The following is a 112,223-nucleotide window of genomic DNA, read 5'->3' as shown; positions in this document are numbered from 1 at the left end:
TTCTTATTTGCTCTCGCCCAAACCGTCCAAACTACGCATCCTGTAAGTCTGAAAAAAATAAGAAAGAAATATGAGCTTCTCCAGCTCAGTAAGAATCACTGCACATGTACATCAAACTAGTAGATAAAATTAATATTTCTAAAACCAATACAATTGAGAAAATATGCATATATATCATCAAACCAGTAGGTATATAATAACTGGAATATTGTCACAAATATGCATATATATCATCATACATCATCAGATGAAATCTTCATTCATTGTTTGAATTTCATATTATATGTTTCATTCTTCACATCTTTGGAATGACAACCTTTTATTCCTTTTTGGCTTTGGACTAACCAGGATCATGCGACGATCTTTTATTCGGATCGATTTCTGTGATCTTCCTCGGATCGAACTATTTATGATCTTTCTCGGATCAAAGTGGCCATGATCTTTCTCGGATCAAATCATTCATGATCTTTCTCGGATCATATTCTTCCACACATAAGCCTGCGGCGGCTGTCCCAGGCATAAGCTCCTGGCAGGCTATTCCACATGACAAGGTCAGTCCAAACCATATTTCTCTTTCTTTTCATTTTCATGAAATTATAATATTTGTCTTCATTAATCAATTCAAATTTTGCAGTATACTCAAAATAAACATATCATAACTATATAATCATGCCATCATATGCTTTGATGAAAATATATTTATGCTCGCAACCACACAAGTAAATGTCAACATTACATATGATAAATTCATTGATTTCAAATCCAACGATGCAAAACTATCAGTAAAATAATATATACATGTGATGATGATCATGTATAATGATTCTTACCTCGATAATTGAGAATTCAAATTCACAACTTTATAGTCCAAAAATCAAGCCCTACTCGTTGTCTCCCTGATCGTTAGACTGTTCTCCTATCAAATAAAAATAAATTAATTTAATCAAATATTTTTTTTTTATATTTATTGAGGTTATCTGACTCATACCCATGTCCCCCCTTTTATATATATATATATATATATGTATATGTATGTATATATATATATAATTATATTATATATATATGTATTTTTAATTTTTTTATTTATTTAGAGAAGAGAGAAGAGGCTTCTTCTTCTTCTCTTCTCCACGTTTGAAAACAGAGAACCCGAACCCCATTCGAACGTCCCCCTTCATCCCGACCAAGAGAGCACCTCCAGCCACCTTCTCCGGCAACGTCCCGACGCCGGTGATGCTACTGTGTCGGCGGTAGTGCCACCTTCTTTGTTGCCGACGACGGAGAAAGAAGAAAAGTCACACAAATAGGGTATCCCTGTTTGAGCCTGAACCGGCACCTCGCTGGCTTCCTAACACCCCATGGCCGGAGAGACTAAACTGAAAGGAAGGAAGAAGGAACATACCTTGTTCCGGCGGCCAAAAACAGCTCCGACGATCCCTTTTCTTCCGATCAACCACTACGGTATCTTTGAGAAAAATCTCTCAAATCCCTTGATTTACTTCAAAATTTTTGTTGTAAATTCCTAAAGAAAGGATGGGGGATCTGAAGTGAAAATTTAGTGCAGGGGCAAAATGGTAATTTTAAAATTTTTTCAAAATTACTATTTTACAGCGGAATAATTAATTAATCTTATTAATTAATACTAATTAACCCTACACTAGGATCTAAATATGATACAACAGCATGCATTTAAATTTGAAATTCAAATTTGAATCAGTAAACGTTTTACAGTATTGTGTTCAGAACACATCACCTTTTGCGGGTAGTCGATCACCGCAATCTGATCACCGTCGGAGGGCTCTGATTGTCACGTCGCAGCCACCCAACTGTCTGGCCTCTGTGGATCATCCACACGAAGCTCCTGTCTGATCAGCTCCTCACGAATGCTAGTTCGTGATTTCACCCTTTTGATAGCAGATGTTGATCGAACTCCTTCGATCGATGTGTGCCGACTTCTCGGACACTCCGGATCGTCTGCACAGTTACTCGAGAGGCTGATGGATCTCTTTCTGAAATTTGATGGACTCACGACACTCGTGGCACACCAATCTCACTTCCCGAACCCTAGGTAGAAACCCTAGGGTACACACCAAAAACCCTGCGTCCAATTTTCTCTCTTTTCTTTCTTTTTCTCTCGGAAGGTTTTGGACCTTCACCTTGCGCAGAAGCCTTCCTCACGCCCCAAAGTTTCTCTCCTAATTTTTCTACGCACGTCCCACCTTTCTTCTCTTTTTAAAACAACGTCGAACGTGTCTTATCCGCATGAGAGGATAAAGACAAGAGGTTACACATTTGAATTCAAATCAAATTTGAATTCAAACGAAAACCAACTTATCCCTATCCTTTTGGGCGTGAGAAGAGAAGGGGCGTGGCTCTTTGTGTGTGGAAAAAGTTTCATGAGAAACCTTTTCTCGTGTAAGTAATGTGGCGCACAAAATGGATAAGGATGAAAGGGCAAGTGATAAGTTATCCATTCAAATTCAAACATGCTTTGAATTTGAATGGATAACTAATTATTTTATCCATCCATATGGCGCACAAATGAGGACGTGGGGAAGGGTTTTGCGTGAGAAAAATTTCACGAGAAGTTTCTTCTCGTGAATTCAAATGGGTGCAAGGAAGTTGGGTGACGCAGGAAATTTAAAACAAGGTGGTTTGATTCAAATTGAGCCAACCTAGTTTAAAATAGGTTGAGCACAATTAGACCAAATTAAACCCAACATAATTAGGCTTAATTAGGCTTAATAAAATCCTAATCAAATAAGAAATTAACTAAACCTAACCCCTGATCAAATCAGGGACTAAACCACCTTAGCGATTAGGTCAACATTTAACCTAATCGGGTCAATCCAAACTGAATCCAATTCAATTGGACTTGATCCAAAAATAATTACTCAATCAAATTGAGTTAATTAGTGATTAAATCACTAATTAAACCTCTCATAAATGTTGAGTCCAAATCCGATGGGCAATCAGGCATCAGAGACCATCGATATGAAACCCTGATCAAAGAGTTCAAATTTCAAATTCAAAATTCGAAATTCAAAATTTTGACCTCGGTACCCAAAATGTGTGGAACTCATGATTAGAGAATCCTAATTCTCAATCATAGAGTTCCAGATAGATAAGACTCATAATCAGCCATCAGATCAGAAAGGAACCTCTAATGTGTGTGACCCCGCAGGTTCGAACCTAAGCCGGTAGCACAGGAACCAATTTCTGTACTAATCGAAGTGACCATCTAGCAATGGTACCCGACGACCGGATAGGTCGAATAATCGCAATCGCAACATTCAGAACCTACGTGAATATGGTTACCGTATAATTCATCCCTTTTGACTCCTGTGTTTAGGATGACTCAGAGTTAAACTGTCAACCCTGATGATATCATCCGAATCGTGCTCAACTCAATTAGTCCTGTGACTCCTCACTAGGACTACCCTGGCCAAAGTTTTGCTAAATTGAAACACGACTGTACACAGCTCCTAAACTGGAGTGGTCAATCCCATCTTGACACACGCACCGACAAGTCAAGTACTTGACTACACCCAGCAACCTTCCGTCACTGAATTAGAAATTCAGGTAGTCCAGTGCCTAAGTGCAGTGAGTTGCTTGCAAGTCACCGTGGCGGTCTCAGGTCGGAGGGACATTTATACCCATATCCCATCGGAGCAAATCTTGACAGCAGAAATAGCTCCGAAGTTGGTCACGTTCAGTGCAGATATACCATTACATCTCACCTGTATGCCATACCAGTGTCTCCACACTCTTTGGTTATGAGGACAACCAACCCATATGGCACACAACGACCTATGCTCGATAAATGTTGTCGTCCTTGGTAACAACGTATCATTTGGTCGCGAACATGTTTAAGGACTAAGCGACAAATCCTCCTTTGTTAAGTCTAAATAGTCCTAAGGACTTCACCACAACACAGGAGTTCATTAGAAGATGAAACATTTGTGATGAAAAAATACCAAAATAACTTTTATTTATTTATAATTCATGTACTAATACAAAAGGAGCACAACCGTCAACAGGCTGACGATTGGCTTTGGGACACTATTCCCAACAATCTCCCACTTGGCCTAAAGCCTATCGGTGCAGTATCTAATACCCATCTTCGACTTGTAGTCGTTGAACTCCTTCACCGCAATGGCTTTAGTGAATGGGTCGGCCAGGTTCTCCTTCCCGTCGATCTTCTGAAGGTCGACGTCACCTCGATCCACGATCTCCCAGATGAGATGGTAGCGGCGCAGAATATGCTTCGTCCGCTGGTGTGCCTTTGGTTCCTTCGCCTGAGCAATGGCTCCAGAGCTGTCGCAGTAGAGCAGAACTGGACCAATAAGGGAGGGTGCTACTCCGAGCTCGGTGATGAATTTTCTCAGCCACACCGCTTCTTTGGCAGCATCTGTTGCAGCAATATACTCCGCCTCGCATACTGAATCAGCCACAGTGTGCTGCTTGAAACTCTTCCAGCAGACAGCCCCACCATTAAGGGTAAAAATAAATCCTGACACACTCTTGCTATCATCGCGATCAGACTGAAAACTAGAGTCTGTAAACCCTATAAGTCTCAAGTCCGATTCACCATATATAAGCCACTGGTCCTTAGTATTTTTCAAATACTTCAGGATGGTTTTAACAACCTTCCAGTGATTCTCTCCTGGATCAGATTGGTATCTACTCACTACCCCTAGTGAGTATGCCACATCTGGTCGTGTACATGTCATGGCGTACATGATAGATCCCACTGCCGAAGCATATGGAATCCTACCCATACGCTCTCTCTCTTGAGGTGTTGTCGGACAATCCCTCTTCGAGAGAGAAATTCCATGGCCTATCGGTAGATAGCCTTTCTTGAAATTTTTCGTGCTGAACCTTTTCAGCATAGTATCAATGTACGTGGACTGGGATAAGCCAAGCAACTTTTTGGATCTATCCCTATAGATCCTCATCCCTAGGATGCAGGAAGCTTCTCCCAAATCCTTCATGGAGAACTGTGACGATAGCCAAATCTTTATTCCCTGTAATGCAGGGACATCATTCCCGATTAAGAGAATGTCATCCACATACAATACAAGAAATACTACTGCTGGACCATTAGCCCACTTATAAATACAGGGTTCTTCTCCGTTCTTAACGAAGCCATACGTTTTGATCGTCCTATCAAAACGTATGTTCCAACTCTGAGATGCCTGCTTAAGTCCATAAATGGACCTCTGTAGCTTGCACACCTTAGACTCATCTGTGGATGTGAACCCTTCAGGTTGTATCATATACACCTCTTCGTCCAGCTCTCCGTTTAGGAAAGCTGTCTTCACATCCATCTGCCAGATTTCATAGTCCAGATGGGCAGCTATCGCAAGCATAATCCGAATAGATTTGAGCATTGCCACAGGAGAAAACGTCTCGTCATAGTCTATACCATAACGTTGACGATATCCCTTGGCAACCAGACGGGCTTTATAGGTCTCCACCTTTCCGTCTGCGCCCCTCTTCCTTTTGAAGACCCACTTACACCCTATGGGTTTTACTCCTTCGGGTGGGTCAACCAATGTCCACACATCGTTGACCTTCATGGACTCCATTTCGGATTTCATGGCCTCTAGCCATTTCTCAGAGTCAGGTCTCTGCATTGCATCCATGTAGGTGATCGGATCCTCATCGTTTTCATCAAGTTCGATAGGATCACCATTCCGGACCAAGAAACCATAGTATCTGTCCGGTTGATGTGGTACTCTACCAGACCGCCTTAAGGTTGCATAATCAATGGGCTCCGGATCTGATCTAATCAAATCCGGTTCAGGTTCAGTAACATGTGTCGGTTTTTTCACCTGTCGAACTTCGTCAAGTTCGACTTTAGAGGCAACAGTTCCTTCACTAAGGAACTCTTTTTCTAAAAAGATTGCCTTAAGGCTGACAAACACCTTTTGCTCATCAGCAAGGTAGAAATAATACCCTTTGGTCTCTTTTGGATACCCAATAAAATTACACTTGTCAGACCTAGGTCCAAGCTTGTCTGTAATTAAACGTTTAACATAAGCCGGACACCCCCAAACCCTAAGGTGCGAGAGTACTGGCTTACGTCCTATCCATATCTCATATGACGTTTTGGCTACAGACTTACTCGGAACTCTATTTAGAAGGTAACAAGCTGATTCGAGCGCATATCCCCAGAGGAAGATCGGCAGACCAGCAAACCCCATCATGGATCGAACCATATCTAACAGAGTCCGATTCCTCCTTTCAGACACACCATTATGCTGTGGTGTTCCAGGAGGAGTCCACTGAGAGAGAATCCCATTCTCTCCTAGATACGTCAGAAACTCATTGGAAAGGTATTCACCTCCTCGATCAGATCGAAGAGTTTTAATACACTTCCCAGTTTGTTTTTCTACCTCATTTTGGAATAGTTTGAACATTTCAAATGATTCCGACTTATGCTTCATTAAATAGACATACCCATACCTAGATAGGTCGTCTGTGAAGGTTATGAAGTAGAAAAATCCACCTCTTGCACTTGAGCTCATGGGTCCACATACATCAGAATGTACCAGACCTAAGAGTTCACTGGCTCGCTCACCTTTTCCAGTAAAAGGTGACTTGGTCATCTTTCCAAGAAGACAGGACTCACAGGTTGGAAGTGATTCACAATCACTAACTTCAAGAATTCCTTCTTGAGCCAACCTGTTTATCCTGTTCTTATTGATATGACCTAGCCTACAGTGCCAAAGGTAGACTTCTGACACATTATCTATTCTAGAGTGTTTACCGAATTTTTGAACCACATTAACAGACTGTGATAGTAAGTAAATTCTATTATTTAATTATCCAACAAATATTGTAACACCATTCAAAATGATATTACAAATATTTTCTTTTATTAAAAAATCATAACCGTACATGGCCAAAAGGCCTACAGAAATAATATTTAATAAAAAACTTGGACAATAGTGACATTCACTCAGAATTACATTACGAGAATTGATTACAAGACTCATGATTCCTAAAGCTAGAACTGGAACTTTGCTTCCATCTCCAACATTCAGGAACCTCTCGTCTTCATCAAATCTCCTACTGACCTGCAGACCCTGCATCGAATTACAAATATGATAAGGGCTTCCAGTATCCAATACCCAGGCAGTAGTATCACAAATCGAAAAGTTGCAAGGAGTTATCATATAATTACCTTGCTTCTTCTTTGGCCTGTTCGGGTCCAGGGAGGCAATGTATTGAGGACAGTTCCTCTTCCAATGCCCGTGCTTCTTGCAAAAGAAGCACTCCGCCTGGCTCTGGTCATGCTTGCGCTTCTTGGTCTGACCCCGTGCTACTGTCCCAGCATGAGATTGCACCTTCTTATTTTTCTTCTTCTTGTTCTTCTTCCCCTTCCCAAAGGGTTGACGACGAGAAGAAGACCCTCCCACTACATTCACCGACTCCTTATGGAGTTGGTGATCCTTCTCAAAGTTCTGCAGCAACCCCAACAATCCGTGGTAGTTTACTGCAGGCTTTGTCATTCGAAAATGAGTAAGGAATGGGAGGAAGGACTTGGGCAAGGAATTAAGGATCGCATCCTTACCGAGCTGCTCGTGCAGAGGAAAGCCCAATTTGCTTAGGCGCTCAATCATCTCGATCATGTACAGTACATGATCAGTGACTGAGGCCCCATCCCTCATCCGAGCATTGAAAATGGCACAACTAGTTTTGTGCCTTTCAACGTCGTCAGGCGTGCCAAAGGAGTCGTTCAACATTTGAAGCATCTCCTGTGGCTGGGCGTTCTCAAACCTTCGGCTGAACTCGTCATTCATTGCTGCCAGCATAATACATCGAACGGTGGTGCGGTCATTGAGCCACTTCAAGTAAGTGTCTCGGATCGCTTTACTAGCGTTCGGAGCTGGCTCCTCAGGTGCTGGATCCGTTACTACATAAAGGATCCGCTCATGCTCAAGGACGATTTTCAATTTTCGATACCAGCTATCGAAATTGGGTCCCATGAGCTTGTCATTATCTAATAATGACCGGAGCGATAGGGTAGTGGCCATAGCTGCTTAAAGGAAAACGAGACCTCTATTAGTACATAAATTAATACTAAAGACTTGGACTTTAGTCTAAAGTTTTTTCCAATATTTTTACGAACTGGTAGCCTCATCCTCCAATTCGAAGAATTACTTTAATTCCTTAATGGGTACTAGAATCCACACAGACTACACACGAGCCCAACTTTGGTTGGTCAACCCATGTGCATCTATGGGTAGGTTCTTAACCAGTTGTTTCTCTAAACAACTTCTAGTAATTTATTTTGCCCCAGAACCTAATCAGTAGGCTTTGGCCTCCACTGAGAAGATCTGGTTAGGTCCAACCATTAACATGACTTAATTTAGTGAATCGGACCAATAAATGATCAGGCCCGACTTTGGCCGGCCAACCTAACCACCATCAGAAAGACTCAATCAAATTATCATATTATGAATAATAATTCCATTAGCCAATGAGCACCAGGCCTTTGGGCCTCCAATGATCATTGAACTAATGGACTCATTATCATTTACTTAATGGGAGGCTATGACTTAGTTATCATTATAACTTAATCATTTTAGGGACCTAATAATTTTGAGGATTTTATTAAAGAATAGTAGAGAAGAAATCATCCAGTCAATTTCAATCCTCCCACTGACTTCACCAAGTCAGATTAAAAAAGATTTAATTAAAGCTGGCATTAGGAGCACCTAAATCAGTCATACTGATTACCTAATGACATGGGTGAGCTCTAATCACCAAGTGATCTAATCAAAATCTAACTTACCAGATTGGCCAGGTAAGTGAGATCAGTGGTGGGGATTTGCCATTAACTCGTCAATGATCGAATCAATGCGAGTAGCTCCCGCTTAAGAACCACTGGTCAAAACTGCCGAACTTACCTTAGACACCAACCGGTTCATTAGTTTTAATTTTGATCAACTTAGTAAATAGAGCTCCACCGCATAGTTATGAATTAAGTCCATCTTGGTCTAGTTAAAGACATGGACCCATTCAACTACAACTATTGAAGTTGAGTCTAGAGTATCCTTGACCTAATCTAATTCAACTTTTGATTAGATTTGACCAATTACTCCAATTAGTCCATTTTTTAAACTAACCTTAGGTCTAACCCAATTATGGACCTAATTCATCTAACCCATTGACCCAAAAGTTTATGCAATTATCTTAGGTCTTAATTCACAATTCTAGACCTACTAGACAACACTTAATTCTTTTAATTAAGTACTTGGGCTGATGGGTCAGGGTTTGGCATTTCGAAAATAATTTTCAAATTTGAAAGATTTTATTTTCTGTTCACCAAATGTGTTAACTCATTTCACAAACGGGTCAGCACATTTCATAAACAGTAATTCTATTGCTCATTTCATAACAGAAAATAACTCAAAATAAATCATAAATTTTCTTTTAGATCTAATCTAACACATTCATGATAAATTTCTTAATTAAGTCCTTTCGCTGCTTCATCGGCATGGGATATAATTGCATCGGCACCCCTACCGCCATAGGAGCCCCATCGAATGGGAAGAGAGGGCCTTTAAACCCTACTTTTCTCCTATGACCGGACGGCCATGGCAACCAACCCAATTAGATTACTTGCTACTTGGATCAAGTATATCTAAATATACAAATTTCAAAATTTAAATTTTGAATTTCAAATTTCAAATTTTAAATTTCAAATTTGAGATTTCAACCAAATTTCAAATTTCGAATTTTCAATCTTTGAATTTTAAATTTTGAATTTTGAATTTCAAATTTCAAATTTCGAATTTCAAATTTCAAATTTGAGATTTCAACCAAATTTCAAATTTCAAATTTTGAATTTTGAATTTCAAATTTCAAATTTCGAATTTCAAATTTCAAATTTTAAATTTGAGATTTCAACCAAATTTCAAATTTCAAATTTTGAATTTCAAATTTGAAACTTCTAACAAATTTCAAATTTCAAATCTTTTTGAATTTTGAATTTTGAATTTCAAATTTAAACTTATAGATTACACCTTAATCTACGCATGCATATGTATATCATATTCTAGAACCTGCTCTGATACCAATTGTAGCGAAAATTTAGTGCAGGGGCAAAATGGTAATTTTAAAACATTTTCAAAATTACTATTTTACAGCGGAATAATTAATTAATCTCATTAATTAATACTAATTAACCCTACACTAGGATATAAATATGATACAACAGCATGCATTTAAATTTGAAATTCAAATTTGAATCAGTAAACGTTTTACAGTACTGTGTTCAGAACACATCACCTTTTGCGGGTAGTCGATCACCGCAATCTGATCACCGTCGGAGGGCTCTGATTGTCACGTCGCAGCCACCCAACTGTCTGGCCTCTGTGGATCGTCCACACGAAGCTCCTGTCTGATCAGCTCCTCACGAATGCTAGTTCGTGATTTCACCCTTTTGATGGCAGATGTTGATCGAACTCCTTCGATCGATGTGTGCCGACTTTTCGGACACTCTGGATCGTCTGCACAGTTACTTGAGAGGCTGATGGATCTCTCTCTAAAATTTGGTGGACTCACGACACTCGTGGCACACCAATCTCACTTTCCGAACCCTAGGTAGAAACCCTATGGTACACACCAAAAACCCTGCGCCCAATTTTCTCTCTTTTCTTTCTTTTTCTCTCGGAAGGTTTTGGACCTTCACCTTGCGCAGAAGCCTTCCTCACGCCCCAAAGTTTCTCTCCTAATTTTTCTACGCACGTCCCACCTTTCTCCTCTTTTTAAAACAACGTCGAACGTGTCTTATCCGCGTGAGAGGATAAAGACAAGAGGTTACACATTTGAATTCAAATCAAATTTGAATTCAAACGAAAACCAACTTATCCCTATCCTTTTGGGCGTGAGAAGAGAAGGGGCGTGGCTCTTTGTGCGTGGAAAAAGTTTCATGAGAAACCTTTTCTCGTGTAAGTAATGTGGCGCACAAAATGGATAAGGATGAAAGGGCAAGTGATAAGTTATCCATTCAAATTCAAACATGCTTTGAATTTGAATGGCTAACTAATTATTTTATCCATCCATATGGCACACAAATGAGGACGTGGGGAAGGGTTTTGCGTGAGAAAAATTTCACGAGAAGTTTCTTCTCGTGAATTCAAATGGGTGCAAGAAAGTTGGGTGACGCAGGAAATTTAAAACAAGGTGGTTTGATTCAAATTGAGCCAACCTAGTTTAAAATAGGTTGAGCACAATTAGACCAAATTAAACCCAACATAATTAAGCTTAATAAAATCTTAATCAAATCAGAAATTAACTAAACCTAACCCCTGATCAAATCAGGGACTAAACCACCTTAGCGATTAGGTCAACATTTAACCTAATCGGGTCAATCCAAACTGAATCCAATTCAATTGGACTTGATCCAAAAATAATTACTCAATCAAATTGAGTTAATTAGTGATTAAATTACTAATTAAACCTCTCATAAATGTTGAGTCCAAATCCGATGGGCAATCAGGCATCAGAGACCATCGATATGAAACCCTGATCAAAGTGTTTAAATTTCAAATTTAAAATTCAAAATTCAAAATTTTGATCTCGGTACCCAAAATGTGTGGAACTCATAATTAGAGAATCCTAATTCTCAATCATAGAGTTCCAGATAGATAAGACTCATAATCAGCCATCAGATCAGAAAGGAACCTCTAATGTGTGTGACCCCGCAGGTTCGAACCTAAGCCGGTAGCACAGGAACCAATTTCTGTACTAATCGAAGTGACCATCTAGCAATGGTACCCGACGATCGGATAGGTCGAATAATCGCAATCGCAACATTCAGAACCTACGTGAATATGGTTACCGTATAATTCATCCCTTTTGACCCCTGTATTTAGGATGACTCAGAGTTAAACTGTCAACCCTGATGATATCATCCGAATCGTGCTCAACTCAATTAGTCCTGTGACTCCTCACTAGGACTACCCTGGTCAAGGTTTTGCTAAATTGAAACACGACTGTACACAGCTCCTAAACTGGAGTGGTCAATCCCATCTTGACACACGCACCGACAAGTCAAGTACTTGACTACACCCAGCAACCTTCCGTCACTGAATTAGAAATTCAGGTAGTCCAGTGCCTAAGTGCAGTGAGTTGCTTGCAAGTCACCGTGGCGGTCTCAGGTCGGAGGGACATTTATACCCATATCCCATCGGAGCAAATCTTGACAGCAGAAATAGCTCCGGAGTTGGTCACGTTCAGTGCAGATGTACCATTACATCTCACCTGTATGCCATACCAGTGTCTCCACACTCTTTGGTTATGAGGACAACCAACCCATATGGCACACAACGACCTATGCTCGATAAATGTTGTCGTCCTTGGTAACAACGTATCATTTGGTCGCGAACATGTTTAAGGACTAAGCGACAAATCCTCCTTTGTTGAGTCTAAATAGTCCTAAGGACTTCACCACAACACAGAAGTTCATTAGAAGATGAAATATTTGTGATAAAAAAATATCAAAATAACTTTTATTTATTTATAATTCATGTACTAATACAAAAGGAGCACAACCGTCAACAGGCTGACGATTGGCTTTGGGACACTATTCCCAACAGGATCTTATAGTGGAGGTTTCCTACCCTAGTCGGACTCTTTGAGTCCGATTTTGCCGGAATCGTGAAGGAAGAAGACTCCGGCTAGGAGTCTTCCTCCTCCTCTGATTTTTTTTTTGTGCTGTTGGGCCGTCTGGACTACAGGCCCAAGTAACTGGGCTGTTATAATCTCCCCCCCTTAAAAAAAATTTCGTCCTCGAAATTTACATACCTGAGTTTCCAAAAAGTTATGGATACTTGATCTTCATTTCTGTCTCGAGTTCCCATGTAGCCTCTCTCTCGCTATAATTGCTCCATTGGATCTTCACATAAGGAATAATTCGATGTCGTAACACCTGATCTTTCTTGTCAACAATTCGTACTGGATATTCTTCATAAGTCATATCCTTCTGAAGACGCAAAGGTTCATAACTCACCACATGACTTGGATCTGGAATATACTTCCTCAACATCGATACATGAAACACATCATGAACACCAGATAAAGCCGGCGGTAATGCTAATCGATATGCAACCTCTCCAATCCTGTCTAAAATTTTAAAAGGGCCAATATACCTTGGACTCAACTTACCACGAACTCCAAATCTCATTACACCTTTAGTGAGAGAAACTCTCAGAAAAACATGATCGCCTACCTGAATTTTCAGCTTCCTTCTTCTATTATCAGCATAACTCTTTTGCCTGCTCTGAGCCGTACGAAGTCGTTCCTGAATCATGTGTACTTTTTCCACTGTCTGCTGCACTATTTCTGGTCCCAACAGTTTTCTTTCCCCCACCTCATCCCAACAAATGGGCGATCTACATTTTCTTCCATATAATGCCTCGAAAGGAGCCATCTGAATGCTTGCTTGGTAGCTATTATTATAAGCGAACTCAACCAATGATAAGTGATTATCCCATGCTCCACCTAGGTCCATGACACAAGCTCTTAACATATCCTCTAGGATCTGTATGGTTCGTTCTGATTGTCCGTCAGTTTGAGGATGAAAAGCTATACTGAAATTTAACTTGATTCGAAGAGCTTTATGAAGACTCTTCCAAAACTGTGAAACAAATCTACTATCTCGATCTGACACAATAATAACTGGTACTCCATGCAGTCGTACAATCTGCTCTATATACAAACCTGCCAATCTTTCTAAGGAAAGACCAATCCGAAAGGATAAAATGCTGTTATCTTTCAATAAGTATTTTTTTATTAGTGGCACTTTATCATAAATGCCGCTATAAATTTATATTTTATGAGATTTTATTATAAATGCTACTCTAAATTTATATTTTATGATATTTTATTATAAATACTGCTATAAATTTATATTTTATGATATTTAGCAAATATGCTCATAAATAATATCATAATTTATAGGATTTAAAAAAAATATCACTAAATTTTAAATTATTAATTTTATATAGAGCTTGATTTAATAATACTGATCTCATAAAATATATTATTATACATATATATTCTTAACATTACTTATTTAATGACGTGAATGTATGTTAATAAGTTAAATAAACTATATTTATATAGTAATAATATAAGTTATAGGTTGGTGGTTAAGAGTTGTTATTGAAATAAAATATCATTGATTCGAATCCTACTCTTGTTCTAATTTTAGGATATATAGTTCATCTTTTGATAATTTTTATCGGCATATAAAAAATACTGGCATTAAAATTTTAAAGGTACTTATATATGTCGCTAAAATAAAAATTTTTATCGATATTTTTTTCAAAAATATTGATAATTAATTATCGATACCATCTTAAGACAGCACATAAGAAAATGCCGCTAAAGATATTTATGATATTTTTTTTTCTGATTTATAGCGGGACTTAAAAATATCTCTAATGGTCATTTTTATTGCAATGGTGGAGCAACGCATCCGAGAGAAGGGGAAGAGCATGTCGTGGTGGAACCCGATCTATAGTGTTTTGACCAAAGCGATCAAAGAGAAAGAGGAAGGAAACTAGGAAAGGAAATAAACTTTGGGCTTATAGTGGGAGAGAAGATGTGGTTCCCTGACCTCAAAGCTTGCATGGGGAAAAGTTGTAGGTTTTGGAAAGAAGAGGAGGAGAGGGACTGGATGATCAAAGAAGGGATCACGATGTGCGAGGTCTACACCTACTTCGTATTTGATCTCATCATAAAGGAGAGTTGTAAATTTTCTCTCTCCTCTTCTTGGCCTCTTTGGCAGCAGCAAGCTAGTGGATCTTGGCCTCCTCCAGTGGGAGAGATTGCGGTTGAAGGGGCCAGTGAGGAGGGCCTTGCTGATAGATTTTACGGCAAACTCCTCATCGGAGCCCAAAGAGTAGTGGTACACCATTATGTATCTACCCCTTTCGATCTACATTGATGGATTCCACTTGGAGACATAGATCATTGCCGCTTGTAATTGGGTGAAGGGTGGAGCGATGCTCGAGGGGTAGAGGATGTAGGTTAGGATTTCAAAAAAGAGCGGAAAGGAGTGGGGGTAGCACTTTTATTTTTTCTTCTTTGAGCTGAGGTGGCAGAATGGCCACATGGTGAAAATGGACAAGTCTGCTATATCATTGAAGTGGTACATCAAGTCATGGGCCCATATGTTACTTGGGCTTGATTTGAGTCCAAGCTCAACTTAATTCGACTATTATTGAGTTCGAATAGTAAGATGTCAGCTTGAAAGCTAAAGAGTCTATTCAAGCTAGCATTAGTATGTATGTATGTGTGTGTGTCTATATATATATATATATATATATATATATATATATATATATATATATATATATAAAATGTCAGCTTGAAAGCTAAAGAGTCTATTCAAGCTGACATTATACACACACACATATAATAATGTCAGCTTGAATAGACTCTTTAGCTTTCAAGCTGACATTATATATATATATATAAACATACATACATACATACTAATGTTAGCTTGAATAGACTCTTTAGCTTTCAAGCTGACATTATATATATATATATATAGACACACACACATATATACATACTAATGTTAGCTTGAATAGACTCTTTAGCTTTCAAGCTGACATTATATATATATATATATATATATATATATATATATATATATATATATATATATATATTAGTAGGCTAAGATTTAAATTTAAGCTTGATTAAGCTTGAATATGGCTAGGTTGATATTGTTAGAGTTGAGTTAAATTGATATTGATTATTATCTTTTTTTCGTTGAGCTGAATTTAGCTTGGGATATTAAGGCTCAATTGATTGCGAGTCAAGTTTCGAGCCTCAGTATTCTGAATGGAGTTGATCTCGAGCTTTTATATAAATATACATACATACTAATGTTAGCTTGAATAGACTCTTTAGCTTTCAAGCTGACATTATATATATATATATATATATATATATATATATATATATATATATATATATATATATATATATAGACACACACACATATATACATACTAATGTTAGCTTGAATAGACTCTTTAGCTTTCAAGCTGACATTATATATATATATATATATATTAGTAGGCTAAGATTTAAATTTAAGCTTGATTAAGCTTGAATATGGCTAGGTTGATATTGTTAGAGTTGAGTTGAATTGATATTGATTATTATCTTTTTTTTCGTCGAGCTGAACTTAGCTTGGGATATTAAGACTCAATTGATTGTGAGTCAAGTTTCGAGCCTCAGTATTCTGAATGAAGTCGAGTCGAGCTTTTAGCTAGTCGACTCAGCTTAGTTCGATTGTATCCCAGATTGCTCTTTTGATGGATTGCGTGTTGTTGAAGGAAAATCCGGCACCCACAAAGTTTTTGTATCTTGCAACTTTAACCCGACTCAATCAAGCCCTGGGCCGGCAATTTTTCTTAAACCCAATCCAATTAAATCCTATGTTCAGCTAAATTCAGATGTCATTAATTATCAGGTTGAATCACATTAATCAGATTACATCTGATTGAGTAGAATATGTTAACACGGCAAAAAGGTTGTAATGTTTTTATGGGATTATATTTATTGCTCAATATTCGAATCATTAATCAACATTGATAATACATTTATGTAATTTCATAATTTAACAGAAACAGATATTAAATTGTATAAACGTAAAAGCATTTATAAATATGAATCAGTTATTTGTTTTAATATTATGAGATGCTTCTTTTGTGTACATGAATAGCTCCCCCTACCATGCAGCAACAATGAAGTTATGTTACGCAGAGGGATAGATGAGATACGTGAAGGGGTAAATGTGATCAAGTTCGAGCCCCGAATTTTATGGGCTTAGTTAACCTTTTACGTGTACTAATCAGCATCCTAGAACATTTTCTCTCTAGGATTTTTTTTTCATGACTATATTTGGTAGGGACTGCTGCCCACAATTGCAGGAGGGGACAATGCTATTGGATTAGGCCCATTGATTGAATGCCCCAACCCACAACAAATGTGTCAGGGAAGGCCTGCACTGAAAATAGGCTTAGCCCAAGCTCAGCTGAGCACCTTAAGTCCGAAGATACATAAAACTGAAAATTTATTGGTTGGGCATAAATGATAACTTGGGGAAGCGAGATATAATTTCAGGCTAAAGGGCAACCCATGTAGAATAATTTGAATCGGTTGTCTTATATTTGTATTTTCGCAGCTTGATTGGGCCGCTTTCCAATTTGTGGTAGAAGCTATTATTACTACAGACTCAAGTAGGTCCTTTCTTCTCTATCCCTAAAGGCTACTCATATTTTATTTGAAGGTGCTTGGTGGTGGGATAGATTTACGCAGCAGGCCGAACTTGCTATGGAACGTCTTAGAACCTAGTGGAGAATTGTATCTCATTTGTTGCAAATAATGGCTATAGAAAAACATGCAATGCAACTGACTGGGTGGTTTCTTTTATTACTGATATATGCATGTAGTAAGATAGTGTACATGTACAATTTAGAGATATTTTATATTCTAATTTTATTAGATATATTCATACAAAACGGGTACAAGCCATCCGATTTATATAAGGGCAAAAAAAAAAAAAAGCGCTTTCTTTTTTCCATAATTACACTTAAAGAGAATCCCGCCCATGAGTAGACCTATGCTATGCTCAGGCCTTCTAGTTTATCTTTCGTGGAAAAATCCATCCATGTTGGGTTGGGTTTTGGAAAACCCTGCCGGTGCATTAGTAAAATGGTACCAGACATGCCAATCCTATCCGAGGAAACAAATTATCATGATTATACCAGAGCATATCTGGACTTTTGTTAAGACCTTCTTCTTTGTGGTAAGAAAGCAAGCCTCCATCCAATTGGCAAGTACAAAAACTCCCAATAACTACGTGCAATAGGTATCGAGTCTTAACAGATATATAATTGAATTATGTGACTAGGTATGAGATTGTAGTATTTTAGGCTAGCCATCTTGGTGCTCTATCAAGAGCTTCAAAATGTGACTACGGTAGTTCAGAGTCAAATATTTGTAATTCTCTAAGCTAGAAACTTATTTTATATAATTCATTATATAAAAAGATATGTATTTGCTATGCATATTTTATGATTATAGGATCTTGTGATATGAGATTTATATGATAACGGTTATATATTAAAAATTTTTAATTTATTATTATTATATTAATATTGATTTATGAAAATTTTTATTGGATTATAAAGCTCAAAACTCGCTTCTTTTTTTTTCTTTTTCAGAGTTACAGGATACTTATATTTGGCTATAGTTGGAATCACGTACGGTCAAAAAAATTGAACATATATATAGAACATCATCAAAATCAATTGGATGATTTAGTTTTATGAATTGAATAGATTTTTATTATTTGATAATATAAAATATTCTATTATTATGAATTGAAATCATTGGTATTCATGTAAGTTTGAGATTTTAATAAATTTTAAAGCCATATATACCCTTTAGAACTTTAGAATGCGTAGTCGATTGCATTTGGAACGTGACAAAGCCTATATGAGGAAATGAATATTTATCAACATATAGAGTGCTTTTAAAAGCTTCACGACCATTTACATAGACTTACGTAGGACCTCCTTTTCTTCCGGCGAGAAGGCATGCTTCCCACAAATTGCACGTACAAAAGCAATCAACAACCGTATACCTTCTAATACCAAGCGTTTTTTTCAAGGTTTAGTTTCCTGTCTGCATCTAACATATGAAACTCTACATCCTTGCATGGGAATTCAGCTAGCAAGTCGTCCCATCCTATGGATATGATTCAGGTTGAAGATATGGTAGTGGCCCAAAGCAAGTCGTCCCATCATAGAACTCCTTCCAAAAGTATTGCGCTATCTCTGCTTTCCTCAAGCTCTCCTATTCCAAATCCACTCTGCAAGTTCATTGTGTTCACATTTCCAATGTCTGGTATTGCATTGTTCTCTCCATCTCCATCGATTGTACCATTCAGCCAAGCTTCATCATTCTCTAAGATTGTCGGTAGCTCTGGTATGCCAAACTCTTCTTGCTGGTGCTGGCTTCCACAAGATTGCCGATCTCCTAACCAAATCCACTGCAGTGGTACTCTCCATGGCCGTGGCTTAATTACTTTAGCATCAGCACTGGGCTCCGCCTTCTTGTTTTTAGCTTCTACTTTCTTGCATCGGTGAGAATTTCAGTAGTTTTTGATGTCATTTGCTGTTCTGCCTGGAAGCCTACGTGCAATTAATGACCATCTGATTGACCGAATTCAGAACTCATTAGTTGAATTATTTGTGTTCAATTGTGGCGATTTAATTAATAGAGTCCCTTGCAGGACAAGAGATTCAAGAAAAATACGGTACATTTACATCTCTACATAGCAAATAGTGCTAGAGCACGGTGGTTTCATACCCCCATTGCATTTGGAAGAAGTGGAACGTTGTCAAGAATGAATCCAACAAATCAAAGATACAATTGTACGAAAAAATAGATGGAAGATGCGTTGATATTATCCCTTATTTTCTTTAGGCCCGAAAGGCACTTCCTGGGTACAGGTTTAAGTGCGCATATATAGATTCCATTTTTAAAAGCTGATGTATGTGTTACCACAAAAGAAATACAGTAAAATCATTCAACAAAAAGGCCTTGTGCTTAAATCTAAATTTGGATTCATACTATTTATCAACCTTCTTGCTTGGAACATGATAGTATACTGGAAATTAAAAAGGCCTTGTGCTTAAATCTAAATTCCGATTCATACTATTTATCGACCTACTTGTTTGGAACATGATGATATACTGGATAAAACAAAGCACAAGAAGATTTCTAATTTTGATCTATGAAGTAGACAAGACAAACAGAAGATGAGCTTAAGTTCTTTGCAATTGAAGGTTACACTCAGTACATGATGAAATTTGCTCTATTTTGCACTTCATCAAGGTTCCCTTTCATACCTTGAAAACTCCAGCAAATACCTATTCGCTACTTGTCATCAAGACAAGGAACTTTTGATTACTTTGTAAAAGCTATATAAGATTAAATATAATTGCAAATAACTTTGGATATTTGGATACAGGTCAGATATTTTATTGATTTTTTAAATTTTTGATAAATGATCGATTTTGATGTCATATCCATGTCTTCTGTTGCAGTTTTAATAATGTGGAGGACACCAATAGTCCCATATCGGTTGTGAGTTAAGGAAGACTCGCGCTTATAAAGTGAAAAAAAATTCTTCCCATACGAGGCATCTTTTAAATGGCAAAACCGTGAGGCCCATGGGCCAGAGCGGACAATACCTTACGTGATGAGCCGAGCCTTTGTCCGTAACAATGACGCGTCAGGTAGGAAAAAAACTACAATCAACCATGTCGAAAATCAGAGCTTAACACTCGACTGGATCGACGAGGCAATCTTTCAGAGCTTAACACTCGACTGGATCGACGAGGCAATCTTTTCACCGAGAAGATGTTCCTTCCCCACCTCCAGTGGCAAAATCCAGTTCTTCGCGTCCTGTGTTTACTACGGATGTGCAAATTGCTGCGCTCATGCAGCAAATGAAGATTTTGACGGTGGCGGTTCAAAGCCTCTAGCAGCAGCAAACCTAACCGCAGCAGCCATCGGTGGAGGAGTCGGTGGCTCATTCCGTGCCATCTAAGCACAACCGCCGTCCTCCACGACGCTCACCTTCCTCTTCTTCAGAGCGGAGTTTTCCAACAACGGCGGCTCGACGACTATGAACGCAAGTTCAAGGAGATTGATTGTCAGCTTATCCGACTTCAGATGGAAGGTCGGAAGTCCTCCAGCGATTACGACTTCCACACTGCCCAGCCTCTCTCTCAGTGCATCCTGGATGAACCGATTCTTTTTTGGTTCAAAATACCACAGATAGAGTCATACGATGGTTCCACCCCGATCGACTATCTGAAGAGCTATAAGGCTCTCATGATGATCCAGGGGGCAACCGACGTCCTCTTATACATCGACTTTCCGACAACTATTCGAAAAGCTGCTCGAGCCTGGTATTCTGGGCTTTAGTCGGAAAGCATTAACTCTTTTGAGCAGCTCGAGCATTCTTTTGTGGCATACTTCAGCACTAGTCGAAGGCCGCTAAAAACATCAGACAGTCTCTTCTCCATCAAGTAAGGTAAGACAGAGATGTTGAGAGAATTTGTGACTTATTTCAATGCAGCCACACTTGAGGTCAGGGACCTCAATGAAGATATGACTATATTGGTCATAAAGAGGGATCTAAGGGGATCGAGATTCACCTACTCTCTAGATAAAACTCTCCATCGGACCTATGTTGAACTTCTAGAATGCGCGTATAAGTATATTCGTACGGATGAAGCTGCTTCTGACCGACGTCAGATAGATGAAAAAGATCAGAAGAAGAAACAATAGAAAAGTGAAGCTCCGATCAAATCAAGTAGGTCGACTATCAATAAGCGAGCTTCACCTCGACGACGGAGTCCGAAGCTGAATAACTATGGCAGGTATGACTCCTATACTTCTCTTTCTGCTCCCTGCGCGCAGATCCTGATGAAGATTGAAAGAGAGGAGTACTTACGACACCCCCCACTAACGATAGCACTGTCGAGGAGCCGAGATAGGAAGAAATACTGTTAGTTCCATCGTGATCATAGTCATGATACTGAACAATGTATCCAATTCAAGAATGAAATAGAGGCCCTGATTTGATGAGGCTGTCTCGAAAAGTTTCGACGAGATCATCCGACTCAACCTCTCACCGACCAACAACCTCAGTCACAAACTGAGGAGACACTCAACAATTGATCAATGGCGGGAGTAATCAACATGATCTCCGAACGACAGAAGAACTGGAGGACAACTTTCGAAGAAGAGTCGGCGAAGAAACGACTACTCGACAATATAATTACTTTTTCGGAAGATGATGTTCGGGGAATACAAACTTTCCATGATGATGCTGTTATTGTCTCGGCAACGATAGCAAATTATGATGTAAAAAAAATTTTAATGGATAATGAAAGCTCGACGAATGTTTTGTTTTACTCGACTTTCTTTCGAATGCGATTACCGACTAATCGATTTAGGAGAGTTTTGACGTCATTAGTCGGCTTCACTGGAGATGCGGTTACTGTGAAAGGAGAAATGACTCTTCCATTAACTGCAGGAACTGAACCATAATATTTTTATTTTTTGATAAATATAAATTAATGCAGGTATGAATAATAGTACAATTCGAATCTTCATCCATATCAAAATAGATTTCACTGTGGAAATGAATGCATATGAATATAATATTCTGTCCATCTTCACCCTTATAGTGCACCAATGGAGAGACTTCGCCAACAAGCAAAATTTGGACCGAGTTATATTTATCATATTTTTTAAAAAAAATAATACTATCACGACAAGAAAATTATAGAGGTAAATTCTTATATATCATATTCATTATAAATTTCTGATGGATATGTTATAATTTCGTCAAATAATACTCTCTCTGTCTTTGAAAAATAGTGGGACCAAGGACGAACATGGATTGAGACTTCGCTGGCTATTACTATGGTCTTATAATGTCATTATGCTCGCATAATTTTTGTTACTTTTATATTATAAAGCTGTAATCATATGTCTCTCTCTCTCTCTCTCTTTTTCGGGTGGGTGGAGGTATCATTATTGATTTCGCCTCATCTTTCCTTTTCCTTGTGGTCGATGGGTCCTTCTATTGATTAAGAGGAAAACTAAAATTTTGTTCATAGCGGAATACTTTCTCAATCCAACATGGTGTTCCGTTAATATACTCCTTCAATCAAAACAACCCTTTTTTGCCGCATCAACATGATGAACTTTATTATTGATCAATAACACACTACAGTGAAAATGATAAAAGACGACGCTATTAAAGTTATTTTACGACGCTAATAAGCGTCGTTAATAAAGTTTACGACGTTTCAAAAAGCGTCGCAAAAGCGTTGCCTATGTAAGAGTGGAGACGAAAAGCACCGACGCTTTTTAAAAGCGTCGTTATTTTTTAACGACACTTTAAAGCGTCATAAAATTCAATTATAACGGCGCTTTTTAGCGTCGTTAATGACAACGCGTCCTCTACTCTACCAAGACGCTTTTTGAAGCGTCGGCTGTTAAGTCTTTAGCGACGCTTATAAGCATCGTTAAACTTTTTTTAACGACGCTTATAAGCGTCGTTAATTTTCTTGTAACGATGCTTTAAAGCGTCGTAAAATTTAATTATAACGGTGCTTTTTAGCGTCGTTAATGACAATGCGTCCTCCACTCTACCAAGATGCTTTTCGAAGCGTCGGCTTTTTGGTCTTTAACGACGCTTATAAGCGTCCTTAAAATTATTTTAACGACGCTTATAAGCGTCGTTAAAGGTTTTAAAAGAAAAAAAATACAGATTTTATATACAAAAAAAAAAGAATACATACATTCCTGTACAAAATTATATCAATTATTCAAACATAAACCTGTACAATCACCACCATTCGCACCTGTACAATCACCACCATTCACACCAAAAGCAAACTTAAATAGCAAATTTAACCAAATCAAAAGATATTATTTTATATAAATAAAAATAAAGTACTAATCATCCATTACAATCAAGAGTAATATAAATAAATATAAGAATATAATAAAAATAAAATAATATCAATCCGCAGGCGGATGGTCGTCGCTGTCTCCACGTGACGTGCCGCTGTCTCGACGGGTGCCTGATGTGCCAGGAGCCTACAAGAAACATATCAAAAGCATGATTTACATATCTATAAATAAAAATATATAAATTATTAAATTAATACAAAAATATATATTTAATAATATGTGTTTACCTGAGATGGGCCATACATCTCTAATAAAGATGTAAGCCGATCAATCTGTCCTCTCATGGCCTACATCTCGGCACGGCTCTGTCGCATCTCCTCCATCTCAGCGGCACGACTCTGTCTAATCTCCTGTATCTCCACTTCGAGTCTGCGAACGCGTGAATCCTGAGCATCTGCTGCAGCATGCTGCGTATATCTAATAACCTCAGATAACTGAGTGGGGGTGACTCCTACTCCATAACCCCTCACTCGACCGTAGCGCTCTGGTCCCATCAACTCTGTGAATACCTCGGCCTCGATACGGCTCTGCTGCGTAGATGCTGCGGACTCGTCGTCACGCTCCGTAATGAGAGATGTAGCCCTCTCCTGTATTTTTTTTGAAAATAAAAGTTATACATTAATAGCTAACAAAATTAAATTAAAATCATTGTAAAAAATAGAATATTAATAATACCGTACATATAAATCTCTCGACTCATCTCGAACAAAAGTACCATCCTGATAAGTATGAGTCATCCGGTAAAACTCCACTTGACCGGATTTTCTCCCATGCTCATCCACCTACACAAATAATTTCAATTTTAAGCAAACAGTTATAATAATTTAAAAAAATATATGAGTATCATGATACAGACATGGTCCACGATACATAATGATATTAGTTATATAAATATTTTAACATAAAAATTAAAAATTAATTATGAAAATTTAAAGAACATACAAACTCCTGTCGGAGTCGTGCATAACTCTTCGATCCCGATGTATGAGGAACAGACTGAGCTGCTCGTGCAGCTCTACCAATAGCAGAATAAGTCTGTAAAATAAAGTAAAGAACTTGTTATATGTATAATATATAATAAAAATCAATATTTTTATAAAATCTTTAGAAAAAAAAGATAATGAGTAGATAATATACCTGTGCCCTCTCGGAGAACCAATAATGAACCAACTCCATCCACTGATGAGGGGGTACATCAGGAGGATAATTCCTAGCAACCTCCTCCTCTGTCATACCCTGTCTCATATAGTCCTTCTTCAATTGTGCTCTATATTCTTTCCATTTGCGGTTGAGAGATTTCATTACAAAATCATGAGTGGATGGAGGGAGAACAAACTTGCTCTATAAAAAAAAGTTAAATAAAATAAATTATATAAGTGATTAACAATTAATATACAGTATGAACATCAATTCATTACCTCTATAACTCGGAGGAGCTCAACTTTGTACGTTGGAAGCATGTTATTCCATTTTGCATAGCCCAACGGACATAGCTGAGGCCTCCGAGCAACAGTCCTAAAAAATGAAGTCAATAAGCATGCAGCTTTCTTAATTGGCTGACCTAACTGATTGCACTCCACAATAATTCTCTCGTCCTCACGCATCTGCCACACATCTCGTACTACTGTAGGTCTGCGTCTGGGGCATACTCTCCCGGATCCGTCTGCAAAAAATACATACAAGTAACTATATCATAAATATACATAAAATAAAATAAAAATAAAATTACATGAAAGATAATATATACCCTGCACGTGTATCTCATCATCTGGCTGATGAACAGGAGGATCGTGCTGTGCTGATGATGAAGGACAGGGCTCAGAATGCTGTGCAGCTGAACTGGCCTCAGACTGCTGTATTGAAGAAGACGTACCGACCTCTGTCTATGAAAACTGAAACTGCACACCAGCATATCGTCCCCTGTGACGCATGATGTCACCTAGCATTTATATAAATAAAAGGTAGAATCAGTTAATATATGAAGTAAAATAACATAATAATTAATACAAAATATATACATCATAAATAATTATTATCAGTAACAATCAAGCAGTAGTGTTTCCTTCAAATTCTGTTCTAACCAACGTCGTCGTAGCATTTAAATCATCAGCTGGCACAAAATTGTAGGGCATACATTATGTGTAAGTGTCATCGTCATCATCCTCCACTTGGTTTCCCATATCATATAAGTCTCTAGGTTTTATTTTGATGACAGTAAACCAATCTTTATCTTTTGCGTCTTATACATAAAATACTTATCGAGCTTGAGATGAAAAAATGAATGGATCATCCTTCAATAACACACCAGTGTGTATCAACCTTGAAAAATTTACAAGTGTAAATCCATTTGCATCTTTTTTCAAACCCCTTGGTGAGTTTATGTCTATCCAATCACATCTAAACAGTACTACTTTAAATTTTTCATAATAATCTAACTCATAGATATTCTTAAGTGCACCATAATAGGATTTTCCATCCGCTTCCACCATAACACCGCTATTCTGTATTTTTTTAAATTTCTCCCATTCTCTAGTATGAAATTTAAAGCCATTAATTATGAAACCGTTATATCTATTCACAATCTTGTTAGGTCCTCGAGCAAGAGCTATTAGTTCATCTGAATTATTTATCTCCATCATCTTTGATACCTAAAAAAAAAATGATATGACGAAGTACTGTTGAGTTATCTGATATTAAATATGTATCAAAAATTAATGTATCCCATAATTAAATATAAATCACACCTGATTCGAAAGCCACATAGGGAATAACTCGACCAACCATCGCTATTCAATCCTTGTATTAGGACGAATGTTATGATTGGCTCATCTCTGATAAATTAAAAATTTACTGCATAAAATATAAATATATCATTTAGAACATTATATCTAATATAAAATTTAAATTTTGATGTCATTCCCTAAATATACTAACCTGCGATGGTCAGATATTATGTCACTATGAAGTAACGCATAACGATGTGCTTGTGCTAAGAATTTTTGATCAAGTACAATACTTTCAGCTCTTCTCAAGAATTTTCCAGCAGTTAAGAACTTATACAGTTCTGCATTCTCCACAAAGTCATTATGCCGTTGAGGTCGACTAAAAATAGTCTCTACACCTTGAAGAAATCTTGAACAAAATGTCAAATATTCATCCGTAATATATGCTTCAACAATCGAGCCTTCGGGATAGGCTCTATTTCGCACATAATCTTTAAGACGCACAAGATACCTTCAAGAATTAAATATTTATTAAAATATCAGTATGCTGTTGTTTCTAATAAAATTATCAAAAGATTTAAGGTTTGCAATAATACCTCTCAATAGGATACATCCATCTATAATGTACCGGTCCACCAACTTTAACTTCTGAAGCTAGGTGAATGAGCAGATGTACCATAATAGTGAAAAATTCAGGAGGAAAAATTTTTTCCATCTGGCAAAGTGTAATTACAATATCGGATTCTAACTGATCAAGTTTCCGAGGATCAATAACTTTGGAACATAATGCCTTAAAGAATGACGATAATCGAAGTACAATTGTAACAACTTATTTCGGCAATGACGATCTTAAAGCTATTGAAAAAATATCTTGCATCAATATGTGACCATCATGACTTTTAAGATTTAAAAGTTTTCGATCCTTTAGATGCACACATCGTGAAATATTTGATGCATATCCATCAGATACCTTGATACTTTTCAAAACTCCCAAAAAATTATCTTTTTCTCGAGCAGACATTGTGTAACATGCAGGAGGCACATAAATTCTATCATTAGCAAGTATTTTAGGATGAAGTTCTTGTCGGATACCCATTTCTTTTAAATCAAGACGTACCTTCATGTTATCTTTGCTCTTTCCATCAAGGTTTAAAAATATTCCAAGTAAATTATCGCAAACATTCTTCTCTATATGCATGACATCAAGATTGTGCCGAATAAGATTATGTTTCCAATAAGGTAAGTCAAAAAAGATACTTCATTTTTTCTATAAATATTTACTGGACTGTTGTGTAGATGCTATCTGTGTGTCTTCCTCATTTTCATCCTCGAAATAATTGTCTGGATCTTGAAACACCTCTGCGTCTATAGTACTGATACTGACTTTCTCTGGTAACCCTTCATGCACTGAGCTTTCAACATCATCCCTTCCTCTTTTTTTAGAGGATTTTGAGTGCTTACCATAGCTGTAATTGATGCCATCCATTTGTCTATGAACATCAGTTCTAGAAGGTGGAATAGGGACACATCCCAATTCTATAGTACCATCAAACAAATCTTTCTGAAATCGAAATGGATGATTTGCTTCCAACCATCGATGATGTCCCATATAACAAAATTTACCTCCATGTTTTAACCAAATTGAATGTGTTGAATCTCCACAACAAGGACATGCGACCCGTCCCTTTGTACTCCAGCCAGATAAATTGGCATATGCTGGAAAATCATTAATAGTCCATAACAAAACTGCCCGTAGTTTAAATGTTTGGCCGTTGGAAGCATCAAATGCATCAACACCCTCCCACAACTGTTTCAATTCCTCTATTAAAGGCTGTAGAAAAATATCAATATCATTGTCTGGACCCTGATCTCCTGAAATAACCATTGACAAGATAAGTGATGATTGTTTCATGCACATCCACGGTGGCAAATTGTAAGGTATCAAAATGACTGGCCAAGTACTGTTGGTAGAACTCAGAATCCGAAATGGATTGAAGCCATCAGAAGCTAAGCCAAACCTAACACTGCGAACATCAGAGGCAAAATCAGGATGCCTATCATCAAATACTTTCCATTGAAGACTATCTGCTGGATGTCTCAACATTCCATCCTTTGTACGTCCTTCATCATGCCATCTCATTGATGAAGCTGTTTTTGATGATGCATAAATCCTTTTCAATCTAGGTATAAGAGGAAAGTAACACAATACCTTGGCCAGTTTCTTTTTACTCCGCGTTGCATCCAATTCATTCAGTACATCGTCTCGATCTTCTTTTTGTATTATCCATCTTGAAGATCCACATACATTGCATGACTCTTGATTAGCATTTTCACCTCGATATAACATACAATCTTTCGGACAACTATGAATCTTTTCGTATTCAGGATCCAATTCTTTTACTACTTTCTTGGCTTCATAATATGATGGTGGTAAATGAGTGCTTTCTGGAAATGCATCCTTTAATAACTTGAGCAGCATGGTAAACTCTTTCCAAACCATCCATTCAAATATTTTATATGAAATAAATATACAAGAAAAGAAATCTTAGAAAATTTCGTACAATCCGGATATAATTCTTCGTCTGCATCTTTCATTAAGGTGTGATAACGAGCTGTCTCATCATTAGATGTATGTATAGGCTCCTCAACATGCATACGTTCCGTATGCGTACATCCATCAAACATCCCAACTGTTTCTTGTATACTACTGGATTCTCCTAAATTTTGAACACCAAATCCAAAAGCATCTGTGATCAAACCCCTTATATCATCATCTCTTGCAGAATTGTCTTGTAGGCTAGTGGATCCAAAATGAGTCAGGGATTGGTTACATGATGATGGCAACATAGATTCTCCATGAAAAATTCAGTCGGTATAACCTCTTAAAAAACCATTCCATACCAAATATTTTTCAATATTTTGTGGATCTAAAGAAGAACTATTTACACATTTCCGACATGGACATAAAATCTTTCCATTCAAACTACTTTTCTCCATACCAAATTTAATGAAGTCATAAACTCTATCTAAATATTCTTTACTATTTCTTGGTTTATTTATCCAACTTTTGTCCATTGTAGGATAAAAATGACCGAACTTGTAATTTATCTAAAAATAAAAAAAATTATACAATCTATATTAATGCAATGAGTAAAAAATATCAGTCATTTCATAAAATTCAAAAAAATAACAGCTAGATAAAGTTTACATAGTAAATGCTTGCTATCATCAACTAATAGGTAAAGAAGGTCCTATCCCATTCAGAAAATATATTAATTCTATAGGTCAATTACAGAAATCAAATGATATGTAACAAGAGTCGAAAAAAATTTCGGTAGCATTTTTTCTTAGTTCTCCCATATAGGGAGAACAAAAGAAAAATACCATCCAAAATTTTTTTCAAACCCTCAGTATACCATTTGATTATGGTAATGACCTATAGAATTACTCATATTTTTCAAACTGTCCATACTGGACAATCAATTGATCAATGTACATAATTTTTTTATCCGTACAAAAATAAATAAATGTATGGATACAATAGAATATGTACATTAATCAAAAGACGGGTCTATGTTTCTATACAATACAATTTTATTTAAAATTAATTCATAATTAACTTGATTTAATACCTGATATTAACTTGGGGAGTAATGGATAAAGAAACTTGACCCAGCTTAATCCAGATGCTTAGTCTTCATCAGCCACGAAGATAAGGATAACGTAGGCCACACGATATCAGGGTCCAGCCACATAACGAGCGCCACATGTCAGATAAGCAATCAATCAGGATTCATGAAACTATGAAATTATCCATTCATCAACCATGTATCACAATCTTAATTAATTATACTATATATTTTCGGGTGAACGTCATAGAGAGATACTAAGAGGGTGTAGTTGTAAATTGATCTAGCTCTATATCATTTATTTTATGCTATACATGTTTACCATATTTGATAATTTAGGAGAGGTGTGGATGAGGATGATCATGACTTATACGTTTGCTCCACAAGTACATATGAACCAACCATCCTTCGATATTAGATTTTTTATTTGTTTGTCATTATCTTTAAAAAATCTCAATATTATTCTGGTTATGTGCTATTATGTGCTGCTTTTCTGTTCTTTTTCACCCCTCTTTTTAGATCATGAAAAACTTATTACACCAATCAGATAGTGACCCACTCAGTGTTTTATGTAGTTAAGCCAATTTTTATAATTAATTTTTCAAATCATGTCGAAACAATCTTTAAAGTAACTGTTGCATTGATCTTTAAAGAATCTTTAAAGAAATTAAGAATATAGAATGTTAAGAAAAGTTTGGTACATTGATCTTTAAAGTAAGATCAACAAAACTAACACTATAAAACAAAGGTTAGGGAGGTCTGGTGCGTTTATCATAACACAATGCATGCTCAGCACATACCAATATCGAAAGGTACACAACATTATTACAAGCTACACCACCAGAATGCCAAAAATACTACTGAAAATATTTTTTTTTCTTTGTGCACAGGCCACTTTTAATTGCTTCCTAGAAGGAAATACACAAGATCTGACTAACCAGGCATGATTCTTAAACCATCTAATTAATTTAATACATTAAACCATGCTAAGAACATGTGTTCAATACTTATAAATGGGGCATGCACATGCAGAATACACTACACAACAAAGCCTCCGATACAGATTAATATATTAGCAATGCATTGGAAATACTGCAGCAGGCTCTTCTCTTACTAAATTTTGCCGTAAGAATAGAACGTTGCATTGTAGGTTTTGTGATGCTTCTAGCTTAAAGAGCTTCAGTGACATAATACATGATATATTTGGGCTATTGCAAGAATTTAAAGACCGTCAATCCCAGAAAGGTATTATGAACGGTGTACTTAGACAATGTCACCTATCTACCCACATAGATTTAAGTTTTACACATTGCAAAAAATATATTGCTGGTAGTTGCATGCATATGCTGCAGATGATGCTGATTTGTCGATGTGCTCTACAATAAGCATCGCTGTCCTTTATAAATTTAAAAAAATACATACATGTTAATGATAAAGAAATGACAATATAAACCATTCAATAAATAGATCAATATATATAATTAGATTCTTAGACTCTTCTAATACAAAGCTGCCGTCTCGATTGGTATGAGTCATCCTATATAACTCAACCTCACCAGACTGCCTCCCATGCTCTTCTATCTATAGAAAAAAGTGTATGTTACATGATATGTGGTCCATATATTATATATGATACAAGATATAACGTTATACAAGATCGACAGAAAAAAAATATACACATTGCAGCATATTAATGTATTATATTCTTTTATTATCAATTATGTAAAAGTATCATTCAGCTAATATCCTGCAAACACTATCTTCATGGAATTGTCCTTAAATAATTAATAGTTGAAAGCATAACTATAAAATAAGATATAAGAAAACTAGGTCTTTGTATTCTTTCTGACAGGTAATGTCATATAGTTTAATAGGTATCAAGTAGCAGACAGCAAGCAAACATGATAGTGGAAGATGACCATCGCGCATAAGAAAGTATTGACAAATGCACCATTACAAATATCCCACATACTATTTGCATTAACATCTGGGAATAAGCTGATAGGATAAAAAACCTGCAGAAAACAGTAAAAAAAATAGGTTAGAGTAATCAATTCATGTTTTCTGCTTTTTCCCCTTTTCTTTTTGTCTTCTTCCTCTTCTTTCTTTTTTGAAGTCAAAGTTGTCCATTGAACTCATATTTATTTTTTGTTCTATATTTTCTTCCTTCATTTTTTCATTCTTTTCCTTTTTCTGTTGGATTCCTCTTTGCTCTTAGTGTTGTTGAGTCGTGAAATACCAGTCTTGGGGTAACAATGAAGAAATAAATGCATGCACATGTTTCAGCTTGGGAGGATCCAACTTCAGCCATTTAACATGTTAATCTTGATGGTAGAGGCTCCATTGTAAGTTCTTAATAGCAGAGATAAACAAATAAGTACATAGCACAGGAGAAAGGCTAAATACAGGAGAAGATGGCCTGCGGCTTGGACCTGTTGATGCAGACATAAAAACAGCATAGACCAACTAGTAAGATATTGAGAAATGGATGACTTCCATTTGGTTAGCAATATGAGCAGGACTATGGAGCAATTAGGATTGGAAAACCAAAACATAGAATCTATTTTCCACCGACGTTAAATCCCAATAGGATAGAAGCAATGGCAGGTATCGAAACCACTGTAAATCTGTAACATCCCATGTAGCTACAATAATCCATCCCAAGGCACAAGGCTGAATGAAACTAATGTTGCAGTGTAAAAACCCAAGAAAGCACAATAGCAGAGCGGTGGCGGCAGCGGCTGTGCTAACGGATGGGAAGGGACCGGGGGCGGAGATGATGGGGAAAGAAGGATGGCAGAGCAGTGTGAGTCCATGGTTCTAAAAGCTCCTAAGAAGAAGAGAAGAGGAGGAGGAAGAGATCTCACCTGACCACGGGAGCGAGGGAGACAAGGGCGAAAAGGCGGCTTGGGAGCGCATGGGAAGATTGGGGTGGTAGGGCTGCTCTGAACCAGTGAACCAGGCACTGAATCTGGAAGCCCGTTCGATCACCGGGAGGGAGGAGGGGAGGAGGGCCGGTGCGGCATGGACGGCGGGTGCGCTGCCGGCGGCGGAGATGGGGTCGGCAGAGGAATGGGTGGAAAGGGGCGACAGTAGATAGATTAGGGCATGGGAGATTGGGACTATTAAACGAACCTAACGACGCTTTTTAGCGTCGTTAAATAATCACGTAAAAAAACGTCGGTATTTTCTTTATTTAACGACGCTTTTGCTAAAAGCGTCGGGGTTGACAGTGCTCAAATTTTACGATATTTTTAAGCGTCGTTAATAAACGACGCTTTATAAAAGCGTCGGCAGGTCAGCGCAACCTGCCGACGCTTTCCAAAAGCGTCGGTAAAAAAAGGTCGATAATATAAAGTTTTTTTGTAGTGACATGAAGCATTTTGTATTCACTAATGATGTATTTTATTAACAATTTTTCATTCTTATTATTCATCTCACTGTAGTTAACTTTTTAAATTGTTTCATAACTTATCACATCAATATTAGCCAATAATTTTATGAGCTTTTTTTTCAAGTTAAAGTAATTTGATGATAATGTACAGTACAAGGATTTGAACTTTATAAGCCCATGGAAATAATTCCTTGGGAGAGGGGTGTCAACCACGAGAGCTAACAGCTGTTCAAAAACGAAGATATGTATCTTACCAAAAAAAGAAAAAAAACAAAGATATGTATATATAGGCAAGGAATAGCAAGGCCAGGGAAGTGAAACTTTTGGAATCTCTCAAGAGGAAATAAATACAAGGTCATTCTAACCAAGGCAAGTAATCTTCATAGTTTGTTGTTACCTGTTGCCCAAGAGCTTATGAAGCCTAATAATAAAATCGGTTTCTTCCTCCCTGTTGATCCTAGGGCAGAGATAGTTCAACCAACGCAGTCGGCAGCTCTTTCGGCACCTTCTGAGGTCTTCAAATCCACAAAAGCACAATGAGCTCAAGAATGACAAAAGACTCCACTTTCTATAAGGAATCGCTTACCTGCCCTTTGAGGAACATGGTGCCACTTCCCTTCGCCATATTTCTCGATGCACTTCCTCAGAAGCCTGTCCTCTTCGTCACTCGATCCATGCTCCTTTGCGAACACTTGGGCGTTGGACTTGGGCACGCAAATTACCCATTGAGATCAAAATTGTAGCTTATTCACTGCAATTTCCAGTTGCAAGATACTCAGTGAACGTGTACATGGTCTTGATGATGCTTTATAAGCATCCAAGGGCAGTCGCCTGACTGCAGACATACTTGGGCTTGTGGTTCTACTTGGTGCAACGTACAAGCACTTGTGGATAAGGTCATGAGCAGTAGCTTCTCCTTGGCATGAATTGAGCACCTACCGGTGGACCATAAGCCAGGCCAAAGGAAATACATACCTGCAGGTGGGGCATGGTGATGGGGATGTCCAAGCTTGATGAGCTCGACTTCTTGATTTTTGACGTAAAGGGAGGGTATGAATCAAGATGAAGGAAAAGGTGGTTGTTCTACATCTCTAGGCGGGTCTGACCTTAGTAATGAAGAATTGTATTCATCCTCTCCTCGAGTTGACGAGATCAGGTGACCGCGTAAAAAAAGTTATGCCTCATATATGGAATTAGCCAAAAGACAAAAATATGATAAAAAAAAAAGGGGGGGGGGGGGGGGGCGACCTGGCTTCCTTAACGCTGTCTCCCAGTTTTCTTTTTACGCTAATGAGCTAAAGTTCTTGTTAGGGCGACGGACCAAGTCCCGGCCAGAAGAACAACGCGAAAAAATTGTTTGATCTCCTGTTGCATGAAGGTGGATTGATCTAATTCAATGCTGGGGTGTATGTGGTAGTAGGAGCGTAGCATCATGAACATCATCGGGGCATTTTTCTTTTATTGCAGTTTGGTGACCCAAGGGCTAAGTACGAGTTGATATATACCATTTTTTCTTTTGGAGAGACAACGCTCCCCCATCAAATTTATTAGAAGTTGTGTAAAAGTACAAGACTGATTGTTTTGATAGATTGATGTTTGACAATTAGGATGGGAGAGGATTAGCACTGTATGCCATTATATACCGGTCCAAAAGATGTTCCCAGGGGCTTTTTACATCGAGGTTTGAAAGGGCGTTGGTCATAGAGGAGTGTCGAAAGGAGAGTTTCCTGGCAAGTGATCCTTTGAGAGAGTTGCATGAGTTGCATGGCACGAGAGTCGCAAGTTTGCGTCCATGGGTGCATGTGGTGGGAGAGTTGATATACACCATCTGGCACCACGACTCTACCGTGGCGTGCTTTCAGGCTGCATCACTCTGATCACAGGTCATGTGTTGGTTTTTTTTTTTTTTGATGTAATGGGAGGCTGGAACCAGCCACCCAGCATTTATTACGAGAAAAGAGAGTTGTACAACAAAAAAGAGAGATTGGTGGAAGGTCGGAATCATATATATATATATATATATAAACAAGAACTGGCGGAAAGTGTTCTGTTTTATAATTCCAGAAACAATCAGAAAACAAAAAAAAATACATAGCATAGATCAAAGTCAGATAATCTTCAATTGAAGCTTGCCGATTTTCTTTCAAATCTTGCCGAAGTCACCAAGCTCGGAAGTATTGCAAAGAATCGACCATGTGATGTTACGTCATAATCCAATATCACAAGGTACAATAAAAAAAATAAATAAATATGCAGATCGATGTCAAGCATACTTTCATAGAATATGCAAGCTTTACTATGAGAGAATAAAATAAAATCAATACAAGAGAAACTCACCACTCACCCCTTGTACAAGAATCTTTCAAAAAAAAGTCTCAAAATCTTTATAAAAACTCTTTGAAACTTCTGTTGAAGTCTTTCTACATCTACAGAATGTCACCAGCTTTCCAACGTAACTGACAGCTCGTCAATCAGAATTTTATAGACTCCAAAAACTCCAAAATACTATTACACTAAGAAACAGAGTCTCAATCAAGTCTAGAATCATCTGTGGCAGTCCGATCGTGACCGGCTCCAACCAGAGCCATCCGATCGCACATATCAGGGCCACTGATCAGCTGATCAAATTCGAAATCATCTTCAGTCGTCCGATCGTAACAGGATGCGATCTGGGCCGTCGGATCGTGCAAAAAATAGCTTAAACCATGCGTGAACTGCGTGTTTGGTCCACGCCGGTCCCATGGACCACCCAGCGGCCCGCGGTCCACGATGGACCGTGCAGGGATGTTGGGTCGCCCGTGCGTGCTGGGCCGGCCCGCGCCCCTACACACGTGCTTCTCCATCGGGCTCGGCGGTGCCACCACCAGCTTGCCACTAGCCGCTGCCGCCTCGTGCACCATGCTGTCCGCTCCAATCTTCTTTTGTGCATATCTTCTCCATTTGTGCACTCTTGGACTCGTTGGACTCCATTCGTCATCTTGGACCTTGCTGTGAGTTCAATGTGGATAAAATCTTGAGAAGTATTTTCTAATAATCTTCATCTCGACTCGATATTCGGCCTCCATCTATCTCTGAGAGCCTGTGATCAGTCTCATCCCCATGCCCTAGGGCATGCTTACTGTCTCATGGATGGACAAATATGGGAGTTGAGCCAGGCCGCTCGATCCCACCTCCGTGATGGGCTATGTCCACTCTGACCAAAGTCTACTCAGAGAAGTCTCATGCGGCAATAGAAATCTCATCCTGCGATATCACCTCTCATCCTTCCGAATCTCCCATCTCGTACCCGATCCACCTCCACCTGGAGCTCCACCTCGCATTGGATTCTTCTTGGCTCCTGAAGCTCCACCTTGCACTCGGCTTTCCGCCAGGTAGTAATATTCTCTCATTCTCTTCTTCTCCTCCAAAACAATCCTATCGCCGTGCAACACCGTCAGGATTCCTCCATCAGCTACCATTTTGTAGCCTCTCGAATCCAGTCTGCTTAGTGAGATAAGATTCTATCTGAAATCAGATATGTATCGGACATCCCCCAATCTCCTAACTACATCATCATATGTCCTCCAGCTGACCGTCCTGATGTCTCTAATCGCACAGCTCGATCCATCTGACAGATAAATAGTACCCTCACTGCTTTCTAGGGAGTCAAACTGCTCTTCTCTGTAACATACATGATAGGTGCATGCAGAATCTAAAATCCACAGCTGGGAAGAAGTAAATACCTCATCAGATATCTCTAGGGCATCACGCTCTGAGTCACTACTGACCGTCGCTACAGTAGCCCTCGTCTGATCTCTGAGTTGAGGATAATCTCTAGCTAGATGCCCCAACTCATCACACCAATAACATTTGGTCTTGCTCAGGTCTCTCATCCTGAACTTGGACCGCCCTCACCGCGATCTCCTATCGCTCTGTCTGCCGCCTCCTACTTCTTCAAAAACTATCAAAGCTGAGCTGCCGCCTAAGCTCGAAGCTAGGTTTTTCCTTCTGAGAACCTCATTTTGAAAAATCGCCACGATGACCTCATCTATCTTGATGATGCTCTTCCCCACTAGAAGAGCAGTCACCAAAGAGTCATATGAAAGTAGAAGCGACGCTAGTAAGACCAGTGCCCTGATCTTTTCCTCAACTTTTTTGCCCACACTGAGGAGGTCGGTGAGGATCTTTTGGAAGTGGCTGAGATGCTCCTGCACGCTCTGTCCCTCAGTCATCCGTAGCTGGTAGAACTGCCTCTAGAGGAAAAGAGTATTGGTGAGAGACTTTACTATGTATAACTCCTCGAGCTTCGACCACAGTATCATTGAAGAAGTCTAGCCAAGTACATTGATCACCACCTCATTTGCTAGGTACAAGCAAATCGTACTTACTGTCTGCATTTGGAGCCGCCTCCAATCCTGCACCTCTATGGTAGTCGGCTTCTTCTCGCACAAGAGAGCATCGATCAACTCTTGCTGGATGAGCATATCTTTCACCCTTGTCTGCCACCAGGAGATATTGCTCTTTCCATCAAACCTGTTGATCTTCACTTTGATTATGATTGTCTTCTCTATCTTCTATCTTGTTTACCACTGCTGCAACCTACGCTCTGGCACCATCTTGCTCTGATACCAATTGTTGCACCAGGATCCGGTACCACAAGGTGCAGTAGGAAGAAAAAAGAAACAAAACAAGAAACATAATACAAATATGTGGATCGGCCTCAAGCTTATCTTCATAGGGCATTGAAGCCTTTCTGCACCTCCAGGACATCACCAGCTTCCCAATACAATTGATGGCTCATCAATCAGAGTTTTATAGACTCTAAAAATTCCAAAATACTGTTACATTAGGAAACAGAGTCCCAATCAAGCCTAGAATCATCCGTGGTCGTTCGATCGCGCATATCAGAGCCACTGATCACCTGATCAAATTCGAAATCATTCTCAACTGTCTGATCGCGATAGGCTGCGATCTGAACCGTCGGATCGTACAAAAAATAGCTTAAACTGTGCATGGACCGCATGTTCGGTCCACGCTGGTCCCATGGACTGCCTAGTGCCCCGCAGTCCATGGTGGACCGCGTAGGGATGCTGGGTCGCTCGGATGCTGGGCCGGCCCATGCGCCCGCGTTGGGCCCGCCTGCATGTTGGGCTGCATGCACCTGCACATGCGTGCATCTCCGTCGGGCCCGATGGCGCTACTGTTGGCCTCCGTCGGCCCGCTGCCAGCCGCCATTGCCTCGTGCATCGTGTAGTCCGCTTCGATTTTCTTTTGCGCGTATCTTCTCCGTTTGAATTCTATTTGAGCTGTTCTTGAACTCGTTGAACTTCGTTCGTCGTTTTGAACCTCGCTGTGGGCTCAATGTGGACCGAATTTTTCTAACATGTGAGAAATTCGACGAGTGTTTCTTGTAAGACGTCCATGATTTGGCCTCTTGTGCAGCATCTCTTTAAAATTCGACGAGTGTTTCTTGTGAGGAATTTTCGATGCACTCTCACTTGAGTGCCTCGATTAGGTCCACCATGCAATATGGAAATACAAATCTTTTAGGTCGGGTACGATTCGAGGAGAGTAATCTGCTGGAGTCGTTTGAAAAGTAATTTTGTGAAGGGAGTGTCTCCACGTCCGCAGCTAAACCACGTATACACCTTACAACCATCTCCCTGCTGCTGCGTGCAACAACTCCGATCTTCCGTAAATATATATATTTAATTTTTTTTTTTTTACTTGTTGAATTGAAAAATTAGGATGAGATCTAAATTTATCTACAATATCTTCTTCCGTGGCATGCCCCTATATAATTTTTCCTGGCCATCCTATCTAGTAGGGTGATTAGAGACTGAAGTTTTTCATGCATGTTTGTTTTTCATTGGAAGAGAAGACCTGGATTGGAAAACCCCTTTTTTACAATCTTCATACGGCGCACAAACATTCAATTTGGCACCCATTTCGGATGTGTACTTCATGCGTTTGAATGAATGGGATGTGCCATCCGTTACCATTCAATCGCATAAATTAAAGAAGCTAAAGATAGGTAAATATGTAACATGTGGCTGAGAAATTAGCAGCCATCCTTGCTTGCTGTTGCATCATATGTCCTTTCTTGTGTAAATTTGTAGCATACATGATACATATGGCCAACCGATTTAATCATCATAAAGGGGTTTGTCTACTTGCTTTCCGTTACATCATATGTCCTTTCTAAAATATGGAGCTACGTGCAAGAAGTCTCTAAAGTTTTAACCATTAGCTCTTGGGTTCTTATTGTAGATTTTACAGAAAATTTGCAGGGGTGAACTCCTACAATAAGTACTCATATATATCAGTTACCGTGTGATTTTTTACTCTTGCATTCAAGACATTTTGAGAAAACAGTATTTTCAAGGTGTGACCACGAGCTTTGTAAGATATTTTACTTTCTAATTTATAAAATATACTCACACTAAATTGGTGTGAGAGTCTTGTTGGGGAATACCCACTGACCGATCGATCGATGGCCGGAGGGACCGACCGACCGACTGACGGCCGGACCGACCGACCGACTGACCGACGGCCGGAGGGACCGACCGACCGACTGACGGCCGAAGCGACCGACCGACGGGTGCCATCACCGGCCGATTAACGGCCCACAGCCGACTGAGGATGTGTCGGTCGGGCATACTTTTTCTGACCGACTGAACCTAGAAGTCTGATGGCCGACTCACGTAAGACTCGCCGACCAATAGAGGGGCCCGACGCCACTCAGCTGGCCACCGACCTAGGGTCGGTCGACTCCTCCGATCGCCGTACAGCCGCCAGAGCTTGTTAGTTCTGACAGCAACATGCGGCACGACCCCCTAGGGGCATTGTCCCGCCGAGGGCATTGTCAACCCTAGTGATTTGACAGCCCCACGGCGATATGACATTTTCACGGTGACTCTGACAGTCTACAGTGAGTTGACAATTCCTCAATTGTCCGCGCCATTAATGACGGCGCCATACCGTGCTCCACTATATAAATCGAGGAAGGCAACAGTGCAGGGGATCTCTCCACTTCTCGACTTTGAATCCACAGGCTCGCTCCTCTCTCTCTCTCTCGATTGAGCTCTCTATCTTCATTTCACTGTTGCCTAGTCACCTCTCTGACTTGACCGTCGGAGGGTCCCCGTCGGAGCCGCCTCCGGTCAGTGTGGACTTCCCTTTTTTGCAGGCGCTCGTTCCCCGACGATCAGACGATGAGGCGATTGGCCGCAACAGATTGGCGTGCCAGGAAGGGGAAACGATGACGAAGACAAGAGCCCAACGATCGAGGATCACCGGGTCGGCGAGGCGCTCTTCCCATCGGGAAGAGGCCTCCCCGCCACCCTTAGCGGCGGAGCCCAGCTCTCCACGCCCCGCAGTGACTACGGAGGTGCAGATCGCGGCCATCGTACGACAGATGACCGTACTGACGGATGCGGTCAAGAGCCTCCAGCAACAACCGGCGGCCCGTCCGATGCCCTCCAGGAGCAGCCGCCGACGACCGCGCCGATCTCCGTCGCCTCCGCGCGAGCACCCGCAACAGCGCTCCCACGGAGAGGAGGAGGGACGGCCATGGCGCGATGGCCGACGGTCCCAGCAGCCCTCTCCTTCCCTGCTGGAACGGGCGAGGAAGGAGAAGCGGCCGTGAACGCCGTCCGCCTCCCTCTCGAAATCTTCCGGAGACTCCACTCCTGGGGTCTCCCAGCACCGACGGGCGGACGACTACGAGCGTCGGTTCGAGGAAATCGACCGTCGGCTCGCGCAGTTGCAGGTGGACGGCCAGAAGTCTTCGAATGACGTCGACTTTCAGACCGCCCAACCTCTCTCCCGATTAGTTCTCGACGAACCGATTCCCAGTCGGTTCAAGATGCCACACGTGGAGCCATACGACGGCTCCACCGATCCGATCGACCACCTTGAGAGCTACAAAGCTCTCATGACGATCCAAAGGGCAACCGACGCTCTTTTTTGCATCGGCTTCCCCACCACACTCTGCAAGGCTGCCAGGGCCTGGTACTCCGGTCTCTGATCGAGAAGTATCCACTCCTTTGGACAGCTCGAGCACTCATTCGTGGCCCACTTCAGCACCAGCCGGAAGCCGCCGCGAACGTCGGACAGCCTTTTCTCTCTCAAACAGGGGGAGAATGAGACGCTCCGACACTTCGTGGCGCGATTCAACACGGCCACGCTTGAGGTCCGGGACCTCAACGAAGATATGGCTATCTCAGCCATGAAACGGGGGCTGAGGGCATCCCGATTTACCTACTCTCTGGACAAGACCCTCCCCCGGACATACGCCGAGCTGCTGGAGCGCGCATACAAGTACATGTGCACGGATGAAGGGGCTTCCGACCGATGCTTGGCCGAGCCCAGAGGCCTGAAGGAGAAGCGGAGGAAGGGTCGGGAACCCGCCGAACCCAGCAGGCCCCCGACCGATAGTCGGGTCTCGCCACCCCGACGAATCCAAAAGTCACCCCGGCAACAGACTCCAAGGCCGGCACGCCCTAGGTATGACTCCTACACTCCTCTCTCCGCTCCTCGTGCACAGATTCTAATGGAGATCGAGGGAGAGAATACCTGCGACGGCCTCCGCCTCTGAAGGCAAAAGGCCTCGACCGTCGGAAGTACTGCCGATTTCACCGAGGCCACGGCCACAACACCGAGCAATGCATCCAGCTTAAGGATGAGATTGAAGCCCTCATCCGTCGGGAGTATCTCGGTAAATTTCGGAAGAACCCGCCGACCCAAACAGTTGCCGATCGACGACCCCGACCGACTGAAGAAGCGGCGACTAATCAGCCGACGGCCGGAGTCATCAATATAATCTCCAACCGGCTGGGCCCGGGGACGTCTGCGGGAGGGGAGCCAACGAAAAAGCCGCGCCCGGACGACGTAATCACTTTTACGGAGGAAGACGTCCGGGGCATCCAAACTCCCCACGACGATGCTGTTGTTGTTTCGGCAACAATAACAAACTATGATGTAAAAAGAATTTTTGTTGATAATGGAAGTTCTACAAATATTTTGTTTTACTCGACCTTCTCTCGGATGCAACTGTCAACCGACCGACTTAAGAGGATCTCCATGCCCTTGATCAGTATTGTCGGGGATGCTGTCACGATGGAAGGAGAAATTATCCTGCCTGTGACGGCCGGCACCGAACCACGGCAAAGCACGGTCCACTTAACTTTTGCGGTCGTCCAAGTACCTTCGGCCTACAACGCCATACTTGGACGACCCGGACTGAACGCCCTCAAGGAGATCGTCTCGACGTACCATCTCCTCGTTCGGTTCCCGACCAAAAATGGGGTCGGGGAGATGCGCGGGGATCAACAGCTCGCCCGACGATGCTTCCAGATCTCTGCTCAAAACGACGAGTTGAGGGGCTCTCTGACAATCGACAAGATGGACCAGCGGGAGGAGGAAGAACGGGATTCGCCGATCGAGCAGCTCGTGTCGATCCCGATAGCGAAAAATCCTGATCGGAAGGTTTGGGTCGGGTCTCAATTGCCCGATCCCGAACGACGACGATTGACGGAGCTGCTGACGGCCAATGCCGACATATTTGCTTGGTCGGCAGCAGATATGTCGGGCATCCCCCCAGAAACAATAACCCACCGACTCAACATCGACCCGACGATGAGGCCGGTGAGGCAGAAGAAAAGGTCCTTCGCTCCAGAGAGGCAGAGGGCCATCGACGAAGAGGTGGACAAGCTACTCGAAGCGGGCTTCATCCGAGAATCCACGTATCCCGATTGGCTCGCCAATGTTGTCATGGTCAAAAAAGCCAGCGGGAAGTGGAGGATTTGCATCGACTATACCGACCTAAACCGAGCCTGCCCAAAAGATAGCTTTCCACTTCCAAAGATCGACCAGCTGGTGGATGCGACGTCCGAATTTCGACTGCTCAGCTTCATGGACGCCTTCGCCGGATACAACCAGATCCGGATGGCGCCTGAAGATGAGGAGCATACCGCCTTCGTGACTCCCAAGGGCCTCTACTGTTATCAGGTGATGCCCTTCAGACTGAAGAACGCCGGTGCCACCTACCAGCGACTCGTCAATAAGGTCTTTAAAGACCAGATCGGGCGCAACATGGAGGTGTACGTGGACGACATGCTGGTGAAAAGTGCGCAGATCCCGGATCATGTTCAGGATCTCGAGGAGACCTTCCGCACCCTACGACGACATCGAATGAAGCTCAACCCGACCAAGTGCGCTTTTGGGGTGACCTCAGGGAAGTTCCTCGGATTCCTCATTTCTCAGAGAGGGATTGAGGCCAACCCTGAGAAAATAAAGGCGATCCTCGACATGCGTCATCCGAACACCAAGAAGGAGGTCCAACAGCTGAATGAAAAAATCATCGCTCTTAGCCGATTCATTTCTCGATCTGCTGAAAGGTGCCTCCCATTTTTCAAAACTTTGCACCAGGCAAATGGTTTTTGTTGGTCGGATGAGTGCCAACGGGCCTTCGAAGACCTGAAGAAGTACTTGGCTTCCCCGCCGCTGCTCGTAAATCTGCAGGTCGGGGAGACCTTGTATCTCTACTTGGCCACATCTTCTGAGGCGGTCAGTTCGGTGCTCGTCCGAGAAAATGAGAACCGAACCCATCAGCCTATCTACTACATCAGCAAGGTGCTCCACGGCATCGAAGCCAGATATTCGGAGATGGAAAAGATGATTTTCACCCTGACCGTCTCCGTACAACGACTCCGTCCATACTTCCAGGCTCATGCCATAGTGGTTCTCACCAACCAGCCCTTGAGGGCGATATTGCACTGACCGGATACTTCTGGACGACTGGCAAAGTGGGCGATGAAGCTCAGCGAGTTCGACATTCAGTACCGACCGCGGCCTGCCTTGAAGGCTCAGGTCTTGGCCGACTTCATCGCCGAGTGCCCGACAACCGACCAAGGGTCGGGAGCTGAAGGCCCGGGACGAGATGCGGACTCCGAGCCAGATCCGGTCTCCACCTGGGTACTGCACATCGACGGAGCTTCAAACGCTCAGGGGAGCGGGGCCGGGCTCCTGCTCACAAATTCGGATGGGGTGGTCACCGAGTACGCCCTCCGATTCGATTTCAAGGCCTCCAACAACCAAGCCGAATACGAAGCACTCCTCGCTGGCTTGAGGATGGCGAGGGAACTGGGCGTCGACAGCCTCCGGGCATTCTCCGACTCTCAGCTGATCGTGGGACAGGTCAAGGGCGAATTCGAGGCACGAGATCTGACCATGGTCAAATACCTTCAGAAAGTGAAGGATCTCGTAGCACGCCTCAGGTATTTTAAAATTTCCCACATCCCTAGGTCGGAGAACGTCCGTGCCGACGTACTCTCCAGACTGGCGACTTCGGCTTTCGACTCTCTGGGTCGGACGTTCGTGGAGAACCTCGAGCAGCCGAGCATCGATCGGATCGAAGAAGTACAGCAGCTAACGGCCGAACCAAGTTGGATGGATCCGATCGTTCGGTATCTGACCGACGGGATCGGCCCCGAGGATCCTGCAGAGGCCAAGCGGCTCCGATGGTCGGCCTCCCAATACGTAATCATGGACGACCGACTCTACAAGAGGTCGTTCTCCCTCCCCTTGCTTAGGTGCTTGGGACCGACCGACGCCGACTACACTCTCCGAGAGGTGCACGAAGGAATTTGCGGGAATCACTTGGGGGGCAAGTCCCTGGCCTACAAAGTCCTGCGACAGGGTTACTACTGGCCTACCATGAGGAAGGATGCGGTCAAGTTGGTCCAGAGGTGCGAACTTTGTCAAAAGTATGCCAACGTGCAACACCGACCGGCCAGCCAAATCGCTCCTATTGTTGCTCCATGGCCCTTCGCTCAGTGGGGGGTCGACATTCTCGGTCCTTTTCCTCCAGCGTCGGGTCAGAAAAAGTTCATAGTTGTCGCCATCGACTACTTCACCAAGTGGGTGGAGGCCGAACCCTTGGCGCAGATCACCGAGCGGAAGATGGAGGACTTTATCCAAAAATTCATCATCTTCAGGTTCGGGTTGCCGCATACTATCGTCACCGACAATGGGCGGTAATTCGACAACCAAGACTTCCGAAACTTCTGCGTCAGGTTCTACATCACGCACCGACTGACTTCAGTCGGACACCCACAGTCCAACGACGAAGTCGAGGTGACCAACCGGACCTTACTCCACGGACTCAAGACCCGACTAAATGAAGCCAAAGGCCTCTGGGTCGACGAGCTAGGCTCCGTTCTGTGGGCTTACCGAATGACCCCCCGCGTTCCGACCGGGGAGTCGCCTTTCAGCTTGGCCTACGGGACGGAGGCGATGATCCCGCTCGAGGTTGGACTGCCGTCTTCAAGGGTCGAGCGGTATCAAGAGCCGGACAACTCCGATTGTCGGAGAGCCGACCTAGACCTCCTCCCCGAACTACGAAACGAGGCTCAAATTCGTATGGCCTCGTACCGACAGAAGGTTGCTCGGTATTACAACGCCAAAATCAGACCAAAACTTTTCAGGCCTGGTGACTTAGTCCTGAGGAAGGCAGAGGTCTCGAAGCCCCTGGACCAAGGGAAGCTGGCTCCGAACTGGGAAGGGCCCTACAAGGTAGCAGACACCTATGGTCCGAGAGCCTACCGACTGGAGACCCTTGAAGGGAAACCCATCCCCCGAACGTGGAACGCCGACAACCTGAAATTGTACTACCAATGAACTCTGTACTTGATCAGTCGGAATACAAATCCAGTTTGAAATCTCGGAGTATTAACTCTTCGACTAATGATCGGCGCTCACCAAGGTCAAGCCCCGACACGCCGACTTGGACTTGGTATCCGCCTGAAACCGACGACCTTATCGTCGGTAACGCATCGGACTCTTACGAGAACCGATACACTTATATCGATGGGAGCTACACTCCTTCGACCTTCGACGACACATCGAAGTCTTACGAGGATCGATGCATCTATATTGACGGGAGTTGACACTCCTTCGACAGTCAATGATACATCGGACTCTTACGAGGACCGATGCATTTATATTGACGGGAGTTGACACTCCTTCGATAGTCGACGATACATCGGACTCTTACGAGGACTGATGCATCTATATGGACGGGAGTTACACTCCTTCGACCTTCGACGACACATCGGACTCTTACGAAGATCGATGCATCTATATTGACGGGAGTTGACACTCCTTCTACGGTCGAACTTTCGGGTCGGACCATCGGCTAACACGCCGATCGGGCCCCGACCAAAGAAAGGCGAAATGCCTGCGCGACCGACGTCGCGACTTCCGACCGAGCTACGGTCGGTCGAAGGATATTCGGCTTGCCACCGTCTATCGCACAATGCGACCTCAGTCGCATTCATGATTCACCGACTGGGCTACGGCCGGTCGAAAGATATTCAGCTTACCACTGTATATCGTGAGGCACAGTAAGTATACCCGACACAAGGGTATCGGGGTCCGACTTATCGGTGCTCCCTCGACCGAATGCATCGGACGACATTCGACTGAACGCGTCAGAGGGCTCCCGACTCAACAGACGCGCCCGACTGACGACCTTGACTATCAAAGATCGATCCAAAGTCGAGACTTACTCTACCTTCATGGCGGTACGAGTTGCCGAACGTCCTAACCGACCTATATGAGTTAGCGACTTATATGAGTTAGCGACTTACGAAGACCTCCAACAATACACAAAAAGAAGACCGAGCAGAGGAAAAAGTAAAAGAAGTTTTCATTCAAAGTCAAAAGGAAGTTTACAAAGTCGGATCGAAGGCCAATTACAAGTATTCCAAAAAAGGAAAAGATAAAAGAAACAAAAGTCGGCAAGGCCCGATCATCCCTCTGAGTCGATCTCCTCGACCGACGGAAGATCGGGGATAACTGGTGTATCGATCACGATCGGTGCTGGGTCGACGGCCGAAGCAGGACCATCGGTCGGCGGGGGGCTGGCAGTCGGCTCTACTTGCTCCGGGATGGCTTCCTCCGCTACGGCGACGCCTCTCGATGGCTGGTCGGCCATCTCCTCGGTGGCTTGCTCCTCGGCCCCCGGTGGGACGATACTGCTGAGGTCCAGCTCTGGGTACAGGGCCTGGACCGCATCCCGACCATCCTCGTACCCCACCCGGTACGACGTGAAGCCTGACTCCAGCATCTCCTCCCGATACTGATTGGTGGCATGGAAGTCGTCCACCGCCTGACTTGCCGACTCCTTCGCCGACCTTGCTTCCTCCTCCGCCCGGCCGAACGAGTCCTTTGCCGACTCTGCCTCTGCCTTCGCTATGTCGGCGTCGGCCTGGGCGATCGACAGGTCCTCCTCGGCTTTGGCGAGCTTCTCCAGGCTGGCCCGAAGCTGCTCGCGCTCGCCTCCAAGTTCGGCAGCAACGCCATCCCGCTCGTGCCGTAGACGATGCACGGTCCGGCCCTTGCGTTTGGCTTCCTTTTTGGCCGACCTTAGCTTGGCCCCAAGCCGGGAGACTTCGTCTGCCAACTTGGCCTCCCGGTCGGCCGACTGCTTCAAGTGGTCGACCAGTATTGCTCGGTCGGCTTCGGCCGCCGCCGACCTTTCCTTCCAAGCCGCCCGGACATTCCCGAACCTCCGGTATCCGGCTTCAAGCTCCGACATGGTGTAGATCAGCTGCCGACGTAAGTGTTTCGTCAGGAAAACAAAGTGACAAAAATTCTAAGAAAAAAGGAGGCGAAACAAGACTTACCTCGACCATGGTCGGGTAGAACGAAGACAGCATCTCGGTCACTTGCCGAGACCTCAACGCCTCCACGTCGGTCGGGAGGAGGATTCCCTGGCATAGCCTCCTCGCCAAGTTGTGGTCGGCCAACGCCGACGCCCCTTCGGGGAACTGTGCGCTGGGCGGCACAGTGCGACTCTCCGACCTTGTTTCGTCCGCGGGGTCCATCGGGGCCTTCCCTCGATCGGCCGCCCCGACCGACGGAACCGACAGCGAGGGGATGCTCGAGGTTGAACCGGCACCCCCCGTTGCGGCCACAGACGTCGCCGGATGATGTTCGATTTCCCGAACGTCATCCGGTTCCACCGCCGCCGGTGAGGCCGCCGATGTTCCTTCGGCCGCTTCTTCCACCGGCCTCGCCTCCGAATGCGCTGTCGGAGCCACGAGCGCTATGACCGGCTCCGATTGATCGGCCGCCGATGCTTCGACGGTCGGCGCCGCTGGAGTAGGCTTCTTCGGAGGATGCGAAGGTCCTGCCCCCGATGCTGGCCTCTTCCTTGCTGCAAATTGCCGAATCTCGGCGTCGGTCGGCCGCATTCTTGGAGGTGTCCCTGCGATACCGACAGATATGTTAATCAAAGAGCCGGACAAAGGGTCGAATGAAAAGAAGACCGGGGGATCGGGCGATACCTAATCGGGGGACCAAGCTCAGGCCGGCGTCATAGAGAGCTTGTTCGGTAACAAGCTCCCTCTGCTTCGGAACCGACATATCTTTAAGTCGGTAAAAGTCCTCCCGGTCGTCCGCCTCCACCCGGCTGTTGTCATTTGCTTCGGTTCGGAGCACGCCCCAGTGGGAAGGGAAGCCCCAAGGAGATGGAGATGATACAAAGAAAAACTGGTTCTTCCACCCATGGATGGACGATGGAAGATCAGTGATGAAGGAAAGACCCTTCCGGGGGTTGAAGAGCCACCACCTTCGGGCTTTAGGATGGGGTCGGAGCACAAAAAAGGCCCGGAAGAGCGAAATACGAGGGTTGGTCGGCAAAAGCTGACACAACAGCGCGAAGCTGATTATCAGTCGGACAGAGTTCGGCGCCAATTGCGCCGGACAAAGTCCGTAATAATTCAGCAGATTTCGGACGAACTCCGAAATCGGGAGCCGAAGACCCGCGCGAAGATCTTCGACATACAACGCCAGTTGGCCCGGCGGAGGGTTGTTAACCCGACCGCCGGCCCCTGGGATGGAGAGTTGAAACTGCTCCGGGATGCGATACTGCTCCCGAAGCCGATCAACGTTCGGCCCCGAAAGCGAGGAAACCTCAACTTCCGGAGTCGATCGGGAGTCGTCGGTCGGATTTCCCGACCGAGCTCCCCGAGTCGGATTTCCGGCCATCACACCAGAATCGAACAAGAAGAGGAAGAAGCAAAGAGGAAGAAGAAGCAAAGAGGAAGAAGAAGAAGAGGAAGGGAAGTCCACGAACCGGCAATGAACCCTTTTGGAAGCAGGAGGGAAGACGACTGCCGGCGATGACTGAGAAATCGCCTGGACAGAGTTTCTGCAGCAAAACGTTGACAATGAGGTCCTGGGTCCGGATGGTCCTATATATATAGGGCCGTCCGATGGCCGAGATGCCTCCGCACCGACCGAAGCCTCACGGATGTGCGACACGTGGTGGCCTCGGGCCCTCCTTTCGGCCTGATGACTCGGCGCGCCCATCCCGGGACGACCGCACCGCCCTCATTAAATGCGAGGGGCGCCGGCCCAACCACCCCCGACATGTGGCAAACGGGGCCGCGGTTCCGTATTAAATTGTCCGCGGCGATTCGCGTTTCCGATGGGACGCCTGATAGCGCACCGTGACGTCCGTCACGTTCCACAGAAGGCGGCGGATATCCGATCGTCTGACACCGAATCATCCGGCGCCCGACCTCCTGACGCCGACGTGATGTCTGACGATGATAAGATGGGATGTCTGACACCTGACACCGACGTGACATCTGACACCGACTAGACGTCTGACGCCAGCGAATCGCTTGGCATTCATGAGACGCCTGACATCGTATCAACCCACAGTACAGTCGGAATTTGGCATACGACGAATCCACTCCTTTTCGCCCGGGGTTGCTGCCCAATTAAAAGCATCGGCCAGCTCACCGTCCGACTCAGGAGTGGAGGGGGGCAACTGTTGGGGAATACCCATCGACCGACCGACCGATGGCCGGAGGGACCGACCGACCGACCGACCGACTGACGGCCGGACCGACCGACCGACGGTCGGACCGACCGACCGACCGATCGACTGACGGCCGGAGGGACCGACCGACCGACTGACGGCCGGAGCGACCGACCGACGGGCGCCATCACCGGCCGATTAACGGCCCACAGCCGATTGAGGATGTGTCGGTCGGACATACTTTTCCCGACCGACTGAACCTAGAAGTCTGATGGACGACTCACGTAAGACTCGCCGACCAACAGAGGGGCCCGACGCCACTCAGCTGGCCACCGACCTAGGGTCGGTCGACTCCTCCGATCGCCGTACAGCCGCCAGCGCTTGTCAGTTCTGACAGCAACATGCGGCACGGCCCCTTAGGGGCATTGTCCCGCCGAGGGCATTGTCAACCCTAGTGATTTGACAGCCCCACGGCGATATGACATTTTCACGGTGACTCTGACAGTCTACAGTGAGTTGACAATTCCTCAATTGTCCGCGCCATTAATGACGGCGCCATACCGTGCTCCACTATATAAATCGGGGAAGGCAACTGTGCAGGGGATCTCTCCACTTCTCGACTTTGAATCCACAGGCTCGTTCCTCTCTCTCTCTCCCTCTCGATTGAGCTCTCTGTCTTCATTTCACTGTTGCCCAGTCACCTCTCTGACTTGATCGTCGGAGGATCCCCATCGGAGCCGCCTCCGGTCAGTGTGGACTTTCCTTTTTTGCAGGCGCTCGTTCCCCGGCGATCAGACGATGAGGCGATTGGCCGCAACAAGTCTATTTATATCAAAAAAAAAAAAATCGATCCGATCGGCCTGTCAAACCCTAACTGATAAGCTAATATAGACCGATCCAACCTTAGGCATTATCTCTCTACAACAAAGCGACCCATTGTTGAGTCGCTGACCTGATATTGATCCATCTAGTTGACCCACTAGTATTCATTGGTTCGATTAACTATTCAGAGGTGTGTTTCTTGATCGGATTGATGTTGCGGATTCATTTTAAAATTCTAGTTGTTGATTTGTAAATTATATTTTTATCATTATCAAGAAATTAAAACATTTATATTCCAACTTTCAAGGACTATTTTTCGTATGCCCTTCTTATAGATGTTAGCTTTAAAACCAGATGGAGTAATGCATCCAATAAGGAGTCAACTGACTTCCAGGTAGAAAGGACTACTTTGTTGATTGTATCGTTGAAGAACCACGATCTGTCAAATTTGAAGTAGCCTTTTCTGTATTGAGGCAGGAAGAAAGTGAGGCTGATAGGTGCACGGCCAGAACAAGAGTTTGAAATGGCCATCTGAGAAAAGAAGGGGCATAGATGATCACATCTCGTGGAAATAATTAAGAACATGGCCAAGTTTCGCCATTATGGAAAAGAACGGAGCACTCCATGATCCTTGGGTGAAGAAATATCAAGAAAAATGACTTTCGCCATTATGGGGTTCTCACCACCGTTAATTGGTCAACCATTTGTTACATATTTACATAACTTTGGCTCCTTCATTATGTGATGTAACTAAAAGGATGATTATATAACGGATGGTTACAGTCTGCCAGTTGAATAAAATCTGATTGGAAATAAGAAAAATGAAAAATCTAAGATTAACATGATAGATGGCCATGATCATAAAGGAACGAAAATTGATGAGAATAAAATCCAATTAAACGGGGCTGTGCTCCCAAGAGCCTGTACCACAATTAGCTCATCTACATGGTATCCTTTAGTTAATTTATACGTGAAATCCTCCGGGATATGTCATCGCAATCTTCTCTTCGGCAGTTTTTAGAAGTGACAGCTAGCTTCTGGTCAGAATATTTCAGCTAGAAGTTATTTGCGTGAAGGAATCGACGCTTGAGCAATTCATAATTCATGATTCATAACCATCTTTTAGTCTAATTTTTGCTCTCTGAAATTTAGAGATTGCTGAGATTATCTTAGTAATGCCCATCCACTGAACTGGTTAGATGTACATATTTTATTTAGAACTTTGAATAACATGTCCACTCTAGGTCCTCTCACCAATATCCCTGAGCTTCCTTTGCACGGCCAATGATCACTTGACATGTCACGTATTATCCATCTACTAACCAACCATAGCCATGCTTTGCAAATCCATAGTGGCACGCATCCACATCTTTTTGGCTCGAGAGATTTATCTGGTGCAAGTCGTCCATCATCCTTCTACAGTGGAATAATTAAGGGGTCAAGTACTTTAGACTTCTCAAGTGATCAATTCTTGCATCCATCAATCGCCAGCCGCGTTCAGTTCATACAATCTGCATGAAGAATGCGGCTCCATGCACAGGATAGATGATTGATGAAGGGATTTAATATCCATTTTATTTCTAGTTTGGTTTGCAAAAAGATCGGGTTATGCTAAGCGCTGCGCCGCCAGGCGCTAAACAAAGCATTTTCCCACATGAATTTGGCATTGACGATTGAAACATGGCGACATCTCAAAACTGTTGGGGATGCCGTCGCTGGTACTTGGAAGGCGAGGTAGCAATTGGGAAGAAGAGTAGGAACAGGTTGTTATCAACCTTCAACCATTTCCTTTGCCAGACTTCCCTTCGGATCAAGTCGAACAGCCTCTTTTACATCATGATAATACCCTGAAAGGTGTAGGGTTCGTTTTCTTTGCTCCCTTTTTTTATAGTTAGGATTGAACTAATTACATGTTTATTTAAGATTGGCCTTGTTGCAGTCATATGGCGGCTAGGATTTTAACTTGTAATTGTTGATTATGACTTGAATTTGGTGTGACCCGCCGTATGAATTCGATCCGTTTTGATTTGTGTACATCTGAACCTCCTACAAGAGCTAGTTTTGTCTTATCAACTAATTGGATACTAAGAAAGGAATGTACGGAAAACATGTTAAAGATGTAACTATATCACCTAATATTTTTTTACAATATTTTTGAGAAATAAACTTTTTTTTTTTGACAATTTGAAAGGCTATGTCGTGGCATACTTTTTTATTTCCTACCAGATATATGGTGGTTTAGTTTTTCTAAGAGGTACCTTGGTGGTTCTGAGGTCTTTTGTTGACTAGGATTATATTATTACCAACTGCTGATACAAGTACGCGCGCGCGCGCGCAACACAAATACATAGAGAGAGATGAGTCCATGATATATTATGCTGCTTAAATTATTTTTCTATGTTAATTTATTGCTTCCCTGCTATACATGAATTTGATAGTGGCTGCTTGCATTTCCTTTGGTGCAACTGCATGCAACCTCTGCATCCTATTCTCCCATCTGACAACATAGTCAAGTCTTTCTGGACACCTTTTTTTCGATAATAGAGTTGTTGATACCCAACTCTTGCCAGGTTGGTTCTAGTGGGAATCTTATCATTGTAGCTTAACCAAAAAAAGATCTTAATTAACTTCAACTACTGTAATACTACATGCGTATGTTGGTTTATAACTTATCCACTTTCCTTATTTAGCTTGATATATTACTATTTATGGCTGATTCCTCTTGTCTAATTTAGCTTTTTGATACCTCACTGTATTTTAGTGATCATTCCTTATATGATATATTGTACATTGTACCGTACGTACCTTTAGTTTATCGGATAACATAATGTAATATTAGCTTTTTAGTTTTCCACCAATAGTTTGTACGACTCATTTCCGGTATATTTTTCCTCTCTCTCCCTCTCCATCCTTCTTTTTATATTAATTCTCTCTGGAGTTCATTGTTTCTTCATCTCTCCCTCGCACTACTAACTCTTCCTGAGATCCTTCAGCTTTGGAACTCTTAAATGGAAACTTTGAAAGGGACGACGTGGATACTGGTGGTGGTTCTCTTGAGTTTAAGGATTGGAGTGCTGGATGCTTCTCATGTGGTGCACCCTCATCTCCGGCCCTTACATGTCCCCGTTACCAACTCTTCGTTGAGGTCTGGCAATCACTTCCAGCCTCCCAGAAACTGCATGAATGGTGACACTCCCCTCCCTCTTTCCAACATGCTGCCTCTTCTTCTCCTTTGGTTTTCTGATTTCTCCACCACTTATATATCTCGGACTAAAACTATTAAGTTTGCCTTTTTGTTTTTTTTGTTTTTTTTTGGTTAACTTAATTAAGACATTTGATGGAGTCAAATTTTCCATCCTATCTCTTATTTTGGGTTTTTTCTCGATCCTATTCTTTGCTTTAGGTTCTTTTATTTTTTTTTTTATCTCTTGTTCCATTTTAGCCGTTGGATGCTGACATTATGTGTTGTTTCCACGAACGCAATTGACGTGGCGAGCAGATCCAAATGGTATGCAACATACTCATTTGTCCTTTATTCGATCGGTTTTATCGATGACCAATTTTAAACATGATTAATGACTTATACACGCAGGACCAATGCATTATAATGGAGAATACCATCTATTCTATCAGTGCAACCCCAAGGGCGCGGTGTGGGAGTCAGGCAACATTGTGTGGGGGCACTCGGTCTCGGTGGACATGATCAATTGGATAGAGCTGGAGCCAGATATTTACCCGTCAAAGCCATTCGACATTAATGGGGCTTGGTCCGGCTCCGCGACAATTCTCACCGGCAACAAGCCAGCCATTTTGTACACGGGCATCGACGGAGCCGGACGCCAGCTCCAAAACATCGCGTTCCCGAAGAACTTATCCGATCCTTTCCTCCGGGAATGGATCAAGCCGGATAACAATCCCATCATCTTCCCGTGGACCAAGGCCAACCACCCTCTACACTCATCCAAGAACACCGGCATGTGGGAGTGCCCTGACATCTTCCCGGTGGCACTCGGGGGAAAGAAAGGATTGGATGCGTCCGCCTACGGGAAGGGCTTGAAGCATGCGCTCAAGGTCAGCTTGGACGTCACTGCCACATCTCGAGCCCAACATATGTGTGAGATGCAGGATGATCGTACATTCTTTAGAGCAAATCCTAAAAAATATACGAGGTCAAAAATTTTCATTACAACCTCAACATTCATAATGATTAATTTTAATAATAATTAATAAAATTTATATAATTATAAATTTAACTCCTTTAATCATCCGATCCATATCAATGATGCTCTATTTACTCATCCGTGAATCCAAATCAAAATCAATCACGAGTAAGAATTTCCACACACCAATACGAATATAATAATAATAAATGAAAAAATAACAATGATTATTACTCATATCAATCTCATGCCAAAAGATTCCACGATTCATAAAAGTTGTATAGCAAATATTTATTTTTTTTACATAATAAATCACATCTTATAATTATTTTCAGACAATACACATCAAATATGATTATATTAAGGTGCTCGTCTCTAGATTACCACGATTACGTATCGAGGTCGTGATAAGATAATAAAAGTGCCTAGTTCTGTGGACTATTACGATCATTCGTGCAAAAGGTAACAAAGTGGCTAGTCCTGTGGACTACGACAATCACGTTTCAAGCCCATGACAGGCATAAAAAAAATAGATAGTCCAAAGGACCACAGATGCTCAACTCTAAACTACCACACCATGTTTCAAGTCCGTGGCGGGGTCTCATAAAGTGGCTAGTTCAAAAGACCACAAGTGCTCGATCTGAACTACTATGACCATATTTAAAGCCCGTGATAAGGCACCAATAAAGTAGCTAGTCTAGGAGAGTATAAGTGCTCAACCCTGAACTACCACGATCACATTTCAAGTATGTGATAAGAGATATCAATAAAGTGGCTAGTATAAAGCACTACAATCCCATATATAATTACACAACTCAATTATAAACTTGTCAGATATTATAATTCACAATCTCATTCTTTTGCAAAACTTGATGCGCATGATTACGAGAATCCATCCAAGTCAATATCAATGTTATGTCATACATAATTTCATATAAAATCATACATATACTTAACAAATAAGTATATAACATGTAACTATAAAAAATAACATAAATCAAAATCATCGATGCATAAAATAATTTTTATATAAATTGATGATTAATGTTCAAAAACTCTTACCTTTATTCATGATTGATTCAACATAATAATCGATGAACTTTTCGATCTACGAACTTAGAAACAATATGTTTCGACACCTCTTCGTGTAAATAGTCACACCTCTATATGATCAGAATTAAACATAAAAATCATAAATAATTAGAAACGATAAAAAATTAAAGTAAATCTCTCAACATCATAAGTTTAAGATCCCTCTTAGAGTCCATCAATTGGTCTGGTTATCTAAGTATCTAGATCCTTCACTGATCCATAAGATTTCTAGAGAGAGAAATTCATAAAAAGAGAGAAAAAATTTAGAGAGAAAAAATAGAGAGATTAGAGAGAAAAACTTGTAGAGAGAGAAAGTGAAGAGAGGGTAGAGACAGGAGAGAGGAGAGAGGAAAGATTAGAAAACTCTCTCTTTTCTTTTTCTTTTTCTGATTTTTTTTTCTTCTTTTTTTCTTCTTTTTTCTTCTTCGTTGAAACAGGGGAAGAGGAATGTTTGGAGGCCGGCCACCTCCCATGGTGGCGACCCTTTGGAGCCGATGCTGATGGCCCCAATCCTCGACGACCACGGCAAGGCCGCATTTGATGACTACAATCAGTCCGGCAACTACAGCTGGTCCGATGAGAGAAAGGAAAAGAAAAAAAATAAGGACGGCTTTCTCCATGGAATCCAACGGCCACCTAGCCGGTGGAGGCATCAAAGAAACTAGGAAGAAGAAGCAGAAAGAGGGGAAGAGGCCATACATTGTCTCCAGTGAGGTGTTTGGGTCTCTTTTTGGATGAAAACTAGCGACAACTCGTTGGAAATACATGAACAAAAATCAAAAAAATCCAACTAATTTTGCTGGCGATTTAATCGGAGATTGGGTTGTTAAGCTAAAAGAGGAGTGTTGTGGCCTATTTATAACCAAGATCTAGACCTCGGTTGAGCCCTAGATCTCCCGATCCTTACCGAACTAAGGCAGAGGAGGCCGACTCCCATCAGGAGGTCTCCTCTTTCAAATTTATTTATTTATTTTTTATTTTTTGCTTGAGGATGTGTGTAGGAATTCAAAAAAATCAGAGTCCTTACATTCTCCCTTCTTAAAATAATTTCATCCTAAAAATTAGCATGCTGTAAAACCAAAATCTTAAGAATTTAAAATTCTTATTTTATCGTCGAGCTCCTAAATAGCCTTTTCATTTGAAAAGAAATTCCAATCTTCTAATATAACATCCTCCAAAATTAGAACTAATCTTTTTGATCAAATTTAAATGACTTAAACCACCACGCTATCGCTACGCACTTTGATTTAATCTACCAAATATCTAGGGTTTGCTATATAACTTCTAAACCAATAAAATAGTAGATTGTTAATTCCTCAAACTACAATCCAAAATACAAATTATTCATCAACACCCTATGGATCATTTCTATCATAATTTCTAGTATTCATAACCTCAAGTTTCTGATACCATTATGTCATATCCTTAGTGATCATAATCTTATACTCAAATATCTTTTACGATCTTTACAGATCATAATCTTAAGTTTTGATATTATTCTATCACAGTCTCTAATGACTTTAAACCTCTGATATTATCTATCATATTTTATTGATCATAATCCAATATTTTGATATCACTTATGTCACAGTTCCTAGTGACCTTAAACTTAAGCTCTGATACCATTTTATCACGCCCCAAGCCCAACACCTGAGTCGGATACATGATGACCGCACACTCCCTAGAGCAAGCCTTAAAGAATATACAAGACTTAAAAATTTCATTACAACCTCAACATTCATAATAATTAATTTCAATAATAATTAATAAAACTTGCATAATTATAAATTCAATTCATTTAATCATCCAATCGATATCAATGATACTCTATTTACTCATCCGCTCATCCATGAATCCAAATTAAAATCAATCATGAGTATCCTGCCACTTTGAGAAGAAAAAGAGAAAAGGAGGAGAGTGAGCTTTATAACCCAATAAAAATTTTCACACACCAACATCAATATAATAATAATAAATAAATAAATAATAATGATTATTATTCATATCAATCTCATGCCAAAATATTTCATAATTCATAAAAGATGCATAGCAAATATTTATCTTTTTGTGTAATAAATAACATCTTATAATCATCTGAAGACAATACACATCAAATTCGATCATATTAAGGTGCTCGGCTTTAGACTACCATAATCACGTATCAAGCTTGTGATAGGCAATAAAAGTAACTAGTCCTGTGGACTACCACAACTATCTGTGCAAAGGATAACAAAGTGGCTAGTCCTATAGACTATCACGATCACGTTTCGAGTCCGTGACAGATATCAAGACAGTAGCTAGCCTAAAGGACCACTGATGCTCAACTCTGAACTACCACATCATGTTTCAAGCTCGTGGTGGGGTCTCTTAAAGTAGCTAGTCCAAATGACTATAAGTACTCAACCTTAAACTACTACGGCCACATTTAAAGCCTGTAATAAGGCACCAATAAAGAGGCTAGTCCAAGAAAGCACAAGTGCTCAACCCTAAACTACCACGATCTCATTTCAAGTCCGTGATAAAGCATCAATAAAGTGACTAGCTCAGAGCACTACAACCCTATATACAATTACACAATTCAATTACAAATTTGTTAGATATTGTAATTCACAACCTCATTCTTTTGCAAAACTTGATGCGCATGATTACCAAAATCCATCCAAGTCAATATCAATAATATGTCATACATAATTTCATACAGAATCATATATATACTTAACAAATAAGTATATAACATATAACTATCAAAAATCATACAAATCAAAATCACCGATGCACAAAATAATTTTTATATAAATTGATGATTAATGTCAAACTCTTACATCTTTTTATGGTTGACTCAACATAATAATTGATAACTTCTCGATCTACAAACTTAGAAACAACATGTTCCGACATCTCTTCGTGCAAATAGTCACACCTCTATATGATCAGAATCAAACATAAAAATCATATATGATTAAGAGTGATGAAAAATTAAAATAAAAACCTCTAAACATCATAAGTTTAGGATCCCCCCTAGAGTCCATCAATTGGTCTGGGTTATCTAAGTATCTAGATCATCTATTGATCCATAAAATTTTTAGAGAGAGAAATTTATAAAAAAGAAAGAAAGAATCCAAAGAGAGAAAATTCTAAGAAGAGAAAATAGAAAGATTAGAGAGAGAAATTTATAGAAAGAGAAAGTGAAGAGAAAGGGTAGAGAGAGGAGAGAGGAAAGAGAGAAATTTTTTTTTCTTTACCTTTTTCTTTTCTTTTTCTTTTTCTGGTTTTTTTTTCTTCTTTTCTTCTTCTTCGTTGAAACAAGGGAAGTTGGAGGCCGGCCACCTCCCATGGTGGCAACCCTTCAGAGCCGGTGCTGATGGCCCTAATCCTTGGCGACCACGATAAGGCCGCGTTCGATGACTACAATCAGTTTGGCAACTACAGCCTCTGGTGAGAGGAAGAAAAATGCGAAAAAAAAATAGGGGATGGCTTTCTCTATGGAATCCAACGACCACCTAGACGACGGAGGCATCAAAGAAACTAGAAACAAGAAGGAGAAAGAGAGAAAGAGGCCATACATTGTCTCCGATGAAGTGTTTGGGTCTCTTTCTGGACGAAAACCAACGACAACTCGTCGAAAATACATAAACAAAAATCAAAGAAATCCGGTTGATTTCGCCAGCGATTTGATCGGAGATTGGGTTGTGATGCTAAAGGAGGAGTGTTGTGGCCTATTTATAACCCAGATCTAGAGCTCCGTTGAGCCCTAGATCTCTTGATCCTTGCCGAACTTAGTGAAAGGAGGCCGACTTCCATCAGGAGTCCTCCTCTTCCGATTTCTTTCTTTTTTTTTTTATTTTCTTTTATTTTTTTTGCTTTAGGATGCGTGCAGGAATTAAAAAAAATCAGGGTCCTTGCAGTCGCAAGGTTTGATTATTATACTGTGGGAAAGTATGGCCATCCTCATGATAAGTGTGTGCCCGACTACACATCACCGGATAGTAGCACAGGGCTGGGGATTTATTATGGAAATTTTTATGCCTCCGAGACGTTCTTCGATCCAGCAAAAACAGCGGAGGATTTTGTGGGGGTGGTCGAACGAGTCGGAAACAGCTCCGAATGAAAATACTATAGGCTGGGCCGGGATACAGGTGAGCATGCATGAGTTGTTCTTAGCTTCATTTATGTTGATTCTATATGTTATATGAGGTAGTCGATGACATGAATGTTGCTTTCTAGATTTTATTCTAAAAATGTTCTTATTCGCTTTGTTCTTTCTGTTGACTTTTATTGTGTTAGGCCATTCCAGGGGTTCTTTGGCTTGATAGCGAGCCAACGACAGCTTGTGCAATGGCCAATCGAGGAGCTTGAAAGTCTTAGAACAAAGCATGTTCATATCCATCACAAGAAAGCGAAAAGTGGAAACTACATTGAAGTAAAAGGAATACAAACTTCGGAGGCTAGTATCTGTTCCTATTAGTACTGCGCACTACTTTGAAGAGTTCTTACGTTTTGTCTATTATTCCATGCTCTTATTTACTGGCATTCATCATTTACTCTGCATTTTGCTGTATTTTGTTGCAACTTCATTAATATGTTGTTCTTCCAGTAAAGGTTAAGCTTTTTCCTTTTTCTTTTTCAATCTTGGTTTTTAAGCTATCTGCATGCTCCTCCTACTAGCTTTAAAACCATTTCCCACTACTGCAGTGTATTCTACTTTTTGTATAGCCAGGGGCTTGTTTCTCTTTGTTTTCCGCTGTTTTAAATTCCTAGAAAGTAACCTATTGTTCGAGAACCTGATCTCTTAAATGAAGATGTCGATATCTGTAGTAGACTTACCATGAAATTTGTAACAATCTACAAATGATTATCTTATTACATCAAGAAAAATCAATTGATTATCTTATCCTGCATCTGTTCTTTATCTTCTTGTCAGACTTGGAATGGTATTAGTTAGGTTGTCGATCTCTCGTTTTATTTACAGGCAGACGTAGAGGTAACGCTTGATGTGTCAAGCTTGGAAAAAGCTGAGGATTTTAATCCCGCTTGGACTGATCCGCAGAAACTGTGTGGCCTCAAGAACGCAGAAGTCCAAGGTGGAGTTGGGCCCTTCGGGCTCCTGGTTTTGGCTTCTGCAAAGGTGGAGGAGAGAACTGCTGTATTTTTCAGGGTGTATGATCCCATAAGGTTTGCCATCCTTCCTTCATCCACGTTCCTTGTTTCTGGTCCCCTCACAGAGTTATGGAGTCATTGACCGTGGCTCATCAAAAAGAAATTACAGGGTAAGCAAGAGAGCACAAGAGCTCATTGTGATTTTTGTGACATATAACCACCACCAATGATGCATAATCTAAACGCATCACACTTGAAACAGATCACACAATTGGTCTCCACAAAATCGCCGTGCTCATGTGAATCACACTATAAGATTGTCAAGATTATGTGATGGTGTTGTGTAATCAAAATATGCCATTTCATCTTGATCGGAGAGGTGTTTGTGTTCGACAAGCAAATGCAGAAGTCTACCTTGTTGGGTTGGATTTTGATTGTGTGGCTGGAGATATAAAAGCATTCTGGCTCAATGGTTTGCGCCAAATTGAAGTGTACCGCAAGAAGACATGCCGACACCCACATGTCTATTGTAAAATACACTGCTCTTTGACAAATAAGTAATTGCTGAGATAATATTAGTCAATGTCACTAATAGTCCTTGTTATATGTATAGGTCTTCTTTAGTGCCACGTGTCTATGAACCAACCTTCGCTGGCTTTGTTGATATTGACATAGCGAAAACTAGGAGAATCTCTCTAAGGAGTTTGGTTATGTTAATCACTCTCTTCATCTACTTATGCTTTTTTGATCATATGTTCCCTTTAAATCTTTTTTTTTTTTTTTTCTGATGATATATGTTCGCTTTAAAATAGTTCAGTGAAATTGTCGAAAGATACTTTTCACATTTAATCTCCTGTTACCTGTTTATATGCAGATTGATAACTCTGTGGTCGAGAGCTTTGGTGCTGGAGGCAAGACATGCATAACATCAAGAGTTTATCCGGCATTAGCAACAGGACCGGATGCACATCTGTTTGTTTTCAACAAGGGTTTAGAGGACATAAAAGTTTCAGAGTTGAGAGCATGGGAGATGAGGAAGCCTCTCATCAATGCAGGGTAACGTGATATCTTGTGGGCTGTATAAAATATGTTGTCTTGCACTCATAAAACCTGATTAGAGCTTGAAAATAAGGTTCGTGTTTTTTGATGGAAGCATTGACTTTTCTTAAATGAAGGATTCATAAAGATGGAATGGTATATTTTCTTTTTTGGTAAAAGTCGAATTGAATGTTAGACAATAATTTCATGTGGAATTTCTATTTAAAGTGATGCGATGGTAATGTATCAATACAAGGATTTGCATTTCTGTAACTTGGCTGTGCATTGTACCGCAGACTCAAAAAGGTCCCCTTCCTTTCCAGAAGCACAAGTGAGTAGAATCCTGCCCATAAGTAGAGCTATGCCATACTCAAGCCTTCTTCTTAATGTTTTCTGGGAAAATCCATCTATTTGTGGTTGGATTTCTGAAAACTCTGCCAGAGCATGCAAATAAGTAAAGTGGTACAAGATGTGCCAAGCCTATCCGAGGAAATAAAGTATCATGATTTACACATAGAGTGCTTCTAAAAGCTTCATGACCATTTGCATAGACTTAAGGTGAGATCTCCTACTTTCTGGTGAGAAGGCATGTTTCCTTCAAGTTGCAAGTACTAAAACAATCGCTAACTGCATGCCTTCTAGTACTGAGTCTTTTTTCAAGGTCTCATTTCCTGTCTATAGCTATGATACGGAACTCTGAATCCTAGCATGAGAATTCCAGTAGCAGTCAAGTTTTAACACTAACTTATTACACTAGCAAGTCAAGTTTTAGCATCGCAAGTCATCCCAGTATGATATTTGCACCAACATATCTGTTAGGTATAAAATATCTCCGGCCGAAGTTCGTAAAAGCTGATTCTTTCAAAAATTTTTTGGCTTCCGACCTTGTATGGCATCTTTCTGAACTCCCTCGACTGTTCGAGCTTCCATAATACCATCCGGACTTTTTCGATAATGAGCTCCTCCATTCATATACTGGACTGCTCCAAATGCTCTCCGAACTTCACTATCAGCCGATTTTCTATAATGATCGACTATTCTCCGAATCTCTTTCAGACTTCTTCCGGCCACGAACGGCTTTACTCTGAACTTCTTTCAGACTTCGTCAATGTCCGAGCTTCTCCAACAGCAAGACTTCTACAGTAACTAGACTCCATCCAAGTTTCTACGACGGTCGACCGCCTTCCAGATTTCATCCGAGCTCCTACAAGAGTCGGATCCCAGCCGAACTTTTACAGCGGATGGATTCCAGATGAATTTCTACAACGAGCAGGCTCCACCAGTCGGATCTCTACTCCGGACTTCTATTGCAAGCGGACTTCATCCGAGCTTCTACAACAAGAAGTCTTCATTCGAGCTTCCACGGCAATCGGTCTTCGTCCGAGCTTCTACAATAAGCGGCCTCCTTTCAGACTCCTACAAAAGTCGGACTCCGTCCGAACTTCTACAGCAGAATTGAATCCCCGACTCCTCCAACGTTCGATCTTTTCCAGTGTCCTCGAGACTCCTCTAGCGGACGAACCTCCACAGCGCCACCCGAACTCCACTGTCGGACAACCCTATGTCGGATTCCTCATGAAATCGAACCTCTCCGACGGACAATCTTCAGACGAGCTTCCACATCAGGCAAATTTCAAATGGACTCCTCTAGTGATCGGACTCTTACCGGACTTCTCCAACAGAAAGTTTCCGTCCGAGCTTCTACAGCAGATGACTTCTGCCTGCAGCATCAGCGCCCAAGACATCCGACAACAGTGGACTCGTCAGCAACCTCGGAGACATCCGAACCTCTCTTAGATTGCTGAGACAGAGAGCCAGTCTACTCCATCAGACGTCCCAGCCGAGCTTTAGCCGTTCGGCCTGAACTTTCCGGCAAGTCACAACAACGGACATCACTCCACTCTTTGTAACAGATTCCACGTGGCTCCACCGCTCTCTAGCAAGTCGCGACAATGGACACCACTCCACTCTCCATAACAAACTCCACGTGATCCTGAATGGCTCTTTGATGTCACTACTCTCTGTAACAAACTCCGCGTGACCCCGAACGGCCCACTATCAGGCAGTTACAGACGTCGCTGTCAATCAGTTACGCTCTCCGTCTATAAAAAGGGATCCCTATATACGTTCTTCTCTAAGCTCTAAATTCTATCTCGAAACTCTGCTAAAATCCCATTCGAGTGCTCCATTTCTGTTGAGACAGAGTACTGACTTGAGCGTTGGAGGGTCTTATCGGAGTGCCCCCAACTCCGATTTAAACTTCTCTTGCAGGTCCCGGTGGCGGACACGATTTTTTCGACTCCAGCTTCTCCGACGTCGATAAAATTCTACACCAATAATATTTTTTTTTTTGATTAATTGTCCCAACATAAGAAGAAAGCTGGAATTTGGTTATCAGTGGAACAAAAATTTTTTCAGTCCAACATTTTACGACATTAACGTACACCTTCAATCAAACCAGTTCTCTTTTGCCACATAACATAATGAACTTTATTATTGATCAGCCACATGAAGTATTTTGTACTCATGGTGCATTTTATTAACATTGTTTCATTCTTATAACTTTATTAATTGTTTCATAACTTATCACATCAATTCTACCCAACAATTTTTTAAGTACTTCTTTTTAAAGTTAAAGTAATGTACCATTACAAGGCCGGTCCTGATATTTTTTAGGCCTGAGGCCTGTCTGTATCAAGGGCCTCACCATTGTACCCAAGGCCTCATCACTGTCAGGAAGAACTGCTAAATTTCCAGAAATCATGAGCAATCGCCCATTTTGCCACCAATCGTGAGATCGACATTTCACGAATCCAAGGACAACCCCGGTGCTAGCCAGATGTTCTGATGCAATGAATTTCTCTGTAACCTTGCATCTTGCTTTCTTGGTTTAAAAGCTCCATCAGATTGGAGAAATTATTTGTTAGGCTAGGTTCAGCAGCTTAGAGGCGGACCGGTTCAACCACAAGCTAACACATATAAAGGTAAACAAAAAGATGAAAGGGGAAAAACATGTTTGTACATGTTTATTCGTGATTGGACTGTTCCACCTACTCATTGGTAAACCTGGTCTAACCAAAAAATTTCGCATCAGCTTGATAGGAGTTTTAGTCCGGTGGAGTCAACACGGCGTCCCTCGACCAAGGGGAAAAAGAAAACAGGACTGCTTTCACATGCGTGTTGACGGTAACTTGCTGAATGTAGTTTCAGTAGCCATTTGGGAAATAGAACAATCAAATGGAGAAAAAGGAAAATGAAAAGAAGGGCAAGTACGAGACTGCTTTATGCCATGCATTTGCTATTTTTCCAAGCATCCACACGGCACGCACTTAGAAGTTTTAGTTATCCACAATCATCCCATTCTTCCTTCCATACGAGTCAGCCAAAATTTAAAAAGAAAACAATCGAATCATGAAAGCAAAAGAAGAAAATTTAAAAAAAAAATATGAGGCCGCTCTATGTCAGGGGTATGATATTTTCTCGAGCATCTATCCTGCACTTAGAAGCTTTAATTACTTATCCACAATCATCTTTTATACTAGTGTGCTGGTGGCTTTACCCTTCATATTAAAGACAGGCGCCTGGCAAAAAAAAAAAATAGGGGCCTGGGGCGGTCGCCCGCTTTGACCCGGTGCCGGCAGTGTGTACCAATACAAGGATTTGAACTTTATATGTCCAGAGTCAATTCCTTGAGACGGGTGCCCACCACGAGAGCTAACAGACGTACGAAAACAAACACATAGTGAAAAAATTTATTATTATTATATAAATTTTTTAATCATATTATTTATAGTTTTATCTTTATTACTTTATTATTATTATATAAATTTTTTTATCATACTATTTATATTTTTATTTCTTATTTAAAAAATATAAAAAATAAAAAAATAAAATTTAACATATGGTATTGTGAAAAGTTATCCTATAATTTTGTGTCAGCTTGGAATGCCACTCTAATACCTGTGTATTACTTTACTATTATTATATAAAGATTATATAAATTTTTTTTATAATATTATTTATATATTTATTTCTTATTACTTTACTATTATTATATAAATTTTTTATCATACTATTTGTACTTTTATTTTTAATTTAAAAATATAAAAAATAAAAAAATTGATACGTGACGTTACAGGAGAATATCCTATAATCTTACATATCAATATGGAATGACATCCTAATATCCTTGTATTACTTTACTATTATTATATAAATATTTCATCCTTTGTCATCTACCCATCTGCACAGATCTCAAAGCTCATACTTTATCATTTATCCATTGGCACAAATCTTAAAGCACTACTCTTTATCCCCTTCCTTTGATTCCTACCAAAAAATAAGAACTCCTTGCTAAGTTAGTAGGAAGGGTAGTTCCAAAATTTTATAAAAAAATTAGTTATCATTTGATCCTTGCTAACTATCTCCTGGCGCTGCTTCCGGGTCATCACTGGCGTTCCCCTCTTTCCCTCCAAAGATGGTTGGCCGGGCCCTTCTTTATCCTCTCTCTCTCTCTTTCTTGCTCCTGATTGATCGGTCCCTGACCAAACATCTCTCCCTCTTCTTTCTTTGCTAATGGATTATTGTCGCCAGTCTTCCTCAATAGTGGGTCAGTTGCCTGGCTCTCTTCTCTTCTTAGAGTTGTTCTCTCCAGTATGGCTGGCTGGACCTCTTCTTTCTCCTCTGACCTCAAAGGTTTTTCTTTTTTTGCCTTTCTCTTTTTCTCTCTTATCGGATTGAGGATGAAAAGTGGCTTCTCTCTTTCTCTTATCTCTTCCTTTACTAATGTTGGATGGCCACTGGGCCTCTTCTCTTCGGCCCTTCCTCTCAGTGGCACCTAGATCCTGCGAGCTCGTTGCCGGTTGGGCCAACATAGGTGGCCAACTAAATGGAGCTTGGCCAGGTGCCCTTTGTCTATCCTCTTCCAACGATAATGGTTAATTGATTGGTTAACTATATTTCACCCTGGACAGTTGCAAGGTGGAGGCTTCAAATTTCAAAATTTTGATTGTACGGAAGAATTTAAATTTCAAATGAATGTTGGGGGGAATGAGATGTTGGTGGGCTAATTTCTCTCTCATGCACTTGCACTTTCTCTTGGGTGAATTTTTTCCTCCATTTTTATAAAAAAGTAAAAAAAAAAGGGGAGACAAGATGCCACATGGTGTAAGGCTTATGTTACAGATCGCCAATGGGCTGGACCAGGCCGAGCACAACTCGAGCACGAGAAGGCCCAAAACTAAACAGATAGTATCTGACATAAAAAGTGAATAAACGAGTTGGACCAGCCTAATCCGTTAAGCAAACCCCCTCGTGGCACACACGTGTGTGCTTGGGTCGTGCCGAACCCGTCAGACCTATTTTTAATTTTTTTATTTAATATTAAATTTTAAAAAAATAAAATTTGTTAGGTTAATATTTATTTTTTAGATATAAGAATTTATTATTGATTAATTAAAATATTAAAAATTAAATAGTAAGTATCATGAAACATATTGTAAATAAAAAAATAATAATTAAAAAGAAGAAGAAATAGTTATTTAAGTTTTATAATTTATTATTATTTTAATTAAAATATATGTTAAAAAAAGTTATGAAAAAATATCTCAAAATTTTTATAAATAATTGAATTGCTTGTTGTTTAAATTACAGAGATTGCAAAAATTTAAAAAAAAATAATTTTAAAAAATATATCATAATTTTTGTCCAAGTCCATCGTGCTAGATTGGGCACGGCCCATGGGCGGTGCCATGCCCAGTTCTAAATGGGCTCGTACTGTGCTCGGGTCTGAGCTCGCAAAACTTAGACCCACCACGGCAAAGGGGTATGGCTCATGCCTAGCATGGCCGTTATTGTTCATTACGAATCGTACCAAGTACGGTCCATTTTGGACCGGCGTCGGGCCACGTATGGGTCGCCCAATCTGTTGGCCACCTCTAGCTTATGTACAGAATAATATTTACAGGATCCGGCAACTGAAGGTGCCTTACGCCTTAGAGACCCCTAGTTGAAATACTAAAGATCCGCTGGTGAATCAAGTGGAGAAAATGGTCCACCTGGAAGTCTTTTAGTTGGAGTTGCTGTATGCATATCCATGCAGGTGAGTGTTCAGTCCCAAACGCTACCTTCGTGTGCTTTAAAACTAGCCAGGGATCTCAAAAAAAAAAAAATCCTTTATTTTTTTTTTGATGAGCTCTGTGTCACTATAAATGGTATCTAACTCTACATATATTATAATAATAATATAAGTATTATTTTTATTTATATATTATAATAATAATATTATAAGTAAAAAATAATGGTTCTTATTTGTATATTCTTAAGGGCCATTATAATACCAAACAGCATATTATAACAGCTATTCCCATTATTATACATATAACATGACATAAGATAACATGGCATCATGGTTTGGGGCTGAAATTATCATAACGGTTGAGGTCACAATCTACTTCAACCCAAGCCAAATGGATCCGAGGGAAGGATGAAAAGAAGAAAAAAAAAAAAAAACAGAAAATAGAAAAGGACTTGAATGGACCATGTTTTCCAGCAGTCTGATAATGTGATCAAATGTATGCGCATGTATCACACAGAACATGCATGATCTCGAAGTCACATCTATGCGCTCCAAGATTACATCAGTCTTGATTTGATCTTGCTCCATAACTAACAACGAGGGTGACTTGAAAGAATCTTTCACCGAAATGAAAGATTGAGCTAAATCTGCTCCTTTCCACATTGCACATATCAACGTCCGCCCATGCAAACCTAATGAAAGCTTGATGTCACTTTGGATACCCCTTTGATTTTTCTTCCTTCAGATCCCTCCTTTTCGTAATTTTATTTAATTATGGAATGTAAGGAGGTGTCCACTGAGAGAGTATACCATTTTATTTTAAATAATTGAGAAACTCACTAGTCAAGTTTCTCCTCCTCGATCAGATCGAAGAGTTTTAATACTTTTACCAGTTTATTTCTCCACCATTATTTGATACTCTTTAAATTTGTCAAAGACTTCGAATTTGTATTTCATTAAATACATATATCCAAACCTAAACATATCATCAGTAAATGTAATGAAATAAGAGTATCTACTTCTGACTTAAGTCGACATTGAAACACAAACATCAGTATGTACAAGGTCCAAAATGTCACTCGCCCTTACTCTATGTCCAGTAAATGGAGTCTTGGTCATTTTAATTATGCGACAAGATTCACAAGTTCTATATGATTCAAAATCATAAGGATCAAAGAATTTATTTTTGTATAACTTGTTAATTCTTGACTTATTTATATGACCAAGTCGGTAATGCCAGAGGTATGTGACATTCACATCCTCTCTCTTTCTTTTCTTCGTATTATCAATATCAAGTACATTATCATTAAGTGATAGGAATAGAAAATCATTATCAATATAAGTATTTGCATAAAATTTATTAGAAAAATAGAGAGAACAACCATTATTCTTTGCTTTTATTTCAAAATCTTGTTCTAATAATAAAAGTACAGAAATAATATTTTTAACAATATTAGGAATATAATAATAGGTCTTTAGTTTCAAAATTTTATTCGAAGGCAACTTCAAAATCTTGGTTCCCACGGCTTCAACCTGAATGGACTCTTCACTAACGTCGAATAGCTCGAAGTCACATTTATTCAGACTCTTTATTTCCTACAGATCTTGCAACGATTTGCAAAAGTATGAGCCACAGGCGGTATCTAATACTTAAGAATTTGAAATTGAAGTACTTAATGATAAGTAAGTTTGTATTGTATATAAATCTTTAGCAATATTTGCTTGTTTCACAGTTACAAGATATTCCTTGCAATTCTTCTTCCAATGCTCCTCCTTGCCATAGTGATAGCAAATACCTTTGGTGGAGACCTTCTTTGCCTTCTTCTTGGAGATGCCAGCCTTAGGATTCAATTTTTTCTTGTAACCTTTTTTTGTCTTTCATCTTGTTGATCTTATCAACAAAAAAAACTGAAACTTTTTCACCTTTGAAATGGCTCTCTGTTGTTTTCAGCATGTTCAGCAGTTCAGACAGGCTGATATTCAGTTTGTTTATATGGTAGTTTATGATAAACTGAGAGAAAAAATTGGAAAGAGACTGCAGGATCAAATTCTGACTGAGTTCACCATCCATAGTGAAATCCAATTATCCTAGAGGAGTGATCAAATTAATCATCTTTAGGACATGAGTTTGCACAGACGTACCTTCAACCATGCGGACACGTAATAACTGCTTAGATATCTCATATCTAACAGTTTGACTTTATTCCCCATATAACTTCTTAAGATTAAGGAGTATAGAAAGAACATCCATGTCCTTATGCTATCTCTAAAGCCCATTGTTCATCGAGACAAGCATGATGCATTTGACAGTCACACTATCATCCTTCCACATCTTATATGTGTCCCTTTCCTCCTTAGATGCATCTTCCTTGATATTATCGGGTGCAGGTGTATCCAGTATGTAGGAGATTTTCTCTTGAGTGAGAACAATTCTCAGATTTCTTAACTAGTCCACATAGTTAGATCCGGTCAATTTGTTAGCATCTTGTATGCCTTTTAATGACAATAAGGATGCCATATGTGCAGTTAATCTACAATGATTAGAACACAATATAAGCGGACAACTTATGATGACATGCATAACTAGATTAAGATTTTTGTCTAATTGTGTCTCCCACTATTTTAACGAATTTCATAGCCCTCAAGTATGAAAAATGAGAAACATCCTTATGTTTCTAAGTAGGGTTGAGATCTTTATTCCTCACAAACACCTTGTGGATAGCACAACAAGCATTTATGAGTTCAAGAATAGGTAACTCTTTATCAATTGTACTTCATACAATTCTTAATATTTTTTTCTCTTGCCTCTAGATCACTCATAGTCTTGTGGATAGCACAACAAATTATAGTGTTCTAGTTAAGTTAACCCTTCAATCCCATATGGTCATAGTTGAATAATACTGTCCTTGTGAATAGTACAACAAAGCAATACTATTCAAATATGTCATAAGCATCAATATGCACTTAATCAACATTATATCAATTTTTATAGTAAGTTTTGTGTATAGCACAATAAGCTCACTAAGATCTTGACATACTATATTGATCAAGCTTGAAGGAAGGCCCTTATAGTATCTACATCACTAATCAATCTAAGTTCAAAATTTAATAAGACCAAATTGACTAGGTTAGTAGGTGGGAGGCTCCTCGTAGCTTTTCTTAGACACCAACAAAGTTGGCTAGGCCAGTATATGGATCTAATTAGAAAATTATCTTTAACACTTATCTGGACACCAATTGATCAAATAAATTCGATATTTGATTTGTAAGTGAATCTCGATATTACAACTTAATATAATTTTATAGAGGGTCTTTAAATTGATCTCGACACATCCTAACTATAATTACGTAAAATATACTGTATATATTATGCAATTCGACATGCTTTTACAAGTCATAATAACAATCATATTGACATGCCAAAAAATCATATAAGGGTGCATAAAATGACTTAACAAATATAACAAGTTTAGCCAAATTGAATAACAGACCCTAATCAAATTAGGCATGCATTACACCCTTAAACATGAAATCGATTTAAGTATCAAGAAACCATGAAACTATAAATTTCAAATTATCATAAATTTATAATCTTAATAACTAAAATTTAAATCCAAGGTTCAATAAAGTCAAAAATAATTTTTGATTTTAAGATCGATGTTCGAAATCGATGCAATATTTTTGACAATATATGAATTAGAATAATTTCAAATTATAACTTTTGTACTCGTTTGATCGAATCTATCAAGGATAGCTCTGATACCACTGTTAGATTTCGGTCATGCAGCGGAAGTCAAATTTTAAAATTTTAAAGCAAGCATATCGAAAGCTTTAGCAATTAAAACTATCGAATCGAAATCTAAATCCTAAAATCATCTTGTAGATGTCGAACAAAATAAAAATAAGCATACAAAGAGATAGAAGTTTATACTTCCTCCCAAGAACAGAATGGTAAGTAGGTAATCTCCATGAGACTCCAAAGTAGAATCTCTCCAATAGTAATCCACATGAAAGTTGGTCAAGGTCCTTCCTAACCGGTGCACTGTTGCAGTCTTTTCTACGCAAGAATACTACCGACTTCGAACTCAAAGTACGATCACACCAATATCCAGTTGCCTTCGATTTTACCATCAGAATTATATCAAGAGGATACTTTTTAGAAATCTGACAACCTAGGATTTGATTTTAGGCTCCAACATATAGAAAAATCAAATCCTAGGATAAACTAGCAACACTTGTTAATTATCTCACCACCCTTCTTACAATTTTTTCTCTCAATTTTTCTTTCTCTTTTTCTCAATTTCTTTTTAAAATTTTTCTCCTCTATTACACGCCAATTAGCTCTAATTTCAATCCAAAATTCAGCCCTTAGCCCATATAGGATGCTCCATATAAATAGGCTAAGAGGGGACGTGAGGAAGGACTAAGAGGCACCAACTCTTGGCGCTCCAACTTCTTCACATGGAGAAATTAATCTCCATGATTTTATTTGGTACAAAAGAGCCTTCACACAGAAGGACTCCTCTTCTATGCTCCATAAAATTTTCACGTAAATATAGCATGTAATAATTAAGAATCTAAATAAAAATGAAGAGATAGATAAGAGTCTTTATGAAGAAGGACTCTTCACTTCTCAATGCAATTAAGAAGGGGGGCGGCAATTATTTTTTGTGTGAGATCTGGTGGGTGCAGAGGACTCCTTCCACACTTGAAACACTTCTAAGTTAGATAAGAACCAAATTAAATAAGACCCAATCCTATTAGGTCAGAGGTAACTGATCTAGTTTAGCTCAAACGCTTTGAACTGAATCTAATTAGGAACTTGGGTTAATACAATGTGCTAGTATATCAAATTAACCCTTAAGATTTACATTAAATCCTAATTAAATCAGATCAAGATCAAATTTCAAAGTGTGTGACCCATTAGATTTCAAATCTAGCCAGCAGTGGACACAGACTCTTGACGCAATCCTAATCCGATTAGATTAGGTCAGCTAAAAAATTTCAATCTACTAAGACTCTTCCTAATTGATTCTTGAATTAAACTCTTTTAATTTTGACGAGTTTACAAGTCAAGATTGATGTCTAGCAATACGTCGTGACTATCCGAAAGATTTAAAATTTTGATGAAAAATTATCAAAATATCCTTTAGTGGTAATTTACCTTGTAATTCAATCCTTCAGTCAAACATTCCAGATGAGTTGTGGGCATGGAATCATGTCAAATTCAAATACTTATCTATATGTATCTCGATTAAAAGATGATGATTCAGTTGATGATATATTAAAAATCTCTTTCTAATTATCATCCTGCTTTGGCCAAAGACTTCCAGAATCATCATCCTATGAGATCACATAGGATGTTCGCTCCTCTTATTAGGAGTAATTGATTTCTTGTTGACCTCTCACAACCTCCATGCACACTTCATCACATCCAGAACACCCCACACAAGGATCAGAGAATCAAGTTAGAAAGTGAATTAAAACATGGATTCATGTACATAAGGTACCATGGCAATCTCAGGTCAAAAGATCACTTACACAACTTCCAGTAGAGAATCATCAGTTGATATGTAAATAAAACTCCATCAAATATTCTCTCGCAGGTCTATTCAGCGAACTTATTTTCTAATGAGTACCCACATCTTTGTATTAGTGTCGCTACATAAGTGGTTGTGAGATCAACCATCCTCATCACTGAGCATACATAGGACATGCCAGTCTTATCGGTATCATTGATCTCCGACTCAATGAACCAATGACTGAGAATATTTTAAGTTATGGCTATCAAGAATTTAGATCTCACTGGCATGATCTCATCATGGTCCTAAAACCATTATCCAGATCTATGAGGTTCATTATAATCTTAAAAGCAATAATAGGATACCGTATATAATGAATCGAAATGTCTATTTTATTAAATATCAATATCAATTATATGAGTTTGGAAGATAAATTACAAAAAATATCCTATCATATTCTATATCCGATTGATTTATAGAGCATTATTCTTTCACTACATAGATTTCAAAGTAGTTTATCATCCATCACTTATCGATTGGCACATATCTCAAAGTGCTATTCTTTTTTTTTTCTTTTCATTTTCACTAAAATAAGAATTCTTTACTAAGTTAGTGAGAAACACGGTTTCCAAATTTTCTAAAAATTAGTTACCATACGATTCTCTCATGTAATAACACATTGCAGCGAAGATAGATGGCTGGGTTATAATATTACAATAAATTTAAAAATTTTGTAGCTAATTCGTATCTTTCAAACGTTTAGAATTTAAGTATGTAAATAATAAAATCTTGGACAATCCTTCCTTTTTGTTTTTTTTTTTTTGAACCAATAATTTTTGAGATCCTCTCGCCAATATCTCTGATCTTTCTTTACACGGCCAATGACCATCTGACAGGTCACGCATTATCCCTTTACTAACCAACCATAGTCGCGCTTTGCAAATCAATATTGTATGTGTTCATATCTTATTGGCTCGAGAGGTCTAATTCAGTGCAAGTTATCCATCATCTTGTAACGTGGAACACGGGGTTAAAGACTTTGGACCTCTTAAGTGATTACAGAGGACAACCTATACCTGCATCCATCAATGGCCCGTTCCATTCAGTTCGCACCTCTGCTGTCTTTTCATCATCAATGACAGTCCCATTCAGTTCGTACGATCGTACGAGGGTAGTGTTCTTTGTGCAGGATAGATGGTTCATGAAGGGCTCAAGCCTCCATTTTATATCTGACGGTCCGAAACGAAAAAAGACCGGGTTGTTCTAAGCGGTACGCAACCTGCCGGTGAACGAAGCATCGTCCCACACGGGCTCTTGCATTCACGATTGAAACATGGCGGCATCTAAAAATTGCGGGGGCATGCTATCTGGTACTTGGAAAGCGATATGGCAATTCGAAGAAGAGTTGGAGTGAGCTCTCGTGAGCCTTCATCATTTCCTCCACCAAAGTGTTCTCCGGAGAAATTTGAAAATATGACAAATTTGAATATATGACATTTTTTGCATCACGATGGTGGATGGAGACCAACATCCGAATGGTTTGATACTTAACGCAATGGTTGCGGATTGTATAGATGGTTGATTTTTTGTTTACAATGTTAATTATTGGATCATATTTTGTAAATTTTTTTTAAAAGACTCAAATCTCTTCTTTCTATACGTCAGCATAGATCATAAAATAGATATTGTGCTTTGAAGATGTGCAAAACATGACTCAAAAATTCATACCGGGAAAGAAGGTCAATCATTCTTTTGCATGAAAGGTAAAATCTGGATCTTAATGCAATGCCACATGCATCACTCACAAAAGTAAAGCATGGCTCTTGCCATTGCACGTCGCGTTGTTTAAAACCAAACACCTGTTCAACGCTTGCCAAATATGGCTACTTTCCTTTCGATATGAAACGACAAACCTTCATCTAATTAAAGACAAACAAACAATAAACTTTTGAGTTAGCTTTCCCTGTCTCTTAAATTAAATTAAAAAAAAAAAAAAATCAAACCATTCGGACGTCGGTCTCCATCGCGTTAGCTTTCCCTGCCTCTTAAATTAAATTAAAAAAAAAAATTCAAACCATTCAGATGTCGGTCTCCATCGTGTTGCAAAAGATGCCATATATTCAATTTGATCTGGAGTGAAGTCTGGCAAAAAGGAACAGGTTCACAACAGGTCATGTAAAGGAAAGAGGCTATTCAAATTATTTCTAAAACATGAGAGTACTACCCTGGTAGGCGCATGTTGGGTGGATGTCTGGTCAGGACACCACCTCCCAAGATCTTTCCAGTACCACGCGATGCAGCAGGAAGAAAGAAGAAACAAAACAAAAGGAAAAACAATCAAAATACGTAGATCAGCCACAAAAGGACTCGTCTCCACGGGGCATGCAAACTTCACTATGAAAAAGAAATTTTACAAGAGGAGACCTCACCCTCAACCCTTGTACACCCAATTTTCTCTCACATGAAGTTCCCCTCACAAAAGCTCTCTCTCTCTTGGAGACCCCCTTGAACCCCTGAAGAGCCTGGCGACCGCTGTCCAGGAGCCTCCTGCTCCTTCTCTCACAGCGCCCTAGCCTCTCTCTCTCCTCTGGTTCGTACGGCGGCGAGAAACCTGAACACACCCCTTCTCTGTTCGTCTCAGGGCTTTTTATAGGTTTAAACAGGCTTTAAACCTTGATCAGAGAGGGATTAGGAGTCCTAAACAAAGCCAAAAAACCTCTGAACCGTCGGATCAAGATCGGGAGCCCTCTGGGCCGTTGGATCGCGCTCCGGTCCACGGAATACTGCCGTGGACCGCGAGAAACGCGTGGGAAACGCCCACGCGGTCCACAGACCGCGTCGTGGATCACCCGGTCCACGGTGGACCAGGGCAAGGGGCCAGCAGGCCGCTGGGTCGCGCATCCCGCGCGGGCCTGGGCCTGGGTCGCACGTCCCGCGCAGGTCTGGGTCGCGCGTCCTGAGCGGGCCTGGGACGCGCGTCCCGCGCGCCGCCGCCTGCGGCCGGCGGTCGCCGGCGGTCCTCCGCCGCCTCGATTCTCGTGCCGACTTCAAAAGCTCGTATCTCCTCCATCCGAGCTCCGTTTCAGGTGATCTTGATCTCGTTGGACTCCGTTTTTCGCCGCGAACCTCGCTGTGGGCTCAATGTGGGCTGAATCTCGAGGTATCAAATCCTAACAATCTCCACCTCGACTCGATATTCGGCCTCCTCCAAACTCCGAGAGCTTCTGGATCTCCTCACCCCCATGCCCTGGGGCAATCGCCTGCTGATCATGGATGGGCAAACATGGGAGTCGAGCCAGGCTGCTCGATCCCATCTCCGTCGTATGCTGTGCTCCTCCTGACCTGAGACCTGCTCGGGGCATCATCCTGCGGCAATAGGAATCTTACCTTGCGACGTCGCCTCTCGTCCTCCCGAGTCTCCTGTCTCGTGCCCGATCCGCCTCCTGGAGCTCCACCTCGCTCTGGGCTCCACCTGGCTCCCGATGCTCCACCTCGCACTGGGCTCCCTGCCAGGTAATAATGTCCTCTGCTCCCCTTCTTCCCCTCCAGCACAATCCTATCGCCGCGTAGCACCCTCAGGATTCCTCCACCAGCTACCGTCCTGTAGCCTCTCGAATCCAGTCTGCTAAGTGAGATAAGATTTCGCCTGAAATCGGGTATGTATCAGACCTCCCCTAATCTCTTCGCTGCACCATCATGTGTCCTCCAGCTGACCGTTCCAATGCCTCTGATCGCACAGCTCGATCCATCCGGCAGATATACAGTGCCCTCACTGTTCTCCAGGGAGTCAAACTGCTCCTCTCTGCAACACACATGATAGGGGCATGCAGAATCTAATATCCACTGCTGGAAAGAAGTAGATACCTCGTCAGATATCTCCAAGACATCTCCATCTGAATCGCTGCCGGCCGTCGCTACAGCAGCCACCGTCCGATTTTTCAGTTGAGGGCAATCTCTGGCTAGATGCCCCAACTCCTCACATCGATAACATTTGGTTTTGCTCAAGTCCCTTCTGGACTTAGACCGCCCTCGATGCGATCTCCTGTTGCTCCGTCTACCGCCTCCTGCACCTCCAGAAGCCACCAAAGCTGAGCTACCGCCACCTGAGCTCGAAGCTGAGTTCTCCCTCCTGAGAACCTCGTTCTGGAGTATCGCCGCGGTGACCTCGTCCATCTTGATAGTACTCTTCCCCACTAGAAGAGCAGTCATCAAAGACTCGTACGAAGAAGGAAGCGACGCCAGCAAAACCAGCGCCCTAGTCTTCTCCTCAACGTTCTCGCCAACATTGAGAAGATCGGTGAGGATCTTCTGGAAGTGGCTCAGATGCTCCTGCACGCTCTGTCCCTCAGTCATCCGCAGTTGGTAAAACTGCCTCCAGAGGAAAAAAGTATTGGTGAGAGACTTCGCCATGTACAACTCCTCGAGCTTCGACCACAGCACCATCGGGGAAGTCTCGCTCAGCACATGGATCACCACCTCATCCGCCAGGTACATGCGGATGGTACTCACCGCCTGCATCTGTAGCCGTTTCCAATCCCGCACCTCCATGGTGGTCGGCTTCTCATCGCACAAGAGAGCATCGATCAACCCTTGTTGGATGAGCACATCCTTCACCCTTGCCTTCCACAAGGAGAAATTGCTCTTACCATCGAACTTGTTGATCTCCATCTTGATTGTTCCTGTTTTCTCCATCTTCAGTCTTGCTCACCACCGCTGCAATCTGCATCCTTGTACCAACTTGCTCTGATACCACTTGTTGGGTGGATGTCTGGCCAGGACACCACCTCCCAAGATCTTTCCAGTACCACGCGATGCAGCAGGAAGAAAGAAGAAACAAAACAAAAGAAAAACAATCAAAATACGTGGATCAGCCACAAAAGGGCTCGCCTCCACGGGGCATGCAAACTTCACTATGAAAAAGAAATTTTACAAGAGGAGACCTCACCCTCAACCATTGTACACCTAATTCTCTCTCATATGAAGTTCCCCTCACAAAAGCTCTCTCTCTCTTGGAGACCCCCCTGAACCCCTGAAGAGCCTGGCGACCGCTGTCCAGGAGCCTCCTGCTCCTTCTCTCACAGCGCCCTAGCCTCTCTCTCTCCTCTGGTTCGTACGGCGGCGAGAAACCTGAACACACCCCTTCTCTGTTCGTCTCAGGGCTTTTTATAGGTTTAAACAGGCTTTAAACCTTGATCAGAGAGGGATTAGGAGTCCTAAACAAAGCCAAAAAACCTCTGAACCGTCGGATCAAGACCGGGAGCCCTCTGGGCCGTTGGATCGTGCTCCGGTCTACGAAATAGTGCCGTGGACCGTGAGAAACGCGTGGGAAACGCCCACGCGGTCCACAGACCGCGCCGTGGACCACCCGGTCCACGGTGGACCGGGGCAAGGGGCCAGTAGGCCGCTGGGTCGCGCATCCCGCGCGGGCCTGGGCCTGGGTCGCGCGTCCCGCGTGGGCCTGGGACGCGCGTCCCGTGCGCCGCCGCCTGCGGCCGCGAGGCTGCCGCCCGCCGCCGCCCGCCGCCGCCCGCCGACGGTCCTCCGCCGCCCGCCGCCGCCCGCCGGCGGTCCTCTGCCGCCTCGATTCTCATGCCGACTTCAAAAGCTCGTATCTCCTCCATCCGAGCTCCGTTTCAGGTGATCTTGGTCTCGTTGGACTCCATTTTTCGCCGCGAACCTCGCTGTGTGCTCAATGTGGGCTGAATCTCGAGGCGTCAAATCCTAACAGTGCAAGGTGCGTTATGTTTGTTCCTTATTTTTGATGCAAGGATTAAACTAAGTACATATTTGTCTAAGATTGAGATTATTGCAGCAGTCTGGACATGGTTGTATGGTGTGTAGTTTAGCAGCAGACGTGTGGAGACTCTCCTTTCATCGATTACTTTCAAACGACTCCAACAGGTTACTCCCTTGGATACCCTACCCTGCCTAAAGATTTATATTTCCACTGCAGTGTGGACGACAGAAAACTTGGGAATACCTTTCAAATGGAAATCACTGTCATGGGGATTACCCAGCCATCTACAATAAAAGAACGCTTGCCGAACTGATAGAGAAATGCTGCAGTCAAATCATGCTCAGTACTGAATTAGTTTTGTATTTTTCTACCAAAGCAAATTAGTCTTGTATCTTGGCATCAGATGGTCCCTGATATATTTAAGAAGGACCGTGCTGGCCGGGCTGGCTTTAATTTTGTCAATTTCCACTGCAGAGTGGACAACAGAAAACTTGGGAATACCTTTCAAATGGAAATCACTGTCATGGGGATTACCCTGCCATCTACAATAAAAGAACGCTTGCCGAACTGATAGAGAAATGCTGCAGTCAAATCATGCTCAGTACTGAATTAGTTTTGTATTTTTCTACCAAAGCAAATTAGTCTTGTACCTTGGCATCAGATGGTCCCTGATATATTTAAGAAGGACCGTGCTGGCCGGGCTGGCTTTAATTTTGTCAACTCAGGTAAGAATATTTAGGCATACAGATGGAATTGTTGATGCAATATTAGATTTATTATCTGCTCAGGTAAAGGATTCCCTGGCATCTTCTCTTGTTACCTGAAGTATAATAATATTTTATATAAATTATTTAAGTATGTTTTGAATTGCATACATTATGATATAATCATGTTTTGACGATATAATTTGATTAAATAGATTAAAATCTGACATGAAATAGAGATTATATAAAAGAGGCAATGGGCTAACCATGTTGGTTATGGATAGCCAGTCATGGATAAAAACATGATATATGAATTAACAAATATGGACAGAAATTTGATATGTGAATAGCTAGCAACGTATAAGAACATAACATATAAATAATCACGGATAGAAAAATGATACTTGAGCAGCTAGCCACATGCAGAAATATAATAAAAATCACTGATCATAAGCAGAAGTGTGGTGTGCTAGTCCAATATTAAAAAGATAATTGGATGCTTGGAGATTGTCATTGAATATCACTTGGAATAATTGATGAAAAGATAGTTAATTGAAAATAACTGAGATAATTACTAATGTTAGCATATTTTGATGCATTTTGGTTCTACCAGATGGCATTCATATTTTGATTATTGCTTATTTGATAATATATATATGTCATAAAATTATCCTCGATAATCTCAATAGCTATGTCAAATATTTTATGTATATCATTGCATTATGTATATTGATGTACTTGTATATAGGATTTCTAACCAAGCTGGTTAGCTCATATTAGTTGTTTGATGATTTCTTTTTCACAACCTTAGGAGCATGGTACTTGGCAGAAGTTGGATCTACTAGCGAGAGATGGATAAGAGAACAAATCTATCTAATATAACTAGATGATCATGAATTTGATGATAAATTTTGTTGTGTAAATTGTCTAGTAGGCTTTGCATATTCCATACACGTCATGTGGTTAACCCGGGTGCTGAGTTTGGAGCATGACATATTAGATCCATGCTAGCCTAGAAATGGATATTAGACCACCTTAAAATGTACTACTATGTTTAAACTAGAGTCTATGCATTCCAAGAACACTGCATATATAGTCAGTCAGCTCAAATGCTAAATGTTGCATGAAAACTGATAGTTGGCTCACGGCCTCTTTTAATGGTGGAGATATCACCTAGCTGAACACTAAACGAACATAGGTTCACTTGCAAGGCTGCTTACTTTTAATAATATTTTAATGTAATAATGCACTAGGCAATAATTCAGAGGTTTTGAGAGAAGACAGAAGTTCAAAGCTTGAAGGATGTTTCCTCAAACATCTTGGCTAAGATAACTTGATAGTAGTTCTTTGAAATGATTGGTGACATCAGTTTTTCTCATTATTTGTAAAAACTTGTAATTAATGTTATCTAGGTACCTCAATGTGGATGCACTTAAACCATACAAATGAAATGAAGCTTTCAATTATGTTGTTATCCTAGCATAGTATAGCCCATAGGCTACTATTGTTATTGTTTAAAATAGTGATAGCAATTCATTTCTTCAATCTAAACTATGAATCGAGGGGTACCTCAATGATTATAAGCTATGCTTAAAAATTGGAGGTTTTGAGTTTCACTGATGGTGTACATCCTCAAAATTTAACCATGTAATTATATGTGACAAAACTTCATTCTATTTTAAGATGGTTCAACTTAAAATTTACCATTCTTTTATTTGTTATATTTATAATGATTCAGGATCTCATCTAAAAAGGCTAACTAAAAGATATTATTTATGTTCCTTTGTTCTATATAAGTATCTAAGATTTTTTCAATCAATAACTAATATAAAATTTAATACACGTCTGCATGGATCTTCATATATATACTCTCCATTTAAATTTTGGCATTCTCACTGGGTTAAGAGTCCAACTTCATGTATCCATTCATAAACACTATGACTGATCCATAGTCAGTCCAATTAATCCGTGCCGCAGTATCTCTTGATTCATATGAGCTATGAGCCAGTCCATTCTGATATCATTTATAACAACTCAGGATCTCATTTAGAAAGACTAGCCAGAATATACCATTTGGATTTTTTGATCCTGTATAACTATCCAAAATTTTCTCAGTGAATAATTGAAGTGGGGACTAAATATACACCCATACGAATCTTTGAAATATTGATTATTTTTGTGCTATAATGATAAGATAATGATAAAAAATCATAAAAGTATCTTCAATTTTTGATTTTCAATAAAAAATGAAAGTCATGGTATTAATTGATCGACATGGTATTAGTTGACAGAAGTATTTTAATACACTCCATAGTACATTATCATTATTATTTAACATTTGTGTCTATAGCAGTCTCTTGTTCCATCACATTTTATCATCCACCAATATTCATAGCTCATTGATTGGACAATAGACCTGTCTGTTACAAGAAATAGCTGATCCACTTTTGTTCTCATGTTCATAAGATAAAAAGGGTTTTACCATTTAAATTTTCTTCTAGAAGTAATTAATGTGATATTGTATTTGCAAATCATTGAAAAAATAACGTTCCATTTGCCATGTGACAGGTGGGGCCTGACTGGTGTCCTATAGCGGTGAATTTTATAAAGTTGTATGGTTCTACTTATATATCGAAGAAATAGTTATTAATAATGTTAATTAGAGCACCAAATGCCGCTAAATCTATGATGAACTTGAAACATTTAGTGATTTTTTAAGCATATGTAGTATTAACAATGAATTTGGGACTCATTCTAGATTTTTAAATTTTAGCAGTAAGAGACTCTTGATCCGAGTCTTGGATGGGGCATTTTGACATATTTAGATAGGGATTTTAGGCCCCACTAGACCGTAAGGAACGTAAAAGAAAAGTCATACTGCCATTGCAGAACCAACAGAGATTCCTAGTGGAGTTCAATCATCAAAATCATGTTACGGTCCCACTTCAGTTGTCCAAACATCAAATCCTATAGCTACCGTGACGCAAGTTGAAAACTCGCACCATGCAGTAGCATTATGGTGCAAGATGGTATCAACGTCCACTTGCTCTTTCGGTCCACACCTACCGTAGGAGGAAACATGGCCCATGCATGTTCTTGTCTGACTGGTAGGTTGTATCTTTCATCCTTTTTTTGCTTTTGTTAGCCGTTGAATTGTACAATATTCACTTCGAGATCTATACAGATAGATCAAATTAATAAGAAAAGTTTGAAGTATTTTGCCGACAGTTGATATCACGAAAAAAGATCAATGTTCCTTTTCGCACGAAAGATACAACCCGAACCCCTGCTGGAGGATACGCCCCCACAGCATTGGATTTGATGAATCCACCACCATGCCCCAGGAGAGGAAAAATTTTTGACGTTGTTCCTGGACTAGGTCCATCTCCTTGACAAGAACTATAACTCATCAAGCATGGATCTCCCCATTTTCATCGCCGCTCCGTAATATATTTCTACTTCAAGGGCCGGCTTATGGTGGACCAATAGGTGCTTCATGCAAAGGATCGAGAAGCTACTGACCATATCCACGCAAGTGCTTCTGCGCGCGTACGTGGAACCACAAGCTAGCCCACGTATGTCCCCAGTCTTAACCGAACAAATGCGCTGTATCTGGGTGCTTATAAAGCATCATCGAGACCATGAAGTAACACACGCTTACAGAGTATCTTGCAACTTGAAATTGCAGTGAATAAGCTAAAGTTCTGGCCTCAATGGGTAATTTGCGTGCCGAAGTCCAACGTCCAGCTGGTGTTCGCAAAGGAGCATGGAGTGAAGAGGAGGACAGGCTTCTGAGAAAGTGCGTTGAGAAATATGGCGAAGGGAACTGGCGCCATGTTCCCCAAAGGGCAGGTAAGCGATTCCTTGCTTACCGACATTTGTGGCAAAGCAAATCGCAAAACCTTTTCTATCCTGAACTGAACACACAAATGATCAAAATTGCTCTTCAATTCAACAAGTATCCAAGCGCAAGCGTATGAAGGAGCTGTTGTCTTTTCATCCCAGCACAGCCTAACTCCTGATTACCTTGTCTCACATCTTTACAGAATAAAGCTGAAGTCTGTTACTCATGGGTATTAGTAACAAGAGCAACTCTATGAAACCCTGAATACTTTCCCTCTTCTGTACTCTGAACTGGGTGTGAAGTTGGTAACTTCTCACCCTTTTTTATTTCTTATTATTCCTACTAAACTTCTGTACTCTTTCTTATATTTAATGCAATGACTCTTGAGTTAGGTCTTCCCTAACTCATTTGCATCAAAAAAAAAAAAAAAAAGTGGAGTCTTTTGTCATTCTTGAGCTCATTGTGCTTTTGTGGATTTGAAGGCCTCAGAAGGTGCCGAAAGAGCTGCCGACTACGGTGGTTGAACTATCTCAGCCCTAGGATCAACAGGGAGAAATTTTCGGAGGAAGAAACAGATCTTATCATCAGGCTTCATAAGCTCTTGGGCAACAGGTAACAACAAACTATGAAGATCGTTCATTATATATCCATTTGTTTATAGAGACCTTTATATTTGTTTTGTCTTGAGAGATGCCAATAGTTTTGCTTCTCTTAATTCATATTCCTTACCTGTAAAGTGAAAAAAAAAAAAAAATTCTGTGAGATCATTCATTATGTATGTGTTTGTTTTTATACAGCTGGTAGCTCTGGTGGTTGGCACCCCTCTCCTAAGGAACTGTTTTATGGGCATAGAAAGCTCAAATCCTAGTATTGGTAAATTACCATCATATTACTTTAACCGAAAATAATACTTAAAAAATTATTGCATAATTTTCATATGACAAGTTAAGAAACAATATTAAAGTTAAACGGCAATTACAATACAAAATGCTTCATGCCGCTGATCAACAAAAGGTTCATTATGTTTATGTGGCAAAAGAGGATTAATTTGATTGAAGGTGTACGCTAGCTAACGTAGTAACATGTTGGACTGAGAAAATTTAGTAACATGTTGGACTGAGAAAATTTTTGCACCACTAATTACCAAATTCTAGCTTTCTTCTTATGTTGGGACAATTAATCACTAAAAAAAGGATAAGATGGTGCAAATCCCATGAGGAACCTTGATGAAGTACAAAATAGAGCATATTTCATCATGTACTGAGCACAACTATCTTCAGAATTTAAGCTCGTGCTATGTGTCTTGTTTGCTTCATAGACTGTCACACTCGAACCCTCTAGATAGGTTGACGCATGACACGGCCACACACTCCATAAGAAATTCCTAGAGAATGTGACATAGTCAGGAATCTTCTTGTACTTTGAATGTCCCAGTATAGGTTCCAAACAAGTAGACTGATAAATATTGCATCTAGATTTAGATTTAAGCGCAAGATCTTTCTTTTGCTGAATGATTTTACTGTATTCCTTTTGCAGTAGCATGTACATCAACTCTTAAAAATGGAATCTATGCACTTAAACCTATACCCAAGACGTTGTGCTTTAGGCCTAAAGAAAATACACGATAATATCAACACATTTTCAGTCTTTTCGTACAATCGTATATTTGATTTGTTGGGTTTCATTCTTGAGATCATTCCACTTCCTCCGAATGCAATTGGCGTACGCAACCGCGGGCCTCTAGCTCTATTTGCTATTTTCATGCATCATGCTTCTCTTGAATCTCTTGTCCTCCAAGGGACCCTCTCTATTAAATCATCACAGTTGAACACAAACAATTCAACTAATGAGATCTGAATTCGATAAATCAGGTGGTCATTAATTGCAGGTAGGCTTCCAGGCAGGACAGCAAATGACATCAAGAACTACTGGAACACTCACCTGGGCAAGAAAGTAGAAGTTGAAAACAAGAAGGCGGAGCCCAGTGCTGATGCCAAAGTAATTAAGCCACGGCCATGGAAAGTACCGTTGCAATGGTTTTGGTCAGAAGATCAGCAATCATGTGGAAGCCAGCAGCCGCAAGAAGAGTTTGGCATACCAGAGCTACCGACAATCTCAGAGAACGATGAAGCGTGGCTGAATAGTATAATGAATGGAGATAGAGAGAACAGTGCAGTGCCAGACGTTGGAAACGGGAGCACAATGAACCTGCAGAATGAATTTGGAATCGGAGGCTTGGAGGAAAATAGAGATGGGGCAGTGTTTCTGGAAGGAGTTCTAGGATGGGATGACTTGCTTTGGGCCACTATATAGTGCTCATATATGGTAGTGCAATAGTTGCCATTTTAAGTTGTTTCGAACATTAATGCTCCTGAAATTCCCACGCAAGGATTTAGAGCTTCTTATCCTACAAAAGGACAGGAAACGAGACCTTGAAAAAAGACTCGGTACTAGAAGGCATCCAGTTATTGATTGCTTTTATACTTGCAACTTGAAGGAAGCACGCTTTCTCACCAGAATGGAGGTCTAAGCTTCAGTCTAATTAGTAAATGGTCATGAAGCATTTAAAAGCACTCTATAAACAAATCATGATAATTTATTTCCATATAGGCTTGGTCAGTCTCGTACCCCTTTATTTTTTTGAACGCTGTGGTAGGGGTTTCCAAAATCCAACCAAAAATAAATGGATTTCTCCAAAAATGATTAATCAAAAGGCCTGAGTATAGCATAGGTCAACTCAAAAATATTGGATGGATGTTTGATCAGGACATCATCTTTTAAGATCTTTTCAGTACCACACAATGCAGCAGAAAGAAAGAAGAAATAAAACAGTAACAATCAAAATACGTGGATCAGCCACAAAAGGGCTCGTCTCCACGAGACATATAAACTTCACTATGAAAAAGAAATTTTATAAGAGGAGGTCTCATCTTCAACCCTCGTACACATAATTTCTATTTCACGGAAAGTTTTGCCTCACAAAAGCTCTCTCTTAGAAGACCCCCCCTGAACTTCTGAAACGACCGCTGTCCGCTATCCAGGAGCCCTGCTCTTTCTCTCTACAGCGTAAGACAGCTCTCTCTCTCTTCTTCACAGGGTGTTCTCTGGACTTTTCGCAGTCGTACGAAGTTAAAACGAGCCACCACACCTTCTGTTCACCGATCAGGCACTTTTAAAGGGCTTAAACCTAATTAGATTAGGTTTAGATCTCCTAAACAGACCCAAACAAACTTAGATCAAGCCCGGACCGTTGGATCGTGATCGGGAGCTCCCTGGGCCGTCCGATCACGTTTCGGTCCACAGAACAGTGTTGTGGACCATGTGAAATGCATGAAAAATGCCCACGCGGTCCACAGATCCGGTCGTGGACCGCCTGATCCACAGTGGACTGGGGTACAGGTCCAAGCGTGGTGCCTCGGGTTGCATGCTGACTTCAAAAGCACGTATTTTCTCCGTCTGAGCTCTGTTTGGGTGTTCTTGATTTCGTTGGACTCTATTTTTTATCGTGAACCTCTCTATGGGCTCAATGTGAATCGAATTTCAAGCGTCAAATCCTAACAATCTCCATCTCGACTCAATATTCGGTCTCCTCCTAACTCCGAGAGCTTCTGGACCTCTTCGCCCCATGTCCTGGGACAATCGTCTGCGGATCATGGATGGACAAACATGAGAGTCGAGCGAGGCCACTCGATCTCATTTTCGTCGTATGCTGTGCTCCTCCTGACCTGAGACCTGCTCGGGGCATCATCCTGTGGCAATAGGAATCTCACCTTGCGACGTCGCCTCTCATCCTCCTAGTCTCCTATCTCGTGCCCGATCCACCTCTACCTGGAGCTCCACCTCACTCTGAGCTCCACCTGGCTCCTGAAACTCCACCTCACACTGGGCTCCCCGTCAGGTAATAATATCCTCTGCTCTCTTTCTTCTCCTCCAGCACAATCCTATCACTGCACAGCACCTTTAGGATTTCTCTATCAGCTACCGTCCTGTAGCCTCTCGAATCCAGTCTGCTAAGTGAGATAAGACTCCATCTGAAATCGGATATGTATCGGATCTCTCCCAATCTCCTCACTGCACCATCATGTGTCCTCCAGCTGACCATCCCAATGCTTTTGATCTCACAGCTCGATTCATCCGACAGATATACAGTACCCTCACTATTTTTCAGGGAGTCAAACTGCTCCTCTCTGCAACATACATGATGGGTGCATGCAGAATCTAATATCCACTACTAGAAAGAAGTAGATACCTCGTCAGATATCTCTAGGACATTTCCATCTGAATCACTGCTGGCCGTCGCCACAGCAGCCATCATCCAATTTTTGAGTTAAGGGCAATCTCTGGCTAGATGTCCCAACTCCTCACACTGGTAACACCTGGCTTTGTTCAAGTCCCTCTTGGAGTTGGACTGCCCTCGTCTCGATCTCTTGTCGCTCCGTCTACCTCCTCCTGCTCCTCCAGAAGCCATCAAAGCTGAGCTACTGCCACCTGAGCTCGAAGCTGGGTTCTTCCTCCCGAGAATATAGTTCTGGAGTATCATCATAGTGACTTTATCTATCTTGATGGTGTTCTTCCCCACTAGTAGAGCAGTCGTCAAGGACTCGTACAAAGGTGGAAGCGATGCTGGCAAAACCAGTGCCCTGGTCTTCTCTTCAATATTCTCATCAACGCTGAGGAGGTCAGTGAGGATCTTCTGAAAGTGGTTGAGATGCTCCTGCTCGCTCTATCCCTTAGCCATCTGCAGCTGGTAAAACTGTCTCTAGAGGAAAAGAGTGTTGGTGAGAGACTTCGCCATGTACAACTCCTCGAGCTTCGACCACGGTACCATCGAAGAAGTCTCGCTCAGCACATGGATCACCACCTCATTCGCTAGGTACATACGGATGGTACTCACCGCCTGCATCTGTAGCCGTTTCCAATCTTGCACCTCCATGGTGGTTGGCTTTTCCTCGCACAAGAGAGCATCGATTAACCCCTGTTGGATGAGCACGTCCTTCATCCTTGCCTGTCACAAGGAGAAATTGCTCTTCCCATCAAATTTGTTGATCTCTATCTTGATTGATTCTGTCTTCTCCATCTTCAGTCTTGCTCATCACCGTTGCAATCTACGTTCTTGTACCACCTCACTCTGATACCACTTGTGGGTGGATGTCTGGCCAGGATACCACCTCCCAAGACCTTTTCAGTACCACACGATGCAGCAGGAAGAAAGAATAAATAAAATAGTAACAATCAAAATACAAAAAATTTTACTATAAAAAAGAAATTTTACAAGAGGAGATCTCATCCTTAACCCTCGTACACCCAATTTCTCTCTCACTGAAAGTTTCTCCTCACAAATACTTTCTCTCTTGGAAGACACCCCTGAACCCATGAAGCGACCGCTATCCGCTGTCCAAGAGCCCTACTCCTTCTTTCTACAGCGTACAGCAGCTCTCTCCCTTCTTCACAAAGTGTTCTCTGGATTTTTCACGGCCGTACGAAGCCAAAACTAGCCACCACACATTCTGTTCACCGACCAGGCCCTTTTAAAGGGCTTAAACCTAATTAGATTAGGTTTAGACGTTCTAAACAGGCCCAAACAAACCCCAGATCAAGCCCGAACCATTGGATCCTGATCGAAAGCTCTTTGGGCCATCCGAACATGCTCTAGTTCATGGAACAGTACCGTAGATTGCACGAAACGCGTGGAAAATGCCCATGTGGTCCACAGACCCGGCCATGGACCGTCCGGTCCACAGTGGATCGAGGTACAGGCCCAGACGCGGTGCCCGAGCCTGGGCCGGCCCGCGTGCGCAGGCCTGGGCCGCGCCCCGCACGCGCGCCTAGTTCGAGTCATGTGCCCGCGCTTGGGCTGCGCGCCCCACGCCGAGCTGTGCCCTGCGCGCCTGGCCTGTGCGCTACTACGCGTTGGGCGGCATCCTGCCGCCTGCGGCCGCACCATCGATGCTCTGCCAGCCTGCCGCCGGCAGTCCTCCACCATCTCGAATTGCGTGCCGACTTCAAAAGCACGTATCTTCTCCGTCCGAGCTCCGTTTGGGATGTTGTTGATCTCGTTGGACTCCGTTTTTCACCGTAAATCTCTCTATGAGCTCAATGTGGATCGAATTTCGAGACATCAAATCCTAACGAAAGGTAGGATTCATTTTTACATGTATGTTTGCAGGACAAAGGTACCCATTTGAGTTTGCAGTTAGACACAGCCACTTACCAAAATGCAGATCCTTGCTTTGGTACGTTACCATCGCATTAATTTAAATAATAAATCACATATAAAACTGTTGTCAACAATGATGCGATCGATTATGAACTACAGTTAGATTGATAAGAATGAAGAGAAATGTGAATAGAACGCATCTAAAGGTATACAAAAGATAGAGGATTGGTGTGATTCATGGCTTAAAAAATCTTTTGGTCCTACAAATAACACATTTTTTGCTTTCTTCTTCTTCTTCTTTTTATGAAAATGAGACTAAGGAGTTACCACTTCGTCATCTAATTTTTGTTGCAGAAGAAAGAAAGTTCACAGAGGATGGGTGGAATGTACAGTATAGCAACGAAGAATAAGAAAGGCCGTCTAAAAATGGCTAGACAGCAAAAAGAGATAGGCAAGCCCTAACATCATCGATTCCTCCCAACAAGTTTTTTTGAGATTAAGGGAGGCCGGTAAGGCGGCTACGAGTACGAGTATTTACAATAGGCTTAAGAATATTGATTCCATCTTCGCAAAATGTAGCAAAGGCTGGAAAACCGAATGATAGGACAGCACGAAAGATAGGAAGGGCGCAAAAGGACCACCTTTTGCTCAGAAAAAATTAAGCAGAAGAATCCATTGTAGTCCAATTATGAAGGAGCACGATCCACCACAGTAACATTCGTTAAGACCTTAAGGAGAGCAAATTCCATCATGGTTGAAGTGAGAGGCACCTGTAGCAAGAGTAAATAGATCTGATTTTGTTCTATACTCTTCCAAATCCGAGAAGGTCTTTAAATGATCAGAGGTGAGATCACTCGTTAAAGAGAGAGACTCATCTAAGAGCAATGGTTGAGGCAGGTTGCTCTTTGTGAAGAAAAATCCTTGAGTTTCCTTCAGTCTAGATACTCCAAAGAATTGTTTTTTTGATGGAAAAGTGAAGCAATGAACTGCCACCCAGCCTTTATTCAGAGGGGCATGTACAAAGGGAAAGGCATACAAGAATAGAGCAAAAAGTAAAATACTAAGAAGGCCAAGCTCCTCCAAACAAGAGCATTGAGGTTACAGCAACAATCAAAATAATAGAAATATGCTCATCTGCATGTGACAACTGAATGTAATAGACCAGGCTTGTACCGGAACACTCTCCCTTGCGCATCTTTTGTCCCTGATTTTCAGAATTATTAGAGAATGGCACTGCGGGGAGGTCATGAGCTAGTAGATCCACTGGACCCAGAGAAGATTGGAAGTAATCCCTGCCGTTTAATCCAAAGAATTGTAGCCACCAACATTAATATGATTTTTGTTCATATATTTCTGAAAATGGGAGGGAACCCACTTGATGCAACGGTCCTGCAAGTTTCCAGGAGGGGTTGAGCCACACCAAAAAAATAGAACAATAAAAATACCAGCTAGGGGATATGAAAGATCAGTGAAATAGGATACTCAAGGACTCTGAAAGTTCGGCATAGAAAAGGCAGCTCCAATATTCCTTCCACATCTTTAGAAGATGACCTTCTCCGGTGTTTTACTTTGTTAAGAGCAGCAAGCACTAAAGGGCATTTGATTTCTGAAGGAACATTTGAGGACCATAGGGATCTCGCCAGCTCCCATCTGTACATGGAAGTAGTAGAGAAGTACTCAGATTTGTTTTGTTTGCAAATGAGTTTGTCGAGGTCAAACTTTGGGTGAAAGCCATTATTGACGAGACAGCGCAAGATAGGCGAGATTACTATGATGATCTTCCCACCCCACAACCCCTCCATCCAACCTCACGCCCATTCCCCTTTTCTTTTTTTCATGTGAACAGGAGGTAGTAGGAAGCTACCACCATTTTATTCTACGAATAAAGAATGCAAAATACTCTGTAACAGAGAGTGGCAACAGAAATTCAGCTTACAAACACATTACACCCCACGCCCATAATATTTTACAATTAATGTAAAAGTAATAAAATTTATGCAAGCAACATTAAAGAAAGGAATAAAATAATAGCCAGTGTAAGGTTTCAATCATCCTTCCTTAGGTTGCATTTGGTGCATCACCGGACAATTTTGAAAGGTTATTTGAATTATCTTCAAGATAGATTACAATCATTAAATTACCAGTAATATTGATTACTATGTTTGGTACATATAAATAAGGTTGCAGTAAAATTATTAAAAATTTTGATTGACATGTTTGGTGTGACAATCAGATTGCCAGTAATACGGAATCAAATTTTTAAAATACCTCTTTAATCTTATAATAATAATAATATATTATATTATCATATATAATGATATTTATATAATTATCATAATATAATATATTTTAATATAGTATATTATAATATTATATTATGATATTATAATAAACTATTATAATATAATATAATATAATATATTATTTTAATATTTAATATACTAATATAATATATTATACTATAATATTATGTATAATAATTATATATTATATATTATGTTATATTAACAGATATTATTATAATATATTATAATATTCAAATATTAATATATTATACCATATTATAATATAATAATATAATAATATAATAAATATATTATTATATAGAATAATATTTATATAACATATATTACAATATATTAATATAATATATAATATTATATAATAATATAATAATAAATTATTATAATATAATATAATAATAATATAATATAATATATTGTTATATATAATAAGATTTATATAATATATATTATATTATATTATCATATACTATATTATTGTAATATAATATAGTTACTATAAAAATATAATAATAATATAATAATAGTATATTATATTATAATATATTATATTATATTATTATATATAATAAGGGTAGGATGAGAGCTGCCAGAGAAGGGGGTGGAGGGATGGATTTTGTGTGATTTTTTTTTGAGGAATAATTTTATCCAAAAATTTTTTACAATATTACCAAAAAAGTGATAATTTGGATAGCCACCTCTCTCCAAGGCTATCTAGATTATCTCTTGAGAGATAATCTGGATTGCCAAGATAATCTAGATTGCCACCACAAAAGCATACCAAACACAATAATCTGGTGGATCCACTTTAAATTGCTAGAATTTTGGATAATTTATATTGCCACAAAAAAAAATATACCAAACACAATAATCTGATGGGCTTACTTTAAATTACCAGCAATCTGGATAGATTGCCAGCTACCAAATGCAACCTTAGTTCTTACGTTGGAAGAGGTTCTAAGTTCGGCTAAAAGGACAGCACTGCATTTATGTTTTTGAAAAGAATAGTATTTGATATTGATCAAAGGATGGTAGAACCATCAAAAATTTTGTATATAAAGAAGAAATTGTTGAGAGTTAATGTGTTGGGTTTCCTAAGCACAATATCTATTTCCTATGTAATTAATTAGTGTGTATTTTATAAAGCATGTACTATTTCCTATGAGATGAATTGGGGAGAGGAAAAGTTGAATTAATGATGAGAGTTCAAGAGATATTCTGTAATCTCTAAATAGATGAGACTTGCAGCATGAACGTATGTGTAAAAAAATTATCAAGAATGAAAAATTAATTCTTCCTCTCATATTCTGTCCATCAGAAACATCGTAGTTCAATTCTTATTTCCATCATTTGGTATCAGAGCAAGTAGATCGTGGAAAAGTTTCTGCGAAAAAAAAAAAAAAACAAACAAGAGAAGCTATGGCTAATCCAAGCCAAAATCTACAGCAACACTTCGTTCCGATCTTCACCGGTGACAATTATGATTTTTGGGCTGTTAAAATGAAAATAGTCTTCAAATCATTAGGCCTTTGGAGCATTGTCGAACAAGACTAAAATGAGGAAGACCTAGCCTCAAGTTCATCATCAACTAATCAAGTTGATCAAGCCAAACAACTTGAAGAGTTGCAGCAAAAAGATGCAGCAGCCCTCTTAAAAATTCAGCAAGGAGTCTCAGATACAATCTTTTTAAGGATCATTCGAGCAACAAAAGCAAAGCAAGCTTGAGAGATCTTGCAAAATGAATATCAAGGAGATCAAAAAATTCGAGATGTCAAACTCCAATCTCTTCGAATGGAGTTTGAAAATTTGAAGATGAACGAGAAAGAGAAAGAGACATTAGAGGAATTCTACAATAAGCTTGTTCAGCTTGTTAATCAAATGAAGAGCTATGATGATGACATTCCCAACAAGAGATTAAATGAGAAGATTTTAATCTCTTTACCCTTTAAGTTCGAATCCAAGATTGCCGTAATTGAAGACACTAAAGACATCTCCACCATAAATGTTGAAGAATTGACCGGCTCACTGAAGTCCAGTGAGCAAAAATTGAATCGACACTATAAAAAATCTATTGACAGTGCTTTTCAATCAATGCTCGATGTTGATTCCAGAAGTATAGAAAAAAGACCTCAAGAATCATCTAGAGGTGGAAGGTGTGGTAGAGGAAGAAAAAGAAATTCAAGAGGAAGAGGTAGAGGAAGTTATGATCGAAAAATTGAAGGTGACAACTCTCAAAAGAAGTTTAGAATTTGTAATAGGAGTAGCCATGAAGAGAAGGATTGTTGGTTCAAGGGGAAGCCACAATGCCACAACTGTAAGAAGTTCGGCCACTTGAAGAAGGATCGTCGCTTCAACTCCAACCAGCAAGCAAATTACATCGAGGAAAAAGAAGATGAAGGCAACCTATTTTTTGCATGTCAAAGTGTAGCAGAACAAAAAAATGATCAATGATTCATTGACAGCAGCTGTAGTCATCACATGACCTCAGATCCTGTGTCCGATGGACAAGCCCGAGGATGGTAAGAATCCAATCAGCAAGTAGACCGTCAAAAAGATAGATGATGTCCTAAACTCTCCAGATCCTACTATCAGTGGTAAGCAAATCACAGATCCATAGATGGTCATCCACCTTTATGCTTACATATGTCAACCATCTGAAAAGAGAGAAGCTAGAGATCCAAGCATCCTAGCTCACCTCAACTGAAGCTCCATCTCCAATCAACTATCTGACTTGGACAAATACAGCAACAGCACGGGCACAGATCTCCCTCCAAATGAAAGAGCATCCACAGACAATTCAGCTCTGGGACCCCTGACTCCATGCCCCATATCAAGCCTTTATCATCCTATTCCACAGATAATCAGACTGGAGAAGAAATCTAGCATCATGTCTGATAATCATAGCCTCTCTCTTATCGAGTAGCGACTAAATCTTGGGCCCCCCATCTCGCATGAACTAACAGACCACCTCTCAACACCAGATGGACTCCCCGGCCATTATGCTTAGAGCCCCACAAGAAGTTATGGAAAAGCTCCTGAGGCAAAAATCAGGCACCACCGTATTTGCCAAGAGGTAGATCGAGATGGAGCTTAGGACAGATCTAATGAGGATCATCCTACCCATCATAGAGACGATATTGGCTTGCCAGCCATCGAGGCGATCCTGGATCCACTGCTCCATATGCCTGTAGTCAGCCCTCCAAAGATGTTGTCCCATAATAGAAACCCCAAGATAAATTAGGATTCCAGTCTACTCCTGGATCTCCAGCCTGTCCTGGATAGCCTGCATCATTTGGACCTTTGTTTTGGAGTTGAAAATGATTGTAGACTTCCGCAAGTTCACAAGCTGGCCTAATGCCTGGCAGTAGGCCTCAACGATGGAAGCAAAACATCTTTCATTTTGGATGGAGGCCCGGCCAATTAGAAGATAATCATCGACAAAAAGGAGGTGTGAGAGTGGCTCAGTCCTAGGGGCAGGTTTGTAAGGCTCCAACTCTGATCTCTGGGCTATCGCTCTCAGCATTCGAGACAAAGCATCAGCACATAAGATAAACAAATAAAAAAAAAAAGAAGACAACCTTGGAGAAGCCCGAGCATCGAGGGAAAGAAATCTGTTGATGCGTTGTTGATCATAATTGTAAAACTCAGAGTCTCCATACAATCCATGATCCAATCGATCCTCCTGTCCTAGAAGTCAAGCTCCTGCATCGTTCGTCACAGAAAACACCATCTCATCCGGTTATAGGCTCACTCTATGTCTAGCTTGATCACCATCAGGCTATGACGGATAGAAGTCCATCGTAAATTATGCATGAATTTCTAGGCAAAGAGGCAATTGTTAGTGATACTGCGACTATTGACAAAGGCATCCTGCTCAGAATAGATCAATTGAGATATAATCGGCTTCAGTCGTTCGATCAGGATCCTGGCACACATCTTGTAGAGGATGGTGTAGAGGTTGATTGATCTGAAATGCTCTGGGGCAAATACATCAGATCGCTTCGGGATGAAGATAACCAACATCTTCTTCCACTCTTCCTGTATGCCTCTGGAGTCGAAAACCCTCTGCGCCACCTCCACCACCTTACCTCCAACTATGGGGCAATAATGATGGAAGAAAAAGGATGGAAATCCATCTAGCCTCGAGGTCTTGTCCTCCTTCAGGGATCAGAGAGCACCCCGCACCTCCTCAGTGGATGCTGTGCGAGTCAAGGCCTCTTTCTCCTGACTGAAGACATCACTCACATGCTGGGCACCCCGAAGTGGAGAATCCCTGCCAAGTGCCATCGTCCAGTGAAATCTAAAGAATTGGATGATCAGCCCTTTAATGTCCCCACTGTCCTCCACCATTGCGCCATCGCTTTCTCTCAGTTGTCTGATCTGGTTGGCAGACCTTTGAATTATCATCGACTAATGGAAGAATCTAGTGTTGCGGTCATCCTCCTTGATCTACTGGATCTTAAATTTCTGTCTCCACATCGTCTCTTACTGTCTCAGCAAAGAATGGTGCATCGAGAGCTTGCGATGAAGCTCCCTCAAATTAGACTCCTAAAGCCTCCCATCCTGATCCTCTCTCATCTGTAGGTCTGCAATGTTTGCCTCCATCTCTTCGATCTGTCTAGTACGATCATCGACCTTAAGATGATTCCATCAGATGAGCCTATGTCTAGTTAACTCCAACCTCCAAGTCACTCGATATATATCTTGCATCTCCACAGACCGACAACCTTCATACCTCATTGATCAGCTCCCATGACCTAGAGTAGAAGGTCCAGAACCTCTGAAATCTAAAAAGAGCCCTAGGCATACATGGGCCATTTATGGTGACCAAAAGCGGACAATGGTCGAGGGCAATCCTCGGTAAATGCTGAACCTGATGCCCAAAAAATCACTGGAACCAGTCGGCGATATCAAGGGCACAATGAATCCTCTCCTAGACTCTGGCCGCCCCCTGATGGTTGTTGCACTAGGTAAATCTGGGTTGAGAGCAACTTAGGTCAGTCAATCAGGCTCTCATCATCAATAAATTGCCTGAATTCTTTGGAATCAATGCTGTCCACATGCTATCTGCCGTCCATCTTCTCGTGAGGTTCCACGATGCAATTGAAGTCCCTAGCGATAAGGGATGGCAAGCCTTCCAACACCATCCTGAAAATCTTGGATCAGAGCATCCTCCGCTCCTTATACTCAGTACTCACATATACGCTAGATAGTAGCCACGAGCCTTCAATCTGCTCTAACATAATTAAGGCCATCTATTGTTTTCATCTATGGAAAGCATCCATCCTAATCAAGCTATATCTCCACATCATCAAGATCTCTCTTGACAGGCCCCTAATGGTTCTTTGAAAATGATTAGTGATGTTTTTCTCATTATATTTTGATAAATTTAATGCTATATAGATAGCTCAACTTGGAAACACTTGAGCCATACAAATCAAATGAAGCTTTTAATAAAATCATCATTGTAGCTAGCATGGTAGCGAATAGGCTGCTATTATGATTGTCTAAAATAGAAATAGCATGTAATTGGTTCTTAATTTAAACTATAAATCTAGGGTTACCTCAGTGGTTATACCCTCCACTTAAAAACTAGAGGTTTCGGATTTCTTGAACGGGTACATCCTCAAAATTTAATCATGTAATTATATATGACAAGATTTCATCCTATTCAAGGAAAATAAAAGATCAACTTAAACTTTGTTATTTTTTTATTTCTTACATTGGTCATTTGTATGCTATAATGATAAAATAATAATAAAAATTGCAATAAAATACCTCAAAATTTTCATTTTCAATGAAAGTGATCTTATTTGTTGATGAAAAAATTGTAATACAATCTATATTACCATTGTTATTGTTATTATTGTAACTATTATTATTATTATTATTATTATTATTATTATTATTATTATTATTATTATCTTTGTATTTTGTCCCATCATATTTTCTCATCCACTAACGTTTTGATCGACTTTTGTCCTAAGGTTCATGAGATAAAAATGGTTTTATAATAATATTTTTCACTAGAACTAAAGTTATATTGTATTTGCAAATCATTGATGTTCCATATGCCATGTGACAAGTGGGGCTTAGATCGGTGTCCTGTAGTGGATTTGTTGCATGAGGTGTAGATGGTACCTTGGTAGCCTCACTTCTAACTACAGTAATTTGCTTCCCATAACAATTTTTTTGCAGTTGTATTGGTCTACTTATAAATCAAAAAATAGCTATTATTAATCTTAATTGGAAAACCAAATGCTTGCAAGTCTATGATGAACTTGAAACATGTTAGTGATTTTTAAAGATGTGCAGAATTAACAATGAATTTTGGACACATTCTAATTAATTTTTTTAATTTTATCGATAAAAGACTATTGATAGTTTTGGATGGTGCATCTTGAAGTATTTAGACATGGATTCGTTTGCACGGAGGCCACCGGACCGCAAGGAACATTAAAAAAAAAAAAAAAAGGTTTACATTGTGCTCCTACTTCAGTTGTCCAAACGTACATCGAATACCATAGCTGTCATCGTGATGCAACTTGAAAACACGCAATAGTGGCATCATGGAGACCGATGGCATCAACTTGGACTGACTCTTTGGGTCACAAACCTGCCATGAGATGAAACATTTTCTTATGCGCGTCTTACTGCTAGATACTCCCAATACCATTGAATTTGATTAATCCACCTCCCTTCATGCTACAGGATAAGAAATATTTTTCATCACATTGTTCCTGTACTTGGTCAATCGCCCTGACAAAAACTAAAACTCATCAAGCTTTGATATCGATCCCCACCTCCATCCCCACCTCGCAATACGGTTTTACTTTCGGACGGATTATGAGGGACCAAGTGGGTGGTTCACGCGAAGGAGAAGCTACTAACGTTGCACCGAGTGGAACCACAAGACCAATTTTGACTCCAGACTTGGGCGAATAAATAACACTGTATTTGAGTGCTTATATAATAGAGCATCATCGACACCATGAAATAACACCCGTTCACCGAGTATCTAGCAACTCGACATTGCAGTGAATAAGCTAAAGTTTTGGTCTCCATGGGAAATTTGCGTGCCCAAGTCCAACGTCCAGATGCTCGCAAAGGAGCATGGAGTGAAGAGAGGGACCGGTTTTGTTTTTTTTTTTTTTTGAGGAAGTGCATTGAGAAATATGGGGAAGGGAAGTGGCGCCATGTTCCACAAATGGCAGGTAAGCGATTCCTTATAGGAAGCGGAGTCCTTTGTCATTCTTGAACTCATTGTGCTTTTGTGGATTTGAAGGCCTCAGAAGGTGCCGAAAGAGCTGCCGACTGCGTTGGTTGAACCATCTCTGCCCTAGGATCGACAGGGAGGAAGAAAACCGATCTTATTATTAGGCTTCATAAGCTCTTGGGCAACAGGGAACAACAAACTATGAAGATTAATTGCCTTGGTTAGAATATTAATATTCTTGTACTTTAATTACTTTTTCTGGTATATCAAGTTCCAAACAAGTAGGATAATAAATAACATGAATCCTAATTTAGATTTAAGTGCAAGAACTATTTTTTACCGAATGATTTACTGTACTTCTTTTGCAGAAACATGTACGCCATCTTTTGAAAATGGAATCTATGCACTTGAACCTATACAGAGGAAGTTGCCTTGTGGGTCCAAAGAAAATAAGTAATAATATCAACGCATCTTTTTTCGTACAATTGTATCTTTGATTTGTTTGAGATCATTCCACTTCCTCGAACTGAAATGGGGGTATGCAACCGCTAGGCTCTGGCTCTATTTGCTATTTTAGAGATGTTCATGCACCGTATGTGCTTTCTTGAGCCTCTTGTCCTGCAAGGGATCTTCTCAATTAAATTGTCACAGCTGAACACAAACAATTCAACTAATGAGATCTGAATTTGATCGATCAGGTGGTTATTAATTGCAGGTAGGCTTCCAGGCAGTACAGCGGTTGACATCAAGAATTTCTAGTATTCTCTCGCTTGAGAAGAAAAGTGGAACTTGAAAACAAGAAGGCAAAGCCAAGTGCTGAAGCCAAAGTAATCAAGCCACGGCCATGGGGAGCACCGTGGCAGTGGATTTGGTTAGGAGATCAGCAATCATGTGGAAGCCAGCATCAGACCGCTTCCTATGAGGAATCGCTTACCTCCCCTCTGGGGAACATGGCGCCAATTCCCTTCGCCATATTTCTCAATGCACTTCCTCAGACGCCTGTCCTCCTCTTCACTCCATGCCCCTCTGCGAACACCTGGACGTTGGACTGGGGAATGCAAATTACCCATTGAGCCCAAAACTTTAGCTCATGATTCACTGCAATTTCCAGTTGCAAGATACTTGGTGATATGTGTTATTTCACGGTCACGATCATGCTTTATAAGCGCTCAAATATTGCGAATTTATTCGCCAAAGACTGGAGACATTTGTGGTTCCACTTGGTGCTGGAGAAGTAGCTTCTCCTTTGCATGAAGCACCCACCGGTCCATCATAAGCGGTGTAATACCCGGCCCATTTGGGCTCTGGACTAAGTCCAAACCATCAAAGCCCATATATATATATATATATATATAAAAAGAGAACGAGAAGAAGACTCCTATCGGGAGTCTTCTTCTTCGATGAATCCCGAATGGAATAGAAGTCCTAGGACCACCGGGGTCCTAGAGCTCTCTATAAATAAGTCTCCCTTTTCCTTTAAGACTCTCCACCGGCGATCTTCATGCTTGATCTCTCTTCTTTTCTCCGTTGAAGCCGCGGCCTTCTATTATTGTGTTCGTTAAAAATCGAAAGTCGGAGACGCCATCGGAGCTCAGGTAAGACTCCGACCTTTCTTCCTCTCCCTCTTTCCTTTCTCCTCATGGCCTTAGATCATCGTTGGCCATCAGGATCGTCAAAAAATTCATGAAAAGGTGAGGCCCTATTTTGCTCTGTTTGGCCGAACCATTTTCCTCTTTTTTCTAGCCACCGGTGCTGTCGTTTGCGGCATCTCACCCTTAGGTTTGGATCTCCACCTCTCTACCAATCTTCTCCGAAGGTCATGACCGTCGGTGATCGGCCAATGACTGAAAAAATTTCGGAAAAGGGGCCGATCTCTTATTTTTCCGTTCTTTTCTTGATTTCTCGTCGGCCGAAAATTACCGCCGACAACTTTTTACCCCATTGCCATCGGCCGCCACTGTCGGACAATCAGCCATACCGCCACGCCTCGCTAGAGCACAAGCCACCCCCTTCCCCCTCGTGTCCCTCCTCTGTTCGGTCAGGAAAAGAGAGAGAGAAGAGAAAAGAAAGAAGAAAAGAAGAGAAGAAAAAGAAAAGAAAAGAAAAAAAAAAAGAAAAAAAAAAGAAAAATAAAATAAAATAAAATAAAAGGGGAAGAAAATGAGAGAGAGTTCTCTCTCTTTCCTCTCTCCTCTCTCCTCTCTCTATCTTCTTTCTCCACTTTCTCTCTCTATTTTCTCTCTCTAAATTTTTTTTCTAAAGTCTTTCTATTCTCTTTCTAATTGTATCACGGATCTTAGGATAAATTTCAAATAAATTAAGATGATCTGAAATCACTTCAAAATTCATGCAGCAAGTTAGATCTCAGTTCGATCTTTATTCAAAATTTGTAACATCGATCATGGTTCATCCATATTGAGTTACCCTGATATGACCTCTGATAATCTTAATTATGATTGCTTCATATGAAGGATATAAAGATTTTCTCTCCATTTTCTTTTTTTACTTTTTTTTTCTAGAATTTTCTTTCTCTCTTTATGAATTTTCTCTCTCCAGAAGTCTTGTGGACCAGTGGAGGGTCCAGATACTTAGACAAATCTCAATTTTGGTTAATCCTAGGAGACGTCCTGGATTTATATTATTAGGATCATTTATCCGTAATTTCTCTATATATGATTTTTATGTTTAACTCTGATTATGTAGAGATGTAATTGTTGTACAAGAAGATATTGAGCAAAATATCTTGATTTTGGATATGTAGATTGAGGAGCTCATCAATTTCTGTATTTAGATCAGTCATCGATAAAGTAAGAATCTCTGTACATTATCATCATTATATATGCTATTTTATCATTGATATTGTATTGTTGATTTTGCATCATTGAATTCATGATCGATGAATTTACTATGCTTGAGATACTGTTATTTGCTTATATGATTTTTAAGCATAAGTAAAGGTTATATCAATATATATGTATTCGTGATTGATGGTATGATTATATGAGCATGATATATCTATTTTGATCACACTGTAAATCGAAATTGATTTGATGAAATCAACATATAATAATTAAATAAAAAAGATATGATTTGGACTAGTCTTGTTATGTGGGATAGCCGGTCAGGAGCTTATACCTGGAACAACCCGTCAGGAGCTTATGCCTGGGATAGCCTGCCAGGAGCTTATGTCTGAGACAGCCGGTCAGGAGCTTATGCCTTAGGAGCTTGAGGTTGTAATGAATACTTTTGATCTTGCATATTCTTTAGGACTTACTCTAAGGAGTGTGCGACCATCACGTATCTGACTCGAATGTTGGGTTCGGGGCGTGACAGAGTGATATCAGAGCTTAGGTTATGATCATTTGGAGACTATGACACAAGTGATTAGGATATGATAGAATAGTATCAGAGCTTAGATTTAAGATCACTAGAGATTATAAAGTGATATCAAAACTTTATGTATGATCAATAGGATGTGAAAGAGTGATATCAGAGAATATGACTTAAGTGGTATCAAAACTTTAAGGCCACTAGGGACTGTGGCATAAGTGATATCAAAACTCTGAAATTATAATCAATAGAGTATGATAGATAATATTAGAGCTTAAAGTTATAATCATTAAGGATGTAATAGAATGATATTAGAGTTTAGGTTATGATCACTAAAGAATATGACTTAAGTGGTATTTAAGTTTAAGGTTATAATTATTCAGGATTGTGACTTTAGTGATATTTAAACTTAGATTATGATCATAAGGAATATGATAGACATAAAAAAAAGATTCAATATTTGGATTTCGAATCAATAGATATTATGATGAAATTTATGCATAAGTGATATATGATATTTATAATAGAATTGATGAGTTATATCTTGGATTTCAATTAGTAAGATTGATCTAAGTATAAGAAGTATTGATCCTGAAATGAAAAGAAAGATATTGATATGTTGTGTTGAGTATACTCGATGATTTTTGAATGCTAAATTTATATGGTGGAAGATCATGATAACTTTTTTGATTTTGATGTTAATTATTTGAGCATTATAAATTTTAGACTTATCAGAAGGAAGTTAATTAGGATGTGGTCTAAAAAAAATTACATCATACGAGAGAGAAATATTTTGAGTATTGAATCTATAAGAGGTTATATATGAAACTCGAAATTAGATTAAAAATAATAATAATAATAGTAATATATACTTAAATTTTATTAGGAGAATCTGAGATACACATCTTGATAAAATCTTTGGTTATTCAAAATATCATATTTGGATATGTTTTCTTGATCTTTCAAGTTACATTGAATTTTAAGTCCAAAGTTTGATTTTCTAAGTGGATCTGGGATATTTTGATATTATTATTAAATTAAATATGAAAAAAATTAATTTTATTAGAATATGATATACATGTTATGAAAGAATTTTTAATAATTCATATTACCATCTTTAGATTGGATTTTTTAATTTTGTTTATGATTGTTGAAGATAGTAGAGTATATTAATTATTCAAATCAAAGTTTAGATTTTCGAACTGATCTAAGATATCTTACTAGTATTAAATTTTGAATGACTTATATAAATCTTAACACATAAGGGATAAGATTTTATCTGAATATATTGATTAATATTAAGGGTTGTGATGAAGAAAGTTTTACAAGAAATAATCAAGTTGATTTTACTTACAAAAATGTTGACTTGAGTTCTTCTAGTTTGTTCAAGTTGGAGTTAATTCTTTTGCAAAGAAAGGTTGGTTTAGAAGTAGTCTCAATAATTGTAAGGTAAATCTAAGGTTAACTCCAATTAATTCTAAATATGTTGGATCTTTGAGGAGTGATGAAGCTTATGCAATGAATTCAAATATATAAAGTGGATCAAGATTTAATTCTGATGTGCTATGTCCAAAGAATAGTAAAGACACAGAAACTTAAAGTTTTACTCTAAGTTTTATATGAAATTTGAAGGTTAGATCTATCTTTGATTGATCTAACATACAAAGATATCTTTTGATAAATTCATATAATTTGATAAATTAAGATCAGAGTGCGCAGCAAAAGCATGATGGTTTAAATTGATTAGAAATATTAATCTTTTAAATCAAAAGATATTATGGAATACATTAGTTGCAAATAAAGAAGGATTTTATTGATAGTGGATGAATGCTATTGATATTTTCGATCTAATTTGATCACAGATATGCAATTTTTGTCAAAAGGTCATTTCATTGCAGATAATGCTAAGAAACTCTAGATATCTTAAATTTACTATTAATAGCTTGATAGATCTTTTGTTAGTTCAAACCTAAAATATCTTGACATAGATCTTATTTTTTGAAATTTAATATTGTTACTTGAACTAACATAGAAGGTTGAGGTTTTTTTGAGATGAAAGTCTACATGTAAAATTTGTTGGAGGGTCAAAAAAAGAAAAAAATCGATGAATTTTGAGTGGAATGTATTGGACAAATAACTATGGTATGTTAATACAAGTCCAAAGTGTTACTATTCTTCAAAAAAATTGAGAAATCAATAACAAGGGATGAGTTTGAGATTTCAAATAATTTTTGTTATAACAAGATTATGAGAAATAAATAATATATAAGACATTATCAGTAGCATGAGAATGACATGATGCATGTATATTTTTAAGAATATATCTCAAACAACATAATTTAATTTTGAGGACGAAATTATATGAAGATGGGAGAATATAATACCCGGGCCATTTGGGCCCTGAACCAAGCCCAAACCATCAAAGCCCATATATATATTAAAAAAAAGAGAATGGGAAGAAGACTCCCAATAGGAGTCTTCTTCTCTGATGAATCCCGAACGAAATGGAAGTCCTAGGACCATCGAGGCCCTAGGGCTCTCTATAAATAAGTCTCTCCCCTCCCTTAAGACTCTACACCGACAATCTTCGAGCTTGATCTCTCCTCTTTTCTCCGTTGAAGCTACGACCTCCCATTATTATGTTCGTCAGAAATTGGAGGTCGGAGACACCACTGGAGCTCAGGTTAGGCTCCGACCTCTCTTCCTCTCCCTCTTTTCTTTCTCCCCATGGCCTTAGACCCTCGTCAGCCGTTAGGATCGTCGAAAAATCTATGAAAAGGTGAGGCCCTATTTTGCTCTGTCTGGCCGAACCATTTTCCTCTTTTTTTCGATCACCGGCACCATCGTTTGCGGTGTCTCACCCTTAGGTTTAGATCTCCACCTCTCTACCTATCTTCTTCGAAGGTCATGGCCGTCGGTGATCGGCCAATGACTGAAGAAATTCAGGAAAAGGGGCCGGTCTCCTGTTTTTTTGATCTTTTCTGGATTTCTCACCGGCCGAACATTGCTGCTGACCACTTCTTACCCCATTGCCGTCAGTCGTCACTGTCAGACTTTCAGTCGTACCGCCATACCTCATCGGAGCACAAGCCACCCCCTTTCCCCCTCGTGTCCCTCCTCAATTCGGCTAGGAAAAGAGAGAGAGAAGAGAAAAGAAAGAAGAAAAGAAGAAGAAAAGAAAAAGAAAAGAAAAGAAAAAGAAGGAAAAGAAAGAAAAAAGAAAAAAAGAAAGGAAATGAAAGAGAGTTCACTCTCTTTCCTCTCTCCTCTCTCTACCTTTTTTCTCCACTCTCTCTAGATTCTCTCTCTATTTTTTCTCTCTAAAATTTTTTCTCTCTAAGATTTTTTTATTCTCTCTCTTTCTCTCTCTAATTGCATTACGGATCCTAAGATAAATTTGAGATGAAAATAAGATGATCTTAAATCACTTCAAAATTCATGCAGTAGGTTAAATTTCAGTCCGTTCTTTATTCGAAATTTATAACATCAATCATGGTTTATCCATATTGAGTCATCCTGATATAACCTCTGATGATCTTCATCATGATTGCCTCATCTGAAGGATACGAAGATTCTTTCTCTACTTTCTCTTTCTACTTTTTCTCTTTAGAATTTTTTCTCTCTAAAATTTTCTCTCTCTTTATGAATTTTTTCTCTCCATAAGTCTTGTGGACTAGTGGAGGGTCCAGATACTTAGACAAATCCCAATTTTGGTTAATTCTAGAAGAGATCCTAGATTTATGTTATTAAGATCGTTTATCCGTAATTTTTTCATATATGATTTTTTATGTTTAACTCTGATTATTTAGAGATGTAATTATTGTACAAGATATGGAGCAAAATATCTTGATTTCGGATACGTAGATTGAAGAGCTCATCAATTTCTGTATTTAGATCAGTCATTTATAAAGATAAGATCTCTGTACATGATCACCATTATATATGCTATTTTATTGTTGGTATTGTATCATTGATTTTGCATCATTGAATTCGTGATTGATGAATTTGCTATGCTTGAAATACTATTATTTGCTTATATAATTTTTAAGCATGAGTATGGGTTATGTCAATATATATGTATTCATGATTGATGGCATGATTATATGAGCATGATATATCTATTTTGATCACACTGTAAATTGAAATTGATTTGATAAAATCAACATATAACAATTCAATGAAAAAGATATGGTTTGGACTAGCCTCATTATGTGGGACAGTCGGTCAGGAGTTTATGCCTGGAACAGTCCGTCAGGAGCTTATGCCTGAGACAGCTAGCCAGGAGCTTATGCCTGGGACAGCCGGTCAGGAGCTTATGTCCTATGGGCTTATATATGGATCAGCCGGTCAAGAGCTTATGCTTGGGATAGTCCGTCAGGAGCTTATGCCTGGGACAGCTCCATGGGCTTATATACAGCCGGTCAGAAGCTTATGCCTAGGACAGCCCATCAGGAGCTTATGTCTGAGACATCCCATGGGCTTATATATAGATCAGCCGGTCAGGAGCTTATGCCCAGAACAGTCCGCCGGAGCTTATGTTTGGGACAATTTTGAAAGGCTTATGAGTAAAAATTTGATCGGATGGAGATTGAGGTATAGTCTTGGTTAGTCCAAAGCCAGAAAGAAAAAGGTTAAAGATCATGTGATTATGAAACAAAGAAGTAAAGGATAAGATATGAAACAAATATTGAATAAAAATATTTCACCGTTAACATTTGATGATACATCTCTTTTGACAAGACAGATAATTTATGAATGTTTGCAGTATTCTGGACATTGAACATAAAATTTTATGCTTTATTGTTTATCTTTATTTTTAGATTATATTATTATATTGATGTGATATGTGGGATTCTTACTGAGCTGTAAAGCTCACACTTTCTATTTCTCTTTTTCTTTTCAGAGTTACAGATGCTCATAATTGGTTATGGTTTAGATTTACGGATGAGCAGATGAATAGATAGAGTGTCACGATATCTGATCAGAGGATTGAAGGAATTTAATTTATAATTATGTAAGTTTTATTAATTATTATTAGAATTAGATATTATGAATGTTGAGGTTGTAATGAATTACTTTTGATCTTGCATATTCTTTAGGATTTGCTCTAAAGAATATGCGGCCATTACGTATCTGATTTGGATGTTGGGTTGAGAATGTGATAAATGGGCTCAAAGTAAAATAGTGAGGATGAAGATGGGAGATATCCAAGCTTGATGAATTATAGTTCTTGTCGGGGCGATGATGGACCACGTTGGAACAATTTAAAAGGTGTGCGTTTCATCTCCGATGGGTTCATCCATTGAATTCGGTGTGCTGTGGGGCGCGTCTTGTCGTAAGACAAGAACATAAGAACATGTTTGCTCTTATGGCAGGTTTGTGACCCAAAATTCAAGTCCAAGTTGATACCGTCAGGCACGGTGATTCTACTGATGGCCGTTTTCAAGTTGCCTCACGATGACAGCTATGGGATTTGATGTTTGGACGACTGAAGCAGGACCACAGTATGGTTTTGATCACTGTGCATCTTCGAAGGAGTGTGTCGGTTCTGCGATGGCAGTGCCAGTGCATGTAACCCCCTTTTTTTTTTTTTTTTTTTTAATGCTTGGTCCAGTATGGTGCAAATAAATCCGTGTCTAAATATTTCAAAAATATACCATCCAAGTCTCAGATCGAGAATCTCTTATCCCTAAAATTTGAAAATTTAGAATAAATCTCAAATTCATTGTTAGCACTGCAAATCCTTAGATATCACCAACATGTTTCGAGTGCATCATGGACTTAGCAGCATTCGATTGTTTAATAAACGTTATTAATAACTATATTTTGATCTACAAGTAGAATTATACAACTTTAAAAAATTCATTGCAAGAAGAAAATTGCTCTGAGGTTTGGAGTGACGCTGCCGTAGTACCATTTACATCTTCTGGAACAGACCTACCTTAAGGCACCAATCTCTAGGTCCCACTTGTCACATGGCATATGGGACATTATTATTTTGTCGATGACCTTGCAAATACAACATAATTACTTCTAAGAGAAAATACAAATTATAAAACCCTTTTTATCTCACGAACCCGAGAACAATTGAAAACGAAAATGAAAAATTAGAAACATTTTCATTCCATCACTTCCATTTTTACTGAAAATAAAAAATTAAAATTTTTTTAAATAATTTATTAGAATAAATCCATCGATCTTCGACTCAGATCAACTGACTACTGACTTTGACTCAACAACAGCTGACCAACCAGACATACAACTCCGACTCTACATCGACTGAATATGCGGTTCCGACTCTTCATCGACCAACTGAGCAAACTGCACCGACTTATTACCGGCTGACCGACTAATGATTTGACTACTATCGATCGACAGCAGACGACTTAGACAATCGGTATAACAGAACTACTAACCGACGATCGTTTATAGATTCTACCGACATATGGTCGGTTCTACCGACATATGGTCGGCTAATCTGCTCAACATACCATAACCGTCATGAACGGTTATCGACTGCATATCACGGTGCGATCAGTGGAATTAACGATCCACTACGTGATTATAGCCCGATGATTTAGCGTCATAAAATACGGGACCACATCCGACGGTTACGAAAACCTCATCTATAAAAGGGGGTAAAGAAAACAGGACTGGTAAGTCAATTCTGGGCCAAACCTCTACTACTGTTTACATTCAACTCCTGTTCATCAACTTTTCTCTCTGACTTATGCATCGGAGGGTCCCCACCGGACATAAATTCGGTCTGTGTGGATGCAGTTTTGCAGGTGTTCATTTCTGGCGACAGGCGACGGAGAGTTGGTCGTAACAGTTTGGCGCACCAAGTAGGAGAGAAGATAACTTGCAATGACGAAAATCAGGGCTCAACAGTCAACAGCAATCGGATCGATGAGGCACTCTTCCCGTCGAGAAGAGGCTCCTCCCCTCCCTCCGGTAGCAGAACCCAATTCTCTGCGACCCGTGGTCACCACGGACGTCCAGATTGCTGCAATCGTACAACAAATGAATGTTCTTACGGAGGCGGTCAGAAGCCTCCAGCAACAGTAGACCCAGCCACCACAGCCACCGGCAGAGCAACCGGTGGCGCATTCGGTGCCATCTAGGCACAATCGCCGTCATCCACGGCAGTCTCCTTCACCAGAGCGGCCGTCTCGGCCCTCTCATCAAGACGAGCAGCGGCACTCGTGGTGCTCTCAATGCGCCACCCATCATTCACGACGTCCCTCTCCTTTTCAGTTAGATCGAGCAAGGAAAGGAAAGCAATCGCGAACACCGTTTGCTTCTCCATCTAACTCATCGGGAGATTCAATCTTCAAAGTTTTCCAACGGTGATTCGATGATTATGAACATAAATTCCAGGAGATCAATCGCCAACTTGCTCAGCTTCAAGTGGAAGGTCGGAAGTCCTCCAATGACTACAACTTCCACACTGCCCAGCCATTTTCTCGATACATCTTGGACTAACCGATCCTATTTCAGTTCAAGATGCCTTAGGTGGAACCATACGATGGATCCACCAATCCGATCGACCATCTTGAGAGCTACAAGGCTCTCATGACGATTCAGGGGATGATCGACGTCCTCCTATACATCGATTTTCCGACAACTTTTTGGAAAGCTACTCGAGCTTGGTACTCTGGGCTTCAGTCAGGAAGCATATATTCTTTCGGATAGCTAGAATATTCTTTCATGGCTCACTTCAGCACCAGTCGAAGGCCGTCATGAACTTCTGATAGTCTCTTCTCGATTAAGCAAGGAGAGATTGAAACACTTCGAGATTTCGTGGCTCGTTTTAATGCGACCACGCTTGAGGTCAAAGACCTTAATGAAAATTTGGCTATCTCGTCCATAAAAAGAGGTCTGAAAAAATCTCGATTCACATATTCTTTGGATAAAACTCTCTCTCAGACTTATGCCAAACTTCTGGAGCGTGCATACAAATATATGCGCACAGACGAAGGAGCTTCTGACTGACGCCAGATAGAAAGCAAAAGTCAGAAGAAAAAGAAACAGAAAAAGGGAGGAGCTCCAGCCGAATCAAGTCGGCCACCGTCCAATAAGCAAGCTTCACCTTGATGACGGAGTCCAAGGTCGGGTAACGGCAGGTATGACTCCTACACTCTTCTTTTCGCTCTTCGTGCATAGATCCTTATGGATATCAAAGGAGCGGAATATCTACGATACCCCCCACCGATGAAAGCATTGCCGAGGAGCCACGATCGAAAGAAGTATTGTTAGTTCCATCATGATCACGGCAATGATACCAAACAATACATCCAGCTCAGGGATGAGATAGAAGCCCTGATTCGACGAGGCTACCTTAAAAAATATCGGAGAGATCCGCCGACTCAACCTCCTGCTGATCGACGATCTCAACTGTAAATTGAAGAAGCTATAAATAATCAACCGACTGCAGGAGTGATCAACATGATCTCTGGATGACTGGATAGGGGGGCAACTTTCGAAGATGAGTCGGCAAAGCAACGATGACTCGACAATGTAATAACTTTTTCAGAAGAAGATATTCGGAGAATTCAAACTCCCCATAATGATGCTGTTGTTGTTTTGACAACAATAGCGAACTATGATGTAAAAAGAATCATTGTAGATAATGAAAGTTCAATCAATATTTTATTTTATTCAACTTTCTCCCAAATGTGACTGTCGACTGACCGACTCAGAAGAGTTTCGATGCTACTGATCGGCTTCACATGAGATGCTGTCACAGTGGAGGGAGAAATTTTTCTCCTTAACCGCTGGGACCGAACCACAACAGAGCACTGTTTTCATAATGTTCATAGTGATTCGAGTACCTTCGGCTTATAATGCCATACTCGGATGACCTGGGCTTAATGCTCTAAGAGTAGTGATTTCGACATACCATTTATTAGTCTGATTTTTGATAAGATATGGAGTCGGAGAGATG

At 40.6% G+C, this 112,223-nt stretch overlaps 2 protein-coding genes, 1 long non-coding RNA gene and 3 pseudogenes across 3 annotated transcripts; 4 read left to right on the top strand and 2 right to left on the bottom strand.

Moving 5' to 3' along the window:
* Positions 1-18,853: 18,853 nt before the first annotated feature.
* LOC109505956 (transcription factor MYB75-like) lies at positions 18,854-34,210 on the bottom strand (annotated as a pseudogene).
* LOC140855469 (uncharacterized) lies at positions 24,557-25,127 on the bottom strand. Its single transcript, XR_012138396.1, has 3 exons — positions 25,035-25,127; positions 24,754-24,957; positions 24,557-24,651 (listed from the first exon to the last, which is right to left on the bottom strand). It is a non-coding gene; the product is annotated as an uncharacterized lncRNA (long non-coding RNA).
* An 18,242-nt stretch (positions 34,211-52,452) lies between the features above and the next one.
* LOC105052789 (beta-fructofuranosidase, insoluble isoenzyme 3-like) lies at positions 52,453-62,409 on the top strand (annotated as a pseudogene).
* A 21,599-nt stretch (positions 62,410-84,008) lies between these two features.
* LOC105052173 (transcription factor MYB1) lies at positions 84,009-86,776 on the top strand. Its single transcript, XM_010932909.3, has 3 exons — positions 84,009-84,278; positions 84,753-84,882; positions 86,142-86,776. Exons 1-3 carry the CDS (start codon positions 84,140-84,142, stop codon positions 86,581-86,583), a joined length of 711 nt encoding a protein of 236 aa, XP_010931211.1. The 5' UTR covers positions 84,009-84,139; the 3' UTR covers positions 86,584-86,776.
* Positions 86,777-94,521: 7,745 nt separating this feature from the next.
* On the top strand, positions 94,522-95,181 carry LOC105052780 (uncharacterized). Its single transcript, XM_010933716.1, has one exon. The coding sequence runs from the start codon at positions 94,522-94,524 to the stop codon at positions 95,179-95,181; it is 660 nt and encodes a 219-aa protein (XP_010932018.1).
* Positions 95,182-99,793: 4,612 nt separating this feature from the next.
* LOC105052769 (transcription factor MYB90-like) lies at positions 99,794-101,019 on the top strand (annotated as a pseudogene).
* The last annotated feature ends 11,204 nt before the right edge of the window (positions 101,020-112,223 follow it).

The sequence above is a fragment of the Elaeis guineensis genome, chromosome 2, assembly GCF_000442705.2.
Source record: "Elaeis guineensis isolate ETL-2024a chromosome 2, EG11, whole genome shotgun sequence".
NCBI classification, from domain to species: Eukaryota; Viridiplantae; Streptophyta; class Magnoliopsida; order Arecales; family Arecaceae; genus Elaeis; species Elaeis guineensis.
The sequence above is the reverse complement of the archived record's forward strand: the minus strand, read 5'-3'. Positions and strand labels throughout refer to the sequence as shown.

Coding starts and splice junctions, on each gene's coding strand:
- LOC105052173 (XM_010932909.3), top strand. CDS start 84,140: ATGGGTAATTTGCGTGCCGAAGTCCAACGTCCAGCTGGTGTTCGCAAA. Junction 84,279..84,752: donor CCATGTTCCCCAAAGGGCAG/GTAAGCGATTCC, acceptor GTGGATTTGAAG/GCCTCAGAAGGTGCCGAAAG. Junction 84,883..86,141: donor CATAAGCTCTTGGGCAACAG/GTAACAACAAAC, acceptor TCGATAAATCAG/GTGGTCATTAATTGCAGGTA.
- LOC105052780 (XM_010933716.1), top strand. CDS start 94,522: ATGGAGTTTGAAAATTTGAAGATGAACGAGAAAGAGAAAGAGACATTA.